General features: G+C 41.2%; 1 protein-coding gene and 1 pseudogene across 1 annotated transcript; both read right to left on the bottom strand.

Annotated features, from left to right (window-relative positions):
* Window positions 1–1,093: 1,093 nt before the first annotated feature.
* Window positions 1,094–73,447, bottom strand: PCOLCE2 (procollagen C-endopeptidase enhancer 2). Its single transcript, XM_019024857.4, has 9 exons — window positions 72,844–73,447; window positions 71,699–71,807; window positions 32,239–32,494; window positions 26,948–27,072; window positions 22,810–22,946; window positions 13,038–13,192; window positions 6,748–6,831; window positions 4,098–4,265; window positions 1,094–1,685 (listed from the first exon to the last, which is right to left on the bottom strand). Exons 1-9 carry the CDS (start codon window positions 72,924–72,926, stop codon window positions 1,555–1,557), a joined length of 1,248 nt encoding a protein of 415 aa, XP_018880402.1. The 5' UTR covers window positions 72,927–73,447; the 3' UTR covers window positions 1,094–1,554.
* LOC109026085 (large ribosomal subunit protein uL2-like) lies at window positions 10,306–11,371 on the bottom strand (annotated as a pseudogene).
* Window positions 73,448–105,623: the final 32,176 nt, after the last annotated feature.

Consider the following 105,623-nt stretch of genomic DNA (forward strand, 5'->3'; position numbering starts at 1 on the left):
TGGCCAGGGAAGCCAGTCACCCACCGTCATCAGGGTCTTCTAGTTCGTCTACTTCCTCAGCTGCAGAATTCCCTGGTGCTGACGGCTCCTCAGTGGGAAAGTATAGGAGCAGTTTCTGACCTGTCTGTCAGCTCGATTTTGTCGTTTCCTTAGGCTCACACAGCTGCCGTAACAGAGGGAACAGAGTTCCTTCTGAACTTCTATTTTGCCACCCTTTAAATGTCTGGTCATCCTAGGGCTGGGAATTATTGTTTTCATCTAAAAGAGTATTTTCCTTTATTTCCAAAACTTTGCTTCTACCGTGGAAGGGTTTGTGACCCACGTCTTTGTTCATCCCTAATGTTCTTTCAGCCTTCTTTGGATAGGGATGGTTATCCGCTCTCCCACAGCCCCTGGCTGGTAACCTCCTACAGGGCTGGTTGCTGCACTCATATAGTTGTGCCTTAAGCAGCTCTATGTGAATGAAGGTCCTTTTGCTGTTCTCCCACTAATGAGTGAAAATAGATTTCTCAAATGCTCTTAGCTGATACATCCTGATCCAGTTAACTGGGGATAAACAGGGCAGCAGTGTCAAGCTCACTTCTAATTTCAAGTTCTGTAAAATGGCCAATTATATAGGCTAGTAAATACTAGCCTAAGTACTAATATTTAGTACTTCACTCTTCAAATCAGGATAAGTGGGCTTTCCTCTGGGGTTAGGGAAGGCTCTTCTAGTGGCAGTGAGGGCAAAGGGTTTGGAATTAGGACTCTTTAGCTTGATTGTTTTGTCTCTTAGGAGACATGTGCTCTGGCAAGTCACTAAACATACCTGAGCTTCCGTTTCAATTACAAAATGAAACAGTGTGGACCAGATCCCTGAGAGATGTTATTCTAGCACTAACATTCTCTGTTTCTGTAGAGAGAAGAATTACAGTCTATTGACTTTACTGGATCCATTTAGTCCCTGAAATTCTTGGAATGCTCTTTTAGCAAAGTGTAAATTGATACAAAGGCAATCTTATGCATAAATAACACTACTCTTATTGCTAAAAGGGAATATTCCTTCTACAATGTCCCACTATCTATAAAAAGAAGTTTAGTGGTTGTTCTGTAATCCTTTAAAAATATTTTATTAAGCATTGATTTAGAAAACGCAAGACAAGATTGTAACACCTCAGGGCAAAGGCTTGAAGGTGAAACAAATATCACTATAAATATTGCACTTCTAAAATCTTTTTTTGACATCTTCACACAACTCAATTCTAAAATATCCTTTTACAGAGATGTATAAATAAACGCTTCCAAGCTGTCAACGCTTGACACTTTTAGCTTCCTATCACCGCACTAAGTCGGCAGGTTTCCAATCAGATAGCTGCTCCTCTGACAGCAGGCAAAGAACTTCCCTCAGCTATCTCGGAGGCCTCATACCTCCATCACGTGAAGAGTCAATCAGTCCCATCTTTCGGAATGCTCTTTCAGAATATGTAATTTTATAAGTATTTTTTTTTCTACTGAGAGAACATAGATCTTTCAAAGGCAATGGCAGAATACAGCTTAAATGGACACAGCTCACTGTTAACATTGCTTATTTTTTAAGGCATCCAGGAGCTTCTGATTCTTGGTCTTGAACATCATGATAAAGCTGTTTGGCATGATTTTGCCTCGCCCATCTTCACCTACTTGGCCCATAATAATGTAATTTAGACCTAAAGAAAGAGAATACAGAAATTAATCTTTCTCTCTATGTATCATGTGTGAAACAACTTAGACTGTAAGTTACCTCTAGATAAATGTTCTCTTCTGCAAATGGTAAGATTATACATGTATTCCATCCACGATAAAATCTGAGTTTCTTGTTTTTGCTTTTTAGAGATGGGGGTCTTGCCATGTTCCCCAGGCTGGTCTTAAACTACTGAGCTTAAGCGATTCTCCTGCCTCAGACTCCAAAGTAGCTGGGACTACAGGCACACGCCACTGTGCCTGGATGATAAAATCTGCTTTAAGACTCTCATCGGCAAAAAGCCAAATTCAACTAGTAAGGTATTTCAGCTACGCTAACACCAGGAAGCTGGACTGAGTGGTTAGATCAGCCATGTCCCGCTCTGCAGTGCTGTAGGTCTGTTGTGGCTTCAAATGCCTGCTATGAAGAATGCACCGCGTTAACGTGAAAGACTCTCCTGCCTCGAGGGGCCTCCAGGGCTCCATGATGGGCCATCCTCAGATGGCTTCTCAGTCCCATCATGTGTCTGGATTTTCCTGGCATTTGGCAACCAATGATCCACTCTCTTATGTTGCTGTTGTCTTGAACTTTAATCAACATCTCAAACATGTATGCTACGCAAGCTTCTTGAGGGCATAGATAGATCATATACTACTTGCATTTGTACAGTTTCTTGCAGAACATCAGTGTCAAGAGTACTTATATTGGTTACACTATGTTTTTATACATTGGTGTGACTGGCTAAGTTAGGCCTAGACTGGGGCCTGAGGTGTTGGGTAACTCTGAATATTTATATTACCTCAGAAATAAATCAGAAAAAAAGGTATGGGTTAATTCCTCCTTTAGTTCCCCTTTCCCCTGGTGTGTCATAGAGAAAATGTGTCCTTTTTCTCTTGCATTTTCCTGTGTGCGTGGACCTTGTCATCACAGTGGTCTGTGAGAGCCTGAGAGTCTGGGCAGGTAACGCTGCCTCAAGGCTGAAGTGCTAGCAGCATTATGAGACCTTATAGAATCTTGAGGTGCAGTATCTGCTGCTCCTGGCAGTTCTGGAAAGAAATGTTTCTCTTTTACAGAGCCTTTGTGATTCTCTCCAGAGACTCAACATGAGGCTACTAGCCTCCTGACTTTTCTGAACAATCTGAATTCACAGTAAAGTTTGCTTTATTTTTAAATTTTTTTCTTTTTTTAGACAGTCTTGCTCTGCCACCCAGGCTGGAGTGCAGCAGTGTGATCATGACTCACTGCAGACTCGACCTCTTAGGTTCAAGGCATCCTCTTGCTTCAGCATCACGAGTAGCTGGGACCACAGTTGCGCACCACCACACCCGGCTAAATTTTTTTATTTTTAGTAGAGCAGAGGTCTCACTATGTTGCCCAGGCTGGTCTCAAACTCAGGCTGAAGCAATCCTCCCATCTCAGCCTCCTAAAGTGCTGGGACAGTAAAGCTTTCTTGAAGTGGATATTCTGTATCTTTCTCTCTCTTTCTCTGTCTCTCTCTGTGTGTATGTGTGGAAAGATGTTAGAGCTTATGTAGGGGAAAAATTGCAGAACTTGTGTGTGATATGATTCCATAAGTGTATACGCCCATGCTTTATATGGATAGAAACTTTCTGGAAGGAACTTAAAAAAATTTTTTTTTTTATAGAAATAGGGTCTCAGTACATCACCCAGCCTGATCTCGAACTTCTGGGCTCAAGCAATCCTCCCACCTCGGCCTCCCAAAGTGCTGGGATTACAGGCATGAGCTACCGTGTCTGGCTGGAAGGAACTTTTTAGAGTACTTCTAGGGAAAGGAAAAGGGTTTCACTTTTAAACATACTCTTACCTACTTATTTCAACTTTTTAAAAACCATGAAACATATGTTACTTTTATAAGTTGTTAAATACATATTCTTAAAAAGTCATGTGCCTCTAGATCTGGAGTAACTTTCTGTTTTTTGTAATTTCTTTCAATAAACTCACTCCCATCCAAGGACTTAATACTCCTATCTCTGCAAATGATTCCCAGATCTTGATTCTAGCCCGGATATACCTCCCTCTTCTGAACTTCGGGTCTGCATTTCCTGTTGGCTGCTGGAATATTTTTCTTTAAACCTAGACAGTACTGGCATCTTAAGTGCAATAATCTAAAATCTCTCCACCCTGCACTGCTCTGTGTGTCTGTTGCCTATTGACTCAACTTCAAACGCTTCTTTCACTTGTTCATCATGTCCACTACCCCTTCTTCTGCCACAAGTTACGAAGACTTGGAGGAGGGCCCAATTCTGCCTGACTCCAAAGGCCTTCCTGCTCTGCAAGAAGTGGGCAACATATTAGCCCTGATTTTACTTCCCTAGACCAACCATGGCATGGAAAATCCATGGCTTGCTCAGAGAGACCCAGTTTTCTCCCTACTCACCTCTTCTGAGGAGAGGGCACTGCTTGCAGACGACAGTCAGCCTGGCACTCATGTTCTTGCCCGCCTGCTGAATCGCCAAATTTCCCTCTTTGTAGATGTTGATGATCGAGACTGTGGCGTGCAAACTCCCATCGCGAGTGATGGTTGTGATAACAGTGCCGGCTAATACTGCAGAAGAAAACATTTTGAAGTGATGTGACAGTGAAGGCAGATGCAAGCAGAACTGAAAAACAAGTTTACATTCTTCTAAGTTTCAGATACGAAACATTTTAATGTTAAAGAAAAGGCCCTCATAGAGGTTTCACATTTGCTTCTGTACATTTGTCACCAAAATTCAGGTTGGAGCTGTGATGTTACACTGGTTGTTGGGGATTGATAACTAGAAGAGAAGCCTAAATACTTGCCACACTGCGGTTCATTGCCAAGGTTGAAACTCTTTAAAATGTTTTATCCAACTTGTGGCTTGATTGTCACATAGGGGATAGTCTGGCTTATGAGGCTCTACCTGTGAATACTCAAAAAGATCTTGTATCTTTAGAGGCAGTACCATGCTAAAAGATTGCGCGATGGGGGTTTGGGCCACTAAGATGTGAGTCTTTGTGTCGGTGTGGGTGTGTAGCCACCTTTCTGTGTCTCTCCTCACCCTTCTCTGTAGCTGTCCTTTCTTCCTGAACTTTTGTTCATTCCCTGGGTCCTCACCTCTGTCTAATTATCAGGAAAGCTCTGTCTTCTACGGTCTTTCATATTCTCTTTCTTATCCACTCCGTTTATCTCATTTAACAAGCTGAAGTATAGAACTGAGGTATTAACTTAAACTTTTTTTCTTAAAAAAAAAACCTCTAGTAAAATTCAGTTGATTTTTTCATTATGTAAACCCCTGTTTTTTCCATCATGACACTCTGAGAAAAGAGTCTCTCTTTGAAGCCACAGAAGGAAAGATGCTGTCTTTCTCACGGGGGTGCGTCTGGCATTCTGGGGGCTTGAGCAAGGACAGTTCCTTGTGGTGTAGGACTTGCACTGAATACAGTTTTTTTTGTTGTTGTTGTTTTTTCATGAGATGGAGTTTCGCTCTTGTTGCCCAGGCTGGAGTGCAATGGCACAATCTCAGCTCACTGCAACCTCCACCTCCCAGGTTCAAGCGATTCTCCTGCCTCAGCCTCCCAAGTAGCTGGGATTACAGGCATGCGCCACCATACCCAGCTAATTTTGCATTTTTAGTAGAGATGGGGTTTCTCCATGTTGGTCAGGCTGGTCTCGAACTCCCAACCTCAGGTGATCCACCTGCCTTGGCCTCCAAAGTACTGGGATTACAGGTGTGAGCCACTGAACCTGGCCTGAATACATTTTTTACCAGCCTTGTCCTTCCTAGAAAAATCAGTAGCAGTTCCTAGTTATTGTGACAACCAAAAAAATGCAGTACTCTAACATCTCTACCACTCCCCAGGGGAGCATTATCAGCCCTGGTTGAGAACCAGTGCCTGATGATAGTTTTGGTCATTTTGCCATGTAAGTGGTCACATTAATGGAATAAATCAAGTTTTGGACTTGGTTAATCTGACTCCTTCAGAATAAAGTGAACACTTGCTGCTTAGGCAGTGTGCAATGTTCATAAAATCAGAATTCCTATGATGCTTTACTTTGATCCTGCATGATAAGTGTTCACTCCAAAATTCAGTCTATAGTCAAGTGAAATCAGTGGCTCCCAAGACACAGGGAGGGAGACTTCCTGAAGCACCTCCTACAGAAGAGTAAACTGGATGTGGTAGCAATTACATGTGGTGTTGTTTTCACATTTATGCCAGTTATTTGAATTTCAGCATGTGAACTCTAGTAAGGTTTAGGGTCCCAGAGTCTTCAGTGTCTTCACACCTTCACTATGATACAGCTCGTCTGGACTACAGAAGTCACTTCAAGGCACAGAAAAAGCAAGCAGAGCCTCTCTGGGGAAGTTTGGTTTGGGGAAACGTATTTAGGCCATAGCAACTTGCTCTTCCTGATCAGATTTGTCTTAAATGTTCCTTTAAAGCCACTGAAAAAATAACCAAGATAAAATGTTGTATCTTTTGCTCTTAAGTAGCTATCATAGATGGTGCAATTTTTCCACTGGAAAAAGCTCTTAAAAATTCTAAATCATTAAAGAACACCTCCTCAGGTTCCAGTTTGTGAGTTTCCAAACGGACTCCAGATTTCCAACTTTTACTTCAGTACTTCAGAAAGGCAGTACAGGGGAAATACTTGAATTTCTTCTGAGAGAGACCAGCTTCTGAATATAAGCTTGGGTATGTTTCTAATTTACTTAAGTTGAGTTACAGATGTGTGAAAAAATACTCTGTATATGAAAAATATATAAGGAAAAAAGCATATAGGTTTTTTGCAGGAATAGTCAGCCAGAACACACAATGTGGCAGTACCATGTACCAAGAGTCAAATTATTAAGCTTATATGAAAAAAAGTATATTTTCTAAATCCATATTTTTCTCAGTTGTGAAATCTAACAATTTGACCATTCTGGTGTATAGGCAAGTATTTTCTTGGATAAATGAGCAGCGTCACTGACCCTTCACCATAAATTCATAGGAATTCCTTTGAGATTAAGCATGCAGCCTCAAGTTTCTGGTTAAAGAGAAAAAGACTGGCTTTTATTTCTTACCAAAGTCACTTGAACAATAATTGCCCTCCAGAGTCCCCGTCCGTCTACACTTTTGTTGACACAAGGCCACGGTGGGTTTTAAACCTTAATTCAAAGAAGACATAAGTTTCAGGAAAAATGAATTCAAGCATAATTGGTCTTTAGTTCTGAATCTACCCATTTAAAATTATCATTTATTTCCCTGAGCCACCAATCTATCACTACAAAGAAAAAATTTAAAACCATGCAAAATAAATTCTTCATGCTACCAACTACTGCTCTAATTTCACCAGGACAACTCAATACCCTCTACTGAATTTTAAACCTGAGCTCAAAGATAGCACAAATGTAGCCCTGTTCTCTTCTTCCTTTATATAAAACAAACACTATAAGAAAATACAGACATACTCTGAGTGTGTGCCCTGTTTAGAAAAACCCAGAACAACAAATTGGAACTCACAGAATGTAGGTTAATCCCTCACTTTACAAAAGGAATCATAGGGTGTTCCCCCGAGGACATCCTTAAAATATGCAATTGCCTAAACATGAGTAGTATAGGTTTTTAGAAATACTGCTCATGTGTAAAGTGTGTTACATCTGTAATTAGATGCAACCAATCACTAAATATTTATTTTGAGCCTTGCACTGGCTATAAGAATCTTAAGAACTAAGAAGTAGACAAATTTAAAAGTAAACCAAATAGACAAAACACAGCAGTTCTTAAGTACGGGTGACGTTGCCCCCAGCAGGCATTTGGCAATATCTAGAAACATTTCTGGTTATCACAACTAGACGGTGCTGCTAGCATCTAGTGGGTAGATGCCGAGACGCTGCTGACATCCCACAGAAAAAAGGACAGTACCCGCAACACAGAAGGAACTGGCCCAAAATATAAATAGTGCTGAGGTAGAGAAACCCCAGGTTAACAACGTGAAAATAGTTCATCCTCATAATCATCTTAAGAATGTTTCAGAAATACTTGCTAATTATTTGTTTCTGTGTGACAATATGCTAGGAAGAACTAAACAGAACCACGGTAACAGAATTGCCCTTGTTGGGTGAATATCCACAGTTGTAATATTGCTCTTCCAACAGGCCCCACCAACTCCTCTGTTAATTTATTATTTATCTATTTATTTATTTTTGAGATGGAGTCTCTCGCTCTGTCGCCCAGGCTGGAGTACAATGGTGTGATCTTGGCTCACTGCAAGCTCCGCCTCCCGGGTTCAAGCAATTCTCCTGCCTCAGCCTCCTGAGTAGCTGGGACTACAGATACCTGGCCAATTTTTGTATTTTTAGTAGAGACTTCATTTCGCCATGTTGGCCAGGCTGGTCTCAAACTCCTGACCTCAGGTGATTTGCCTGTCTCGGCCTCCTAAAGTGCTGGGATTACAGGTGTAAGCCACCGTGCCCAGCCTATTTATATACTCTTAATCTGTACCCCCTAGTTAACTCCAGAAAGAATCTGAAGCAGATGGCAATATTAAAACATATGTAATTTAATGTTAAAATACATATAATAGCTTAAATATGCATTTTTAAAAAAGGGAGAGAAAGCGCTCAGAAGATGTTTGGAAGGGAGAGACATACCATTGTTCCAGAAGTTGGGAACCTCACTTCAGGGAGAGAAAGAGCTCAGAAGATGTTTGGAAGGGAGAGACATACCATTGTTCCAGAAGTTGGGAACCTCACTTCAGGGAGAGAAAGAGCTCAGAAGATGTTTGGAAGGGAGAGACATACCATTGTTCCAGAAGTTGGGAACCTCACTTCAGCTGCAAATTTATGGAATTAAATTTACTCAGTTAACTGAGTCAAAAAGTTGTGGTGTCTCTGATGGTGAGCGCCCTTTCCCGGGCCCATTGGGAACCGGCTGCTTCTCAGCCTCCGAAGGTCAGTCTGGAAGTGGGGTGGGTGTCCAACATGCCCTTCTCCTGCTTTGGTGGGGCCTGCTGTCTGGCCTGCAAGTCACTGGCTCTCTCCTTCCCCTCCTCATCTTAACTGTCATCTGTCTCCTTGCCCTTCACTCACAAAGCTGGTCCCGGTTCTCGGCCCTCCCTGGCTGTGTTCCCTCGATCGTTTCTGTGGGTCCACCCTCCCATGTCTGATCCCGCAGTCCCCGTGGCCTCATCTTCACCAGGGACTTTCCTAGACACTCAGTTCCAGGCTCGGATGTCTTCATGCTATGGCTGTTCATTGCCAGTCTGTCAAATTTAGACCTGCTGGCAACCAGGACAGCGTTCTCCCCTCCAGGCTTATTTATTTAATCACTCTATGACTATGTTTTCTTCCATCTTTGATGGTTCAATATATTGGCTGCTCTCATTCTTCCCAACCCATCAGCCCTGGCCCGTCTTTACTTCCTTAGCGATTCTATTTCATTTCCATGGTCCATTATTTCAATCATTTTCTACACAATGCCTTAAGGTCCCTTCCCCTCTGCCCTTCAGCCCTGTATGAATCTTCAGAGAAATCTGTTTTTCCTGTGCCTGCCCTCAGACAACTGAGTACACAAATGGGCCTTCAGCAGAGTGACAGGCTGGAGTTCAGCCTACTCTCCAATTTCTACAGCTGTTTTTCAAATTCTTTCTCATTCTCCTAACCTCCCGTGCTGCCACTCCCTTCTCCCTCTCAGAGGTGACCTTGCCTTTTATTTTCTTTTTCAGACAGAGTCTCACTCTGTCGCCCAGGCTGGAGTGCAGTGGCGCGATCTCGGCTCACTGCAAACTCCACATCCTGGTTCCACGCCATTCTCCTGCCTCAGCCTCCCGAGTAGCTGGGACTACAGGCGCCCGCCACCACGCCCGGCTAATTTTTTTGTATTTTTTTAGTAGAGACGGGATTTCACCGTGTTAGCCAGGATGGTCTCGATCTCCTGACCTCATGATCCGCCCGCCTCGGCTTCCCAAAGTGCTGGGATTACAGGCGTGAGCCACCGCGCCCGGCCGACCCTGCCTATTTTCTAGGAAGAAGAGAAGCATAGCAGAAAATGTTCTCAAGACCCCAGCAAACCTCCAAGTCATCTTTATACCATCTCCCTTCTTTTCCTCCTCTGAGAGAGGGGTCACCCCCTCCGACCTGGAGTCATGCCTTCTGTGAGTCCTCTGGAGCCAGCCCCTCTCACCTTTATAGAAACTTTCCTTCTCAGTTTATTCCTTCTGTCTGCCATTGCCTTCTTCTTTGCTAGTTACTCCCATCAACATAAGCAGGTTCAAGACTCTCAAAGCCTCTCCTTCTTCTTTAAGGCCAAACTTGGGGAATGAGCTACTGAACTTATTATCTCAATTTGCCATGTTCCACACTCCCCTCAGCACACACTGTCCGGGTTCTGCTGGCGGCACAAAGCCACTTACATAGATTGTGCTGGCGTCTCCGGTAGACTCCATGTCATGAAACCAAACGGAAACATTGTAGTCCTCCCTTATCGGAAGTCTCATCAACGCTTGACTCACTTACCACTCCCTTTTGAAACATTCCCTTCCACGGCTTTCACCACACATCCTCCCAGTTCTCCTCCCTCCTCCCTCGCCACTGCTTTTCAGTCACCTTTGCCAGTGTAACCTTCTCTTCAAAAAGACGGAAGTTTCTAGAGGGTTAATCTCCGCGCCTCTCCTCCTCCTGCCCTCAATCTCTGCCTAGGTCATCTCGTTCTTGATCACTGTTTCAACTATCTATATATTGATGACTCTTACTTTTTTTTGGCATAAAGACAAACTTTATTGAGCCCCTTAGCACTAGTTCTCTTTCTCCTGCAGTCTTGGTTCCCCAGAGACGTCCAGTCTGGCAGGCAGCAATGAGACCCATTTTGCAGCCAGCAGGGTCATCTCTGAGATGGCAGAGGGGATGCCGATGTGCTGGTGGTTGCCACCTCCAAAAGGATGCTCCATAGGGTTCATGGCCACATCCCATACTCGTGGCCACCAGTTCCTCTTTGCCTTATATTTGTGGTAGGCTTGGCAAGCCTTCAAGATGGGTTTGTCAGTTCGGCCACCTCCAGCCACCACACCAACCACAGCTCTGTTGGCTGAGGAGATAACCTTCTTGGAGCCAGAGGGCAGCTTCACACAGGTCTTCTAGGTCTCAGGGCTGTGGGAGACAGCAGTGGCATCGTTCCCTGATGCCCAGGACAGCTTGCTACGGCCTCCAGGTTTCTCCTCCAGGCAGCACACGATCATACCCTCAGGCATGGTGCCCACAGGGAGCACACTGCCAATGTTGAGCTGGGCCTTCTTGCCGCAATACACAAACTGGCCCGTGTGAATGCCCTTCTTAAACCAGTACGGATCGCGGAAGACCATCTTGGGGAGGGGCGCGCTGTGGCCCGGGTTGTGGATGATGGGTGACTCTTAAATTTAAATCTGGCTTAAATCTCTCTTTTAGTCTGGGCACCCGTGTACCCCTACGCATGGCATATCCACTGGAAAATCTCATGGACACCTCAAACCCAACAAGGCGACAGGCTAATTTATAAATCCACCTCCGAATCCAGTTCTCTACCTCTGTGAACAGTGGCAGTATCCCCCTAGCTGTGCAAGCCCGGGACCTGGGAGGCATTCCTGACACCTCCCTGACCTCCCTAGTCCAATGAATCACCAAGGCCTGTCACTGTTTCCCTCTCATCTCTTGACTCTCTCTGAATTTGTGCCATAGCACAGTTCACCTGGACCAGCACGAGACTCTGGTGACCCCCTAGACTTCTACAATTCATTCACCTGACAGTGGCCACAGTGATCTTTGTAAAATGTGAAACTAATCCTCAACTTTGCTTAAACCCATCAACAGCTTCCCCCACACATAGGATAAACACAAAAATACTTAGAGCATAGGAGAGAGTTTGCAAGGCCTGAAGACGAAACTAGAAAGGGAGGCTGGGGACAGTGTGAAGGGTCTGACACACCACGGGAAGGGGTTTGGGCTCCCATGTGGTCCAATCTGGTAGTCACTAGTCACATGAAGCTTTTCAATTTTAAATTCATTAAAATTAAATTAAAAGTTCAGTTCCTCAATATCATTAGCCACATTTTAAGTGCTCACAGTGGCTGCCATATTGGATAGCATAGCTGTAGACTATAAATTTAATGGGAGAACAACACGGTCTACTCGGTGTGGTAGGAGCGGGGTAGGGCATGAGGTCAGGAGAAAGGATAGAGGATATCAAAGATGACCCTATGAGTGAGGCTACTGATGCTGTGGACGTGCTTGGGAAAATAGGTGGAGAAGTAGGTTTGAGGCAGAAAATAGTGTGATAAAAACAAGTTTGTATATGCTTTCATTTAAATAGCTACAGTCACATTGTGTCCAGGAGACAATTACAAATCCATGCTTGCGATTTCAGAGAAAGTTGAGGATGGAGATAAAAGCAAGGGAACCACTAGCTCAATGGGTGTGACCAGATAATTCACTGGAAAGAACATGGACACCAAGGCTTACTGAGCTGAGCTGGAGAAATACAGCAGTTACATGAGGCAGTACACGTCCACACCACACAGTGGCGCACTTGCAGAGTGCAAGGAAACGTTAGACCCAGAGGCGCCTGCCTGTACTCAGCCCCAGCCTGGGTGTACGTGGAAAATGTGGGCAATAAAGCTGGGCTTATTTCAGCCTATTTTACATCTTAACCTTCAGTCTTTCCTTCCCGCTTTTCCCCCTCCTCCCTGGGTTTGGATTTTTAGATCTGAGGCCTGAAATCCCAGGGGGTGGAGCTGATAGGCCAGGTACTAGCTACAGAGACCCTGCCTCTCCACTCCCTACATACATGCCTCAGCCCCCAGGCCAGTTTCCCAACCAGCCTCTGTACTTCGTTGAATATTGTTGTTTAATTTACTCCGATTTGAAAATAAATAAATAAATATATAACATTTTATATGACATTTCGCTGAGAAGCAAAAAAAAAACCAAAAACCAAAAACCAAAAACCAAAAACAAACATTGGCAGAATATGAAAACACGGATGGCAAGGCCCTAGAACTTCAACCTAAAATATCACAATTCTATGTAATAAAAAGCAAACGACAAGTTTGTCAGTTCCAGAAACAGAAACTTAGGCTTAGAATGATCTGTGCTTCTAATAGGCTTCCTAGTCATTGTTCAATGGTCATAACTTTCTTACCTGATATTTAAAAACTATTAGCTTATAAGCATTCTTACACCCTATACCTTTCTTTCATTAATACAGTCATATTATTCTCTTACCAAAGCTTTCATCCTATTTAACTTTAATTTCAAGTATCTTCGTCTTATTTTTTTTCTACTTTAAAAGAATTCTTCTTATACTCCTAAAGTTTTTGCACAAACTTCCAAACAGGAAAACTTACCCGTGGTTACAGGGAATGTGGTGGTGACAGGCTGTTCTGTAGTTGTAGGCAGTTTTTTTGGCCTGAATTTGTAGTGACCAATAAACCCATCTGCAGTTAAACTTAAGTCTGATAAAAACTGAATAAGAAGTTCATTTCTCTCAGATACAATTGGCCTAAAAAAAGAAAAATGTGTTTTTTTTATAAACACTTAAAAGTGGTGCCTCTCTGAAAATGTAAAATTTTCTAGTTTTCCATTAACTTCTGACAATAGATTACCAGTTGTTTAAACTTAAAACGTTTAAAAATACCAATTCTAATAGCTAACATTTACCGAGTGTTTGCTCAGCTAGGCACTGTGCTTTATGTGAATTGTCACATTCCACCTTCACAACAACCCTATTTTTATCTCTTTTTTTATGGAATGGGCAACTGAAGTTCAGAGAGTTCAAGTGATTTACTCAAGGCCCTATAGCTAGTATGTTGGGAGAGTTAGAACTTGAACCCAGGACCAGATAACTCTAGAGACTGTGGCAGACGTTGGGACATGGCTGGTTTTCAAAAAGCACCTCATGATTTGCCTGATTGGGAAAAGGCAGATTCTCTGAACTAAGACTCTTGCGTTCAAGCTGGCCTGGGTTTGCCATGTTGGCTACAGAGCATAAAATGGACAAATCTGGTGAACAAATTCCCACACCCTGTAAAGATGCAGCCAGAGGGATTATCTCAGTGGACTGATTATCTTTTCTATCCACTCCGGGCTAAGAAAGCCATGCAAAGGACTTCCATTTCATTTTCAATGGCAGTTCTTCGGTATGCCTGAAATGGAAACATTTCTATTATAATCTCCATTAGCAAAATGCTGTAAAGGAAAAAAAAGAAAGTGATGAATCTGTTTTCGTGTTCATGAATGGCATCATTGATTAAGAGCTCTAATTTTACGAGCTTCCTGGTTAGCTGGCACCAAAGATTTAGTGGAGATGATAAGTGAGGCTCAAAAGCTCTCTAAAATCTTAGGGGATTACTATATTACACAAGATAGTTTCATTTAAGTTTTGCTATTGTTATTTACACAATGGTTAAAAAAATGCTGTCTGATTAATTCTGTTTAAAAACTAATTCAGAAGTAGAAAAAATTTAACAAGTTATTTAAATGAATTAACCAGTGGTTTGACTGAACACCTTTTTGAGACATCTTCTCAGCCAATCACTTCTTACACATCGTGGACACCAAATAATGAAGCACCTCTTTTTTTCCCCCCTACTGTCAGCTGTGCTGAGTGGGGTTGGGTGGCAGAGAAGGTAGATCTACCTGACCCAACCAGTTAGAAAAACTGCGTGATCTTTTCCGTCCTGAATATAACCTTCTGAGCCAGGGGATGAGATGAATCAAAAAGTGAGCTTTGTGATCTACATTTACAGTTTACTATGGGTTGAATATTTATCCCCTCCAAAACTCATGTTGAAATGTAATGCCCAGTGGGGCAGTATTGAGAAATGGAACCTTTAAGAGGTGATTGGGTCATGAGGGCTCTGCCCTCAAGAATGGATTCATCCATTCACAGATTAATGGATAAGTGGGTTAATGGATTAATGGGTAATCACGGGAGTGGGACTGACGGCTTTATAAGATAAGAGACCTGAGTTAGCATGCTCTGCCCCCCTTGCCATGTGATGCCCTGTGCTGTGTGGGGACTTTGCAGAGAGTCCCCACCAGCAAGAAGGCTCTCCCCAGATGTGGTCCCTTGACCTTGGACTTTTCAGCCTCCGTAACTATAAGAAATTCTTTTTCTTTATAAATTACTCAGTTTCAGGTATTCTGTTATAGGCAACACAAAACGGACTAAGACACTTCCAGCCAGAAAAGTGATGAGGTTATTTAAATAACGCTTCTGAGATTCGAGCCTTTCACGAAAATATTCTATCATGCTTTTGAAAAACACTCCCATTAAATAAATAAAAACAATGCACTACACACAATTCTAACCTACAATTACAAATAAAACATGTTAATTTTGTTTAAATGATAAAATTACAAAAAAAGCACTTATAAGCAGCAAAGGAAAGGAAAGACTCAATCAGGTCAGCCTTCTAGACATGATGTTATAATTATATGATCATTCACTGCCTTTTCTATGAATTAACCTTGGGGGTAGTATATTGGAAACTGAATTTTCTCAAGGAAGAGTATTTTAGGAACAAAGACATATTTTTGTTCTGCTGCAACTGAGCTTTAGGATAAATGTGACAGAATCACAGTGCCACAAATGTACTGGGGGCCATGTTACATCTGCAAATTGTTATAAATCACTAGGCAGACAAGAGGAAATTTCACTTAGATCCACTCTGCATTGGCAAATCCCAAGAGTGGACTGAGATGCTGTTTCATGTGGTATAGAGCCAGTTACTGTTAGCTGTCTCTAGTTATCATTCCACAGTCTTCCTGTCCTTCAGTCACTACAGCCAACCAAACACCATGTACTGCCATTTTTGCCTCCTAAGTATTTCTTGATCCACACCCTCCTCTTCATTTCTACCACCCTTCTCCACCTCCTCGACTTTGCCTGGACCATTGCAACAGTCTCTGAACTAGGCTCCCTGCTCACCTTCTCTAGGACGGGGGTTCTAGAGCCTCTGGTCCTGTCACGCCTGGCCTAAATTCAGTTGAGCGTTACCATCTCTGCAGCACACGGAAGCCAACTCAACCCTCCTGCCTCGTCTGTATAGAGGTCCCAACTCAAGGTTTTGGCTGCAGAAATAACACACATCTCTCCTGTGTATCTTTATTAATGGAGTTACCTCTGCTTGGGATGAGCTTGTCCTCCCTGCTGTCTCTAACTCCAACTCTTCCTTCAAGACTCGTCTTCGAGAGGCACAATCTCCTTTCAAAAGCTTTCCCTGATCACTTGTCCAGACTGGGCCAAAGAACTCAGAAGCCCACCCAGGACATTCATTAGCCAATTTACTTATCTGCCTTATTCTGTTCCCTCCCAGTACTTTTCTTTGCAGTTTTAATTTATCTTTGTATTCCAGGTGCCCAGCACATAGCCGGGGAGGAATCAATGTTTCTGAACAGAATTCAATGGCATTGATCTACACTGAATCAAACCAAGTATGATGGGGTGCTGTCTACCTATCCCCAGTGCTCCTCCTGTTCATTTTTTAACAGGGAAAAGCTCCCCAAACAGGTTTTCTCATTTTCTGCACTGCTCTAACCCAGAAGTATTCTGACTACGAAAACTATTCCTCTGGATAAAAGTGTTAGTCGGTGAGCTGGCAGCCAAGCTCTTCCAGTCAAACCCCTGGTAAATGAGTGATGCTCAATAGCCGCCGCCGGGGCTGCCCCTCCTGCACCCTCATGGAGGCAGCCACTACCCTGAATTTTGTGCTTATCATTTTTTTGTTTTTAGCTATAGGTTTATCACACACATATGCATCACTATGCGATATATTGTATAGGTCTACATGTTTTTAAATGTCATAAACGAAAGGGTACGGTGTGCATTTTTCTTTTCTTTTTTGTTTTGTTTTGTGTTGTTGAGACAAGGTCTCACTCTGTCGCCCAGGCTGGAGTGCAGTGGCATGGTCTTGGCTCACTGCAACTTCCATCTTCTGGGTTCAAGGGAACCTCCCACCTCAGCCTCCCAAGTAGCAGGGACTACAGGCAGACATGCACTACCAGGCGACATTAATTGTTTTGTATTTTTAGAGATAGGATTTTACCACGTTGCCCAGGCTGGTCTCGAACTCCTGAACTCAAATGATCCACCTGCCTTGGGCTCCCAAAGTGCTGGGATTACAGGCATGAGCCACCACGCTCAGCCTTTTTTTTTTTTTTTAACCCTCAACATTATAACTATGAGATTCATCCACTGTTTTCATTGCTTTATAGTGTGCACTATAACACAATTTAAGAATTCTCTTGTTGATAAACATTGGGCTATTTACTCTCTCCCACCCTCATTACAAACCATATTGCTGAGAACATTCTTGTATATGTCTTGCGGTGCAAAAGTGGTCGTATCAATTCACACACCTTTCAAAGGTTTATTCACTATGCAGCTTTCTTCTTTTGGGAATGCCTTTTCATGTCTTTTACCCCGTTTTTTTTCCTACTCGGTGGTTATCTTTTCCTTGTTAATTTTTAGGATTTCTTAATACGTTCTGGAACCTAGGCCTTTGTCAAATATATGTTATAAATATGTTTCCATTTGTGGCTTTTCTTTTCCCTCTCTTTCAGGGTATATTCTGATGAACAGAAATTCTCATCTAAGTTTCTCATTTAAGTTTCTAATCCATCTGTCATTGATTTTTTGTGTGATATTAGCTATGAATATAATTTCATTTTTCCATATGAATAAAAATAGTCTAGGCCCCATTTTTCAATGAGGCCATCCTTTTCCTGCTGACTGATGGTTCTCTGTGACAGGCCCAATCTGCAGATACATGTGGATATGTTTCTGGCCTCTCCTTGTTGTTTAATTAGCCATCTACCCATCACTCTTTTAAAACCACACTGTCTTAATTACAACAGCTTTCTGACAAGGTTCCATACATGGTAAAGCAAGTCTTCCTGCCAGGTTCTTCTCCTTCAGAACTGTCTTACTTTTGCCCCCTTCTTCCTATCCCCTTGCAATCCCATGCACATTTTAGAATTAGACTGCTAGGCTTAATGGAAAACCAGTTTTAATATTTTTAAATGATATTGAGTCTTCCTATTCATGAGCATTGTATATAGCTCCATTTATTTAGCTCTTTTAAAATATATTTTAGCAAGGTTTTATAATTTTCCCTATTAAGCACACTTTTATACTTATTCCTGAGCAGTATTTTTATTGCTTTTAAAATAAATTTTTTTCAAAATATAAACTTTTAAGTTCAAACTATCTAAGAAAAGACATTTGTGAATAAAATGATTTTTCCATTAAATAACATAAGTCCACAAGTCACACTTTAATCTGGTGAGGTATAAGGTTAAATTAATAAAGTTTCTAAATTCAAACCAACCTTGGATTCCTGATCATAGATTTTTTTTTATACATTGCTAAATTTGGCTTGCCAAGTTTTTTGTTTCAGGGTTTCTTTTTTATCATACTGATAAATGAGATTGGTCTCTAATATTATTTTCTTGTACTGTCCTTACCTTGTTTTTGTGTCAGGTTCATACTAGCTTTATAAAATTAGTTGTGGAACAATCCCTATTTTTCTCTGGAAGATTCTGTGCAGTATTAGAAATGTCTGTACCTCAAATATCTGTCAGAACTTTTCCTTCCTTGACAGGAAAACCTTTAATTACTGATTAAATTTCTTTAGTGATCATTTGGCAAATATGGCTTTTTCTTTCTCCTGTGTCCATTTTTGCTTGAAAAAAATAGTTTCTCCAGTTGCTGGATGTAGTGTTCTCTATTTGTCTATTAGACCAAGCCTGTTCATTGTTTTTCAAATCTTCTACCTCCTAATTTCCCAACTTTCTCTCATTAACAGTTAGTTAATCTGTTAATTATTGAAAGAGATGTGTTAAAAATCTCTACTACAATAATGAACTTTGTAGATCTGCCTTTCTTAATTTTTTTAATTTTTTTGCTTCATATAATCTTATGTACAAGTTTACAAGTTTACAATTTTACAATTATTACATCTGCCTGATAAATTGCATCGTTTATCATTTATATAGCAACTATTTCTGGTAATGCTTTCTGCCTAAAATTCATTTTTTCCTAATATCAATGAAGCTATGCCAATTTTCCTTCAATTAGTGTTTGCTTCTAATCATTTTTATATCCTTTTATTTTCAAACTCTCTGTTTTTATTTTGGGGGGATGTCTCTTGTAAACAACATATAACTGGATTTTGTTTTGTTATTTAGTATAACACTGTTTTCTATTAATTATTTGGTCCATTTGTATTTATATTGATTACAGTTATATTTATAGATATACCTATATATATCTAGATGGTAGATACATTTCTACCATCTTATCTTGTGCTTTTTGTTTGTCTTTTGAGACAGGGTCTTGCTCTGTCACCCAGGCTGGAGTGCAGTGGCACGATTATAGCTCAGTGTGGCATCGATCTCCTGGGCTCAAGTGATCCTCCGCCTCAGCCTCCTGAGTAGCTGGGACTACAGGTGCATGCCACCATTCCCAGTTAATTTTTTTTTAAAAATTTTACAGATGGTATCTTACCATGTTGCCCAGGCTGGTGTCAAATTCCTGGGCTCAACTGATCCTCCAACCTCAGGCTCTCAGAGTGCTGGGATTATAGGCTTGAGCCATCACACCTGCTTTGTCATGCTTTTGAAAATATTTCTCATTTTTTCTTTTCTTACTTTCTTTTGCACTGAATTTTTTGTCACTTAATGTTTCCTTCCACTGTTTTGCAAGTTAAAAACTATATTTCTACTTTTCTCAGAGGTCATTCCAAATTTAACATCAACATTTTCTTTAGCATATTATAAAGTTAATATCTTCACCCTATGCTCAACTGTTCTTTGGAATGCTTCCTCTTGCATGTCAGTCCTTTATTCTGTGATCATTGTCTTTCTGCATCCAGTACATGAGGATGCAGTGAGGGTCTGCTGGTAAATAATATTATCAGATTTCCTTCAGAATCTCTAGTCTGAATTCATTCAAGACTTATATTTCTCAATTCCCTAATTCTTTCTGTAACTGTCTTATCAGCTATTTGACAGCTATATGTACTAAGTTTCTTGTTTTAAATTATTATGTCTGTGTTCTGGGAATTCTATTTGATTCCTTGTTAAATCTGTTTGATCATTTCTGAAAGATTCTTGTTGCTTAGTCATACTTTCAATGGCCAGCACTTTGTAGGCTATTGAATGAATTTCTTTAAGCATACTGATTTTACATTCTGTATCTAATAATTTTAAGATATATAACCTCTGTGGGTCTGATTATACTGTTTGTTTCTACTGACTCTGCTTATCTTGGCTTTCCTTTCAGTTTTGTGATTTTTTGATTGGGAGCTTACGTTCCTTGAAACTTTATAAGGATTCTGAAGCTTAAGTTCAGATGCATTCTTCCAGAGATTTCTGTTTCCATCTGTCAGCTCCTGCGGGCATTATCAACTTGGAAGCTTTAAACTAAATTCTTGACCTGTTTTTTGGGGGACAGTCAGGCAGTGTAAATTCTAACCCCAAATGTTGGCTGGTTTTTGGTTAGAAATTCTCATCGGAGACTATCCTTTCCTTCACCAAAAGCCAAGGCAAAACCAGCCAGTTTTCCTTACTATCTCCCTTAGGGAAGGGAGAAAGTTAGCTTACTTATATTGGTGTCAGCTTCTCTGGGTCCCTTTTCTACACATGCTGTGGTCTTTGCTCCGAACCCCCCTGGCCTGGACCCTGAGCTTTGTCTCTTGTCTGCAAGCACAGTCTGTTAGAACGAAGTGCTAGGCTTCCAGGAACTGGCACATGCCCCGGGGGAGCTGCCACCTTCAGCATGTGCTTCTCTCTCTGGCTTTCGGCTTCTTACTACTTTTGACCTCTGATGACTTCTCTTATTTTTTGACAACTCAGCGATGCTTTCAAAATTTTTTCTTAATCTTTAGGAATGTTGTTTAGTGTTTATTCTATAAAGTTTTTAAGGATATCTTATCTTGCATATTGCTAGAAAATGAAGCTTGAAATTACTTTTTAAAGGTATTTGGATATGAAGAGGAGAGACATGGAAGAAAAGTTAGAGCAGGACAGAGTCAATAGAGTTTAAAACTTTTTTTTTTAATTTGGGAGAACTTAGGTTTATAGGCTATGGGGAAGGAATAAAAAGGGAGGTAGAGGATAAACATGAAGAAAAAGAGGAGGGTAATAAATGGAGGAAAGTTTCAAGGGTAAAAAGGAGGTCCAAAGGAAGACACAGATTAATGTGTTGGCTTTCAATAGGGTGTGTAGTCCCCAACAATGTCCACATCCTAATCCCTGGACCCTGTAAATATGTTTCTTTATAAGGCAAAGGGGCTTTGCAGATGTGAGTAAGACTCTTCAGAAGGGGAGAGTGTCCTTTATTACCTAAGTAGGCCCTAAATGTAACCACAAGTGTCCTTATAAGAGGGAGATTTGACTAAGAAGAGGAGACAGAAGCAGCGACTGAAGTGACACGCTTTGCCGGTGAAGGAAGAGGGCTACAAGCCAAGGCATGCAGGCAGACTCTAGGAGCGGGAAAAGCCAAGGAAACAGATTCCCTTTCAGAGCTTTCAGAAGGTAACAGCCCTGCCGACACTTTGACTTTAGTCCAGTGAAACTGACTTCAGACTTCTGGCTTCCAGAACTGTAAGAGAATACATTTGTGCTGTTTTAAGTAGCTGCACGTGTGGCAATTTGTTACAGCAGCAATGGGAAAAGAATTATCTAGGAACTTAGAAATAGGCCCTTCTCCAATATATTCATCTGTAAACCAAATTTGGGTGTGGTTATGCTTAAATTATAACTACTATCTTGTATGTATTAAAACATTCTTAATATTATCAATGTAAATGTAAATGAAATAGAAAATATCCTCCTTTAACTCAAATATGTCAATGAAAAATCATAGTAATGCATATTAAATCAAGTGATGCATATAATCTAATTATGTTTAAGCAACAGAGTAGAAAAGGGTATTTAAATTGGCATAATGGTGACTTGAAGGCAAGCTGCAGTAATTTCAGCTGTTGCTTTTACTAACATTGTAAGTGAAGTTATGAAATATCTTGCACCAAAATACAGTTATATATTGCACCAGAATTACACCAGGAATAGTTATATATTGCAGTTATATAAATACAGTTACATAATTGCACCAGAAATACAGTTATATATTGCAGCAGAGTTAAGTAACTTGCTCAATGTCACACAGTTATTAAGTGGCAGAACTCTTGGCTCCATAAATGTTTGTTGAATAAATACATGGTGCCTTCAAGGTCCACTTAGCAAAAATTTGGATAGCAATGTGAAGGGGAGGCATAAGGCCTCAAACAGTCCAGGACAGATCTGTGATAAGGTAAAATCATTTGGGTTTGTCGTAAACTTCTGGGTCTCCTTGTCTGGATCCCCAGTATTAAGCCCCCTGGTTGTTTTTGTTTTGTTTTGTTTTCAGAATTTTCCCATTCCACTCTGATGCTTGATCTCATTCTTACAGGGCAGTGATGTATCCAGGTACCTGGCTCTGCATCTGACCCTGGGGTATCACCAGCTCTACTTGTTTCTGTTTGGCTGTTGACACTCCTGTTAATGTTGCCTCAGGGCCTGGGTTGGCTATTCTTTTTTGGTGGTGCTGTCTCCATGGTTATGGGACTTGTAGTGGTTTGGATCTGTGTCCCTGCCCAAATGTAATATAATCCCCAATGTTGAGGAGAAGCGTGGTGGGAGATGACTGGATCATCAGGGCGGTTTCTCATGGTTTAACACCATCCACCTTGGCAACAGTGAGCTCTCTGCTCTCTGGTCGTTTAAAAGCATGTGGCACCTCCCCCCGACCTTATTTCTACTCTGGCCATGTGATGTGTGTGCTCCCTCTTTCCTTTCCACCATGATTGTACATTTCCTGAGGCCTCCCCAGAAGCAGAAGCCTCATGCTTCCTGTACAACATGCAGAACCCTGAGCCAATTAAACCTCTTTTTTTAAATAAATTACCCAGTCTCAGGTATTTCTTTATAGCAGTGCGAGAACTAATAGAGGACCCAATAATTTAACAAAACAACAACATAAAATCTTCCAGAAAACAAATGTGATTGGGAAACTGAACAAGAAACAAGTTTAGAGCCATAAAACTATTAAAGACATAAATAGGTGCTACTTACGCAGGTGGACTATCACCACAATACTTTCCAATTCTTCTAGCATCGTTGACTTCCCCGCCATTAAACACAGCCACATAATCATATCGGCAGTAGTTATCTCGCTCCACATCAAACTTCTCAAACTTTAATTCTATAAGCTTTAGAGAAAGCACAATAGAAGTGTCAAATATTAATAGCATTGTTGAATAACCTCAAATGGAATTCTTCCTCTCCCCAGATTTGGAGGATACTACGATTTTCCTTTGTAAAAAAAAGTATGCATTATGTTTAAGTGCTTTTTGTTGCATATTTCTTATTTAGTTGAAAAAAACTGTGGTATTCTTTCGCTTTTAATTGTAATCTTTCCAAAAGATCTTCTCAAACTCAGATCAACTCTAGTTAGGATATTCAACTTAAGAATTCTGTTCACTTACAGCTACAAAAGTATGGGAACATTATGTAACACTAGCAACCTACTTTAAGTCTATAATTGGTTTTGAAGATCTATTGTACAGCATGGTAACTATAGTTAATAATAACATATAATAAACTTCAAAATTGCTGAGACTAAATTTTTTTTTTTTGACAGTTTCACTCTTGTTGCCCAGGCTGGAGTGCAGTGGTGCAATGTCAGCTCACTGCAACCTCTGCCTCCCGGGTTCAAGCAATTATCCTGCCTCAGCCTCCTGAGTAGCTGGAGTTTCAGGTGCCCGCCACCACACTCAGCTAATTTTTGTATTTTTAGTACAGACGGGATTTCACCATGTTGGCCAGTCTGCTCTCAAACTCCTGACCTCAAGTAATCCACCTGCCTCGGCCTCCCAAAGTGCTGGGATTACAGGCATGAGCCACCATGCCCAGCCGAGAGTAAATCTTAAATGTGAACACCACCTTCCACACACAAACAAAATAATAACTATGTGAGGTGGATATGTTAATTACTTTGATTGTGGTAATCATTTCACAATGTATACATATATCAAAATATAATGCTGCACATGATAAATATATATAATTTTCACTTGTCAACTATACCTCAATAAAGCTGCAGAGAAAAAGAAAAAGAAAGAGAAAAACAAAATTGTAATTGGATAACTGGATGTGTGTTATAGTGGGAAAAGGGGCTACATACCTTAATAGAAGCTAATAGAAATAAAAAGTATTATCTAAGATGCTCCTTATACTACTGTATGTCAGGGAGTAGTAGTGTGTGTGCATATATGTGTAGGAGGGTGAGCTGAGTGGATAGAGTTGTTCCCCTTTTGAGGGAAGGAGACTGACATTTCTATCAGATGTAAAGAAGTCAAATTTTCAGGACCAGTTATTCAGGGAAGTGGAATTGATGGCAGTGTCTTCTTGAAGTATGTTTGAAATGTGTGATACCGTGCACGGCCTAATCAGGGTGTGGTTATTTTTGAAGAGGTTGCATAGAAGCACTGATCTACAAAGTCAGTGTTAGGTTTTTAGTATTTCTCAATTTTTTGCACTAGCACCAATAATAGCGTCCTAAATTATTCAAGTGAATAGGAAATTTTGATTAAATAGGCAATCAATCATTCCCCATACAAGCAAATGTTTAAAAGAACATTTCCAACATGTGAATCAAAGGAAATCTCACTGGATTTATTATTACCTATGACAGCTGGTACCCAATCTTGCTGAGCAGCAAGTGGGCAAGAACCCTCCTTGCTACTTCAGGGAAGATAAAGGACATTAATTCCTATTAGCTAGAGAAGACTCAAACACAGTAATCCAGGTGAAGATGATAATAGCAACAGCATCACAGATGGACACAAAGGTAATTTTGGCTTTGACCATAATTTCCACACATCTTCGTACTGAACTACCTTTTAAAAAGTCAGTGCCAGTGATAGGTGAATAATGCTTATTCATACTTAACACGGCTTTAAATTGTATTAAAATATTTCCTCTTTGGGTCCAGTGACTTCTCACCACTTACTAATAAAATGCTTTCCAGGTTATTAAAAAAATTGGCGAACTTTTTCTACTTAGAAATTAGTCACAAAGGCTGGGCGTGGTGGCTCACGCCTGTAATCCCAGCACTTTGGGAGGCCGAGGCAGGCAGATCATGAGGTCAGGAGATCGAGACCATTCTGGCCAACACGGTGAAACCCCATCTCCACTAAAAATACAAAAAATTAGCCGGGCATGGTGGCAGGTTCCTGTAGTCCCAACTACTCAGGAGGCTGAGGCAGGAGAATGGACCGAACCCGGGAGGTGGAAGTTGCAGTGAGCCGAAATCGCACCACTGCACTCCAGCCTAGGTGACAGAGCAAGACTCCGTCTCAAAAAAAAAAAAAAAAGAAATTAGTCACAAAAACTTTTGCAGAGAAGATTAAAAAAAGTAAAGAAGAAGATAAAGGAAAAGAACTGTGGTAACAAATGAAGGTAAGGTAATTCTTTAATAGAAGAAAATTCCAATAAAATTCCTTCAATACAATAATTCCCTTGCATAGAAACTATTTAGGACTTAATTTTCCCATTATATTTTTCTCCTTTGAGAAACTGCCAGTGATTTCAAACACAGTGATTAAGAACTCAATTGACTGAAGCCAAAAATCACATTAAAATCAAATAAAAATCAAACTTAACATTTAAATGATCAAAGGGAAGAACAATGGAAAAGAGATGCTTAACTGTAATCTGCAAGTATAATTAAGTTGGAATTATTTGGTCAAATATATTTACAAATGTCACAGAGGAAATGATCAATACAATTTCAAGAATTACATATGGTTTAAATGTTTCAGAAACATAATTTTTAAAATTACTTTATAAAACATTCAACAGACTTATAAAATCTTCCATTATTAAATAAATGGCCATATATTTCTTCTTAAAAATAAAACCAAGTTTTGGAATTATGATCACTGTTTATGTCTGTATATATGTGTATATGTTCAAATCACTAACTTGCATGGTATATTAGCTTAAATAATTTTCTACAAAAAAAGAAATATATGACAAATGGTATCTGTTCAAGCTATATGAAAGGTTAATTTAGAAAAGTTTTTTTAAAAACAGTATCATAATGTTTACCTCATAGTGTTTGGGTTAAAGTCTATAGTGTTTCTAATAGTAATAATTTTTATAAAGTTATCTTTAAAGGTCCACAAAGTAGATTTCATGCGTTTCTATGCTAAGTTCTTTCCTGCAATTAATATGTGAAACTGGTTCCCAGAAAGGGTAAAAAGTTGTATATGTAACCACAAATTAATAAATACTGGAAAAGTCGACCTTCTCTGTTGATTATTTCAGAACAATGAATAAAGCTTTTTGTGGGAAACCTGCACATATTTTATTTTAAATGACAACCAAAAACACCCTAAAGCAGACCAGCTTGTTCTTTGAAGAGATAATGTGGCTTGCTTTTGTTGGCTTTGTTGAGGCAAAGCATCCACACTTTTTTATTTAGTCACTAGAATAACTATTATCAGGACATGATGGGTTTGTGATGGGAGCAAATGGTAACCTGAAATGTCCATGGACCTGGGGATTTTTATCCTCCCACAGTTAGTCGCTGCTGCTTATAACATCCACTGCAGGGTTAAACAATCCTATGTGGGATTTGCTTACCATTTGTATTTTTAAAACTGTTTTGAAAATTGTCATTATATAGCAGGAAATTAAATCCATGAATTTGCAACTCAAAAAAATGCAAAGGCTAGGCCGGGCACGGTGGCTCACATCTGTAATCCCAGCATTTTGGGAGGCTAAGGCAGACGGATCTCCTGAGGTCGGGAGTTTGAGACCAGCCTGAACAACATGGAGAAACTCTGTCTCTACTAAAAAAATACAAAATTAGCCGGGCGTGGTGGCGCATGCCTGTAATCTCAGCTACTCGTGAGGCTGAGGCGGGAGAATCGCTTGAACCCAGGAGGCGGAGGTTGCGGTGAGCTGAGATCGCACCATTGCACTCCAGACAGGGCGACAAGAGCGAAACTCTGTCTCAAAAAAAAAAAAAAAAAAAATCTGGGGTCTTCGCATGAAGAAATACCTGTGTCCAGGAGCCTTCCTCTTCTTGTATCCCTTAGCTCTCGAATAGCCCCCACAACAGGAGGCTCTTGAGAGTTGGTGGGCCCCCCACACTGGGCAATTCACACATGCATGCTTTCTTCACACTTCCAGGGAATCTCACCTGATTCTTTGGGGCTACAATGTGCCACACACAAGTGACTCCTGCAGGGTAATCCCGGTCTGGCCAGTTGGGGGTTTTAAAAGAGCCGGAAGGTCTGTCAAGGCGTCCTCCACAATACTGATCCCCTTCAAGTATTAAACAAGGAAAAAAGCCCACAAGTTTATGTAGGTTACAGCAATACAACCATGTGGAGATTAGGAATGTGGGATCTTTGGTGAGAGTACAGTAAATAAAGGCAACAGCAGAAGCGCTTACATTTTCTCTTAAACATATGGTTACATACATAACCCCCCAACACACACAATGAATGATCTCTGTTACCTGACATAGCATATCAACACGAGAGAGGGGAGAAGTGGACTCAGGGCCTCTTTTCTTTTTTTTTGCCTTAGACAAGGAAGATAAAACATTTGAATATGCACTCACTCAGAAAGCTTGCAGGCCAAAAAATCATAGAGATGTTAAGGCTCCTCAAGGCATTGGTATTTAGTAAACACCCAGGGATAAAATTTGAATTAGTTGATATAGACAGCTCTCATTACTAGAAAACTTCCCATGATATATATATAATATGTATATAATATATATGTTTTAAGAATAAATTTTGTTTGTAAAAATAATATTTATAAATTTTCAGCAATACAGAAAGGCATAAGGAAGAAAGCAAAAATCTACCCCCAAATCCCCAGTTTTAGCCACCAAAAACTCATCAAAATTAATAGGTGACAAATATCATTTCAGGCATCTGTACTCATAAGTTGCATATGTACCTGTAGGTTGGCAGAAATAATGTAAGAATTATTTTAATGTGAAGTTCTAAATTTAATTTTACTTGAATGTAAATAACAAATAAAAACTGAACTGAAACTAAAATAATTATACTTCAATGGAATATTTCTTTGACACAGAATATAACCATTCTTAAATCAAACTTCTAAATTTAAGAAAATGTATTATAAAAATGGAGGTTGGAATAATTTCTAAATCTCCATTAATGAAAAATTTCAAGTATATACAAAGTAAGTAGAATAATATAATGACCTCCTACATATCCATTACCCAGTTACAATAATAGTCATCATTCTATTATTCTATCTGTATTGCTACCCAATCCCCACGACCTGCTTCATTGTTTTTATTATTATTATTTTACAGGTTTTGGGGAGAGAAATTCACATACTCTGAAATGCACAAATCTTAGCTGTACAAATTTGAAAAATGGATATACCTGTGTAAACCACACTCCTATGATGATATAGAATCCATTTCCCACTAAATTTGTGCATCCCTTCCCATCCTGCCAGTTCTCTACACTACTTTTCTGAAAAACTTCCCATTAGATGAGTTTAATTTTAGAGCTCCATATAAATTTGTTTACCCATTCTCCTGCTGATGGGTGGTTTCTAGTCTGGACTATTGTGAATGAAGCTGCTATGAACAGTTTTGTACACATTTGTTTGTACATGTATCTTCATTTCTCTTATATAAATACCCAGGACTGCAACTGCTGGGCCAAGAGTCGATGTAAATATTTAACTTCATAAAAAACTACTGGAACTTCTCCAAGTAGTTTTACACCTCTCTCGAGTATGAACACTTCGGTTGCTTTACATCCTTGCTACCACTTGGTGGTGTCAGTTTTTCTAGCCAACATGGTGGGTAAGTAATGGCATCTCACTGTAATTTTAATTTGCATTTCCCTGATGACTAATGAGAGATACTGAGTAGTTTTTCATGCACTTATTGGCCATTCATATTTTCCTCTGTGAAGTGTCCAAGTGTTTTGCCAATTTTTATACTTACTGGAATCTTTACCTTTTTATCGTTGAGTTGTATGAGTTCTTTGTATATTCTGAATACAAGTTCCTCACCAGATATTTTTGTGAATATTTTCTCCCCTTCTGTAGGCTATTTGTATTTGTAACCATGTTTTTTAATAAGTATTAGTTTTAATTTTAATGAAGTTTTATATTTTTCCTTTTACTTTCAACCAACTTGGTCTTTGTATTTCAAGTGCTTTCTTATAGACAACATATAGTTGGGTCCGGCTTTTCAATCCATTCTAACAATAACTGTCTTCTAATCAGAGTATTTAATAATTTACATTTAATATATTTATTGATCTTCTTGGATTTAATGTGCCATTTACTACTTTTTTCTATTTGCTTTACCTTTCTTTTATTCCATCTATTTTTCCTTCTAGCCTTCTTTGAGTTAGTTGGATAATTTTAGTATTCTATTTTAATCTTTTGGCTTTTAGTGATAACTCCTGCATTTTTAATGGGTTCTCTATGGATTATAATATGCATGTTTAAGTTATCAAAATTTACTTAGAGTTAATATTGTACTTCACGTGTTGTATATGTATGTGCAACAGTGTAATTACATTTATGTGTCCATCCTTTGGTTGTCAAACATATTACATCACACACTATATATTCCACAACACAGTGCTAAGGTTTTTTTGTTTTGAACAGATACATGTAAAGAAATTAAGAGAAGAAAAGAAAATAACATATACCCTTTTCTATTGACTATTTCCAATGACCTTCATTCCTTCTGTTACTTTCATTTTACAAGGTCATTTCCCTCAACCTGAGGAATTCTCTTCAATATTTCTACCAGTGCAAGTATAAAAATGTCTTTCAGAGATTTTTAGTGTTTATCTGAAAATGTCTTTATTTTACTTACATTCTTGAAGGCGGGCTATAGAATAGAGGTTGACAGTTTTATTCCAGTGCTTTAAAAATACTATGACAGGCCAGGGGCAGTGGCTCACACCTGTAATCCTAACACTTTGGGAGGCCGAGGTGGGCAGATCAACCTGAGGTCAGGAGTTCGAAACCAGCCTGGTCAACATGGTGAAACCCCGTCTCTACTAAAAATAGAAAAATTAGCCAGGCATGGTGGCGCATGCCTGTAATACCAGCTGCTTGAGAGGTTGAGGCACAAGAATCGCTTGAACCTGGGAGGTGGAGGTTGCAGTGAGCCGAGATAGCACCACTGCACTCCAGCCTGGTCAACAAGAGTGAAACTCAGTCTCAAAAAAAAATACTATGACACTGCCTTCTGGCTTCCAATGTTTCTGAGGAAATGGAAGCCATCATTTTTATCACTGTTCTTCTGTATGGAATTTAGTTTCATCTGATTGATTTCAAGATTTTCTCTGTCTTTAAATTTCTGTAATTTAATTATAATGTGCATGGGGGTGCTTCATTTTTATTTGTCCTGTGGAGTTTGTTGACCCTCTTGACTCTATTTTTCTTATTTTCATTATTTATTTTTTAGATGGAATCTCGCTCTGTTGCCCAGGCTGGAGGGCAGTGGCGCAATCTCGGCTCCCTGCAACCTCTGCCTGCAGGTTCAAGCGATTCTCCTGCCTCGGCCTCACGAGTAGGTGGGATTACATGAGTGCACCACCATGCCTGGCTAATTTTTTTGTATTTTTAGCAGAGACGGGGTGTCACCATGTTGGCCGGGCTGGTCTTGAACTCCTGATCTCAGGTGATCTGCCTGCCTTGGCCTCCCAAAGTGTTGGGATTACAGGCATGAGCCACTACGCTCAGCCCCTCTTGACTCTGTAAGTTGATATTTTTCACTGTATTTGAGCAGAGTCAAGTCATTATATCTTTAAATATTTTTTCACTTTATTATCACTTTCTGGGACAAAAATTACAGATGTTAGACCACTTGATATTGTCTCACTGGTTTCTCGAGCTCTTTTTCTTCAATCTTTTTCCTCCTTTTTCTTCAGATTGAGTAATTTCTATTTAAGTTCACTGACTCTTTTTTTCTGCCATCTCCAATCTACTTGTGAGTACAATAGGTAAATTTTAAAATTTCAGATCCTGTTTCTTTTATCTCTAGAATTATTACTTTATTTTTTAATAGTTCCTGTTTCTCTTCTGAGATTCTCAATTTGTTTATTTATTATGCACATATTTCCCTTTATAAATCCTGAAACAAACATGTAATAGCAGCTTTAAAGTACTTGTTTGCTAATTGCAACATGTGAGTTACCTTGAGATCAGTTCTTATTGACTGCTTTTGTCCTTGAATAGGGACACACTTTTCCTGTTTCATTACATAACTACAGACTGGACATTATGCATGATACATTATACTCTAGATTCTGTTGTGTTCTGATAAAAATAATTTTGTTCTAGCAGGCATTTAACTTGGCTAGACTCAAACTTAAAGTCTGTTTCCCTGGCAGCAGGCAGCAGCTGTAATCTCTTTTCAGTTCTTTCATTTTTCAGCTGATGCTTTTGTGCCAGGCCAACTGGGCTCTCCTCCACACATGTAGAGTTTAGCTGTCAGACTAAGATTTCAGTAGATTTTATACGAATATTTTGTGCCTCAATTCTGTAACTCCCTGCCTGGATTTCCTCCCCAACATTCTGGCTGCTCTTTCAGCCCCAGATTCTGTCCTCTGACCTTTCAAGTAAAAATGTTGCACTACAGTCCAATCCAAAAGCAGATTATGGACTGCTCTTAGGTAAAAGGCTGAAAACATACAAATATTGCCCACTGCAGTGATCTTTCAAAAGTAGAGATTTCTACGCTTGGGAGCTCACTATATCTCATATATCTGTGTGTGGGTATATATATATTTGTTGTTGTTTGAGACAGGGTCTCACTCTGCCACCCAGGCTGCAGCACAGTGGCATGATCACGGCTCACTGCAGCAGTGACCTCCCTGGGCTCAGGTGATTCTCCTACCTCAGCCTCCCAAGTGGCTGGGACAACAGGTGTGTGCCACCACACCCAGATAATTTTTGTATTTTTTGTAGAGATGGGGTTTCACCATTTTGCCCAGGCTGGTCTTGAACTCCTGAGCTCAAGAGATCCACCTGCCCTTGGTCCCCCAGTGTTGGGATTACAGGCATGAGCCACCGTGCCTGGCCTCCACTTTTATTTTTTAAAAGTTATTGTATAAGTACTCAAATAAAAGCAAGCACACATAGAAAGGTATGGGAACCACTGGCCATGGCTATTTCTGGAGAAGGGACTATGGAGTGGTGAAGGGGTGTGTTTGCATATTTGCATGTGTGCTTATGTACGTAAGCTCCACATTTTTACTCTATGAATTTCTATACTTGATTTTTTACAAGAATGCATGTGGACTTAAATTAAAAGGCTGATTTTTTGTATTGGTCTCATCATGGTTTGATGGCATTCACTAGCTCTTTGAGAACCACTCTTAAGCTTTAAAGGAGTAAATAAACATCAAGTGTCAAGAACAGTGAACCAACATTACTGTTGTTATTGCCATTATGTGGAAACAGTACCTCTTTCGTTTGGTTCAGCAGCGGAGAACATGGCCATGAAGCCATTGCCAGCTGTGTTGGCATCAGAAATCATCTGCACCATCATCTTGTTGCCACTGGACACAAGGGCTCCAGGCCGGAAAGTGCCACAGAAGCGGCCAATGCGCTGGCCATTGGCATGGCCATTGTACACATCCACAAAGTCATAGCGGCACAGGTTGTCACTCTCGAGGTCTATGAATCGGAAATTGAGAACGACTACTTTTCCTTCGGGAACCTGCCAAGAAAAGCGCCAGTTAGAAAACTGTCATGAAAACAGTATCTGAGGCTTTGACATCTAGTCACTTACTTAAGTGTGTAAAGTATAATATCCAAGATAATGCTTTTTCCTCTCTCATATCTGAACTAACCCAAGGGAAGTTTTCTAGCATATTGCATTCCTAAAAAATTTAAGTACTTATTTTCTTTTGACAAATTCTGCAATTCTCCAGGATTCACAATCTTATTCCTTAAGAACTTACCTCAACAAAGCTGCAAAATATTAGATCAGTATTATTAATAGATGAGTCATTGCTTAGAATGAATACCAGTCCTGATTGGACCTTAGCATATATTTGCATATTCTAATACCTAGAGATATTGCTTAGCAAAGAAACATTTAAAAATATTTCTTGGCCAGGCACGGTGGCTCACATCTGTAATCCCAGCACTTTGGGAGGCCGAGGCGGGCGGATCACAAGGTCAGGAGATCGAGACCATCCTGGCTAACACGGTGAAACCCCATCTCTACTAAAAATACAAAAGATTAGCCGGGTGTGGTGGCAGGCGCCTGTAGTCCCAGCTACTCGGGAGGCTGAGGCAGGAGAATGGCGTGAACCCGGGAGGCGGAGCTTGCAGTGAGCCGAGATCGCGCCACAGCACTCCAGCCTGGGTGACAGAGCGAGACTCCACCTCAAAAAAAAAAATCATTTCTTACAAATAATACAGTAGGACGCACTCAATGCCTGTGTATAGAATGTTTCTACGAAGTTCAAAATAGAGGATTTATTTGGCAATTGTGTAGTTAATTTACAGATAATTCATTTTGGGTCCTGAAACATCCAGATGAACTACCGATACTGACTAAACGAACTGAGTAATTGCTGAATCATCTCTTCTGAATGTCACTAAGTTTTTTGCTCATTTGTTTTCCAGGTGAAGACTTTATATGTCAGGAAGCCTTGAGACACGATGCGCTAATGAAGAAAAAGATAAGCTTTCATTTTATCATAATATTTTATTTATCATAATTTCCCATAAAATTCTTAATGATGGTTCCTTCCTTATTCCCTGAGTAGGTAGAAAAAATGGCTATAAAAGCATTTGGTAGGATTCTCAGGTTACCAAAGCCCCATTTCTTTCCCAGTTCATACCACCTTTTAATTTCTTCATTCAAGTTGTTCAGTCATAAAGTCTTGATCATAATTGTTTTACTCCTTTAATCAGATGAGGTCTCCACTGAATAGTGGAGAATTCCATTCTGTAAAAACTTACATATAACAAAACTCAGTGATTAAAAAAATCAAACACACACAATCAAAAGTGGTTGGTTTATATTCATCTTAATTAACTATTTCAGACTCAAAGGTCAATAGATGCTTTGACATTAATACGGCTTCCCCATGTTGGTAAGTACAGTGCCATACGTTTTATTTTCCTATGGTAAGATGAAGTGTTTTCAGTGCTATTTGCTTTTTGTGTCAAACACATCTACACTTCATCGTAGAAATTATAATGGCATAGTCCCCAAAAGGGACACGTTTGGATTTGCCATCGTTGCATTCTAATTCCTAGAAGCTTGTCTCAGTGGTGTGAATATCAGAGTTCCAAAGAACTTAGAACAGCTTAAGAAGCTAATAACAGAAAGAACAATTTAAATTTTAAACATTGTCACCAAGATGTCTGTTGTAGAACTTCCTGTCTTTTGCTTTGTTTTTTGTTTTGCACACAACCTCTATTTGTACAATAATCAGAAAGTTATCAAAATATGATGCCACATCTGTAATCTTAAATATAAGCAGGCTCTCTATGAATCACCGAAAAAGTCCTAGCCATGAAAAGAATCTCAAACTAATTTGTTTTTTTCCTGCATGAATAGTGACTATTTGTATAAATGTATAGAGGGTAATTCAAAGCTATGAAACTTGATGAAGTCACTCCCAGAGTGAATGTGGATAGAAAAAGGAAGAGGTCTAAGTATAGAGGCCTGGAATACTCCAATGTCATCAAGTCTGTGAAGAGGTCAAACCACAATAGAGACCGAGTCAACAAGTAGGAGGCAACCAAAGTGTGTGGCGTCTGGAAGCCAGGCGAAGAGAGTATGTCAAGGAGGAATGAATGGGCAACTGAGTTAAGTGCTGCTGCTGAGAAAGACCAGTGGATTTAGCAACACAGAAGTTTAGCAACCAGAAGTCACTGGTAATGCTGACAAAGCTGTTCTGGTGGCACCACGGGGAGAAAACTGGATAAAAGGATCATGAGAAAATGGGGTGAGAGGAAATGGTGACAATAAATATAGACAAGCTTTTCAAGGAGTTTTGCTGTGAAGATGAACAGAGTAATATGGGGGTAACTGGAAGGGGATATGGGGTCTAAGCAGAGTTTTTGCAATGGGTGTTTCCTAAGGCATGTTTGCATGATGATGGGAAGGATTCTGTAGAGAGGGCAAAACTGATGAAGCAAGAGAGAGGGAGGATTGCTTAACAGATGTCCTTGAGCAGGCAAAGGGGGATCTGATCTACAGAAGGAACAGCTGGTGGAGTTGGCCTTAGTAGGAGCAGGGACAGTTTTGCCCAATGACAGAAGGGAAGACAGATGTAGGTAGGTCAGTAAATGAGGTGGTGAAAGCATATATAGTAATTTTTTTTCTGGATTGCTTTTCTTAGTAAAATAGAAAACAAGGTCATCAGCAGCAAATGTGGAAGAGAGAGGCACTACTGGGAATCTGATAACAGAAGAGAAAGTGAGGAAATGGATTAACTAAATGCAGCAGGAGTACCAGGACTGCTGGGGTCTACTTGAAGTAAATGAATTAAAATTAAGACCTCTCCGCATGGTGGCGATATTTGTTTTTGTTTGTTCGTGGTCTTCTTCCCCAGCCACATTCAGCTCCGTGGGCAAAGGTACAGGGCAGGTGGAGAGTTGGATATAAGCAGTAGGGGAGAGTGGTGAGGTTTGCCAAGGGAGGATATGGCAGGAGAGAAGGACAAGGGAGTTGAAGACATAGGCAAGGGAGTGACCATGATGATGTGCTGTGGAATCCAAACTGGGTTAGGATGGAAATCAGGATGCTGTGGGGTGAGGACAGTAACAATCAAGACTGTGGTGGAGTAAGGACAAAATAACAGTGGAAGTGGGAGGCTGAGGAACTATGGAGGATAAGTTATTTGGCGGAGAAGAGGTTAAAGACCTGAGAAGGTCACCCATATAGATATTGAAATTACAGTTGATTAGGACAAGGAAGAGTGTTGAAGACAGTGACAGTGAACCAGGAGTTAAAATTTGCAAGAAGCGAGGAAGACTGTCCAGGAGGCTTTTAGATGATTTCAACAAGGAGAGGAATAGGGAGGTATAATCATGTTTCATTGGCAGGTTCTTGGTTCTCTGACACTACGTAGACAATTCTGTTGACTCTCTCCTGTAGAGAGGTGTTGAAATTAACTACAGGACTTGGATGCTCATTCCCAATAAAATAAATCATTTGTTCCCAAAAGTTTTGTACCCGTTCCCATGGCAATGAAAATTTGAGAATGAGACACAAATATGATCAGCAATAGAAACTGGGTTACATCATTGCAATTTTGAACACATGCTGACCCGAACAACCCCGACAAAGCTTCTTTTGAAAGAAGGATGCAGAGGTGATCTGTACCAGTGTAAGTCTCCTATAACCAGAGACAAATGTCATCTTGCACTGAAGGCCAGAGAGAAATTCTATTGCAAATGAGAAGCATACTGCTGTGAGCCTTTTCAGCATGACACAACATCCGTTCTTCATTTTTTATATGAGTGATCAAGATTGTCTGATGCCCTCTGATGCAAGCTTTGATAAGAGCTCCTGGTTGTCATTATAAAGGACTTTAGAGAGCATATTCTCCGAAGATGGCCTTTCCACTTGGAGAATCTAGTCTGTATCCTTGAATTTTCTTTGTTAAGAATAGAAAAAAAATAAAAAAATAAAAAATACAGAAAGATACACAGAATAATATAACACCTGGATACCAACCACGAAATTGACTTTTGTTAACATTTTGTTAATAGATTTTTAAAGTCTCCTTTAATGAAGTAAATAAAACATTTCAGATAAAAATGAGATTTCCTTTGTCTTCATCCCAGGCCCCATTTCCTCCTCCTTCCTCAGAAGCAACCACTGTTACAAATTTAGTGGGTTTCCCTCCATGCTGATCAAAATGTGTGTGTGTGTGTGTGTGTGTATGTATTTATATTTATGTATGTGTGTATATACATATACACACATAAGTATTTATGTATGTGTATATAATATATATTTTAATATATTATATATTTTTAATATATATTATATATAATATATATGTATCCATGCAAAATGCACAGTGACTTTTTGTGTTGTTTTAAAAATTAGCAAAAATGGTGCCAGGCTCATGCTTGTAATCTTAATGCTTTGGGAGGCCGAGGCAGGAGGATTGCTTGAGTCCAGGAGTTCAAGACCAGCCTGGGCAACATAGGGAGATCGTGTCTCTACAAAAAACTTTAAAAATTAGCTGGATGTGGTTGGTGGTGCATGCCTGTAGTCCCAGCTACTTAGGAGGCTGAAGTGTGAGGATTACTTGAGCCTGGGACATCAAAGCTCCAATGAGCCATGATCACACTGTACTCTAGCCTGGAGAACAGAGAGAGACCCTGTTTAAAAAAAAAAAAAAGGGAAAATGGGGTAATGTTTACATATCACTCCACAACCTGGGCATCCTTGAATTTTCTGGCTGAGGAAGAAGAGAAGAAGGAAAAATAAAAATACATAGGACCTTCACAAGCTATTCTTTCTACCTGGAACATGTTCCCACTTCTGCCCTTCTCTCATTCATGCTTAGGGTCTCAGTTTCAAGGTCACTCCCTCCTGGAGACATGCCTAAACACCCCCAAACCCGAAGGTGGGCTCTGTCCAATTAGCAGTGCTCCCCTCAGGTCTGTGAGCATGGGATGGCTCAGCCCACTCACTGTATGTTATAAAGCTCAACCTCGAGGGGGCAAGCCTCCTGCCTTGTTCACTGTTGCATCCCCAGGATCTGGCATGGCCCCAAGTTAAAGCTTAACATCAAAAATATTTGTTAAATGAATAATCCATTAGGTACTCAATGAATCACCGGCCTCCTTGCACAAATCACAGACAATATACCTACTGCTGGCTCCACCTTTTTCATTCTAATATTTCCTACCTTGCCTGGCAGTAGAGCTCCAAAAGGCCACTCTCTTTTCTAAGCCATTCTTTGCAAAAAGCAGATGCATATCTTTTTGGAAACTTTATATTTCAAATCTCCTGTAAATGCTAACACTTAATGCAGAAACTCAAGGTGCCTTTTTGGTGGCAAATAGATGAAGCTACTGTTTTGTGAGATTATATTGATTTGGGGATTCATTATCTGCCTGCAGAAAAACAATTCGATGTTTGTGTTTTTTCCTATCAACAGCAAAGTCCTGTGTGGGCCAAAGCGTAGAGCTTCCACAGTGACCTCAACTCACCCCACAGCTCCTGGGATGTCCTCACTGTCACAAGCAAACGTGCCAAAGCTCTCGATGCCGGGGCTCCTGCCAGAGGACAGAGGAACTGCATTTTAAGCTGATGGTTTGCATTTTTAGGATACTATGAGCAAAATGCAAATAGGAGGCCAGCTTCTTCTGTGTGGAGGAGTGCATTTCTGCAGAAATGGGAATGCTCCTTTGTGTCTGCAGCTTTTCCTCCCCAAACACATCATTTACTACTTTGATCAAAAAGAACTGTTTTTGCAGCACATGTGATTTTTTTTTTAAGCCATCATTCTAATCTTCTACGATTTCCCTCTTCCACAAACAAACCTTTGGGAATGTGCATTCTAAAATGCAGACCACAGTTGATCTACGTAAAGCTTGAGGCACAACCACTCAGTGTCACCTCTCCCATGGACCTCCAAAGGTAGTCCAGAAAGATCTATAGACAAATTATGTAAAAATATTTGGCAGTCTTTCTAGAGGGGGATAAATCAGAAGCTTACAAGATCTTATTCATCTATATTCTGGGTATATTTCAATACTACTCTTGTAAAGGTAAATCTTATACATGTTTAAAAAATAAAACATATTTTGATTATAGAAATAATGAGATGTTTTGAACATTTTCTTTTGTTTTTGGGGATTTCACTAAAAAACTTTACCCCTGGATGTCTAGAAGGAGCATGGAAACTCCCATCCACCTTGAGCCCAGCCTGAAGACACCAGTGGAGATAACCCCCGAAAACCACCCAAAACTTTCCCACTGCACTTAGAATAAAATCTTCACCTTAATTATAGTTCACACACTTAGTGAACATCAGGTGCCAGGTACTTTTCTATGCACTATATACGTATCATTTCATTTAATCCCTTACAGCAACCCTATGAAGTTGATATTATTATTGGCCCAACTTTACAGTTTACAGATGAAGAAACTGAGGCACAGAGAGGTTAAGACACTGCATGATATATCCCCTTATCTCTCATCTTTTTCCTTCAAGCAACAACTTGGCTGTCATGCCACTTTTCTGTTCAAGGAGCCCTCCGAGCTGGTTTCCACCTAAGGGCCTTTGCACAGCCTGGTCCTCTGCCTGGCACAGCCTTCTCCCTGATATACACGGGTCTGACTCCACCTCATCATCTAGGTCAGCTCAAGAGTCACTGTTTCAGAGAAGCCTATCCTGAGCACCCCTGGTCACTTAGAGGTCACACAGCCCTCTTATTTCTTCACAGATTATTTATCATCTGTCTCACTATCAGAATGTAAGCTACAGAGAACAGTTGGTCTGTGGGTCTACAGTTTGTCCAATGCTTTGGCTACTATGAGTACTCAGAAAATATTCATTGAATAAATGACTGCGATCCTTATAATCTTAAAAAAAATAGTGCAGGCCATGACTCCTATTACTAGCACATACTTTTATATAAAAATGTAAACTCACAGGTACAGGGCAAGTATTATTAAGATCCTTACGGGGAGGAAGAAATGGCTGACAGAGGTTATGATGACTTGCCTAAGGCCACCCAGAAAGACAATGGCAGAACTCAGGTCACCTGACTTCCACCTTGCTGTGTTTTTCCATGACCTGACTGTGGCAGAGGCTGAGGAGATGCTCTCAAACCTTGTTTCTTCTCAGGTCACACATGGAGTCGACATTTCCCAGCCTCTCTTGCAGTTAAGTTGGGGCCATGAGTCTGGGTCCTGGTCAATGGAATGTAGATGAAAGTGATGCACCCATTCCCTCCAGGCCTAGCCATAAGACACCCAGTGCAATCCTTTTGGAGTTCTCTTTTTGCTCTAAGGAGGGGATTCAGTAGAAGAAAAGTGGAGGTGTTGGAAGACAGCAGAGCCACACAGGAGAAGGAGTCAGTGCTTAAAGGAGAGCTGCCCAGAACAGCCCTCCCACTGCACTGGACGGTGAAGGGAACAAGAAACAGCCATTTACTGGGTTAGGCCACTGAGACTGGGGAAGTTGTTTGTTAGAGCAGTTTTGCACTTTGTGTTAATTACCCTGATTAACAAATGGATAATGACATTCACCAGGTGTCCTTACCCAGCACCTCTGTGGCAGGTAACTGTATAGACACCTTTGTTGTTTGGGGTGCCTACAGGCTCTCTAGGAATCAACAGTGTGACGTGGCAACCAAGCAAGCCAACACAGGCTGTGTGAATAGTAAGGGAGACACCAGCTTTGCCTAACTGTACACTGCTTGGAGCACCATGGGCTGAATTCAGGTCAAAGCACCTCACTTTTGAGTAGACGTAGATGATTTGGAGCAACCACAAAGATGAGAAAATTCAGAATCATCAAGGCACATACTGTAATTTCCATGGCCCCTGCAAAAGTGTAACTAGGCCCTCGAGCCCCTGTTATCACCTCTGAGTTATCACCGCTGAGTCCTTTACCTGTGGCTGGTCAGCTGGGGTGAGAGGCAACCAGCAGCCACTAGTACTTCTTAAGCTGAATGAAGACTTGGCTACAAAACGAACAAGACAGGACTTCAGGTTATGCCTCTTGTGCAAATGCTGCCTAAGCATGAAGATGTTCGAAAGATCCCAGCTGCGAACAGGCCCTTCGGCATTGGGAGGGTGTTCAGACTCAAGTCTACCAAGTGGAAAGGCAAATGGGAAAAACGTGAAGGGACAACAAAGCCGAACCACAGAAGCAGGAAGGCTAAGGTAGATGCAGCAGGATGAGGAGGCAGGCAATCGTGCCAAGACCTGTCGCATTAGGTTTTGGCTGGGGAAAGAGATAACGTTGAAAACGAAGAGTATTCCTTTTCACAGACATTTGTCTTGCAGTTTTCCTTTGGCCAGTGATACCTTGAGATCCTACTGTGGACATAAGTGGTGGCAAATCTTCTGAGCAAGTTATACATTCCTCATGCATGTTCTTGAGAAAACTGGAAATTCACTACTCAGTTTTTCTCTAAACAGGAGCTTTTTTTTTTTTTTTTTTTTAGCCATTTGCTCCTGAAAGGGTTTACAACAAAAAATTTTTAAAAAGCATTACCAAATAATAAGATAAAGAGCTGTGGATACACACGGAGCAATAAATTTCAGAAACACTCTAGGCAAGAGCATCCAGGATATTCTATATACTCTATAGTAAGTAAGAGTCTCCATTTCCCAATCTATCGTATGTGTGCAATGAACCTGTACTTTCCCATGCTTCCTACTGAACCAGCTGGTGCGAGCCTGGTGCTTTGGGTGCCTTACCAGGTCTGGCATCAACCACAGCACTGGCACCTCCCATGGCTGCGAGGAGCAGCAGCAGCAAATGCTTGGAGACTGGAAGGAGTAATAGCACCTAGTGGCTGAAGCCCAAGCTGTTTCATGTGATCAGTGTGCGTCCTGCTTGCTGTCCTTGAAAGCTGTTAGTTGTGTCAGGAAAGGGTTTGGAAAGGAGAGACAGGTTATCACTGGTTGTCTTTCACATTTAGCCATGTGTTCAAGGAGAACTCTGGGCACTGCATATGTGCATGATACACTTCTAGACAAGACCACGGCAAAAGATGGAAGTACTAAGTGAAGCTCTACCAAGCCCATCCTAGATTATTTTAAAGCAACTATTAAGAGTAATATTTCTAAAGTCCTTAAAATGACTATAAAAAAGGGAAAAAAGGTAATATTTCTTTTAAAACAATGAAAAATCCATGACAAATTGTAAATCATATGTGATGCCCTGGATGACAGGTACACATCAGAACTGTCCAGGACAAATGTGGACACAGGGCCACCCTGGCCTTAGAACATCTAGGCCTCTCCTCTAATGTTTGAAGCTGCCCTGCTGAATCCCATCAACCACAGGTTGAATGAATGAACAGCTGTTGAAGGAATAAAAGAATGAAAGAGTAACAGAGGAGCTTCCTATTACCTGCAGAATGAAGTCCAAACTCCTCAGAATCATAGGGTACTGGCCCCACCCCAGGCTAACATTCTGGCCTCATCTACCCCCCAGCCCTTTGTGTCTTGGGTATCATTCTGTCCATCCTCAAACACACCTGGCCCCTTTCCTTTCCCACCTCTGTGAGGTTGTATGTAAATTCCCTGCCTGGAATATTCTTTCTTCCCTTCCCAGACTATTGACTTCCACTCCAATTTCAAAGCTGGGGCCAAATACACCTTCTTGAGGAACTCATCCTCTCCCATCCAATTCCTAGACCTGGGGGGATGTTATCTTCCCTCTTTCACCTCCCAGAGCCAGAGCCCACTGTTCCCTCTCCCCTTTGGTGCCTCCTCGGCATCCACAGGTCTCGCAGGTGTCTGCAGTGTGCACCTGGCCTTGCACCTGACTGTGAACCTTGCACAGACAGGAGTGTTCTAGTCATCTTTGTCTGAGTAATTGAACCCACATGCACCTGGCAGCCAGGCATCCAAAAAGCACAATGCAGGTGAAGATGGAGATGGAAAAAAGTTTCCTATCTTCATATATTTTGGTCTCAGATCAGTGAATAGTTTTGGGATTTTCTTTGCTATTTATTTGTTTTGCAAATCAACAAGTATTAATCAACTACCAGCTGCTGGCACAGCAACATACACACACACACACACACACACATATGTGCGTGCGTGTGTGTGCGTGTGTATATCAAACTAGGATAAAACATAAACTCCAAGGGTTCATGTGACCCAGAAGCTGGCAGTGCCTCCCTGGGGTAAGTGGGGGGTCCCACTAAGACATGTGAGAGATGGCACCAACAGTTTGTTCATATGCCCGTCCCAAGCAGTCTGCTTTGTTATATTCCCTCAGTCCATGTATACAGGATTTTGTGTGTGTGTGTGTGTGTGTGTGTGTGTGTGTGTAAGAGAGAGACAGAGAGAGAGATAGGGTCTTGCTCTGTCACCCAGCCAATTTCTTTACACCTTTGAAAACTGAAACGAAGTACTTAAGTCATTTTAGGGCATTCTTTCAATTATCCAGATGTTGTCAACATAAATTAATCCAGAAGATAGACATAATAGGTGGAGATTCCTGGAGAAAAAGCATCCCCAGGCTAAACCACTAGTACATATTGTCTGTCAGATATTCTTAAAGGTAACAGACATAAAAGCTGAGGGAGACTTTTCCCATTATAGCTAGGAGCCTTTTTGTCATACAACACCCATGTTTTCTTCTTTTTTTTTTTTTTTTTGAGACAGAGTCTGACTCTGTTGCCCAGGCTGGAGTGCAGTGGCGTGATCTCAGCTCATTGCAACCTCCTCCTCCTGGGTTCAAATGATTCTCCTGCCTCAGCCTCCCAAGTAGCTGGGACTACAGGCGCCCACTATCATGACCAGCTAATTTTTGTATTTTTAGTGGAGACGGGGTTTCACCATATTGGTCAGGCTGGTCTCGAACTCCTGACCTCAGGTGATCCACCCACCTCAGCCTCACAAAGTGCTGGGATTACAGGCATGAGCCAGCACACCTGGCCCATGTTTTCTTCTCAATGACACATGAATATATATATATTTTCAAAAACATTTATAGGACAGAACTGACTTCTATGCAATAATCTAAGAAACAAATCTGAAATATTTTCAAGAAAATATCTCCATAATCTGGAATTTCATCTGATAAGTCTTTTATGGGTCAGGAACACAAAATTACACTAATTTTTTCTTTTCTTTCTTGTTTTTTTTTGAGACGAAGTCTCTCTGTGTCATTCAGGCTGGAGTGTGGAGTGCAGTGGCGTGATATCGGCTCACTGCAACCTCTGCCTCCCAGGTTCAAGCGATTCCCTTGCCTCAGCCTCCTGAGTAGCTGGGACTACAGGCACATGCCACCACACCTGGCTAATTTTTTGTATTTTTAGTAGAAACAGGGTTTCACCATGTTGGCCAGGGTGCTCTGATCCACCTGTCTTGGCCTCCCAAAGTGCTGGGATTACAGGCATGAGCCACTGCGCCCAGCTATACTGATATTTTATTAGGAATGAAACAAAAAAGCCCTTCCCTTCTGGGATAAGAGAAATCAGAGTAAAGAAGAAAGCACATTTAAAACAGAACAGATGTATATGTGAGCATCCAATGTTCTCTTAAATGAGTAAAAGACAGGCTTTACATGGTAGCATTAAATTGCTACAAAAGAGAACAAATTGTTTTTAAATCCAATTATTATATTAAAAAGTATGTGCATAGTTTACAATATAAAAGTATGTCCATAGTTTTTAACAGCAATGGGAAATAAGTCCTTGCCCTCTTCCTGCCCCTGACAGCCACTCCTCAGAAGCAACCAGTGTAATTCTTTCAGACATTTTGCGTGAAATTTATTTCCTTGTTGCTTAATATATTATATGCTTATGCTGCTACTTCTTGACTTAGCCCTTTTAAACTTCACCTCTTTGCTTCCTGTTATTCCCCCTATTCGTCTGTCAAAAATTCTGGTTAAATCCATATTCAAGATTTTCATGACTACAGCCACATGAATATTAAATTTTTCACTGCTGGGCTAATTTTTTTTTCATTTTTCCTAAAGCTAATAATTGCCTTTTTGTTGTTGTTGTTGTTGTTGTTGTTTTGTTTGATTGCAATGTCACGATCTCGGCTCACTGCAACCTCCGCCTCCCAAGCTCAAGCTATTCTCCTGCCTCAGCCCCGCAAGTAGCTGGGATTACAGGCACCCACCACCACGCCCAGCTAATTTTGTACTTTTACTAGAGACAAGGTTTCACCATGTTGGTCAGGCTGGTCTCAAACTCCTGACCTCAACTGATCCGCCTGTCTCGGCCTCCCAAAGTGCTAGGATTATAGGTGTGAGCCACCACCCCCGGCCCATGCCTTGTTCTTTAAGTTAGCTTAGTTTTCTATGTGCCTATCACTAAAACCCCTCTCAATACCGGCCAGGCACCAGTATTCTATCAGCTCCATTCTCTTCTTGGAAACACCCATTCTGGAGCTCTCCTTCCTCCTGCCCACCCTCTATCCAGTCTGGACTGGTCACTCTCAAGGCCTGCAGCACAGCTGTGGGCTGGGACTTCGCTTCTTCACCAATTCAGGAACCCCCATTCCCAGGGCTTCTAGGTCATTTTCCTTGCTTGTTTTATTCCCTCATTTTTCTGGAGATCATCCTCCTTTAGTTTTCTTACCAAGGGTGTACAGAGATTAAAAGTTTCAGATAGTACACCTCTGAAAATGTCTTTATTATTCTGTACTCAACACTTGTCTGCCAGTTTGGCAAGGTACAGAATTGTAGCTTTAAATGGTTTTCTCAGAACGCTAAAGGCTTTGCTCCACTGCCTTCTAGCTTCCAGCAATAGGCTGATGCTGTTCTTTCCCCTTCTATGTGACTGTCCTCCCCTGCAGAGACTTGTAGGATTTTTGTGAGTAAATTTAACAAAGATGCACCTTGGTGTTTATCTTTCTTCATTCATTTGTGCTGAGTGTTATTTCTTTGATAACTCCCTCCTCTCCAAATTCCCTGTTCTTTCTTTTTAGAACTTTCGTTAGTCAGACGTGGACTTCCCTGACAGGATTCTCTAATTTTCTTATCTTTTCTCTTCAATATTCTACCTCTTATTTTGTTCTACCTGCTGAGTGTCAAGTTTATCTTCCAGCCCTGATACTAATTTTTTTATTTCTATTATCAAGTTTTAAATTTCCAACAGTGTTTTTCTTGTTGTTTCCTTTGTTTTTAGTATCCTGCTCTGATTTTAAGTGCACAGTGTCTTTTCACATCTCCCTGAGGACGATAATGATCATTATTTTGACATTTTCTTCTGCTCTGCACTGTTTCTGGTTCCTTGGAGTTTTTGTTTCCCTCCGTTTGGGCTCTGCCTTTTCATGTAAGAGGCTTTCCTCAAATGTCTAGTAATCCTCAACTGGCTGTTCATATTCAGAACTGAGGTGAGGCTGACTGGAAGCTCTGTGGCAGGGCTTGTCACCAGTGTGATGGGGAAGAGCTGGCTTTTGCCTTGGGCCTCCCAAATGTCAGTATCTGGATAGAGGTCCTTTCTCAAGGGCTGTTCATTTTCTCTAAGATTGTTCCATGCCTCGCCTGAGGTGTAAAGACCTTGCTGCAGCTTTCATGGGAGGAGCAGGGGAAGAGGTGGGGCCGGGGTCTCACCATTCTAGTACACAGACAGTAATTACCCTGTTTTTCAGTGCCACACCTGGGTCTGACCTCTTCTGCTAGGCTTGCAGTTCTGAAGCCCAGAACCCCTGTGGTTCCCAGAGCATACTCCCTGCCAGGCTGGAGGGAGAAGGTGGGGAGGTGGAAGAGAGACAGCACCCTTGCTGCTGGAGGTGGAGGAGGGAACCTGTAGGGTTAACTGCTCTTACAGAGGCCTTCAAACAGAACTCCAACTTCTAACCTCATCTGCCCTCCTGCCTTCCAAGAAACCAAGTGCCTCCAGCTCCAGAGCCTTTCTAGAATTCTGTGGCACAAATGGGCTTGTTTCCTACTGACACCTCCCTTCTCCTCTGGCAGGGGAGTGTTCGTTCTCTCTCTTCTGTTAATTCCGTCACCACTGACCATCTGCTTTCTTATCTTCCAAAATCTTGTTGGTATCTCTCATGTACTATTAATTCTGTTCCAATTCCATTTGTCCTGTGAGTTTAAACTTTTCAATTCCCTTACTGCAATTTTGGTGGGAAGAGAAATACTGAAATAAATGTTTAAATACATAAATAAATGCTTAATTCATCAGGTTTCATGAGAAGTCACTGAGGTGATCTTTATTAGGACATAATAAGAATGATAGATGCTGTATTTGTAGGTTATCTAGAAGACAATGTCATGTATAACATTATAAAATAATGTATAAGAGTATATTTTTAAAATGGAACCCAGATCTGTTAAGCACCTATCAAATATCCAGAGAACTCCAAAGGACTGAAAGACAGCTATACTACCATCTGTAATGGCTTTATACTATTCTAATGTACACTTGCACCATAATTTATACAAGAAATCTCAATTTTTTCTAAATTTAGCATGTTTCCAAATTTTCATTAATATAAATAATGTTATTATAAACATAATTATAAAAATATTCTTGTGCTTAAGGAAACATTTTTATAGGACAAATTCCTAGAAATGGACCTGCTAAATCAAGGAGTTGGGCATTTTGGATGATTACAGAATATACCCCAAGAAAAGTTGTATTAGTTCCCATTTTTCACACCTTCTCCTACGCTGGATGCCTATCAATACTTATCAGTCTGGCAGGCAAAAAAAAAAAAAAAAAAAAAAAAAGACACCATTGTTGTTTTAATTTCACAGCAGGCATTTGCATGGGAAAGCTTGGTTCACTTAATGTGGCAGAGGCCAGATGTCTGACAGCAGGTAAAAAACAAAAAAACAAAAAACATTGAAGATAGCTTCAGGGTTTCAAGCCCTGCAGGTACCATCCACAATACAAAGGCAGTAAGGACAGAAAGGTTTGATGTTGTTTTGCTTTAGAAAGAAGTAGGGCAGAGGGACAGAGGGTGTCATAAGTTTGCTTTTGAACATGTCAGGTTAAGATATTTGAGCTGAATGTTGCAATATCATAAGGCAGTTAGAATGATGGTTTCAGAGGAAAAACATTTCAAAAGGTCCAGTTCTCTCAGGAAAGAGGATATTTGATCAGATAGATGGGACATGGAAAAACTTTTACAAGAGAAAACAACGTCTGAGGCCACAGACGACTGTCTTACTCTAGCCAGATGGCTCACAAATGTGTAGCCTCAAATAGCGCGTAAGAGAGGAAGAGGGTGTGGGAAGGGCTCAGAGGTGCCAGAAGCAACAACCCGAGGGCACATCCTTGGGATGGTGGTTAGGTGCATCAACAGAGGAGGCACTTTCATTATTTCCACACCGTGTGCCCAAGCCTCCCAACAACCTAGCTAACTTTGCTTATAAATTCTTTTCAAACTAAATTCTTTTCCACTCAGACTCCACCAAACACAAAGCTTTTTAAAAAATGTAAATTAAATTAAAAACAAAACAAAAGTGGACAAACTAGCATGCTATTTAAGAAAAACCTCATGATTCCCGGAGAAAAGTTTAGTCAGCAGAAGAAAAGACAGTGAATCATTTTGCTCAGATGGTGTGGCATTTAAATTAAATGTTCTGTGACAACGACACATTTTAGAAAAAAAAAAAATCATAAAAACAAGACACTAGTAGACAAGGAAAAGAAGACTGGGGAGCGTCTCAGAAAGAACTTACTAGTCCAGACTGCGTGAAACTGGCACAGATGGCTTGAAAGTTATAGCAGGGTGGGGGTAATTATGTTCAAACATGCCTGGTACTTCCTGCATGGCGACCTGGTATACTGCAAAGCTTAGGATTACTCATAAAATGAGAATACCCAAGTTTCACCAAGCACCTTTTCCTCAAAGCCCTCAGCTGTCTGAAGAGATGGCTGATGTTGATGAGAAGCACTTATGCTGTGGTTTTTCAATTCAAGGAGAAGCTGATTCTTAAAATTGAGAGTCTTCGAATGCCATATAGAGCAGTTCTGCTTTTATCATTTCTCACTTGGCCACAAGTTTCAGGCCAGGGTCCTGGTAGTTCCTTGATATTTCAGACCCAGTTCAGGTCAGAGTTTTTCAATCATAAAACACTTTTTTCCTTAAAAAAACAAAACAACACAACTTATTGAGGTATGATTTACAAACCATAATAACCCACTCACTTTAAAGTGTACATTTCAACGATTCTTAGAAAATGTATGGAGTTGTGCAACCATCACTACAATCCAATTTCAGAATATTTCCATCACTCCAAAAAGATTTCTCATGCCCATCTGCAGTCACTGCTCATTCCCACCCACAGCCTCAAGCAAGCACTGATCTACTTCCTGTCTCTATAGACTTGCCTTTTCTGGACATTCATATGAATGGAATCAAACAGTATGTGGTCTATTGCAGCTGGCTTCTTTCACTTAGCATAGTGTCTCTGAGGTCCATGTAGCATGAATTAGTACTGCATATCTTTTATGGCCGAATAATATTCCATTGTATGAATATGCCACATATTTATCCATTTACCCTGTTGATGGGTATTTGAAATGTATCTACTTTTGGCTATTATTAACAATGCTTCCATAAACATCTTTGTACAAGTCTTTATGTGGATGTATTTTCATTTGTCCTGCACCTAAAAGTACAACTGCTGGGTCATATGGTAAATGTTTAACTTTAAAAGAAACTGTTTTCCAAAGTGGCTGTACCATTTTACATTCCTACCAGCAGTGTATGAGAGTTTCAACTTCTTCACATCCTCAACAACACTTGTTATTCTCTGTGGTTTTTTTTTTGTTAAAGTCATCCTAATGGGTATGAAGTAGTAGCTTATTGTGGTTTTGATTGCATTTCTCTAATGACCAATGATGTTGAGCATCTCTTCATGTGCTTATTGACCATTTATACATCTTCTCTGGTGAAATGTCTATTCAAATCTTTTGCCTGTTTTTTTTTTTAAAATGGTCAACCCTAAAGTACTTTTACAATACAAATAGAAAAGCATCAAAATTCAACTTGTAATAAAGATGAACATCTGAGTCACACTGCAAAATCTGGTTTCATATATCCATTTTATGCCAAGAGTGAGAGGCAAGGAACCCCTTACAAGCTTGTTTAATGAAGTTACCCCATACAAAATAAGTGAGTTGACAACAACATCTCTTGAAGAATGCACTGGCTAGGAACACTGGTTTCTCACTTTAATTTCTGGATCAGCCATAATTTCTACAGAATATAAAAAGAAACAACATCCTGTGAAGGATGGAGGGCCTCTCACTGCTTTTTAGAGGATAATATAAAAGAGTAAAAATTAAAACACATGAAGTTTTAGAAATAACTACAAATACAGATATTATGTAGTCAGCATGCTCATTATATAAATATGTCAACAAAATCAATGTATGGAGAACTTGGAATAATTTGTGTGACTGGATAGGAAGCAAGGAAATGTGGATATAGTCTTTTAATCTAAGGCTTATTTTTCTCTTTTTAAAAAAGTAGTTCACTTAATATGTTGTTAAGTATCACCATAATAACGATGTCTAAAAGACTCCCTGTAAGCAAGAGAAAAATAGTCAGGATAGGCAAACATCAATGGAATAGAAGAGAGTCCAGAAATAGACCCACACATATAATCTTTGGCAAAGGTGTCAATGCTCTTCAATAAGTGTGATGGTTGATTTGTATGTGTCAACTTACTGGGCTAAGGAATGCCAAGGTAGCTAATAAAACATGATTTCTGCGGGTGTGTATGAGGGTTTGCCTGGAAGAGACTAGCATTTGAATCAGCAGACTGAGTAAAGCAGATCCATTCTCAACAGTGTGGGTGCACGTCCTCCAATCTGTTGAGGGCCCAAGTAGAACAAAAAGGTGGAGGAAGGGCAAATTCTCTCTCTCTTCTTCCTTGAGCTGGGACATCCATTTTCTCCTGCCCTCGGATATCTGAACTCCTGGCTCTCAGGCCTTAGGACTCCAGGACTTACGCAGAGGCCCTCCTGGTTCTCAGGTCTCTGAACTTGGACTGAATTACACCACCAGTTTTCCTGGTTCACCAGCTTGCAGAAAGCAGATGGTGGGACTTCTCAGCCTCTATAATTGCATGAACCAATTCCCATAATCAATCAATCAATAATAAATAAATAAAATATTTTGACTGTTTCTCTGGAGTATCTTGACTAATATAATGGGTACAAGAACAGTCTTTTCAACAAAAAATGTTGAAAAATATGAATCATAACCCCATCTCACACCATACATAAATTAACTTGAGATGAATCACAGACATAAATGTAAAAGCTAAAATTATAAGCTTCTACAAAAAACACAGATATATTACAGGAGTCATTAAGAAATTATTTTAGGCAGTTAGAATGGGTAAAAGAGTCTTCAGTAAGGCTTTTTCTTTTAATAAAAAAGCAGCCCCCAAAACATTTCTTTTCTAACAGAAAATGGCCTGAAAAACCAGACCTGCAAGCATTGATAAGCAAGCAGGCTTGCATATGTAAATGCAGGCAGCTAAGAACCAGGTCCACCCAACAGGGCAGTTCCCACTCCCTTTTCTTTGTTGCCACGTGGGCAGGTATCGTGGCCAGACAGGTAGAAGCCATGTGTACAGGTATCATGGCAACCAGCCAGGTAGAAGCCACATTTGCATAATAAAAGGTTAGGGTGGGAGGGCCAGTTTTTTCAAGGGCTATGTGAATGACACGCCTGGTCAAACCAATCCCCTGGGCCCTATGCAAACCAGACACCGCCTCCTCCAGCCTCCCAGTATAACTGACTGTTTTCCACCACACGTGGCAGCTAGACCTCCCTCTGTAGAGGGAGCTGTTCTCTTCTTTCTTGCCTATTAAACTTTCTGCTCCTTAATCCACTCCACGAGTGTGTCCATGTCGCTAATTTTCTTGGTGCGAGATAAAGGACCCCTGGGTGTTTCCCCAGACAAGACAGCCATATCAGAAGAATATCTTTGCAATCTTGCGTAGCAAGAAAGTAGTAACTGCAAGAGTTAAAAACTACTAAATTGGATTTCAAGTGTTTTAATTTCTGCTTATCAAAAGTAACTGTTAATGAGTAGATAAACCACAGATGGAAAAAAAATTTGCAATACATGTACCTGACAACCTTGTATTCGGAATAAAGAATTACAACTTCATGATAAAAGACAATCCAATAAAAAACATGGACATAAGACTTAATGTACACTTCACAAAGACCAATATGCACATGAAAAAAGAGTTCAATCTTATTAGCCATCAGCGAAATGACAACTAAAATCACAACGTGATATGACTAGAATTTGGCCCACCAGAATAGCTAAAACTAGAAAGACTGATGATACCAAATATCAGAAGGTGGGGCAAACAGAACTTCTAACCACTGCCAATGGGAGTGCAAAATGGTTAACCCCTTTGGAAACTGGTCTGGCAGTTTCTCATATAGTAAAGCAGATACCTACATATATAAACAAATTAGAAATATCAGTGATTAGTTTGGTAGCTTTCCAAAGGAGCTAGGGCAGAATTGTGGAGGATTGTGACTTCGTCTTGGTTTCAGCTCAGAAAAGTATCTGAGATGTCTGAGAAAACTGAAGCAGAATGTAAAACTCAGAAATGAAATGGTCATAAACTCTTCCCAAATAAATATGTTACTTGAGGATAAGGCAAGGAACAGGAGGAAACAATGATAATTCTTTTGTTTCTCCCATAAAGGCCATTCAATTTTTAAAATAATCAAATATTTGTTAAATACCTACTATGTGTCAGGTCATGTGCAGGGCTCTAAGGAAAGGATAAAGGTAACTGTGGCTTCTGCTCTCAAGGAGAGCACTGTCTAGGATAGTGTTTCTCAAACTTTTGGCCTCCAAGGACCACTTAATAGTAATATACACAGTCCATTGTAAACCAAAAACAAAATTCTAAGCCCCCCCAACCAACTGAATGGACCCCTCCTCTTCGCCAAGGGCATTCCAAAGCTAACCTGAAAAACTAGTTCAGCCATGATGACAAGGGGTGTTAGATATAAGTTCTAAATTTCTCTTCAAAGAATCAATATATCAGTATGTTCAATTCTTTACCTTCTACTTTTAAACTTAACTTCCTCGTAAAGCAACCTTTTGGGATCACCTGCTCCACCCTGACTCATTCTGATCACCTACTTCACCCTAACTCATTCAGATTACCTGCTACCTGCTCCGCCCTGACTCATTCTCCACCTTGCATAACCATTTTTTTCCCCTGCCAAAGCACTCACACCGTCACTCTCTTTAAATTAGCCGATCAGAATTAGTTTAGCCTGTGCGGTCTAACCCTAGCCAACAAGCAAACGACACAGCAGCAGGGGCCACGTGCGTCAGGGATAAGAACCCCTTCCCCTCCCTTGTCAAGCGTGCGCTCACCATTGCTCCATCTGTAAGGGCGCACTATTCAATAGAAGTAACTTGCCTTGCTGAGAATTAAATGAAAATTTTATATTCGAATGCTATTTCTTTTGCGGCACCAAAACTTTATATATAACGGGGGTCAGACATGCCTCATTATACCTTCCTCCCTTTGGAATCCAGGCACAGGTGACCAGCATTAATATTAAAACAGAGACCTTGGCCGGGTGCGGTGGCTCACGCCTGTAATCCCAGCTCTTTGGGAGGCTGAGGCAGGTGGATCACGAGGTCAGGAGATCGAGACCATACTGGCTAACACGGTGAAACCCCATCTCTACTAAAAAAACAAAAAATTAGCCGGGCGTGGTGGCGGGCGCCTGTAGTCTCAGCTACTCGGGAGGCTGAGGCAGGAGAACGGCGTGAACCCGGGAGGCGGAGCTTGCAGTGAGCCGAGATCGCACCACTACGCTCCAGCCTGGGCGACAGAGTGAGACTCTGTCTCAAAAAAAAAAAAACAAAAAAAAAAACCGAGACCTTAAGACTGACAAAACAGACTCTTTGTAGCAATAAGATATCAACATGACAGGTAACAGGTCCTGAAAGAAATCAAAGTATTTTATCCCAAAATATATTTCTTTCATATATTTTGAAATGGCCTTGCAAAGCTGTCTGTTGGGGGAAAATCTACATTCTGTAGAAAATCTCCTTCCCTTTCCAGATCTTCTCCCTGATCCAGGAGAGAATTAAGAGTCTGGCACCTTTTGAAATCTGATAAAAAACACAGTCTATCCTCTCTGAAGCCTGTTATCTGGAGACTTCATCTGCATGATAAAAACCTTGGTCTCCACAACCCTTTATCTTAATCAGACACTTCTTTCTATTGATTCCAGGTCTTTAGATAATAATTTAACTCTTTCAGCCAACTGCCAAACAGAAAAATCTTTGAATCCACATATGGCCTAGAAGCCCCCGCACTTCAAGTTTTCCCGCCCTTCTGGACCGAACCAATGTACACCTTACATGTAATGATTGATGCCTTATGTCTCCCTAAAATGCATTAAACCAAGCTGTGGCCCAACCACCTGGGGCACATGTTCTCAGGGCCTCCTGGGCCTGTGGCATGGGTCATAGTCCTATTTGGTTCAGAATAAATCTCTTCAAATATTTTACAGAGATTTACTCTTTTTGTCAACACCATCAATAGTAGGCCTGTTTTTAAAAAATTAAAATTAACCATGCTATCTTAAAATTAATACTACTTTCACATGAATGAGGGATAATTTTAACATATGTCAATCTGTTAGGTAATTATCACAAAGGCAGTCACTTTTTCGTTCTCTGTCTCTATAAGTTAGAAGATCCTAACTCAAAATAACAGGCTTTCAACAGTGGCAGCAAGTGCTTGCTAGCTTCATCAGATGGTTCTGGATAGTCAAATCAAATTAGGACTCAGAAGCAACAGAGTGATTCTTCATTACAAACTCCAGTATTATGTAAAATGTTAGGTTGACGGATAGATCACACTCAAGATCTAAAAAGTGGACTGTTTAAATTTGGGCAAAAGCAATGAACGTGTCCCTGATTCTATCTCTGACAGCAATTAGCTCTAGAAAGTATTTTTCATGTTTTGCTGCAGCATCTGGGTAGGGTTTTGTGCAATAATAAATTACTGATTTCTCTGAAGAGTGAAGAAAAACATCAAGCGTTGGGAAGACTCCAAACTCTCAGCAACCAAGCCCTTTGACCACAGTTCAACCTCAACAGATTCTGATGCCTTATTTTCAATGTAAAATTGTGGCATTTTGGTTCGGAATAATAGGCTCAGGATAGGAAAGAAATAGGATTTATTCCTGTGATACACCAGAGCAAGCCATTTGAAACAGAGTAAGTGTCTTTATTGCCATTATCAGTGAATGAGGCAATTTTTTTTTTTTTTTTTTTTTTTTTTTTTTTTTTTTTACTATATACTGTTCTTCTTCTCAAAACCTAAGTCATGAGCAGCTTTATCTTCAGTAGCTAGCACACCTACACATAGTTGGATACAGCTACCCAGCTCCTTGAACTGCATGCTTTAAAGACATGGACTCACCATCTGCCATTTGATGTTTCCAATTTTTGTTACATCCTAAAGTACTGGTCCAAGAAGCAAACTGTTACCTGCTCCCTGTTCTCCCTGATCGTAAAGTCATATTTGGAACAGCAATCTGCTGTGACATCATCACTTGGGGTCTAATGTATAGCTGAGCTTAACATGTCAAAGACAGACCCCCAGCCTCCGCTGCCAAAGCTGCTCCACCTCTGTCTTCCCTGTACAGTTGATTGCATCTTCATCCTTCCACTTTGCTCTGAGGTCATTCTTGACTCCTCTTTTTTCTCTTAAACCCCTCATCTTGTCCATTAATAATTTTTATTGGCTCTATTTTAAAATATAGCCAGAAAACGGCCCATTCCCTCACCACCTCCATGGTTCCCATGCTGGCCCAAGCCCTCATTATCTCTCATCTGAATTACAACAAAAGGCTCCCAGCTGCTCTCCCTTCTTCCATTCTTGCACCCCATGATCTGTTCTCAGCACAGTATTCAAGGTGATCCTTTTAAATCACAGCCACCTTATGGCACTCCTCTGCTTAAAATCCTGCATTGTGTTTGAGTGGCTGTGGCTCTTAGATGGTTTCATTTTATGGGTCAACTTGGCTAGACTACAGTAAGTGCTTATTCAATCAACAGTAATCTAGGTGTTGCTGTGAAGGTGTTTTGTAGATGTGGTTAACATCTACAATCAGTTCACCTTAAGAGATTATCCTCGATAATGTGGGTGGCCCTCATCCAATCAGTTGGAAGGCCTTAAGAACAAAACTGAGGTTTCCCTGAGGAAGAAGAAATTTTGTCTCAAGACTACAGCGGTATCTTCTCACTGGGAGTTTTCAGCCTGCTGACTTGCACTACAAATTTCAGACTGGCTGCTCCCTAATCCCACAATCACATAAACGAATTCCTTGAAATAAAGCTCTTTATATGTGTATATAGCTGTGTGTATAGATATTCAATATACATATGTACTTGTATTAATATATACATACATATTTTTATATACATATACATAAACATTTATATATCTACATCTCCTATTGGTTCTACTTCTGGAGAACCCTGATACAGCCTCCCTGTGCCAAACATTGTCCATTTTCCCCTCCAGATCCACTCTCCTCCCATCTTCACCCTACTCTTCTTGGGTGGTTGACCTAAATGAATGCATCAACAATTGTCTTCCAGTTGCTTTTGGCCACGGGAAGCCCCAACAGGATACTGAAAACAGGGAGGAGAGTCCAGTCAGGGCATTTACTTTCCTGTCTCTTTCTCTGTGAGGTCACCTTGTGCTGACTCCTGGCTTCTAGTACCAACACCCTCCACACCTCCTTTGGGGACTAGAAGCAGTGACAGCATGTCTGCCACTTTCTCTGTGTTACTGTACTATCCTTTGTAGCTTGCCTACTCTTCCTGGATAGTCCCTTTGTAAATAACCCCCCTTGAATCACTGTATTTTGACTGTGCTATTTTCTACGGGGGCCCTTACTGATAGGCTTTCCATTTCACTCACAATGGCCCACTGGGCTCTTCAGGATCTACCCCACTTCCTCCTCAACGACCTCAGCTTCTACAAACTCCTGCTTGTTCATCCCATAGGCCTCTTTGCTGCTCCTAGAACATCCCAGGCATGTAAAGCTTCTCAAGGGCAAGAGTCTCTGTTTGGCTCACTGATAATATCCCACGTGCCTAGAACAGTCCATGCTAAGTAAATATTTGTTGTATAAATCGAATAAAATAATCTCATTGATCCCCATTCCAACATCCTTCCTTGTTGCATCCATAACAAGTGTTCAACCTTCTGTCCTCATATAGCTCACCAAATAACCCCTAAGGGAAAAAAAATCTTGCCTCCTGTTACATGGCTCCACATCACAAAGCAACAATGCCCGTTTCCCTCATATATTTACTCCAGGGTGATTGAATACATATCTTGGGCAAGTGTGAAAATCACAATTTAGCCAGAGCCAAGTATCATCATCAAAAGGATAAGATTTACTATTAATTCATCCTCAGAATATATAAAGAATTTCCCCAAAAAAAGTGCTTTTATTTTCCCCCCAAAAATTTATGGTCTAAATGGAAAGAAATACTGAAAACTTAAATACATACCAAAGGTGATTTTATTTAATGTTATAAATGTTAGTTCAATATTCAATTCTATAAATGTTAGAATTATGATATAACCTCATCTCTATCATTCAACCTTATATTACTTACATTTTCATAAGCACATGTTGACTCTAAAAGAAAATGTTGGCCGGGCGCAGTGGCTCACACCTGTTATCCAAGCACTTTGGGAGGCTGAGGCAGGGGGATCACCCTGAGGTCAGGAGTTCAAGACCAGCTTGGCCAACATGGTGAAACCCCGTCTCTACTAAAAATACAAAAATTAGCCAAGTGTGGTGGCAGGTGCCTGTAATCCCAGCTATTCAGGAGGCTGAGGCAGGAAAATCACTTGAACCCGGGAGGCAGAGGTTGCAGTGAGACAAGATAGCACCATTGCACTCCAGCCTGGGCAACTAGAGCGAAACTCCATCTCAAAAAAAAAAAAAAAAAAAGAAAAAAAATTTTTAAAGTTAACTACCTATATAATATACTCTCTTAATTCATATTAACTGTTAATCTATTTCCTTATTTGATGATTTGCAAGTTCAACCCAAAATGGTTTTACACATATAATTAACAAAGTTAACACTAAAATTGCAGCATTATACTCTTTCATCTACAAGAAGCGTAATACATATTTATATTTCAACTGACTAGCGGAATGTAAACAGAGAAAACACATAGGAGCTTCAGTTAATGATGTATCTGGAATGTTCACCTATACTGGAAAGTGAGTATTCAGAAACCAACAATAAATCCAAACAGCCTGCTGCTTTGTTCATGTCACCGATGTTGGTACACTGACTGACTGACAGTCACTCAATAGAATCATATTGTGAGAGATAATGACACACTCGGGGGGTGGAACGCAACTAGAGACATAGCAGGGGAGGACACAGGAAGAGAACATCTTTTTCAAATGTAGAATGCTACAGAGTACAAAAACTTAGAAGTCTCCTAATACGGTCTGGGTCTGGGTCCCCACCCAAATCTCATCTCAAATTGTAATCCTTACATGTTGCAGGAGGAGCCTGGTGGGAGGTGACTGAATCATGGGGACGGTTCCCCCATGCTGTTCTCATGAAAGTGAATGAGTTCTCATGAGAGCTGATAGTTTGGTTTTATTTTATTTTATTTGAGACAGAGTCTCACTCTGTTGCCAGGCTGGAGTGCAGTGGCGCAATCTTGGCTCACTGCAACCTCCACCTCCCGGGTTCAAGCAATTCTCCTGCCTCAGCCTCCTGAGTAGTTGGGACTACAGGCACACGCCACCACACCCAGCTAATTTTTGTATTTTTAGTAGAGATGGGGTTTCACCATGTTAGCCAGGATGGTCTTGATCTTCTGACTTCGTGATCCGCCTGCCTTGGCCTCCCAAAGTGTTGGGATTAAAGGCGTGAGCCACCACACCTGGCCGAGCTGATGGTTTTAAATGTGGCACACCCCCCTCACTCTCTGCACGATGTAAGATGTGCCTTGTTTCCCCTTCACCTTCCACCATGATTGTAAGTTTCCTGACACCTTCCCAGCCATGAAAAACTGTGAGTCAATTAAAACTCTTTTCTTTATAAATTACCCAGTCTCAGGTAGTTTTTTATAGCAGTGTGAAAATGAACTAATACATCTCCTTTTACCAGAAATCTTTGGAAACAAATTGATACTTTTCTTCAGAGATTTATCATTTCTATGCTGTTCGGCCCAGAAGCAGGTGGATGGAGCTATGAATTGATTAATCAATTCATTCTTTCACTCACCTACTACTGTATGTGTCAACCACTATGTTAGCTACCAGGAAAAAGGCCTTGGCCTTAAGAGATTTATAGTTTAGTAGGGAAGGCAGATTAATAAACATGATTATAATACAGGGTGATAAGTGCTATAATAAAGATGTCCCCGAATGCTATGGGAACACAGAGGAAGTGGACATCAGGTGTGTACTAGGGTACACAGAGGTAGTTAGGAAGACTGTCTGATAATTCCCTTCTGACTTCATAATTCTGTTACTTCTAAGAAATATAGTTTTATTTGCAGATATATGTAGTTGAGATTGATAGGGAATAATAAAATGATATATGCATAGCTAAGATTTATAGGAACAAATTTTCATATATCTAAGATTTATGGGGCATAAAATAAGTTCATTAAAATTATAATATCATAACAAAAACAAGCATATTGGGCATCTCCTGGAGTAGCTGCCTGGCTCCTAATGATCCCCTTGTTTAAAAAATTTTTTAACCACAAATACATGTATCTTTAAACAAGGCGTAAGTTGTAACCACTAAAGCACAATGGCTCAAGCTCCCAGCAGCTGATGACTGTGCCAGCATCCTCTTCAAAATGCCAGTTGTTTGGGAGCAACTCCAGGCGACATCTACATTGGCCTAGAAAGCAGTCTGGCTTCCTGGTAACAGTGTTCACCAGGTTTTTTCTCTTTTACTTCTGGAAAACAGTTTGGCGATTCCTCAAAACCTAAATTATCACATGATCCAGCAGTTCCACTCCTGACTACATATGCAAAGGAAGTGAAAGCACTGCATGGTTCAAAATACTCAAAATAGCCAAAAGGTAGAAGCACACCCAAGTGTCAATCAACAGATGAATGTATGAATGAAATGTCCTTGCTGATGGAAGTACCCTGAACAGACCCATGAAGAGGAAATCTCTATCTATTCCAAGGGTGCTCCTTCTTGATGTTCTTAAGATTCCCCACAACAAAGGTTGCAGAGAGTTGTGAATGGAGATGATGAAAACAGTTTCCTCCCAACTCTGCACCACTGGCACCCAGAACCCAAGGCAACATTACTCATAAAAACAGACCCTTCAGCTCCCTCCTCTCTGCTTCACATCCCCAAAGCATCTCTCAAAAGTCAAAAACCAAAGAAACCAAACATAAAGAAGCAAACCAAACCTACCACCCTCACCACAGGAACTAACCTTAATCCATGAGCAAGGCCTTTCCATTCATAAACATCCAGGAGACATTTTGTGCTTTACTTATGATGGGCAAGAAGCCTCAGAGATACTGTCTGCTGCCACATAATAAATCATTGCACCCAAAGGAGTAGTGACCTCAGTTTCTCCAAGAACCATCAGTGGGTAGACTCTTTGCATCATCTAGGTTTCCACTCAAATGTCACCTCATCAGTGTCATTCTTACATCACCATCCCATTTTATGGTTTCTCTCCTGCTTCTAGAATGTAAGCACCATTAGTGCAGGGACCTTCTCACTGTGTGCCCAGGATGTGAAACAGGCCATGGCACATAAGTGTTCAATAAGTATAATATTTCATGAAGAAATAATATTTTTTGAGTATTTACCATTTGCTAGGCACTGTTCTTAATGCCGTACACATAGTAAGTAATTTCAGTCCCAAAGCAATCCTATGAGGTAGGGAGTATCATTATCCACATTTTATAGATGAGGAAACTGAGGCACAGGGAGGTTAAGTAGCAAGCCCAAAGTCATACAGCTCGTAATTGTTACAGTAATCTCCTGCTGCACAACAAACTACCCCCAAATTTAGTGGCTTAAAATAATAATGTACTCTTATTTGTTATGGTTCTGTGGGTCACTGATCTCAGCTGGATGGTTCTAGCTTGAATTCTCTCATGCATTTACTATCAGTTAGGAGCTTGGGCTTGAGTCATCTGAAGGCTCACTGGGCTAGCCCTTCAACATGACTTCATTCACATGTCTGGCACCTCAGCTGAGAAGACTGGAACTACTAGGAGCTTTCTGGGCCTCTCTCTCTCCACAAAGCCTCTCTACATGGCTATGTTGGGCATCCTCACAGCATGGCGGGCCTTATATGGCAGCTTCTTATGTTCTTGCCCCAGAAGTCATGCAATGTCACCTCTGCTCCATCCAATTTGTTCCAAAAGCAAGCCCAGATTCAATGCTGGGGGATGCCAGAAAAAGGCATGAATACCAGGAGGTGTGGTGATTGGGGAGGTCATCTTTGGAGACTCACCAGCACAATAGTGGAACTAGCATTTGAACCAGGCTGTCTGGCTCCAGAAACTACACTCTTACAAAATACACTCATAACCACCATATCATGTTGTGTCTCTATTAGGAATAAATGAATACAGTCTTTACTTAATTTATGTAATTAGTGGGGCCTATTCTGATGATTTGGGACTCCAAAGGTAAATTAAAGTCTCCATCTATAAACAGAGAAAATTATTCGTAATTTTTAACTGACAATCTTTTCTCTACTTTGAAAAGTCTTAACGGTTACGGAATGCCCTTGGTTGATGATGGGGTAGGCAGTGGCTGGTTGAAGTAGGGAGGGTTTGGAAGCAATTCTGTGGACAAAGTCCATGATCTTATGAAAGATCATATTTTAAATGAAGAAAGGACATAGTGAGTAGGAATGGGTATTTCCAATGGGAACTCGCCATGCCCCAAAGGGATTACCAACCAGCTTGAAACAAGTTGGCTTGTAGACAAGTTCTGCACAAACACCACACTTCTATTCCTTATTACAGACCTGGAAGAGAGGTTAAAAAATAAATAAATAAAGCAACACTACCATTTATTGAGTGCCTGCTTGTGCCAAGCACTGTGCTAAGGGCCTTTCATCTACTGCCTCCTTCAGTCTTCAGATTAACCTTACAAGGCATGTTTGACCATTATATCCAGGATACTAACTTTAGAAAGTCCCAGAAACTTAATCACATACCTAGTAAATTAAATGGCTGAACAGGGATTTGAACCTATGTCAGTCTGACTCTCCAATGCCCATTCTTCTAGTAACTGAGCAGTATCACACGTACTACCCTGAACCATGATCCCTGTCACCCTGTGCCACTGTTCATTGTTTCTGGGACATCTCCCCAATGAGTAAGAGCCTCCTTACCTCGCCCAGCCCCATTCAGGAATGTGATTTTTCAATTATTGCTGTTTCTGTGCCCAATCCAGCACCTGATCTCTGGTAGGTACTTTACAGTTTTAATGAATTAATGAATGACAATTTATTTGGAGGAGCTCAACTGTAGCCCAGGGATTTCAGAAGGTCTGTGTCTAGCAATCAAACCCTTATCATTCATTTCCAGGAGCATTTAGCAGGAGTAAAATTGCCCCTGGGTTCCCTGTGCTTTTCTTCTTGTCAGTCTGGTCCACGTAACAGCCCATCTTTGATTAAATGGTCTCTCCCTCCCTTCACATTTTTGAAAACACTATTTTATTATATGCAGTACTCAGGAGCAGCTTGGGGGTGAGGTGGTAAAAGAGAGGTGATATTTAGTGGCAGGGCTTGTGCTTTGGGCAGTTATAATTCCAACTCCCCACTTCTCTGTGGGTGTTCCATTTATTTCGGGATGTTTATATTTGTTTCTTAAAGACTTGCCATACTGACTCTCGTGATCGACCAAATAATGTATCTGAGAAAAACACTTATTTTCTCCAAAGTTCCTAGACTAAGAAACTCAAGAGTCCCTCAAAGTGCTATTGCCACCGTTGATAAAGCTGTTAACTCATAAGGTGCAACTGTCTAAGTTGAGAGTGGGGATTACAGTTTTCGTAAGATTGAAGAACAATCCATACACTAACATTTCTATGTACAAGAAACATGGGAAAGCGACAGCACACAAAAGCACTCTCCTGACTCTAAGCAGAGCAATGTGGGAAAAGAAATCCCACTTTGGGAGACCGAGGCGGGCCGACTGACTTGAGGTCAGGAGTTTGAGACCAGTCAACATGACAAAACCCCATCTCTACTAAAAATACAAAAATTATCCGGGCGTGATGGTGGGTGCCTCTAGTCCCAGCTACTGGGAGGCTGAGGCAGGAGAATCTCTTGAATCCAGGAAGCAGAGGCTGCAGTGAGCTGAGATCACGCCACTGCACTCCAGACTGGGTGAAAAGTGAGACTTTGTCTCAAAAAAAAAAAAACCTGAAAGAACTTCTTAGAATTAGGAGCCCTTTAAATGTTTCTCTGGTCTTCAGCATTAAGCAACCAATAAATGAGACTGTTCCCTTTTTTACTGTCAAAACCTGAGAGATTTTAAGGCATTTTCAAATTTATGGTACAATTCTTATTTGCCATAATTTCACATCATAAATTTAACTCTGGAGGTGGTCAAGGGATATAAAAGTAATTTAATCTGTCTTTTAAATGATCTTAAAAATCCTTTCTGAGTGTTTTAATTATACTAAATGCCTTCTTGATTTACACTACTTTAAAAAAAGTGTTATCTTTATGTTCTATTTTTATAGTGATGTTTCAGGAAAGAATGATTTTTGTTTGGTATGAATATGTTATTAAAGAGAATCCCTTTCAGAAAAAAAAATATGCATGAAGACTTCATTTTCATGTTTTCTCATTTTCTTTTCTACTCATTAAACCTCTTCTAAGGCATCTGCTTGAACACAGTACTAAAAATACAAGCAGTACAAGTAAGTATATTTATAAAACATAAAGTTTTCAATCAATAAAAACACTTGATTTCCATGTGAAAGAGCAAAGAAAAAGAAAACAAAAACAAGCAACAGAAGCCTTCAAAAGCAGGCAGAAAGCTAAACAAATTTAGAAAAACTGGACTGAGGCCCCAGTGGGAAAATGTCACCTACAGTGCTTGCTTATTTATTTAGGATTCATATTTGCCCTGCTTCCCAGAAAAATTTAAGGCAATAATGAAAACTTTTTAATTTTTCTGCTATCTTAATAACTGACATCTAATTGAACAGCTTATGTGCCATAAGAATTGTAAAGTTTTGGCCAGGCACAGTGGCTCACGCCTATAATCCCGGCACTTTGGGAGGCTGAGGAGGGCGGATCACGAGGTCAGGAGATCGAGACCATCCTGGCTAACACGGTGAAACCCCACCTCTACTAAAAAACACAAAAAATTAGGCAGGCGTGGTGGGGGGGCGCCTGTAGTCCCAGCTACTGGGGAGGCTGAGGCAAGAGAATAGTGTGAACCCAGGAGGCAGAGCTTGCAGTGAGCCGAGATCATGCCACTGCACTCCAGCCTGGACGACAGAGCGAGACTCCATCTCAAAAAAAAAAAAAAAAAGGAATTGTAAAGTTTCCAAATTATACTTTCTGGATTAAAAAATAAACAACCCCAACCCCCCCCCCCCAAAAAAAACCAAGCTATAATGCTCTTATCCCATTCATATAGCCTTGGATATGCAAACATTTTCTGTTCGTTATACTCATTTTTACTCTTCTTAAATAAAAATAATACTAACTCAAGCATTGGGTTAAATTACTATTCAGGCAACTGAAATAATGAGCCTAGTGCAACCAATGTATCCATATACATTAAAAAAAAAAAAAGCCCACAGTTAAGATTGAAATTTAGGTCTCTATATAATTCTAAATCCTACGTGCAGTTTAAAGCCAAGAAATATGTGTTTAAAGTCAAAATTCCATTCCCCTATCTGTCCTGCTGTGGTTATACCAGGCAAATAATAGTTACAGTAATTTTAGAACCCCTTGCTATACCCTTAGGTATAATTAAGTGACTTTAAAGTTGAGTTCCTGCCTAAATTCACTATTTGTTTTCTCAAATTATACACCCAGCACTGATCTTACTAGACTATCACTATGTCTCAATTTTCACAAACCCTTTGCTCACCACTGCTGCCTTTCTTCTCACGAAGCCATATAAAAGTTATCGGGAAGACATAAATCCCAATCACATTTTTAATCTACTAGTTCCTTCAACTAAATAGGAATGCCATTTAAAATTGATCAGGCATCTGGAGGATGGATTAAGTATGATGACTTTAACATATGTAAGTTATAAAATTGCCCTCAAGGCAATGTTACAGGAATGGCTTCACATAATTGTCTATTAGACATCTTTGGAAATATCAAGGCACATGTAAAATAACCCTGGGAAGTCAAACAAATCCTTACAAAGGATACAGTAACAACTTATCCAGTCTTAGAGTAGCACACAAGTAAAACGGGTCATTCTGTTTGCACGAAGCAATCATTATTTTTATCTTAACTAATCTTAAGATCTTCAATAATTTTTAAAAGTGAAAATAAGCTTTATTCCAAATTATCAACACTTAAAACTGCTTACAGTGGGCATTATAATAATTTACACACATAACTGTTACCAATTCTCTTGTCTAACTGCTCCCCACAAGATTATAAACTCCCTGAGGACAGAAATTATGCCTTGTCTTTCTACCCCCCACAGTCCAGTGCAATACCTACTACATAGGAGGTGCTCAAAAACTCTTGGTGAATATTTGATAAATAAGTGCATGAGAGTATAATGGTATCCCTGAGTCAGAAAGTTTTGTGCTACCCTTTTCATACCATTTACAAGTATGACATTAGTTAAGACACAAGTTCTTTAGACTTCAATTTCCCCATTTATGAAATGGTCATACCAAGGTCTGTCACCCCAACCCCAGAGAATCGGATGCAAATAAAATAATTCAATATATTTGAAGGTATACTAAAAACTATATATACTATTATTATTTTTAGTTCCATGATTTCTATCACAAGTATACAGTCATGCATTATTTAATGATGGAGATATATTCTGAGAAATGCATCATTAGGTGACTGTTGTGCAAATATCACAGAGTGCATTTATACAAACCTAGATTGTATAACCCCCCACACACCTAGGCTATATAGTATAGCCTATTGCTCCTAGGCTACGACACTGTACAGCATGTTCCTGTACTGAACACTGTAGGCAAATGTAAAACAATGGTAAATATTTGTGTATCTAAACACAGAAAAGGTACAATAAAAATATGGTAATATAATCTTATGGCACCACTGTCACATATGTGGTAGTCATTGACTGAAATATTGTTATGGGATATGTGACTGTATTTCACTCTAGCTGAATAGAAAAACAGATGTAATTATAAAGATGGTAATACTTGAATTACCTGGAGAATCTGAAGATCTTTCTATGTAAGACAACTTACGCTTTTTTCTTCATGGAGTAGCTAAATAAGAAAAATTTTGCCACATACTTTTCACTTTAATGGGACTGCCTCTACCCATTGCCACATTCTCCTCCCATTTCTGTCAAAGGTCTGTGACTCTCTGGCCCTCCCACATCATCATCATCATCATCATCGTCGTCATCATCATCATCATCATCAGACAGGGTCTTGCTCTGTCACCCAGGCGGGAGTGCAGTGGCACAATCATAGCTCACTGTACCCTCTGACTCCTGGGCTCAAGAGATCCTCTCATCTCAGCCGCCCAAGTAGCGAGGACTACAGATGCATACAACCACTCCTGGCTAATTTAAAAAAAAAAAAATTGCACGTTGTTCAGGCTGATCTTGAACTCTGATCTTGAACACCTTGCTGCAAGCGATCTTCCTCCTCGGCCTCCCAAAGTATTGGGATTACAGGTGTGAGCCACCATGCCTGGCCTCTCCCATATTTTCTTCATAAAGGGATAAAAAGTTGTATTCTAGGTGGACCCCAAGACTAAATTTTTGCTCAATGTTTGCTGATTTTTCTCAGGCTAGATTTATGCTGAGAATAACTGAAACCTTAAATAATTGGCTAATTTCAGTACTTTTAAATTATAAATAATAAAAACCTAATGATTTTTAACAATAGGACCATATACATGAATTGCCTCATTTTATGTTTGTTTATCGTTACTATTATACTTTAGAGAAGAGGTCTCACTCTGTCGCCCAGCCTGGAGTGCAATGGTGTAATCACAGCTCACTCCAGGAGCCTTGAACTCCTAGACTCAAGCTATCCTTCTGCCTCTGCCTTCCAAAGTGCTGGGATTACAGGCGTGAGCCACTGCACCTGGCCAGATCATTGCCTTTTAAAAACAGATTTGTAAATTATGCCCAGTTTTAAATCTAAGAACAGAATCAATTCCAGCGATCTCTGCGTAACAATTGCTGTTTCAGTTAGATAATATAACAGCAATTGCATTAGACATTCAGACGTGATATTTGGTTTTAAGTTTGGAAACCAATTTTAGGCAGGGCGCGGTAGCTCACGCCTGTAATCCCAGCACTTTGGGAGGCTAAGGCGGGTGGATCACGAGGTCAGGAGATCGAGACCATCCTGGCTAACATGGTGAAACCCCATCTCTACTAAAAATACAAAAAATTAGCTGGGCATAGTGGTGGGCGCCTGTAGTCCCAGCTACTCGGGAGGCTGAGGCAGGAGAATGGCATGAACCTGGGAGGCGGAGCTTGCAGTGAGTGAGATTGCGCCACTGCACTCCAGCCTGGGCGACAGAGCGAGGCTCCGTCTCAAAAAAAAAAAAAAAAAAAGGAAACCAATTTTAAACAAAAATTCCTATATACCTGTTCAAGGAGAGTTCCCAGAAGATTCTAGGCTTTAAGTTTCCTCTGGTTTGCAGTTACTATAAACAAAGCTTCAGCTGGTTTCACTCAGCCACCCATACCATATGCAGCCAAAGTCAAACTCTAAATAGAGTTGCTTTCGCAAGGTCTTATTTTTGCTATTAATGTCTTTTTCTTTCTTTCTTTTTTTTTTTTTTTTTGAAATGGAGTCTCACTCTTGTTGCCCAGGCTGGAGTGCAATGCCATGATCTCGGCTCACTGCAACCTCTGCCTCCCGGGCTCAAGTGATTCCTCTGCCTCAGCCTCTGAGTAGCTGGGATTACAGGCGCCCACCACCACATCCAGCTAATTTTTGTGTTTTTAGTAGAGACAGGGTTTCACCACGTTGGCCAGGCTGGTCTTGAACTCCTTACCTTAGGTGATCCACCTGCCTCAGCCTCCCAACGTATGTCTACTTTTCTTTAAAAAAAAAACAAAACACGTATTTGTGTCGAATCATCAATATGTATCTCTAATTCCATTATGGGAATTATAAAATGAACAAGTTATGAATGAAAATATCAAGGAACAGAAGTATTGATGATTTGCCGAGTTTGCAATGAATTTATAATGAAGCTATTAATGGAATGGTGATCTTTATGCCAGGGGTGCCTGTGGAGCACAGAATGTAACATGCCTGGTGGGCTTTGTCTCACTTCCCACTCAGGGCCTTGGGAACACATCCTAGCAGGTAGCTCCCCATGTGTTTATCACCTCTAAATTCACCTATGTGTCTCCTGCACCCAGCACCATGCTTCATGGGCTCTTCTAAATGTGTCCTGCCTATGCTGCAGTGAAATACATCACACCAGCTGCGTTTTTGTTCACAGTGGTCCGCTCTCCCCTATTTCTTTTATGGATCTCAGAGATTTTTTACTGTTGTCTCCTGCATACAATCTCGAACTGCAGAAGAACCACTGTAATAGAGGGGTCCAGGTGGTGGGATGTCAACTTTTGGAGTTTCATTTCTTGCTGCAGGGCTTAATACAGGTGGGAGTTATTGGTTCTCGTTCTTAAATAAATTAGGGTGACTTATGCCTCACCCCAATCCTATTGTTCTTCCAAGCCTGCTTAGAAGACCAGTCACGACTTTCCAAAGGATTATATATACCTTAGCACATTTAACTCATACCCACATCTCCATATTTGAGAATTAGGGGATTTTATGCAGATGCCTTTTAAGTTATAGTCCCCAGAATCAACTCCTACAGTAAACTAAGAAACTCTCAACCCCATCATGGATTACAAAATATTCAACTATTTCTTAACACTCAAATTCTCTAATTTAGTCTCTAAGCATACATTTTTGAGAACACATACAGTAAAAGTAAAAAACCTAAGACCAGTTAAGGCCATCAACTCTTGGTGATAAAGCTGGGTCAAGAGTCTTGAGTTCCAGTTACAGCTCCAATAACTACAAAGAACCAGTAGCAGCTTCCCTATTTGCAAAGCAGAAGTACAACTAAGCAGCACAGAGCACCTCTGTCCTCAACATTTTACGTGAGTAAAATTAAGCATAAAATTTTTCTATTAATAGCACAGCACTGTCCACAAGAAAAATTGTGATGACAGAAATACTATATTACATATTGTCCAGTAAGGCAGCCACTATCCACATGTGGCTATTGAGCACTTGAATGTGGCTAGTATGACTAAGAAACTAAATGTTTAACTTAATTTACATTTAAATAGCCAATATAGTGTGTTGGAACAATGCAGCTGTCTAAGAAATTGCTATAAAAATTTTAAAGTACTATAATGTAAGGACGCATCTAAATTTCCAATCTGCGGGCTGTACTTTCGCATCAGAAAGTCCAACACGAAGGACTGGAAGTTTGGTGGTAACAACTAGGATTCACCTTTCTTAAAGCAAAAGTTAAAATCAGACATTTCCCATTCTTCCATTGATATGATAGAGTTTAATGAAAACCATTTAGCGGTGAAAGGTACCATGCTGGGACACATCTCCAGTTTGGACGAACAGAATGGGAGGCCAGTGAGTGAAAGCAAGATATTTCCCCCCAGCTACAGGAACTACAGTTTAAGGACCACTCTGAGGCTTTCCCATCTCCAGTGGCCTCTGTGATATTTTAATAAAAGTGATACTGAATCACTCAATGGGAACACTATTCTTGGTTTACTGACTGCAGGAACAGAAAAATGGGCTGGACCAACCAGCTTGGGAAAAACCTTTAATAGATGGCCTTGGACAAGGCCATAGTAGAGCACAGTCCTGTCTGGAATGGCTAAGCAGGGAGACAGAGCCTGGTGCATGTATCCTTCTAGCTGGTGCCACTATATCCTAACCGCAGGCAGAGCTGCTGAGAAAACACTGTGGGCAGAAGACTCCGCATTTCTTCATCTTCTCTGCTACCACCTTGTCTACTCCACCATCTTCCCTCTCCTGGATACCACAATAGCTTCCTAATTGGTCTCTCTGCTTCTACTCTTAACTCCCTACAGTTCATCTTCCACACAGACACCAGATAAGTTTATTCCTCTGCTTAAGATCTTCCAGTGACTCCTACTCAAAACAAAATTCAAACTCTCCACCGTGGCCTACAGAGTCCTGTTTACCTTCTTCGCTTCTCTTCCCACTGTCCCCTTGCTCATTCCATTCCAGCCACTCCTACCTCCTTAATTTGTTCTTCAGACAAATCAAGCTTCTTCCCCACTCAGGCACTGAGTTGAAGCGTTTTACACTATCTCATTTTGTCTTCACAGTAATCCTAAGGTTTAAAGGAGGTAGATCCTGGACACACAGTTTATGGCGGTGAAACTGGAATTTGAATCCAGGGAAGTGACTGCTGAGCTCACAGGCTTTCCCTTCACAGGACATCCAGATGGAGCATCCATTTAACTTCCCCACTCCCACGCAGGAAATCATGCCTCTCCTGAGGCAAACCGTTCCTTTATCAAGGAAAGCTTTCACTGGACGTGCCCCCCAACCCCAGTCAAAGTGTAATGTCACATCAACCTGTCCGCAATACTCAGAACACATGGCCAACCATGAATTTCTACTTGGGCACATGTCGCCTCTGAGCCATTGATTTTCTAGGGTCGTTTAAAACTTATGGCCATTTAATTACATTTAAAACACAATCACGATATGAAAATCAAGCTGCTTTTATTTTTGTTTCAGAGACTTATTTGACATTTATGTTAATAGTATTTCAAACTTATTTTCTATGACTTCTTTCCTGGCCACATGTGCTATAATAACCTAATGAAATCTGTACCAGTTTGTGACATGGTTGGCATTTTACAAGAGGCCGTCAAGGCAGGTAAGAGCTGAGTTTTACATTATGGAAGGGGACCTCTCATATCTGCCTGCAAAATGACGTCAGTGGGAATACCTTATTGCAAAGTAGGTTTTACTTTTACATAAAGTTGGGCTTCCCGACTGTCTGATCAAGTCAATTTCTATAATTGTTTCAGGCCTCAGCTTCCCCATCTATAAAATAGGGATGATAATAGATACTTTCTCATACAGTTGTTTTGAGGATTCTGGGTGATTATACTTGTTAACTACTTGGCATGGTAAATGCCTGGCACACAGTAACTGCTAGTTTACACATTCAGTGGGGGCTACTTTTTAAAAAATCTAAGTCCTCCAGTGGCACAATCTGACTGAAAGAAGCTCTCAGTGAACCAATGTATTCAATTACTAAACAACTTCCCAACAACGAAAAAGTGAAGAAGGTTAACAGTCAATGCTATGCTGACTGGAAAGATGACTCACTGTAGTTGACTCTAAATCAGTTAAAAAATATATGGCTGTCTCTAAATCCAGCTTATCTTGACTCAGCATAATCTATGTTATTACTAATCAGCATGGACTTTTTATTGGCCCTTGGCTGCTATTTAGATTCCCGCCCCCCCCATTCTCTATTCTTAGACTGCCTTTAGAGGTGGTTTCAACACAGTAACGTTAAGTGGGCTTTTTTTATTTTTTTCTTTTTCCTTTCCTAATGGGCATAGAGTAGTCAAAGCACTATCTTTGATCTTCCATTTCCCACTGGGAATTTATGAAGGCACGAGCAACAAAAGACTTCTGAAGGTCATTACAACAGGCCTTTGACTGAAAACAGCTTTAATTATGAATCTATAAAACTCAACTGAGTCACACTGGGCTTTCAGAAACACATCTGCTCTGAGAATTTATTCCTTCAAGCATTATCTTGTGCCCTTTGTAATCACTAATGCAGGACACGACTAGATCTATTATATTAATAAAAATCTTCCCAATAGTTGGGGTAAATCCAACATTTCACTGTTTCAGGCATTTGCCTCTTACTCAAATCCTAACACCAGAGGAAAAAGGCAGCAGCCTCACACTGTTTCCAACACCCACTTCCAGGAGAATACCTTTTTAAAAAATGCTTACTGTGATTTTCCAAGTACATTTGCTATTTGGAGGGTACACTCCAGGAAAACCTTCACTGCCAATAAATCCAGACTCTCCAGTAAGAATGCCACCACATGTGAAAACAGGTCTGGGAACATAAAAGAAGAAAAGATAATGTAATTTGAAACATGGTCTAACAATCTGATGTTACCTTCAGAAAGGTGTAGCCTATTAATATAAATAAAAGTTAATGTTGATTAATCAATGCTTGCACCATATAAGGGATCCGAAAATTTGCTAGCTCCTAGAATATTTAAATTACAGCCTGATAAAGCATTCAGTCCAGCTGCCATCTGTCTCCATCATAATAACACAAGATTATATATATGTATAATCAAGTCCTCGGCATTGTGGCAAAGTCTTGTAGGAAAATGGTAAATACATCAATTTAACTGGGGGAGTGGGAGAGAAGGTAAGAGCCAGGCTGAATGAGAAGCATGGTTTTAAAGAAAGACAGGCAAGCAACTGGTTAATATAAAAAAGTTTGTCGTTCCCATATTTGGAGAGATGCCCAGTTCCGCTCCCCCTTTCTGAAAATCACTCGCCATTGCCAGAGCTTCCCATCGAAAGGGAGGCTGATGTTGATGGAGGCTGAAGAGGCGATGCCAAAGTTGGCCATCGGGCAGGTCCCACAGCCCAGCTCCTGGGGCCGTCCAGAGGTTGGCGAAGAGTTAACTTTCCGGAGCGGCTCCCTAGGCGCCGCGCCGCTAGGGTTGTTCCCTCGTTTACGTCTCTGGGCAAAGCCTCTCGGGGAAGGAAAAAAAACAGCGGTAAACCAAAATCCACATATTTGGGCCCCAATGCTTCCCTCCGGCCCCATAGACACGAGGAGAGGGTAGACACAAGTCAGATTAAGCCCCGCCACGTGGTGGCCAAGCCAGCTGCAGGGCCATCCGGCAGGCCAGGCTGGGGACCCAGGAGGGAGCCCCGCGAGCAGGGATGGGTCCCGAAGTCCGGGGCTCAGCCTACGCGAGGGTGGCGGACGCCTGCACCGCGCGGGAGCGCAGGGTCGCGCGCTGGGTCACCCAGGCGCGCCGAAGCGGGTTGAGTAAAGCAGCAGGCGAGGCTGCAGGGGTGGAGGAAGGGAGGGGAGAGAAAAGGAGCCCGGGCAGGGGTCGCGTTACCTCTCTGGGGACTGCTGCCGCGAGAGCTGGGTGGCGGCAGCCAGCAGCAGGCAGAGTGGCGCCCAGGCGTTCGCGCCCCTCATGGCAGCGTAGACGCTCGGGGTTTGCACCCCACGGCGCGCGCGCCGGCACACACGCCCCTCCGCACCCACCGCGCTCACACCGCCGCTCACACTGGCAGCAGCGCTGGCTCACACCGGCGCTCGGCTGCCCGCGCGCTCCCTCTCACGCGCGCACCGCCGCGGGGCGGCCCAGGTAGCCGAGGGGTACGCGGCCGGCAGGGCGGAGGCGCTTTTAAAGGGGATTATGGTGCCGTCTGACTCGACGCTTAGTTTCCCCTGAGGAGCTGCTCTGGCAGCCACAGGCCACTGCTGAATATCCCGTTTGTTCTCCGGCGGCAGGAGGGGCGGCTCCGAGGCCAGAGCCGCCCCCTCTCGTGGGGCGGGCGAACGTCTCCTCCCGGCACCCCGGGACCGACGGGTCCTCTCTCGTCCAGCCCTCAGGGATCCCGGGGAGAAGAGGAAACCCTTGCGGAGTGGCACCCCAGCGGCCCGGGCCCCGACGCCCAGAGACGATTCTCAGGGAGGGCTTCTGGTTTTGCTTTGGGGAATGTTTTTCCCAGTTGCTTTTAGATAAAAAGTAATAGCGCTTGCTGGCTGCTGGAAAGCCTGGGGGTCCTTCTTTGTCTCCTTCAAAACCCAGATCCAAGGAAAGAAAGGGAAAAGGAGAAGAGGGATTTTATCGTATTTAAACTTCTGTGCTTATTCTCTCTCTCTCTCTAGATACTTTTCTTTTTTTTTACTGGTATGACAATGACAAGGAAGACAGTCTCTGTGCCGGGATTTAAACACGGGTTTTCAGGCGAGCGATTTCTGTGTGAACTGTCATTAAATGTCAGATAATGAAGACGGAACCAAATCAGCAAATCTCACCATCCCATGTCATGTTCTGAAAATGGTGTTTCTCTGCTTGCATCTCTCTGTTCTTAGACCTTTCCAACAGCATCTTTCTGTGGTATTAACTGGTTAAAATTTACGGAGAATTCGTTTTTCTTAGACGAACAATTCTAGCCTTGTGGAATCAATACTCTCTTTTACTTAATTACAGAAATATAATTTTAAACATTTATTTTGTTAAGAGCTTCCCAATAACCAGGGATTAATAAAAGAATGACAGGAACAGACTAGATTCATTGAGATTTTTAATAATCACCAGCTATGGGAGATACAGCTTAACTTTGATGCCTCACGTTGTTCCTTCTAAATTGTTTTCACCTTTCTAAGCAAGAAAATTAAGTATTAAAGTAGTTCTTATCGAGACTTTATTTCTAATAATGAGCTGTTAAGAATCTAAACACGGGTGGGCGCGATGGCTCACGCCTGTAATCCCAGCACTTTTGGAGGCCGAGGCGGGCGGATCACGAGGTCAGGAGTTCGAAACCAGTCTGGCCAACATGGTGAAACCCCGCCTCGACTAAAAATACAAAAAATTAGCCAGGTGTTGCGGTGTGCATCTGTAATCCCAGCTGCTCAGGAGGCTGAGGCAGAAGAATCGCGTGAACCCGGGAGGCGGAGGTTGCAGTGAGCCGAGATCACGCCATTGCACTCCAGCCCCGGGCGACAGAGTGAGACTCCATCTCAAAAAAGAAAAAAAAAAAAAAAGAACCTAAACACTCCTGGCAAGGAAGTAAGTAAAACTGGCTACAGGAAATATTCTGACTTTTCATAGTGAGTGCACCCTGAAGCCTATACTAGGAACCAGAATATACGGACAGGACTTAGATTATCTTACCATTTTTTTTAAAAAGTGAAGGCAAAAACATCATAAAGTACAACTTTCAAAACTTCTCTACAGGCACCACACCCTTTATGACATTAAAAAAAAGGATGACAGAATTTGGCAAACTGCTTTATATCCTGAAACACCCTCAACCCAATAAAAATGTCTTTAAAACAGGGAAGAGGAGAATAAATGGTTGTTGATTTTGCACGCATTTCAAGAATATGCTATCTAATAGCATAAGTGTTTTTAGATAATTGTTTATTTGAAAGTCATAGTTTTAAATTATAAAGGGAAATATTGCTCAATTCACTTTCTGGTAATGATTTGCAGTCCTCGTAAGCCAGAAAATACTTCATTCAGGACTAAGCTAAGTTTTCAAAATTTAAAATAAATAACAAAGTATTAAATGTGCCTAAATAGGAAACTATTTGAACTAAAATACACAGCCATTTCTTAATTTATAGATTGATGACTGTGTTCATATGCTCACTAAAGAGGAGTTTAACACCAATCATTCTGTTGTTGACACTCATAAGAAAGACATTGATTTTACCATGTGACTTTAGAATTTACTAAAACCCATATTATTTGCTCTTAAAAACACATATTTGACTTGGAACTACAGTTCTGACCAAAATTATAAACCTTAAATGTCCTGAGAAGTTGATGTGTTAAAATTGAGAGAGACTTTTATTAGTTTGTTCTTATGCCGCTATGAAGAAATACCCGAGACTGGGTAATTTATAAAGAAAAGAAGTTTAATTGACTCACAGTTTCACATGGCTGGGGAGTCCTCAGGAAACTTATAATCATGGCAGAAGGCACCTCCTCACAGGGTGATAGGAGAAGGGGAAAAGCCCCTTATAAAACCATCAGCTCTCATGAGCATTCACTCACCATCAGGAGAACAGCATGGGGGAAACCATTCCCATGATTCAATTACCTCCACCTGGTCCCACCCTTGACACCTGGGGATTATTACAATTCAAGGTGAGATTTGGGTGGGCACACAGCCAAACCATATCAAGACTCAAGTGCACTTTGAAGGTATATGTAAGGTCCATTTCTGTGAGACCAGTTTCTGGACTTGTGTGATAACAGAATTAGTATAATGGACAAGGAGCTACCCCCACAGGCAGTAGAAAAGTGGAGAGAGAAAAAGAACAAAAGCCCTGTGGGTAGATTCTTTAAAACAAAAAGTGGAGTGGTGGGTGAACTGATCCTTATTATCCAGCCTCTGCAGTTACCAGGTTGCACAGAGAATCAACATCATGGGAATATGAAAATATTCACCAATGAACTGACCACTTATAAAATTAGGCCCCACTCAAACATTCCTTGCTACACAATACTAGTATCTAGCTGGGCCCAATATGTCAACATTGTCAGTTAATCTCTGATTCACTCATCAACCTTGTAAACGTCTGAAAATGTCGTTGTAAATCCATTGCACATTCATTCCATAGTGCGGTACTCATCTTGTAAAAAATCCAGAATGTTCATAAGTTAGTTTACACTGGGCACGGTGGCTCAGGCCTGTAATCCCAGCACTTTGGGAGGCAGAGGTGGGCAGGTCACTTGAGCCCAGGAGTTCAAGATCAACCTGGCCAACATGGTGAAACCTTGTCTCTACCAAAAATACAAACGTTAATTGGACGTGGTGATGGGCGCCTGTAATCCCAGCTACTCGGGAGGCTGAGACACAAGAATCGCTTGAACCCAGGAGGCAGAGGTTGCAGTGAGCCGAGATCGCAGCACTGCACTCCACCCTGGGCGACAGAGCGGGATTCCATCTAAAAAAAAAAAAAAAAATTCAGTGTTTTTTGATGTCTGTAAACACACATTAGGAACAAACGTAGACCTTCCTCTTTCCCCTGCCCCACCTCACCACACCTCTCTGCCAAGAATAAGATATTAGGAATTGTACTGGTCAGGTTTCTTAGCTACAAACAACTGAGTCCACTCAGAATTTCAAGCAGAGCAGAAAGTTCACATTACCATCAAAAGAATCATAGAAACAGTCTCAAAGCTCATTTTCCTGGAATAATAGCCAAAACCTCGCCTCAGAAATGGCCAGTGAGAAATCTATTGCTATTATTGCCACCAAGACTAAGCACTAAATGCAGGTACTTGAACTTAATGCAGTCGCCGCTGTTGTGAGCACTTCAGATACATTTCTGCCCTGGGAAATTCAACCTTGCCACACTCCTGCCCCAAAGGCCAGACAGCCTGTTGCCTCCTACAGAATAAGAGAATCACAGAACCTCTTTGCTCACGGTGATCTCTTGATCAAACTCTCATGCAAGCCTATATGATTGGTAGTGTCCATGTCACGTGACTTGCAGTGTCTCAGCCACAAGGGAGGCTGGGAATTCAGCACTATTACAAGATGAGGTTACATAATATAGAAATATCTCCAAATATTAAAAGGCTACTAAAACAAAATGGGCAGGCACAAGTGTGATTAATGTCCATGATAAGGATCTACAAAGTTCAATTAGCCTGTCTCCTTGCATCCCTTTGCTGAGGAAAGCAGCCCCAAGGAGGTCTTGATATATGAAGTTGCAGAGTTAATAGGATGTGTTGAATGAAACCAGTTCCACTCACCTGTCCACCTTGGACTGGGTCAGGCATTTTGTTTGAGTCAAAGGCAAGCACATGAAAGCGGGCCAAGCTGAACACAAGAAAATCAGCTGCTTCTTGTTGGTGTGGAATGAAACTTTGTTTAGTGGAGTCCCTCCATAATGAGTCGTCATTATCATCATCATCTCAGACTTTTAGTGAGCATTTATTATACACCTGGAACTGTGCTAAGTGCTTTACAAACGATATTTTGTATAATTCTCTAAACAAACTTATGGGGTAAGAACGAGTATCATCATTTTACAGGTGACGATTCTGAGATTTATAATCCAAAATCTTTTTTTTTTCTTTTGAGACAGACAGGATCTTGCTCTATTGCCCAGGCTGCAGTGCACTGGTGTGATCATGGCTCGCTGCAGCTGGGACCTCCTGGGCTCAAGCAATCCTTCCACCTCAGCCTCCTGAGTAGCTGGGACTACAGGCATGCGCCACCATACCAGACTAATTTTTTTTTTTCTTGAGAGGAAGTCTCTGTCACCCAGGCTGGAGTGCAATGGCACAATCTCAGCTCACTGCAACCTCCGCCTCCCAGGTTCAAATGATTCTCCTGCCTCAGCCTCCCGAGTAGCTGGGATTACAGGCATCTGCCACCACGCCCAGCTAATTTTTGAATTTTCAGTAGAGATGGGGTTTCACCATGTTGGCCAGGCTGGTCCCAAACTCCTGACCTCAAGTGATCCACCTACCTTGGCCTCCCAAACTGCTGGGATCACGGGTGTGAGCCACAGTGCCCAGCCCGGGCCAATTTTATTATTATTATTATTATTATTATTATTATTATTATTATTATTATTATTTTTGTAGAGACAAGAGTCTCACTATGTTGCCCAGGCTGGTCTTGAACTCCTGGGCTCAACTGATCCTCCTGACTCGGCTTCTCAAAGTGCTGGGATTACAAGTGTGAGCCAACATGCCTGGCCTTAAGACCTACGATATATAAATAAAAAGCTGGGGGAAAAAAAAAAGCTGGGGGTTGGGCACAGTGGCTTATGCCTGTTATCCCATCACTTTGGGAGGCAGAGGTGGAAGGATCACTTGAGCCTAGGAGTTGGATTCCAGCCTGGGCAACACAGTGACACCCTGTCTCTACTAAAAAAAAAAAATTGTGATTAGCAGGGCATGGTGGTGTGCACCTGTAGTCCCAGCTACTTGGGAGGCTGAGATGGGAAGAACACCTGAGCCCAGGAGGTCGAGGCTGCAGTGAGTTACAATCCTGCCACTGCACTTCAGCCTGAGTGACAGAGCGAGATCCTGTCTCAAAAAAAGAAAAAAGAAAAAAAAGCTGGGATCTGAACCCAGGCTAACTGGAAAACTCAGGGTTTTCATCAGTACTGCATGCAAATCCATTAGAGCCTTTCTGGGAATTCAGGAATGCTCAGTACACATAGAGACGGCATGAACAGACATATGCTGTTTATCTACTCAGCATCCCTTCCTTGGGGAGCCACCCTTCCCTATGCCGTGTGCTTCTGTGAGCACTGATTCCATTCACTGCTTCTCCAGCCCCCAGTGGGACATGTGACCAGGGGCTGTCCAATCAGCAAGCTCTCCCTACTACTCTGGAGATGTTGCCTAAGAGGTTCTTTGCTTTTCTTTCTTCTGGAAGTAGCATGTAAGCAAATATATTCCTGGGAAAGAGGACCAAGCCTGAGGTGAATGCTTCAGAACAACAGGTCACCCCACTTCCACATGGCAATAAGCCTTTAAGAATTTGGAAAAGACTGTTGAGAGAACCCAGGGTTCTACCATGTCATACGGAGACAACTTGGGTGTGAGAAGAGCTGTAAGGACAAGTGCTAAAAAATATTACCTTGGCCGGGCACGGTGGCTCACGCCTGTAATCCAGCACTTTGGGAGGCCGAGGCCAGCAGGTCAGGAGTTCGAGACCAGCCTGACCGAACACGGAGAAACTCCGTGTCTACTAAAATACAAAATTAGCCGGGCATGGCGGTGCGTGCCTGTAATCCCAGCTACTCGGGAGGCTGAGGCAGGAGAATCACTGGAACCTGGGAGGCAGAGGTTGCGGTGAGACAAGATCGTGCCATTGCACTCCAGCCTGGGCAACAAGAGTGAAACTCCGTCTGAAAGAAAGGAAAGAAGAAAGGAAAGAAAGGAAAGAAGAAAGGAAAGAAAGGGAGAGAAAGGAAGGAAGGAAGGAAAGACTATATATATATATATGTCTCCTTGACAGTAAAAAAAAAAAAAAAAAAAACTCAACGTGTGGGCCGTTGATGGTAATGAGGACCATGGAGTAAGAAGCACTACTAACAACAGGCCGGGCGCGGTGGCTCAAGCCTGTAATCCCAGCACTTTGGGAGGCCGAGGCGGGCGGATCACGAGGTCAGGAAATCGAGACCATCCTGGCTAACAAGATGAAACCCCATCTCTACTAAAAAACACAAAAAACTAGCCGGGCATGATGGCGGGCGCCTGTAGTCCCAGCTACTCGGGAGGCTGAGGCAGGAGAATGGCGTGAACCAGGGAGGCGGAGCTTGCAGTGAGCCGAGATCGCGCCACTGCACTCCAGCTTGGGCCACTCCAGCTTGAGACTCCGTATCAAAAAAAAAAAAAAAAAAGAAGTACTACTAACAAAGATACCAAATCAAACCAAAACTTCTTGGAATTGTTTTATTATGTTGACTTTTGGGGATGAACCTTTGCCTATAAAAGTGATTTGTATCAACTGCAGGTAATAGATATCTTTTTGTTTGTTAGGTGTACTCATCTTTTTTTTTTTTTTTTTTTTTTTTTTTTTTTTTTTTTTTTTTTTTTTTTTTTTTTGAGACGGAGTCTCTCTCTGTCGCCCAGGCTGGAGTGCAGTGGCGCGATCTCGGCTCACTGCAAGTTCCACCTCCCGGGTTCACAGTATTCTCCTGCCTCAGCCTCCTGAGTAGCTGGGACTACAGGTGCCGGCCACCACGCCCAGCTAAATTTTTGAATTTTTAGTAGAGACGGGGTTTCACCGTGTTAGCCAGGATGGTCTTGATCTCCTGACCTTGTGATCCTCTCGCCTCGGCCTCCCAAAGTGCTGGGATTACAGGCGTGAGCCACCATGCCCAGCTCATCATATTTAAAGAACCTCATCCAACAGATTGACTCCTTTAGCCAGTTGGATGCTTTTGTAGCTAATTCATGTGGCTTTCTCACCAGGACTCAATGTTACTCATAACCATGAGTCATGCTAAGATGGTAGTTGTCTGCAAGGCAGGCAATGCAATAGGGCCATCGGGGAAGTGCTGGGATGTTAAAAATGAGGAGAATGCCACCAAGACTGGCTGCCTAACAAGGGGCCAGGAGTCTGGACCAAGAAATATCAAAAACACCAGAGGATATCAGCCCAGATCCCTTTTATCCCAGACTGCCTTGGGGTCCCTGTGCTCTCCTCAACTCACTGATTCTCAAAACTTGGGGCAAGAGCTTGGCATCAGCGCCTGAACCCTAACCCACGCCAAGAAATGAAACTGACGCTCTCTCCAGTTTTGCTCTATGGTCTTCCGTCATCATTAAACCATCTCTTCTTTTTGTTTTCAAGTAAAAATTTCCTTAAGTATAAAGGAAATACCTGCTCCTTATATAAAATCTGGAAACTATTTAAAAAAGAGAAAAAAGAAAATGACCCTTAACTTTGCCACCCAAAGACAGTACTAGTGCCACTTTAGTTCCCTTTCTTTCCAATGTCTCTTCTATGATAAAAGTATTATCCAGGGATTTGAAGAGTTTATTTTAGTTCTAAGTTCTTCTGGGTCTTTGCTTTTGGAAAAGCCACCAATTAAAACAATCAATAATAATGATTTTAGTGTCAACATTACCGTAATAAGAGACTGGCTTAGAATGAGAGGAATGATAGTGGATCTTTTTCTATCTTAGCTCCATTCACAAGTAACTTCCTGTTTACTCATTGGTCTTCTAAACTGCCGTTTGGAGAACACCATTCTAATCATAGGCAGAGATAACAATCTACCTCAATTCAAATTGCTGTTTATTTGTTCCTCAAGGAAAAGGTTTACATTCATTACTCACTGAACAACTGAACTGGTTTGTTATGTGTTACAAGATTGCTTAAGGGTTGTACTTCTGAAAAAGTAAGCTAACTACCTAACAGGCATTATCCAAATAAATGTTACATGCAAACAAAGTCTTTAGAACTATGAGACTGTGTAATTTATAGATTCTTTAAAGTTCCGAGCGTAACAGAGAACTAACTGCAAAATTTACATATATACACATACACCTGTGTATATTTACATATGTTTGTATATATACACATGTATACACATGATCATGGCTATGAACACAGTCCTAAAACCATTGTATTAATAAAACTAGTTTAATGTATGTGCCTTGAGTCTTGTCCTCAGAAATCTGAAAACATTTTAAGTCCTATAAACGCTTTTAAAATAAACCCAACATAAGCTTTATTTTCCTAGGATATAAGTAGAACCCTGAATATGTATTTTTTTTTTCCTGCTAAGATAGTTGCAAAAGATCTATATGGGAAAGCATCATTCTAAGTAAATTCTAAGTGAAGCCAAAATGCTTGAATATCAAAGTATATTTATTTTGGGTATTAAATGGTTATTAATTTTTAAAAATAGCAAGAGACTTACCCATTTGATTGAATTTGATAGGATTATAGCTCATGATCGAGACTAGAGCTTTTTCTCAGAGACACTGGAATTGATGCTTCTTAACCGGGACATATTTGCCAGATGCTAATGACAGGAGTATCCTGGCCCGCTGTGTAGGACTAATTGTACAAATAGGAAGTTGGAGCAACAGAAGCACTGTCTCTGCCTGGAGCTGGCAGTTGTCTCTGTTTTCTCAATTGGTAATGTTTCCATTGGCAGTATCTAGAGAATTTTTTGTTTGTTTCATTTTCCTTTTACCTTGGAGGTATATTTAGGTGTTGTTTATATGTACTGGGTATTCTGAGCAAAATAACAGGCATATAAATATATGTATAATGTACACATACACATTACTTCCCACGTATTAGCTTTTATGCATATTAGACATGGATACATGTATAAATGTGTGTATGCATCTGTGTGTGCATCTGTGCCTCTCCCAGACAATGCTGGAGACACACGCAAATTTTCACTCTTTGAAACTCCTTTCTCTAAATTCCAGACTGACCACCCTTTTCTCCCTACATATTTCCTTCTAATGCTATGGCTTTTTTTTTTTTTTTTAACATTCACTGAGACTTCATTAGATTTTTAAGTCCCAGCTAATCCAAAAATCATTCCTTTTCCCTCCCTCCCTCTGCTCCTCCCTCCCTCCCTTTCTTCCACAAGTTATCAAGAGCCTACTCTATGCCAAGTGCTGCACTAGGCACTGTAGATAACAGTGTTGGTTAGAAGAGACTTGGTTCTTGCCCTTACTGTTGAGAATGCTCTTTAAGGTTATTTCTTCAATTAGTCTCATTCATTTTGTATTGTGTTGATTTGGGTCTTCTGAAAAGCAGACACCAGTACAGAATTTGATTCTGCAAGAGATCAATGTGCAAGAGACGTATCAGGGGAAAGGTCTATGGAGGACAAAGGCGAGAAGAACCATGAGTAGGTGGAGTCTGGAACTGCAATGCAGGTCTGACACCTGTGAGAGGAGTTAGGGAAAGAAGGGGGTTTGGGCTGGAAGTGCTTCAGATCATAGTGCAGCCCTGAGTAAAATATTGGCCAGGGCAATGAGGAGCTCTAGCAAAGATGGCCTGCTAGAGGAGACCTGTGTTGTGGAGGAGCCACCTGGCTCTGGTACCCCTGCCTTGTTCAGTCATTGGCTGGGCAGCCTGGCTAGAGTATGGCTTGGCATGTGTGATGCAGCAGATCCCAAGAGTGTGGCAGATGGAGGCTGCCAGCTAATGACAGTCCTTTGGCAGATTCTGTCTTGGAGGAGATCTATGTGGTACACTCCCTTGGCTGTCATATGGTTGGATTTTAGAGTTTTATTCTCAGAGGCAACTTTATTTTCAAGTTGTCGGTATAGGTGGAAGTAGAGTGGGAGGGCTGCCCGCATGTAAAGACTACAGCTATCAAGAATTGAACTTTGTGACACTCACACAAGATTATGTTGAGTGCTTATCGGTTTTATGAGGGAGGTCACTACGTTGGGTTATTTCAATACTATATTGAAAGTGTATGTGGGATGTCATGGTCCTTCCTGGTATCACAAATATAGGGATATCTTTGGACTGCATTTCTCCTTTTCTTAAAACAAAACAAAACAAAACCCCTTACACTATTATTAACAACAAAAGACTTGTAGCAGAGGAAAATAAAGATCAAGTGTCTTAGTCTGTTTGGGCTGCTATAACAAAAATACCATATATTGAGTGTCTTAGGGACAATACACATCTCCCTCACAGTTCTAGAGGCTGGGAAGTTCCAGATCAAGGTGCTGGCAGATTCTGTGTCTGGTGAGGGCCTGTTCCTCACAGACAGCCCCTTCTCACCGAGTCCTTACGTGGTGGAACAGGCAAAGCAGCTCTCTGGGGTCCCTATTTATCATTATGTTTTTGAGACAGGGTCTCACTTTGTCACCCAGCCAGGAGCACAGTGTTGTGAACATTGCTCACTGCAGCCTCAACCTCCCAGGCCCATGCAATCCTCCCACCACAGCCCCACAAGTAGTTAGCTAGGAATACAGGCACACACCACTACTCCTGGCAATTTTTTTTTTTTTTTTTTTTGTATTTTTTGTAGAGACAGGGTTTTGCCATGTTGCCCAGGGTGGTCTCGAACTCCTGAGCTAAAGTGATCCCCCTGCCTTAGCCTCCCAAACTGCTGGAATTACAGGCATGAGCCACTGTGCCTGGCCTGGGGCTTCTTTTATAAGGACATGAATTCTATTCATGAGGGTGGAGCCCTCATTCCCTAATCACCGAAAGGACCCACCTCCTGATACCCTGAGGATTAGGATTTTCACATGTGAATTTTGGGGGGACATAAACATTCAGACCACAGCACCAAGCAGGAAAAATGAATTTAAAAAGAGAAACTACAAAACCATGTGATTATCTCCAGAGTAATTACCCAACCGCACTTGACTGAACCCTTCTCCAAGTTGTCATCTCATCAAAGATAGTTCTTGCAGATCTGAAAACTTAATTAGTTCAAAGTATCTTAACCAGAAACATACCAGGTAAATAACTCTCTACCTTCCAAATTATTACCACCAAACAAATTTTGTAATAGCAAAACCAACAATTAACTGAACTTTTCAGGACATAAGGAAAATAAAGGAATCATTAAATGTTCAAGTGGGTAGTTATTTCAGATAAAGATCTGGTAGTTGGACTTTTTTTTTTTAATCTCTGCAAAAAAGCACTACAGTAACAAAATAAACTTTTTTCTTGGCTTCCAAAAGAGGAACTATGAGAACATTAGACACAATAAGTAGCCAAGAAAGTGATCAGATCTTCCTAAATTGTTTTTTTTCTTGAAGTCGAATCTCCACTTATCCAAAATACTAGCTCCATTACGTTCATTTTGAAACATAATGATGATTACCTTAATATTGTTCTAAGAAATAGTAAATTCCAACACTTAAGTATAACACAGCTAATTATCTAGATGCTGTCCAATACAGTAGCTATAGCATCTAGATAATTAGCTGTGTTATACTAAGTGTTGGAATTTACTGTTTCTTAGCTACAAGTGGCTATTCAATTTAAACTTACATTAATTACAATAAGGTTTTAAAAAAATTAGTTCCTCAGTTGTGCTAGTCACATTTCAAATGTCTCAAGAGCCGCAGGTACTGGACAATGCTGATCCAGATGAAGGATTGGACTTTTAAGCTAGATTAGCTGGTATACTGGAGAGTCAAACAGCTTCTCACTTATAAATGGTTAAACAATGAGTTTGACCTTAGCAAATGCTTTTAACTTCTCTCTTTGCTATGAGAACTCCTTTCCCCCTTTCCTTTTTCCCTTGGTCCTTCCTTCACTTTCTTGGTTTATTCTTTTGTTTTCTGGTGAGAAAACAAAAAACTCCTAAACATTCACAACAGGATTAGCCTTCCCCTCTCACATTTGGGGTTTAAAGCCCAAAGGAAAAGACAGATCAGTTAGAGTTTCAAGACAGTGGCCGGGCATGGTGGCTCATGTCTGTAGTCCCAGCACTTTGGGAGGCTGAGGCAGGTGGATTGCTTGAGGCCAGGAGTTCGAGTCCAGCCTGGCCCACATGGCGAAATCTGGTCTCTAATAAAAATACACAAATTAGGCGGGCATGGTGGCAGGCACTTGTAATCCCAGCTACTCGGGAGGCTGAGACACAAGAATCACTTGAACCCGGGAGGCGGAGGTTGTAGTGAGCTAAGAATGTGCCACTGCACTCCAGCCTGGGCGACGGAGCGAGAATTTGTCTCAAAAAAAAGAAAAGAATAGAAAGAAAAAGAAAAAAGAAATAGTAATCAGCTAGGGATCCATACCCTTCCTCTTGGAAATGAGCTTTCACCTAGGTTAAATCCAATGTTTTAGAATTAAACAAGATCATATCATCTTAATTCTATATTTTACTTATCCAAGTAAAAAAAAAAAGACCTTAGAGTTACAAAACATGAAAAATATATTTGAAAGTTAAGAAAAATAGCTTTAATTATATTTTCAGAGGAGATTTTAAAAATCAATTACTTTTTCCTAAAGACATATTCCTAAAATTTTACAATATGTAAAAAATATGATCATTTTAAAGATTCAGAAATAATTTTATATTTAGTATGATCAAATGTCATATATACTAGTGACACTGATGCATAGTAATAGAATCTTACCCATCACACCAGATACTAATTTTAATCAAGTAATCTTTACGTGAGTAGAAACATTCATTCACAGCCGGGTGCGGTGGCTCACGCCTGTAATCCCAGCACTTTGGGAGGCCAAGGCAGGCGGATCACGAGGTCAGGAGATCGAGACCATACTGGTTAACATGGTGAAACCCGCATCTCTACTAAAAATACAAAAAACTAGCCGGGCGTGGTGGCAGGCGCCTGTAGTCCCAGCTACTAGGGAGGCTGAGGCAGAAGAATGGCGTGAACCCGGAAGGCGGAGGTTGCAGTGAGCAGAGATCGCGCCACTGCACTCCAGCCTGGGCGACAGAGACTCCGTCTAAAAAAAAAAAAAAAATTCATTCACTTTATCGATTGTGCAGCATATGTGAATCTTACAGTTATAGATCAAGATGTCTCAGAAATGGGACTTTCTTTATTCCTCTATAACTGAAACTAAACCATCTCTCAAGCCCCAGATAGCAGAAAATCTATTCTTGCCAAATGACTCTAAACTGAATAATTTCCAGATTCTTCTCAGTTTATTTTGGATAATAACTCAGGCAATTCAGTCATATCCTGGGTTGGTACACTTCCCTTCTCTTCTCTTTCTCCAAGGGGCGATCTCATTTATTCATTCATCAAATATTTATTGAGCTCCGCTTATGCACCAGGAACTATAGCAGTGGGGGTGTAGCAGTAAAGAAGAAAAATTCTTGCTCTTGAGGAGTATATGTTCCAATGGGAAGATGAACAATAAGGAAGCAAACAAATACATGAAAAATATCTTCAGTGATAAAAACTCTGTAGAGAATTAAAACAATGTGGTGTGATAAAGAAGCCTGGGTGAGCAGGGAGTCCTTACTGTGGTAGTATTTAGACTGAGAGCTGAACACTAAAAGAATAAGAAAGGGAAAAGAGCCCTTCAGGTGAAGGGAACAGCAAGCAAAAAGACTCAAGTCGACCGTGAGAAAGAGCTTGGATTGTAAAAAGTTTCTGAAGGCTTGCAAGGTCTCCAGCCACCAGCAAAAGGGACACTGCCTCTCCTCCCTGACCCTGAGCAAAGCACAAGGCTGCCTCAATAAGAGAGGGACCTGGGAAACTAGAAAATTCTAGGAAAAAAAATTCAACATTATCTTAGAGTTATACAAAAATAAAAAATCTTTGATAAACTTGTGCATTTCTTATCTTTTATTTTTCCATTCCTTGCCTTTCTTATTTTTGGGTTTTAGTAGAAAATAAAAAGGGTAGTAGGAAAGTCTAAATCGAGCTTGATAATAGCATAATTTGAAGGAAGACACAAGAGGACCCTTTTTCTTGATGGGAACACTGTCTTTCAATTGAGACCCAAAAAGACAACACATATCACAGAGTTGTTTGGGACCTCCTTTATGTTAATGTGATTTTTAAAAACATGTGTCACAAATAAATGAACTAATGTATTCTTTATATTCTTTAAAAAGTTTTTATTCCTTGAGGATGTGTCATCTATCCATTCCATTTGTCCATCTGTCCGTTCATCCACCGTTGGGCAGATTTAATAGAACATTCAAAGGTGAGCTCCTTTTCCAGTCAGTCTTCTGTGATTTCTTCAGCCCTCATTTATCTCTCTTCCCTCAGAATCTCTATGGCTCTTTCTTCACACTGCACAATTTAGCACCTTATGATGTGTTAATGTACATTATCCATTCTGATCATCACAAAGGTGGCAAGAATTAGACAGGGTAGATATGGCTATATTCCTATTTTGATAATGAGGAAGCCATGGCCCAGAGTATTGACATACATGAATATTCTGTTATTCTAGTAAATATGCATCTGCCTACTTTCTTACAAAGTTAAACATATACTTTTGACTTGGAGATCCCACTCCTAGGTAATTTGCCCAAGAGAAATAAAAACATATGTCCACACAAAGACTTGTACACAAATGCTGATTGTAGCTTTATTCATAACAGCTAAAAGCTGAAATAGCCCTGGTGTTTATCAATAGAATAGATAAACAAGCTGTGGTATATGTATACAATGGAAAACATTATACTGGCTGGGCTAGGTGGTTTATGCCTGTAATCCCAGTATTTTGGGAGGCCGAGGCTGGTGGATCACTTGAGGCTGGGAGTTTGAGACCAACCTTGCCAACATGGTGAAACCCCATCTCTAGAGAAAATACAAAAATTAGCCAGGCGTGGTGGCTGCACCTGTAATCCCATCCCAGCTACTTGGGAAGCTGAGGCAGGAGAATTGCTTGAACCCAGGAGGCGGATGTTGCAGTGAGCTGAGATTGTGCCACTGCACTCAAGCCTGGGCAACAGAGCAAGATCCCCAACTTAAAAAAAACAACAACAACAAACAAACATATATATACATATATAACTGAGGTGGCCCTACCTGTGGCCTGGCCTTGGTAAACACTGGGACAGAGGGGTGAGTTGGTGGTAGAGCAGGAGAGGAGAGAAGGAGGCAGGTACTATGTCTGGGTCTGTGGGTAAGCCAGGGCTCCCTGAGAGTTGGGGAGCCTCTCAAGACTGCAGCACTTGCTGGCTTCCTTCAGAGGCTGAGGCTCTCCAGTGGAAAGGAAGTGAAAATTTTCCCAAAGTGTGGACTCCAGAGAAGATGGCTGCTTACAAGTGAGATGACAGAAATCGGTCCTTCTGGAGAATCTGACTTGGTGCTGGTCACTTGGAGCCCTATGGTGTTGAGCTGCTCCAGATTCCTGGGGACAGCAAGACTGGTGCTGAGACGAAGGTTTGTTGTCAACGCTCCCTTCTTGTAAGAACAGTGCCCAGATTGTCCTTTTGGACTCTTAGAGCAAGTTGTGCTGGTGAGGACAGCTCCACCTGTCTCTAAGTGGGAGTGATGACTCAGGCCACAGTTAATCAGAGCTTCACCTCGCTTAGCCACAGGGATTTCTTCAGGGGCATATGACTGCCACCTCCCCAGAGCCACTGGGATGCTGTGAGACATTTTCTGAAACAGTGGCATGTGGTAGTATTCTTTCCTCTAAAGCCGAGACTTGAGACGATACAGGGTCAAATCTGCTGTTGCCATCTTGAGAGCACTGGGGCCACCTCAGAGGAAATGGATAAGAGACAGAGAGAAACCAGCCATGCCTAACAGGTCTACTCTTGGGCGTTTTGTTGATGTTGTTGTTGTTTTCTCACTCAGTTCCCCAACAAGTTTACTTCTTGCTTAAACCCATTGGGGTCGGATTTTCTGTTACATGAGGCTGAAGTTGGCAAGTTCCTGTTACTGCCTCTGTCTGGAATTCCCCTATGTGGTCACATCCCCATCTACTGGCAAAGACCTTCATCTCTTTCAAGACTCACTTTAAGCACCGACCACCTGTATGCCTTTCCTACCCGCTGCCTCTCATGGCACTGATTCCTCCTTTATTTTTCCCCATTGTACTCTGTACACACTTTTATCATAGCACCTAAATTATTTGAAACCCCTTGTTTCTACGGGTATGGGTTTCTGTCTATAAGATCATCAATCTGTTGAAGGTAGGGGCTATTTGTGGGCTTTGTGTCTTCAGAGTCTAGCCCAGTGTCTGACACATGGTAGGTTTATGACTAGTATTTGTTGCATGAATGAATGAATGGGTGAGGCAAGAGCCTGCCTCTAAGTTTTTTTAATAAAAGATATTCACATCTCAGCAGGTAAACACAGTGAGGCCTTGAAGAACTTGGAATGGATAATGGAAGGAACCAATCTACTTGTCAGTTGGTCTGTCTCAATGTCCTTGGGCATCACTTAACACTGGGACTCCCAGGCCAGGAGAATGATTCATGCTTAGGAGCAGAAAGTTCAGAGCTGTTTAAATGCTACCTGTACCCAGCACTGATTTTTGTAGCAACTGTTGCCGAACTGCTCCCAGGTAGGGAGCTCAGTGGCTGGCTCTGGACAACCAGAGACATAGAACTGAGGAAATGAAATGGGAGCTGATGAAGCAGTTTCTAAGCATTTAATACATTCTTTTTGATCATTTGAATTTGTTTCTTACAGGCATTTTTTTCCTCTCCATTAATATGAGAAACTGTGTAGGGTTGTAAATATGACCAATAGTGTTTCAGTAGACAGCGTGGTCAGGCGTGAGCAGGGCACGAGAGGGTTCCCCACACACACACTAGGAATGTCAGGTGACCACCAGGTGATAGTCAGGCAGTTTTGTTAACTGTCTCTCTAAAATAATAATTGGTCACAGCCAGTGCCAGGAGAAGGCAGTCTCCTAATAGAAAACACCTGAAACTGGTTATCAGCAGCTTCCCGATGAGATCTCAGGAGTTGAGTGAGGGGGCTCAGGCATGCGCATTAGGAGACAAAATGGCAAAGTCTAACTGGCATACGACCTTCTAGGGATGCTAGACTGGTAAGGGGAGAGCTCCTCAAGTGAGCATGCATACAACTCCAGTAAACATACTGGGTGTGGCCCCTCCCAGGCGTGTCACGTGCAGGCAGCATGCAGGCTGCCCACCCCAAGGGAAGACTCAGGGGAGAAGTAACGCAAGACCCTGGAAGTATGCCGAAATATAAAACCCCAAATCAAAAAGTCAAACGGTGCACTTGATCTCTCAAGTCGCCTGCTTGGCCCTCTTCCAAGTGTACTCTTCTTCCTTTCATTCCTGCTCTAAAGCTTTTTAATAAACTTTCACTCCTGCTCTAAAACTTGACTCTGTCTCTCCTTCCACCATATGCCCCTCAGTCGAATTCTTTCTTCTGAGGAGAACTGAGGTTGCTGCAGACCTGTACAGATAGGGATACGCTGCCAGAATAAAATTAGATTAATACATGTAAACAGAAAATGTTTGAAGCACCACGTAATTTTCTAAAATTGTCTTTAAGACAATCGCAGTAAATAGGCCTTCTTAACTGTCATGTTTTCGTTTACTGATGTTACTGGTAGAGGTCTTGACTGCAAGTTGTCCAGGTTCTTGGCATTTTGAAGAAAGAATTGGACAAAATGCACGGCAAAGCAAGGAAACAATGAGGCAATGAAAGCAGAGAGTTATTGCAAATGAAAGTACACTCCACAGTGTGGGAGTGGGCCTAAGCAGCAGCTCAAGGGCCCCAGATACAGAATCTTCCGGGGTCCAAATACCCCCTAGAGGTTTTCCACTGGCCACTTGGTGTTCACCCCATGTAAATGAAGTGGTGGCCTGCAATCAGTCTGGAAAGCAACCAATCAGAGGCTAAAGTGAAGTTACAAAGTTGCACTTCTGTGCAAACCAAGGCTTGACCCGCAATCAGTCTGATTGGACAGTAACCAATCAGAAGCTGAAGTGAAGTTCTAAAGTTACACTCCTGGCCAGGCGCGGTGGCTCACGCCTGTAATCCCAGTACTTTGGGAGGCCAAGGCGGGCAGATCATCTGAGGTTGGGAGTTCGAGACCAGCCTGACCAACATGGAGAAACCCCACCTCTACTAAAAATACAAAAAAAAATTGGCCAGGTGTGGTGGCGCATGCCTGTAATTCTAGCTACTGGGGAGGCTGAGGCAGGAGAATCACTTGAACCCGGGAGGTGGAGGTTGCAGTGAGCTATGGCGCCATTGCACTCCAGCCTGGGTGACAGAGCGAGACTCCATCTCAAAAAAAAAAAAAAAAGTTACACTCCTATGCAAACGTTTTCAATTTTCCATCTGCTGCCAGGAAAGGTGGGGTTTTGCAAAGGGAGTAGCCTCTGGTCCTTTTGGTACTTAGATGTGGAAAGTTGGGGTTTTCCTTTCAATTTAGTTCTAGGAAGTCAGGGTGAATCAGCCTTAGTTACCTGCCTCCAGACCCTATTCTCCTGCCTCGCTGATCTTGTTGGCTTTCCCTGTTTCCCAAATTAGAAGGTGGCCAACTCCAAGCTCTATTATCTATTAGCTAGAAGACTGAGCAAAGTCATTCAACATAACAAGGTTATAATTTTAGCACCTCTTCAGTGAGACAATAAAACCATCGTCCCTACTTACATCTCATAGTTATAATGGGAGTAAATGAAAAGAGAAAAGGGAAATGAAAATTAGCTTGCATGCCTTCACATTCCCAGTCTTTTTCTGCTTGTTTCATAGATTGCATCTGTCAGGATACTCTTCGTTGAGAGTGACAGAGAAAAATAACACAAACACCCTTAAGCAAAACCAAGATTCATTGGCTCTCATAACTGAAAAATCTAAAGGCAGGTCTAGACTCAGATGGTATCACTGGAATCCAACCACTCTCTCTCACCTCTGTTCTCCATGCTAGCTCAATTTGCAAACATTACTGTCCCACAAGGTTACAAGATGCCTGCAGCAGCAGCAGACCTCATTTGAATCTATTATCAAAGAAGTAATTATCCTTTTCCTAGAATTCCCAGCAAAACCACATTGAGTTTTATTGGCTTTGTTTGGATCATGTACGCATCCCTGAACCAATCATTGTGACCAAATGAAAAGATATTCTTTCTAATTGGCTAGGCTTGTATCACATGCCATACATCAAGTCAAGGGTGGAGTCAACTGCACCGTAATTTTATGAACTGAGACAGGTAGAGCTTCTGATCTTCCTGAGGAAAATCATGCCATAGTTACCAGGTGGACAAATGGAGGCTGAGTGACAACAGATGCCCATTACCCAGATGCAGCTCTTAATACCTCAGGCCACAAGGTGGGTGGTAGTGGCAGGAGGCAGATGGGAGGGACAAACAGGTTTACAAAAGCATACAAACTAGAATTCTTCTGGCTTTATCCCCACCTGCTGTGTGGAAACCCCAGCCCCTCAGCTTCCTCCCAAATTGTCCTGGGTGTTCCTAGAGGCTCTCCTAACGAGGAGTTTCATGTGCACTTATAAAATAGTTCTTTGGGATAACACTCAGCACTTGTAACCACTCTCTTCCTTTACTATGGTCTCCTGCAAAGTTTCTGTGGCTGCCAAGACCAAGATGCTCACAGTACCAGTGCTGCTGCTGCTGTCTCAAATGTTCCAGAAGCAGCAGAGACACTGTGTATATTGTTGAAAGGAATAAACCCTTCAAAAAATGGTGTCTCTTCCCACTTCTCCAAGTGCCTTGAGGACGGTACCCTCACTCTCATTTCTGCCACCCACTCCCTCTTACTTGATAGATGGAGGCCAGGAGTTGTGTGCCCAGCCAATGGGTAAGCCAAGAGATGGGGCTAGGAGACCATTATTTGTGATTGTAAAATCAAGGGTATGGAGCCGTACAGCCAAGGGCAATTCCTGGATGTAGTGCCCTGCTCAAACCCCAGCTCAGAGCCCAAGTACAGGAAGTGAATGAGGGGAGAAGATGGTTGAGGAGCACCAAGGTGGAGAGATGGACTTGAGCTTGAGTTAATTGCCTGATTAGTATCACATAGCTTCTCTCCCAGAGCTGCTGGTGGGTAGGCTAGTATTCCAAGAGGGGCTATGCTTATTGACTTGGCCACAGATATTTCAGTTAAAAACGGGCTTGTGAGTTGTTATCTACTTTTTCTTGCTGCCCTCTTGCACTATGAGTTCCAGAGGCTGGGCTGGCCATGAGTCAACGTGATAGACTACTGAGAACCATGCCTCTCCTTCAGTGCTAGCTTTTATTGTCGTTGGACCACGCCCAGTGTCCCAACTCTTTCTCCCCTAGGTGGGTATTTCCCTGGGGCTCCTTTCTTCTTCATGGAAACACATGCCTGGGAAGGATGGTAGCAGTGAAGCTGACCACCCTGTTGGTCCTCCAGGCAGTGTTTAAACACTGAAGAATGGACATTATACATGCTAACATCATCTAATACCAACTGAGATCTTGCTATGTGGCAGGCAGAATTTTAAGGACTATATACGTATTGTCTCATTCTCTCTTTACTGTGAGTTAGGAGCTATTATTAGCCATAGTTTAGAGATGAGGTCATTGAGGCAAAGAAAGGTTTAGTGAATGTCACCCTACCTTGTCAGATATTTGTCTATGTCAATCACTGATATATTTCCAGTGCTCAACACTGGAATTCTCAGTGCCTGACTTTTTATATGTTATTTTATTTTATTTTACAGAGACAGGATCTCACTCTGTTGCCCAGGGTGGTCTTGAACTCCTGGCCTCAACCCATCCTTCCATCTCAGCCTCCCAGAGTGCTGGGATTACAGGCATGAACCACCGCACCTGACCTCAGTGCCTAACTTATAGCAGTTATTCAGTAAATGTTTATTGAATTGATGGAAGGTTGAGTGGGTCCTGTGGTGGGCCTCCCTGATCTTGCATTCAGGACCAAGGCACTCATTCCCTCAGCTGCTAAAGGCTCTTACCTGGCATCTGTCCAGGAATTTCCCACAGAACATGTTTACAACCCTTTCCCAAGGACAACACCCAATGACTGGTCTATGCTGGAAATAAAGGATACGTCCCAATTTTGGAGGACTCTGAAAAGGCCACTCCAGTTCCAGCTGAGGATGGAATTAGTAGAGGCATCTGTTGCATCTGCATAGGAGTTCAGCCTCTCCCTCTGTCCCTCTGCCTGGCCCTGCTTCCCTCACTTCTTTATGGGTGTCATTACTGACTACACCCCTCCATGAACCACTTGCCCATGAGTCTCCATCTCAAAGTCTGTTTCCAGGGAAACTGACCCAAGGCAGTTGGAATGTGTTATTCACACAGCCTTGTGGCTCCCACCTCAACAATACTTTGTATAGACTGGCTCTTTTTCTGAAGCCATTTAAGGCAACATGGTAGCTGCTTGCTCCCAAATACACTGTTGTGAAAACCTATGCTGTCCTCTCTGAAACCAGGAAGTTCAAGAAGATGCCACCTCTTAACCCTGCTGTTCTCATTAAAGCTGGACTCCTTGTTCAGCCCTGCAGCTGGGAATGGCTCTCGCCATCATGCCCCAGTGCAGATCCCTGCCCTATGCCACAGCGATAAGTCAAGACACAAACAGTGATGCTTCTTTCCCATGGAACTCTCTCAGGAGCTCCACCCCTGCTTTGCGGCACTTCTATATGCCCTCCCCCGGCAACACTCTCAGGCCATGCCAGTGGCCAAGGCTTCAGTGACCAGTACCAGTGTTCCCCCAGTGAAGTAATGGCACCCTGGCCATTGGTTCAATCTTTGCCTACCTGTGAGGTGAATTTCCTCAGAGCTCTCTTGTTCTTTCTTCCCATCTGCCTGTTGTCAGGCCACATTCTGTATACTTGTGAACCACAGAATGGGTCTACTTCCTCCCCTCTGCTCCTTTGTAATTTTCCTGACTCTCCACTCCCCTTATCTCTCCCCAAGAACCACCAAGCTCTGCAAATAGTACTGAATTTGTTGAAGCCAAGAAGGAGGAGAAGTGTAGGAAAAGACAAGATCTGTTTGCAGACACAAGACTCAGACAACATCTTCTCATCAACTTGATGAACCTGGCTTCTTTACTTCATCATCTATGATATGGGGATGCTTCATTACTTTGTTAAGATAGTTCAGTAAGGGAATGCATGCAAAGCACTTGGTATTGTGCCCAGCATGGAGTGAACGTGCCATAAGTGGCATTTGTTCCAGTTACCAGACTTTGGTTTCTTAGCTCCAAACCCACCCTTCTATGCTTTGTGAACTGGGACTCTGCAGATCCCACTGCTGTTTTACCAGTTGTTCCCTGTCGGGCTTTGTCAATAGGGAAACCAGAGGGAGTCTGTGAGGCTGGAGGAAGGGAAGGGGACTTGCTCTTCCCCATGGACATGTAGCTACTTCCTGTTCCCATGAGTATCACATCAGCAGCTTCTGGATCCAGTTTGCAGTTTTTCCCTCACTTGCAGGACCAGTCTCATTGCACACCACCCCCAGCCCCCACCACAACCCCTAGAAATGTCAGCACAAACCTGTTGGTGCCCCAAATGTCCTATGTCGCTCTTCCAGCTTGTTCCCCCTCCCCCCATCTTCAGGAATGGTAGCTGTTTCTCTTATTATCTTTTCAGTTACCTAGTGAACAACTGGTGTGGCTTCTGTCTCCTGATTGGACTCTGATGAATACAACATAGTTTTTCTATTTTATGAATGAGAAAACAAAGGCTCATGTAGGTTAATGAATTCTCCAAGGCCACAGAGTTGGGAGGTAGCTCTTTAGGATTTGAATTGAGGCCTACCTGATGCCAGAACTGGTGCCTTTTGTAATTTAGAACACAGCTGAGATAAGCCATGTTGCTCTCACTCCAGGACACTGTCACCTTTTCGTTCCTTCTTTGGCCTCACGCAGTGGAATATGTGAGGATATTCTCCACCCTCTACCCTGGGCCCGGAACTACGGATGAAGCACAGCTGCTGCATGGTTGCAAATGTGGCATTAAATGCCCCTGCCTCCGAAGCTAGCTTCCTCTCTAAGATCCTGTATTTAAGAAAATGATTCTAACCAACTTTTGAAATGTTCATTAAGTAAAAAGGAATAAATCGTAAATCAGTTATGAAACTCTCAGATGCTAGTGAATCTAAGAGGATTCACTAAGGGTTATAAAATTATCTTGACAGAAATGGATTCCCTAGGCCTGACCCAGAATTCTGTGAAGAGAAGAAAAACCCTCAAAACAGTGCTATTTTGACTTCACTTTTATTTTAAAAGAAGTTTCATGGAGTACTTTTTGATGGAAGGCAGGTGATCAGAGAGAAGAAAGGGAGTCAGGCCAGAAGAGAAATCTTTCGTATCAAGCAAAGATGGACTACTCATCTTTTAAAGACAAGAAGCCGGCGTTCTAATAGACTAGTTGGGGAAAGGCACAATGACATTACTGGGAATCTGGCCAAAGCAGGGACTATTAATGGATGTTTCTGACTTTGTTCGGAATATTCCTGGAACTCAATGTCTTTATAAAGCCATACAGATATAATTTTTTTCTAATATGAAGAACACCACAGTCCATTAACAGAAATTGATCTATATTTTAATTTAACTTAATTAGAAATAGTATCCCAAAGAAAAACAAGTGAGTTGTCAAATAATCATTGTCAAGAAATAATGAGTAATGTTATTAGACAAATGGAAAAAGGCCGTTCTGTTTATGAAAACAGAAAATACAGTCCAAGTCCTGGATCATTACCTAGGAATGAGGGCAGAGTTCTCATTCCAGGCTGTGATAAGTTGCAATGCTTGATATTTTTCTGCTGGGAAAAACAGAATAAAGTAAACCAAAAAGTCATTTTTATAAATTTGAAGAACTAAGGCACCTAATTTTGTGTTACTAAGAAAGAATGTTCCTAGGAAAATCACTTATAAATATAATTTTTGTAAGAAATAGATTCTCAGAATAATGCCAGAGACTTGAACGTTCAGAATTTATTAAATATTAAGTGTTACCAAGTAAAAGCCAAGAAAGGTAAGTATTTCCCCTATCTAGCTGCTTCTCTCTATTATTCCAACATTTCACGTTTTCGTCGACTGTATTCTACCTGGCTATTTCTAGGAGGTTCCTGTTTTTTATGCTGTTTACTCATTACTGAATGTAAAGAAAGAAAAATGACAGAATCCACTGATTTTTCTGCCCATCTGATAGCTTCCTAAAGTAACATATTTTATAAGCTTTTGTATGACTATTACTAAGAGCACTGTTAGAGTATTTCCTAAAATTATTATTTTTTTCATTCTTCAGTCAGCAATGAAAGCCATGGCAGTGTGGTGTTCTGGATAAGATCACAGTCTTCAACGGCCAACATACCTGTGTTTGGAGACTTGGTTCAACCATTCACTAGCTGCATGGCCTTGGGGAGATTACTTAACTTCTCCAAGCCTTAATTTCCTCATCTATAAAACGGGGTAATGAAAGTAGCCACCTCATTGGACTGAAGAGTAAATCAAATTATCTACTTGGCACACAGTATGTGTGTGTCATTCCATGGGCGAGTTACTATTTAATAAGAATGCAGGGGCCCAGAACAGGATTGGAGTGAGGGTTACCTCTTGCTAAGGCATCAGCTGTGTATGATAAAGAAACACACCCATGATCCATGATAATTGATACTTTAGAAATTTTATTGTATATGTTTAAGGTGTACAACATGATGTTTTGCTATACATATACATCATGAAATGGTTACTGTAGTCAAGAATGTAAACATATCCATCATCTCACATAACTACCCATTTTTTATGTGTGTGGCAAGATCATCTACATTTGCTCTTTTAGCAAAAATTTTAAATACAATACAATATTATTAACTATAGTCCTCACTTGCATATTACATCCCCAGACTTGTTCAGCCTACATATCTGCTACTTTCTATCCTTTGACCTATATCAAAGGATAGAAATCCCCCATTGCCTCCTCCCTCAGCCCTTAGCCCTCCCTTGTATCTCTGTGTATTTGAATTTTTTAAAAAATAGATTTTATTATACCCTAAATATTGACTTTGTAAATTGACACTTTTATTCATTCACTTATTTATTCACATTTATTGATCCCTTACTGCATAAGAAGAGCTTACAAAATGTTAGGTAAGCTACAACCCACGTCCCCAAGAAATTTAAAGTGAAATAAGGGCATGTGAGTAAGATCCAAATAACTTAGATACAGAAGATAAGGAGGGACATTAGAGTGGGATAAACAATGAGTGCTAGAGATTCTCAGCATGGAGAGTTGTGAGGTTCCTAAAGCCAGAGAAGGTCAGTGCAGGTGGGAGGGTTATACCAGCGCTTAGCAATGGCCATTTCAGGTGGAGGAAACAGCATCAACCCAGAAATGGAGATAGTGAAGTCTGTAGTTTATGTGGGGAACAGTGATTAACCTGTTTGGCTGAAGCAAGGGGCCAGGAGAGTGGAGAATAGAAGGAAATTGTCTTAGTTCGTTTGGACTGCTGTAACAAAATACTACAGACTGGATAGATTATAAACAACAGAAATTGATTTCTGCCAGTTCTGGAGGCTGGGAAGTTCAGCAGCAAAGTGCTGGAAGGCTCAGTGTCTGGTGAGGACCTACGTACTGGTTCACAGATGTCTTCTCACTGTGTCCTCACTGGGTAGAAGGGGCAAAAGGGACTTCCTTTATAAGGGCACTAATCCCATTCATGAGGGCTGTACCCTCATGACCTAATTACTTTCCAAAGACCTTATCTCCTAATATCACCATTTTGGAGATTAGGATTTCAACATAGGAATTTTGGGGGAAACACAAACATTCAGACCATAGCAGAAATGAAGCTGGTTAGAGTTAAACTTTGGAGGGCCTTGAATAGCAATAGACTGGAGAGTTTTGTTGGCTTTGCTTTTGTTTTTTTGTGTGTTTTTGTTTTGTCTTTAATTTTTATTTTTGAGACAAGGTCTCACTCTGTTGCCCAGGCTGAAGGGCAGTGGTGGAGTCATGGCTCACTGCAGCCTCAACCTCCTCGTCTCAAGTGATTCTTCCACCTCAGCCTCCTGATTAGCTGGGACTACAGGCAGGCACCACTACATCTGGCTAATTTTTCATATTTTTTTGTAGACATGCAGTTTCGCCATGTTGCCCAGGCTGGTCTCAAACTCCTGGGCTCAAATGATCCACCTGCCTCGGCCTCCCAAAGTGCTGATATTATAGGTGTGAGCCACCATGCCTGGTGTATTAGTCCGTTCTCATGCTGCTATGAAGAAATACCCGAGACTGGATAATTTATAAAGAAAAGAGATTTAATTAACTTACAGTTACGCATAGTTGGGGAGGCCTCAAGAAACTCACAGTCTTGGAGGAAGGCACCTCTTTGTAGGGTGGCTTGAGAGAAAATAAGCGCCAGCAGGAGAAATGCCAGGCACTTATCAAACCATCAGATCTCATGAGAACTCACTCACTATCACAAGACCAGCATGGGGGAAACCACCCCCATGATTCAATTACCTCCCACCAGGTCCCTCCCACAACACGTAGGGATTATGGGGATTACAATTCAAGATGAGATTTGGGTGGGGACACAGCCAAACCATATCACCTGGCCTGCTTTGTTTTTATATACATGTTGCTATGGAGCCACTGGTAGCATCCAAATGAGCTCATGTCTCTTTTGCCTGCTGCCTGCCCCCCAAGCTGCTTCTACCTTTCTCTTCTCCTTTCAGCTATACTTCTTGAAAATCTTGCCTAAATGTTTTTTTCTGAAATTCAGATGCTTCTACATCCACAGCAACCTGGCTTCCATTCCATCATTCTACTTGGAACTGGCTCATCAAGCCCATCGATGATCTTATTGCCACTTTGCAGTCCATACCATGTTGACACATTGACCCTCTCTCCTTGTTTCATCCAGCATCTCTGGCTGCTCTTTCTCATTCCTTGGCAGGCTTGTCTTCCTCTGCCCATCCTTAACTATCAACATGCCTTGGGGATCTAACCACATTCCTCCTCCCTTTTCCTCATCTCTCCCTGAGGGATCTAGTGGTTCCTCTTCAGCTCTATATCACTACTTCCATGCTGAGGACACCCAGATCCTCATCTGCAGCCCTGTCCTCTCTCCTGGGCTTCTGAGCCATATTTCCACCTCTGCTTGGATGTCCCCCAGGCACCTGAACCCCAGTGTGTACAACTGAACTCATTGTGGGCCCCCATCCTGTGGTCTCTGTCTTAATAAATTGCCAGCCATTGTCTAAGCCAGAAATCAAACGTCATTCAAGCCTCTACTCTCCTTCATTCCCAGCCACCAAGGCTTATTGCCTGTGCCTGTTTCTTGAAATCATCTACCTCTCTTCATCCTCATTGTCGTTGTCTTAAATTCTCTGCTAGCCCTAAGTAGTCTTCCTTACAGGCAGTCTTGCCTTTTCCTCTCCATCTATTCTTACACTGTAACCCAGCCTCTGTTGTTGTTTTTAAATGCAAATATGATCATATCATCTCCTTACTTAAAACCTTCAGTAGTCCCCATTACTCATAGGGGTGAGTTGCAGACTCATCATGGCTTACAGACTTTTCAGGATCCGGCCCTGAAATGACAAGCAAGTTTTATCCTAAGATTGCTTAGTGGTTTCCTATTCCCTCAGGATGGAGGCCAAACATAGGGGTTCACAAGACCTTTCATTCCCTGGCTTCTGCCTGGAATGCTTATCCAGTTCACATCTGGATTCTCACCCATGTGCACTCTGCCCTCTAGTCATCCTGAATCTCTTCCAGGTCCTCGAACGTGCCACACAGCCTCCTCTGTCCCCAGCCCAAGCACATGCCACCCCCTCTGCTCCCTCTGTATGGGACATTTGTCTTCCCTTCCACAACTGATATGTCCTGTTTATTTACACATTTAATTTAATTTAATTAATTTATTTATTTTGAGATGGCATCTTGCTCTGTCTCCCAGGCTGGAATGCAATGGCCCAATCTCGGGTCACTGCAACCTCCGCCTCCCGGGTTCAAGCGATTTTCCTGCCTTCGCCTCCCAAGTAGCTGGGATTACAGGTGCCTGCCACCGTGCCTAGCTAATTTTTGTATGTTTTAGTAGAGATGGGGTTTCGCCATGTTGGCCAGGCTAGTCTCAAACTCCTGACCTCAGGTGATCCACCCGCCTCAGCCTCCAAAGTGCTGGGATTACAGGTGTGAGCCACCGCACCCGGCCAGAGCAGCCTTTTCAGACTGGCTTTTATCACTTAGTAATATGCATTTAAGTTTCCTTCGTGTATTTTCATGGTTTGATTGCTCATTTCTTTTTGGTACTAAATAATGTTTTGTTATCTGGAAGTACCACAGTTTACCTATCCATTCACTTACTGAAGGTCTTCTTGGAGCTTCCAAGTTTTGCCAATTATGAATAAAGCTCCCATAAATCTTCACGTATAGGTTTTCGTGGGGACCTAAGTTTTCAACTCCTTTGGGTAAAAACCAAGGAGTGTTATTGCTGGATCAAAGGGTATGGTTAGTTTTGTAAGAAACTGACAAATTGCCTTCCTATTATATTCCCACCAGCAATGAGTGAGAGTTCCTGTTGCCTCACATCCTTTCCAGCATTTGATGTTGTGAGTGTTTGGATTTTGGCTATTCTAACAGGTGTGTGGTGGTGTCCCATGGTTTTGATTTTCATTGCCTTGATGACATATGATGTGGAGTATCTTTTTGTATTCTAACATGCCATCCACATGTCTTCTTTGGTGAGGCATATGTTAAGGTCTTTGGTTCATTTTTTTAATTGGGTTTTTAATTTTCTTATTGTTGAGTTTTAAGAGCTTTTTGTACATTTTGGATAACAGTCCTTTATCAGAGATGTCTTTTGGAAATATTTTCTTCCAGTGTGTCACTTGTCTTATTCTCTTGTCATTGTCTTTTGGAGAGCAGGAAAATTTTATTTTAATTAAGTCCAGCTTATTAATTGTTTCTCTCATAAATGGTGCCTTTTGTTTCATATCTAAAAAGTCAGTGCTAAACCCAAGGTCATCAAAATTTTCTCTTACATTTTATTCCAGGAGTTTTAAAGCTTTGTGTTTTACATTTAGACCTGTGATCCATTTTAAGTTTATTTTCATGAAGGGTATAAGCTCTGTGTCTAGATTCACTTTCTGGCATGTCAATGTCCAGTTGTTCCAGCAACATTTCTTGAAAAGACTATCTTTCTCTATTGTATTGCCTTTGCTGCTTTGTCAAAGATCAGTTGAGTATATTTATGTGAGTCGATTTGTGGGCTCTCTATTCTACTCCACTGGTCTATTTGTCTGTTCTTTCACCAACACACGTTGTCTTGATTACTGTAGCTTTATAGTAAGTCTTAAAGTTGAATAGAGTCAGTCCTCCAATTTTGTTCTTTTCCTTTAATGCTGGGTTGGCTATTTTGTGTCTTTTGCCTTTAGAATCAGTTTGTTGATATCCACAGAATATTTTGCTAGAATTTTGATTGTCATTGCATTAAATCTATAAGTCAAATTGGGAAGAACTGATATCTTGACAATATTGAGTCATTCTATTCATAAACATGAAATATCTCTCCATTTATGTAGTTATTGTTTTACTTCTTTAATCAGAGTTTTGTAGTTTTTCTCATTTTGTTAGATTTATACCTAAGTATTTCATATTTGGGGGCACTAATGTAAATGGTATTGTTTTCAATTTCAAATTTTACTTGTTCATTGTTTACATAGGAAAGTGACTGACTTTTGTATATTAGCTTTTTATCCTTAAACCTTTCTATATAATCCCTTACTAGTTCTAGGAGGGTTTTCTTTGTCAGTTCTTTTGAATTATCTACACAGGCAATCATGTTATCTGTCACAGTTTTATTTCCTTCTTCCTAATCTGTATACATTTTATATCGTATTCTTATCTTACTGCATTAGCTAGGACTTCCAGTATGATGTTAAGCACAGACATGAGAAGGGATATTCTTGCCTACTTCCTGAACTTAGTAGGAATGTATCAAGTTCCTCACAATTAAGTAAGTATGATGTTAGCTGTGTGTTTTTTGTAGACAATCTTTATTAAGTTAAGGAAATTCCCTTTCTAGTCCTAGTTTGCTGAAGCTTTTACCATAAGTGGGTGTTAGATTTTGTTAAATGCTTTTATGCATCAATTTATATGATTTTGTAATTTTTAAATTTGGCCTGTTGATGTGATGGATTACAATCCCATTTATGCTTAGTAGTCCATTATTGGAATGCTAAGCATGTGGGAGTTATTTTTATCTTACTGCTCAAGGTCATCTCCAAGGTCTGATTGCAAAATTTAAAAAATTGTAACCTCAGGTATAAATGGGTTAATTGATTTTCAAATGTTGAACCAGCCTTGCCTACCTGGATAAATTCTACTTGGTTGTGGTGTGTAAGTCTTTTTATACTTTGTTGGATTCAATTTGCAAATATTTTGTTGAGGATTTTTTGCACCTATGTTTATGAGAGATATTGGTCTACAGTTTTCATTTCTTTTTCTTTTTGTTTTTTTTTTTGAGATGGAGTCTTGCTCTGTCGCCCAGGCTGGAGTGCAGTGGCATGATCTCGGCTCACTGCAACCTCCGCCTCCCGGGTTCAAGCGATTCTCCTGTCTCAGCCTCCCGAGTAGCTGGGATTACAGGTGCATGCTACCATGCCCAGCTAATTTTGTTTTTTTAGTAGAGAAGGGGTTTCTCCATGTTGGCCAGGCTGGTCTTGAACTCCTGACCTCAGGTGATCCGCCAGCCTCGGCCTCCCAAAGTGCTGGAATTACAGGCATGAGCCACTGTGCCCGGCCTACAGTTTTCATTTCTTATGATATCTTTGTCTGGTTTTGGTATTAGGATAATGTTGGCCTCATAGAATAAGTTCCGAAGTATTCTCTCTGCTCTGTCTCCTGAAAGAATTTTAAAAGAATTAGTGTGATTTGTTCCTTAACTGTTTGATAGAATTCACCAGTAAACCCATCTAGGCCTGATGGTTTCTGTTTTGGAAGTTTACTAATTTTTGCTTTAATTTCATAATAGGTATAGTTCTATTCAGATTGTCTATTTCTTCTTGTGTGATTTTTGGCATATTGTGTCTTTCAAGGAATTGGTTCATCTCATCTAGGTTATCAAATTTATAAACATAGAGTTGTTCATAGTATTTTTTAAATTCTTCTAATGTCCATGGAAGCTGTAGTGATGCCCTCTTTTAATTCCTGATATTAGTAATTTGTGTCCTCTTTCTCTTAGCCTGGCTAGAGACTTATCAATCTTATTGATCTTTGCATAGAGCTGGCATAGAACTGGTTTCATTGATTTTCTCTACTGATTTCCTACTTTCAATTTCATTGATTTCTTCTCTAATTTTTTTCTTTTTTTTTTTTTTTTTTTGAGATGGAGTCTCGCTCTGTCGCAAAGGCTGGAGTGCATCTTGGCTCACTGCAAGCTCTGCCTCCCAGGTTCATGCCATTCTCCTGCCTCAGCCTCCTGAGTAGCTGGGACTACAGGCACCCGCCACCACGCCTGGCAATTTTTTTGTATTTTTAGTAGAGATGGGGTTTCACCATGTTAGCCAGGATGGTCTCAATCTCCTGACCTTGTGATCTGCCCGCCTAGGCCTCCCAAAGTGCTGGGATTACAGGTGTGAGCCACTGAGCCCTGCTCTTCTCTAATTTTTATTATTCTTTTTCTTCTGCTTATTTTGGATCTTATTTATTCCCCCTTTTTAGTTTCCTAAGGTAGAAGCTAAGATGATTGCTTTCAAGTCTTTCTTCTTTTCTAATATAAGCATCCAATGCAATAAATTTCTCTTAGGCACTGCCTTTGCAACTTCTCACAAATTTTGATTTGATAAGTTGTATTTTTCATTTTCATTTAATTCAAAATATCTTAAAATGTCTCATGAGATTTCTTTTTCCTTTTTTTTTTTTTTTTTTTTTGAGACAGAGTTTCACTCTTGTGACCTAGGCTGGGGTGCAATGGCATAATGGCCTCCTGGGTTCAAGTTGTTCTCCTGCCTCAGCCTCCCAAGTAGTTGGGATTACAGGCATGCACTACCAAGCCTGGCTAATTTTTGTATTTTTAGTAGAGATGGAGTTTTGCCATGTTGGCCATGCTGCTCTGGAACTCCTGACTTCAGTTGATTCATCTACCTTGGCCTCCCAAAGTGCTGGTATTACAGGCATGAACCACAGCGCCCAGCCCAAGATTTCTTTTTTTGATCCATGTGTTATTTACAAATATATTGTTTAATCTCTCAAGTATTTTGAGACTTTACAGCTATCTTTCTGTTTTCCAGGTTAATTCTGTTGTGATACTGAGAACAGACATTGTATGATTTCT

Source organism: Gorilla gorilla, chromosome 2, assembly GCF_029281585.2.
Source record: "Gorilla gorilla gorilla isolate KB3781 chromosome 2, NHGRI_mGorGor1-v2.1_pri, whole genome shotgun sequence".
NCBI classification, from domain to species: Eukaryota; Metazoa; Chordata; class Mammalia; order Primates; family Hominidae; genus Gorilla; species Gorilla gorilla.

Excerpts from the sequence above, each read along its gene's own strand:
- PCOLCE2 (XM_019024857.4), bottom strand. The coding sequence starts at position 72,926 with ATGAGGGGCGCGAACGCCTGGGCGCCACTCTGCCTGCTGCTGGCTGCC. Across the intron at positions 32,495-71,698 it reads AATGTACTTGGAAAATCACA|GTTCCCGAAGGAAAAGTAGT; the intron begins GTAAGCATTTTT and ends TTTTCTTGGCAG. Across the intron at positions 6,832-13,037 it reads CACATTCCCTGTAACCACGG|GTTTAAAACCCACCGTGGCC; the intron begins GTAAGTTTTCCT and ends CTTTGAATTAAG.